At 45.3% G+C, this 126,831-nt stretch overlaps 4 protein-coding genes, 1 non-coding gene and 1 pseudogene across 7 annotated transcripts; 4 read left to right on the top strand and 2 right to left on the bottom strand.

Annotated features, from left to right (window-relative positions):
* Positions 1–5,461: 5,461 nt before the first annotated feature.
* tbce (tubulin folding cofactor E) lies at positions 5,462–13,068 on the bottom strand. The gene is made up of 17 exons (XM_036536835.1): positions 12,974–13,068; positions 12,406–12,543; positions 11,957–12,041; positions 11,569–11,745; positions 11,306–11,391; positions 11,022–11,121; positions 10,729–10,831; positions 9,870–9,946; positions 9,686–9,781; positions 9,093–9,157; positions 8,666–8,730; positions 8,381–8,533; positions 7,962–8,115; positions 7,190–7,258; positions 6,768–6,827; positions 6,161–6,252; positions 5,462–5,709 (listed from the first exon to the last, which is right to left on the bottom strand). The coding sequence occupies exons 2-17, from the start codon at positions 12,533–12,535 to the stop codon at positions 5,614–5,616; spliced, it is 1,608 nt and encodes a 535-aa protein (XP_036392728.1). The 5' UTR covers positions 12,536–12,543; positions 12,974–13,068; the 3' UTR covers positions 5,462–5,613.
* Positions 13,069–17,176: 4,108 nt separating this feature from the next.
* Positions 17,177–41,140, bottom strand: LOC118790562 (annotated as a pseudogene).
* A 154-nt stretch (positions 41,141–41,294) lies between these two features.
* LOC118778657 (AT-rich interactive domain-containing protein 4B-like) lies at positions 41,295–87,357 on the top strand. 3 transcript variants are annotated; one of them, XM_036530278.1, is made up of 24 exons: positions 41,295–41,454; positions 44,014–44,073; positions 58,582–58,692; positions 62,807–62,872; positions 64,488–64,578; positions 65,404–65,483; positions 65,791–65,882; positions 70,114–70,255; positions 71,591–71,670; positions 73,834–73,910; positions 75,341–75,489; positions 76,515–76,587; positions 77,509–77,603; positions 77,941–78,038; positions 78,514–78,733; positions 78,853–79,055; positions 81,120–81,299; positions 82,802–82,886; positions 83,263–83,461; positions 83,758–84,996; positions 85,232–85,342; positions 85,926–86,180; positions 86,737–86,883; positions 87,038–87,357. In XM_036530278.1, exons 2-24 carry the CDS (start codon positions 44,068–44,070, stop codon positions 87,196–87,198), a joined length of 3,960 nt encoding a protein of 1,319 aa, XP_036386171.1. In that variant the 5' UTR covers positions 41,295–41,454; positions 44,014–44,067; the 3' UTR covers positions 87,199–87,357. The 3 variants fall into 3 exon arrangements, with proteins under 3 accessions (XP_036386171.1, XP_036386162.1, XP_036386181.1); XM_036530269.1 differs by having other exon boundaries at positions 87,035–87,357; XM_036530288.1 differs by lacking the exon at positions 81,120–81,299 and having other exon boundaries at positions 87,035–87,357.
* Positions 87,358–91,843: 4,486 nt separating this feature from the next.
* Positions 91,844–96,536, top strand: rbm34 (RNA binding motif protein 34). The gene is made up of 11 exons (XM_036542240.1): positions 91,844–92,125; positions 92,514–92,682; positions 92,846–92,967; positions 93,073–93,283; positions 93,443–93,502; positions 93,686–93,729; positions 93,945–94,028; positions 94,835–94,898; positions 95,022–95,064; positions 95,345–95,463; positions 95,712–96,536. The coding sequence occupies exons 1-11, from the start codon at positions 92,100–92,102 to the stop codon at positions 96,108–96,110; spliced, it is 1,341 nt and encodes a 446-aa protein (XP_036398133.1). The 5' UTR covers positions 91,844–92,099; the 3' UTR covers positions 96,111–96,536.
* A 1,949-nt stretch (positions 96,537–98,485) lies between these two features.
* Positions 98,486–103,275, top strand: tomm20b (translocase of outer mitochondrial membrane 20b). Its single transcript, XM_036531285.1, has 5 exons — positions 98,486–98,739; positions 99,724–99,770; positions 101,231–101,312; positions 101,789–101,931; positions 102,302–103,275. The coding sequence occupies exons 1-5, from the start codon at positions 98,616–98,618 to the stop codon at positions 102,344–102,346; spliced, it is 441 nt and encodes a 146-aa protein (XP_036387178.1). The 5' UTR covers positions 98,486–98,615; the 3' UTR covers positions 102,347–103,275.
* On the top strand, positions 101,992–102,126 carry LOC118794265. The gene has a single exon (XR_005005761.1). It is a non-coding gene; the product is annotated as a small nucleolar RNA SNORA14 (small nucleolar RNA).
* Positions 103,276–126,831: the final 23,556 nt, after the last annotated feature.

The following is a 126,831-nucleotide window of genomic DNA, read 5'->3' as shown; positions in this document are numbered from 1 at the left end:
ATGGATATGATGAGAAGATTATTCAGTACTATAGCCTCTTCCATACATGCACAGACACATTTGCACACAGATACACACACACACACACACACACACACACGCTCCCAGGCTTATAAAAACACCAAGTCACAAAGAGAAATTTGGTCAAATTGTATTTTTTCAGACCTCTTGCAGTTTGGTTAAATGATGCAAACGTTCACTGAGTGTTAGATGAAACTGAAATCGTATCCCACAAGAGGTTTTCTGAGCAAGTAGTTCAAGAAATATTTTTTTCAAACTTTATGTAAAGTGTAAAATGCACAGTTAATGGTGAGAGGTACTTTTTTTATAGGTCCGAATGGGTTTGCATGGTTTTAGCTTTTTGGAAAATAATGTAAGAGACCTCGTTAATAAAGCATATCCTTTCTGATGTATGTTTTATTGGTGCTGTTTTGCACCTTGTTCTTATAGAGGCCTAGTTGTTTAGCAATGTGCAGCTTATGTTGAAACACACCTTTGCCTAAAATCTCAGGCTTGTTTATTATAACTGTTTGGTTGAATACAAAATGAAATATGGAACATAATAAAAAAAGCTTCCAAAATATTTTGTATCTGGCTCATTATTTTTAAAGACTTTACTGTTGCTCCCATAAGATGTAGGACGTTTTAGTCAAATTAGACTGAAAAGCTAAATAGTCCTCAAATACTGGAAGTCAAGCTGAAAAAACATGCCATATTTTGGATCTCATGGATTAAATAAATCTGTGCAATAAGGCTAATGCTCTTGTTGCACAAATTGCAATCTCTGTCTGGCCATCTTCCAGACAAAGGACTTGATTCTTCTGTGAACATCTACTCATCTTGATGAGTACCCTTTGTGGCCAATAGTGGTAATACAAGATGGATGTTTTGTGCAGGCATCAAGGAGACCTGTCACAAACATATATTTGAGTATTGAGTATATACTTGAGTATTTGTATTGCGGCATTTTAAATGTATCAAGTATTTTCAGTTAGATTACAATGTTTAAAAAATGTTTATGAGGTATGGACAGTGAGTACTTCCTCACAAAAAATCCTTTCCTTAATTACTTTTCTATGCAAACTTATTTCATTTCAGCTGCATCAAAGTTTAAGTAGCTAATATTTTCCACTTGTGTCTTCTGATAATAAAGTCAACTGCTGCTCAAACTAAAATAATCTCTGTGAAACCCCAGACCTTTTCAAAGAATCTTACACCACTGTCACTATAGAGGAATTTTGTATTTTGTTTTTCCATAAATCAGAATGTATAAATTCCATAAATCAGAATGTATGAATTGTGTGCCTGTGTTTGTTGCTGTTTCATATAAAGAAGTGCGTTATCTGAATGCCTTTACAAATACATACTTCTGAGTGTCAAAATATTGGATGTCATATACTTTTTTAAAATGCATCAGGGTATACTCAGGTAAATGAAGTATTGCTTTCATTATGCTATCACAACAACAGCAATATTTCCCTATTATTTATCATTATTATTAGTTTTTTCTCTCAATACTGCCAAAAATACCATTTAGAGAGACCTCCACAGAGTTTAGAATTAAAAGGAAATTTTGACCTCTTGTTTATAAATGAGTCATCCTTGCCCAAACTTAGCCTGCAGTCCCTTTACCATGTGTTCCTGCAACCTGTCAAAGCCATAACAATTTTATTCCAGGAGTTGGATTTTGAGCGGGAACATACAAGAAAAGATTATACCGTCTGGTGGTCTGCAATTATTTTTAACCCTCTTTCTCCCTCCCTCTCAAAGGACGAGTTCACCAGAAACTGCCATCAGTTTAGGCACAATGGATGCTGGGAGGATTCCTCCCTGTCCCTACCTTGAAAGACTGGTGTACCCTGTAATCAACAGCTTCACATCAGTTCAGAAATCAGCTGACTCAAACCAGACTTGTATGGTTTCATGTCTCTATTACAATGGAGTGGGAGTAAAACCACAGAAATTCTACCTTTGCATATTAGCATATCACATTCAGTACTTTTATAATACAATTATACAGTAAGCCACATACGTATGTGTCAGAATGCGGTTAACAAGTCTCTTGGATTTATACAGGAAATAGTCTATTAGAGGTTTCATTCTTGTAACATAACATAGATACAAATGTGAAAATCATGGTGAAGATCAGGACAGTTCACATAAATGACTGAAGTACCGTACACATACTTTCTTTGTATATTTGATCAGAATTTTGGTTTGATATTTATACCTTGTGTGGCCGTGGGTCACAGCTTGTTACATGCACATCGGAATGTAGGCCTGCTGCATCTCTGCCTCATCACAGGCACATCCTTTGACTTCGTCACCGTCTTGCCACTTTGCCACTTGTCAGTGTGGACATTGTTGTAGTGATCTGTCAGGAGGAGAACGGGGGGGGGGGTTGATTTCACTGTCAGACTGTCAGTGTCTTCACCTATGCCCACTCATTGCTGAGTCGGGCACAGATTTTTGTTTCTTACAGAGCTGAAACAAAAAGGTAGGCTGCGTGTTGGCAGCGCGCTGTGATTTTGGAGCACAGACCTGTGACCTTGACAACCTTCCCGCACGCTCTGCAAACAGGAGGGCTCAGCTTGCTTTGTCGACCGACCCACAGAGGACAGTGACACTATTACTATGGAAATAAGGCCACTGTAGACTCACTGAACTGCATTATGGAAATGAAAGAGCCCAATTACTTCCGTTTCACTGGTATTGTATGCGTGCGTACGTGCATCTGTGAATGTGTGTGGATGTGTGCTTTTGTGTGTGTGTTTTACCATGGCGATTCTAGACCACATATGTGAGCATGCTGGAGAGGCAGATACTTGTAAAAAATACATAATAAACCTAAGTGTTAAAGCAATAATTCTTTAAATACAGCATTATATGTATATGTATATGTATATATATATATATATATATATATATATATATATATATATATATATATATATAGTTCATTTTCTTAGATATTTAATGTGTGGGGAAGGTTTGATGAGTGGTCCCTCAGCATGTGGTAGACGACTGTGGACTGTGTAAGACATGCCACACGGCTCGGCTCCTTATAAGATTTATCCCAGGAAACAGGTTTTCCCCTATTTTGACCGTATTTTTAACATGGTCAGGATATTGGACAACCACTCTCAATGGCCAGGCTATGCTCACAAAGCATGCCAATTAATTGCCCTTGAATCTGAATGCTTAATGGATATCTGCCTAATTTTGTTCTACACGCTCAAATGAGATTTTCCTCTGGAATTGACGTATCGTTTTCCCCAAACTCTCCACGGTTTCTGTTGGGGCGTTTTTTTCCATCTGGCGAAACCTTGCTGTGAAGGTGGACCGCCATACACCATGGTCACAGCAGGTTGTGGTCGGCTCAGTTAAGAACTGGAAGGCTCTCTGCCAAAGTTCACCTGGAATTTCAGCGTGGGCTGTCCTCTTTATGACGTCAGCGCCCTGTGTGCTGAGCTCCTTCTCCTCATTTGTCGCTAGGAGGAAATGTTCTGCTTTGGAGCAGCATGTGCGGTGGTCTGTGTTAATTTGCGCCGTCTCTCTCTTTCTCTCTCTCCCCCTGTTCTCAGCAGATGGGGTCTGCGCTGGTCTCTCCGTGTGCACATGGGGGCTGGCCATTTGCAGAGAAGCTAGATGCACGGCATGGTGAGAGGAACTCTCCCTTTGCCGGAGTTCTGTCTCTGCTGCCATGGAAACCAACAGCATTGCATTTACCAAGAATGTTGTTCTCTCTCCTGGGCAGCTGAAAGCAGCCTCAACGGGCTAAGTTCACTCAGTGTTGCTGGGAGAATGGCATGCTGTCACGACATCCCCTCTTTCAGCTTTATGGAATTCACCTTTGACCGTGTTTAATTATGCGTTTCAGTCCCTCAGGAGGGGAAGGACTACTGCGTCTGACTGTACCTCTACATGGAAGCACTCCTGCCAGAGAGAGGGCTGGGCCGAGGATAGCCCTTCTATTATCTCCAGTTTCAGTCTATTTCTGAAGGCAACAGTCTCTCTGGTGCCCTTTGTTGCATATAACTGTTAACAGACACAAATTAATATACACTATATACACTTGAAACAACTATTTAAACGACCCACTCCTTCAGCTACGTTAAAGTAGCTCTTCTTAAATTCTCTAGATAAATGAGTTCAACATTTGAGCAGTCTTTAAAATCTCCACTGTTGCTGGTTCACCACCTGCTGCTGCCCACGTAATCTATGATCTCTCTGTATACACCGTTTCCCGTTTTGTCCGCTCTGGAATTACATCTGCTCGATGAAGTTTCACATCTCAGGGAAAGGCAGTGCTTGCTTCCATCACAGAATGGTTCTGCAGCATGCTGTGCTGAAGATTAGACAATAACAAGGTATTATCTTAATATGATAACAAGGCCTAGTGTTTTGAAACAAGCACTTCAAGTTGCCAGACTCAGACAAAGACTGACTTCTGAGTGTTTCTGAGCACGAACCCAGCCGTTTCACAAGTCATTCTGCAACAGAAGGATGTAATGCTGCTGAATGCACTGTATAAAGATGCTAGTTTCCTGAGGCTGCATCTACAATTCGGCTATCCTGCTTCAGTGCAGATTGTGATCCACAAAAGGCCTGTCTAGAGAGAGTCTAAACAGAACAGAACAGAACAGAACACAGAGAATTTCATTTCACAGAAGACATTTATTTCTCTACAAGAAGCATAACTGAATTACAGAGAAGCAGCTCCAATATTTAATAATATCTGATATAATTTACAAAATGTATACTACCTAGTGCGACTGCACTGAATTTCATGGTCAGGGAGGGTTTGAGTCAGTAAATAGTACCAAAGACAAAGCTGTGTCCAATGTCTGCTTTTTATGCGCAAAATGACCATTCCCACACTTGCAAGCTAATTGCTTTAAGGTTTTAAGATTCTTTTCAGTACAGGTTTAGCAAGCCATTCAGTCATGTGAAATAAAAAAACAAGCATTAAAACAGCAGAGGTAAGATGCAATGCGCAGACAAAGAAGTGGAAAATCAAACTTATCAGCACTTTAGTTACATTTAATTACATTGACGGAAGTGTCAATGGTGGATTGACTGCGCTGCAAAGTAGTTACGCAGTCGTTTAAGCATAACGTGGAACCCTTGATGTGAGCAAGCTTTGGCTATCAATGCTATGCTAAGGCAGAAGGGCTTACTCTGGTCTTGGGAGTCTGATGTTCGGAAAGATTTCATAACCCCTGAGTGGTTACTAAACAATTCACAGCACTCATCCAGAGAGCAGGTTAAGTGCTCATCAGGATAAATTCTGCAGACTCACTGATTGCTATATCATGCTATATCTCATCTGGAATGGCTATTGTCAGTCTCTACGCCTGCCACCTGCCCATCCATGAACACAAAATCCTGCCTGTGGAGCTTTGGAAAGCCTGCAGGAACAACCCCCCCTCCCCCAAAGAATTGATCAGGATTGGGGCGTTCCAGTAAGCTTTCCCCTGTACGGACCTAGAGCTGATCCAGACCTCCTCAGCCTAGCACACCTGGTGCATGTTGCAGAGCTTGGTGGTGGCAAGGCTGTCGCCCCCCCGGTTCTCTCTCAGTGCAGCAGCAACCCCCCCCCGATCAGACCCCTCAGGTCCAGCGCACCAGCACCTTGTCCCCATCTTCGATGGAGTAGAACTGCAGTGGCTTCAGGTCGTTGTCTATCTCGATCTCCTTCCCCTCCATCTGATGATAACAGATGAGCCGGTGTGATCCACTGTAACTTGCCATCCGTGCTTGCCTATCGTTAGCCGCTCACCGTGAGGATTAGAACCAGTTGTAGTACACACGCGTAGAGTGCTGGCCTAGCTATTCATTGTGAGGACTAGAACCAGCGGGTAGCAGACATGTGTCATATGTTGGCTTACCCATTTACTGTGAGGCCTAGAACCAGTCAAAGAAGACATGCACAGTGTGTTGGCCTTAGATATCCACTGTGAGGGATAGAACCAGTGGCAGTGAAAATGCATGGCAGGCTAAGTCTTCTCATTGAGTTTGTGGAAAGAGCTGCTTTATTCAAGTATCGTTCTGCGCATCGATTACTGTAAGATTACAACTCTTATGGCGAAACAGTGTAAAAAATGCATTTTTACTAAATGTGCACAATGCTCCCAATGACAAATAGCTAGAGCATTACCTTTGAGCTGGTGTATGTGAGCTTCAGGTCAGAGCCTGGGATCTTCAGCAGTCGGAACAGCAATCCTTTCATCTTCTGCACAATCATGGAGTCTAATGAAAGAAAAATAAACTGTAACTCAGAATTGCCTTTCAGTGTCATCTGCTGAGGCAACTAGGAGTCTTGTTAAATGCATTAGTAATAAACTGTATTTTAAAAGTCTTTCAGCACACAAAATAATCAAATAGAAACGAGGAGGCCCACACTTAAAACAAAATAAAACTTTGGTGGATTTCAAAACAATGTACTGTTTTTCTTTTTTCTACTTTAAGTTATGTACAAGTGTACAAAATACCAGTGTTACAGATCTGAACACTTATTACAGATATTCGATCATTTTGACTGTCCACACCTCTGATACTTTATTTTTGAGCAGGGACCTCCAAAACCACTCCCAAACCACTTATCTTGTTTTCTTTGTGGACAGGGGTTGCTCCACTTCATAAAAAAATAAATAACATCACTAAAAGGCAACTGTATCTTTCATGAGTCAAAACATAAGGGTAATCGTATGTATGTAGACAAGAGAGGGTACCCTAGCCCTGTAAAAACACACTGCCCAGTTTACCTGGAAGCTTCTTCTCAATCGGTTTTCTATCAGACGCATCGGGACAGACAAAGGTTATCGCTGAAAATGGAAGAAGAGAAAAAAAGAACAAGGGGTATCAGTTTGTTCCTTGTGGCTGTGGTGTGCTTTGAGACCGATGTGGCCCATTTGTCTTGATTTGGGGTGTCAGGGGTGCACAAAGACAGGCGTTTTGCTCTTGAAGTTACTGTGCCCCTGGGACCGTCTCTCTTTCTCTCTCCCTTCACAACTCATGCTGTCTGGAACCTGCAGGTTAACAGCACTCGTACCTCCTGCAGAGGGTGACGGGGGAACTTCTCCCATGCTAATGGACTGCTTAGCCCCTGTTTGGCCCTTTAAAGACTCTGTTCACGATCTGGTGACGGCACCAGTGGAAAGCTGAGGGAAAGGGGGGGCAGACTCACTCAGCAATTGGTTCTTCAGGGCGAACGGTTTCTGCTTCTTCATCTCTCCCTCCTCCGGGGCTCCGTATTCTGTGGGTGCAGAAAGCATATTTTCCCCACCTCTCCACAGAAAGCACAGTGGACACAACAGCAGTGCGTGTGGGATTCCGCAGCAACGGTACATTTGACTCTATATGCGGGGGGGCTGCATTCTGAAATGCGAGAGAGAAGTCTAGCCAACAGCAGGGAGTGGGGTCAGTGAGCATCTGACTGATTACAGGAGGATTTCCCAGTGATTTTGAGAGATAAGACTGGCACAGATTAATTAGCCTGTTCAACTTATGCACTACAAAGCCAATGATTACCCCTTTTCCACAACACAAGCCTCCTGTCTCCCCTAACCACACGTCTGCAGCTGAGCAGGTCTCTGTGCTCCAGAGCGCTCTGTGGTAGGTGCCTTTCTTCGCAAGTACTCTGTATTTGCTGGAATATCTAAATAATCAACCCTCATCTTTTTCACAAAGCACTGTAGGAAGCTCAGATTCTCTCCACTTTCTGACTGCATTCTAATTTCAGGCTGGGAGGAATAAATCCAATGAATTACCTGTTTACCAATGATCTAATGCTTACCAATTATCTGTTCACCTAATAACATCAATGAATTAGATCTGTTTTGATATGTGCATATGGTCTCTTATCCATACATTGTAAAACAGGATTTTTTCTTCATTTTTTTGCTTGTGGCTCACCCCCACTTTGCAATGGGGGGGGGGGGCACATACATCAGACTCACTCTGGATAAGGGACTGGTATCGGGGGTGCTGTGCGGTGAACTCCTCACTCGGTCGGCTCACCGCCTGGTCGCGACTCCCGCCGGACTCCAGCCACTTCTCCCCGAACATCTTGCAGTAGTCCAGCTCCGCCCCTTTCCTCTCATCTGGTGGGACCTGGGGGGGAACAGAAAGGAAACGAGGCCCTCTTCTCCTCAAGCTACTTCCGGGGAGACAGCATTCGTATTAACACACACTTCAAGGTGGTGAAGACCTTCTTCAGAGTGTACTTCGACACTGGACCAAAGAGCGTGCAATATGTCATCGGCTATCTCGTCCAGCAAGCTGTTGTTAACATGCGACTGTTCGTGCACAGGTACATCGCGACAGTCTGGGGCCTATGAAGAGCTGAGCTGTTAGGGAGCGAGGGACGGTAACGTACCTGTATCTTGTTCACAAACTCGAGCTGGGCGACCCGGGCGATGAGGAGCTGCCGGGCGGTCTCGCGGTTCCTCTCCCCGCTCATCAGGGGGTTCCTGTTGATGGACAACTGCTGCAGCCTGGCCAGCTTGTCCAGCTCGTTCACCACTGACCACTACAGGGGGAGGGGGGGGGGCAGCACACGCTCGTGAGGCGGGGTGCACCGCTCTCTTCCCCTGTGCGGGACACTGAGATCACCACAGCAGAAATCCTGAGGTCATGCGTAACCAAATTAGGCGACCGTTACCTCTGCGATGTTGTTGTCGTCAAGAACTAGACTCCTCAGCGCAGGAAACATTGTGGTTTTGCCTCCTAAACAAAACAGTTATGAACTTATTCTCAAACTTGCCAAACCATTCTCTGGTTACCGCTCAGAACAACTAGCCTTTGGGAGGCTGCACTGGACATATATCTCTACCAAACAGAAAGTGAACACTGTCATTATTTGTTTTTTTGGACAATACACTCATGGAGGTATTATACTACTGTTTGAGCTGGCAACAGCAGTAGTTCCTTGAGGATTAAACAATCAATCAAAATGTATTTACTGTACTGCAATTTTTAATGATCAACTACACTATCTGACTTGCCTAACGATAAGTACAGGAGTCAGACAGCACATACACTTGAGAGAACACTAGGATTTACTGAACGGTTACGAGCTCGGGCTTTACCTGGGCCTACATCATTGAACTGTAAAGATGACAACCCCGTATTGGATAATCTGAGCTCTTCCAATCTGCAATTTAAAGTAAACAAAGTACATATTTAATATTTGGTACGCAACACACATACATCATCCACATAATACACAAGGCATTACTTCAGATCTTAAGGCTTCAGATCTTAGTTTCTTCAGTAGAAGTACAGGCCTCCAGGGACTGCTAACAAGGGAGCAACTGAATTAATGTGATCCACTGATGCTGCTGGAGCAGGCAAATCTGACAGTGGAACACAAATTGGCACCACGCGCTCCTTAAATAACACCAATCTGCTCAATTCAAGCATTTAAAATGAGCCTCAAATAGACAAGAATACATCTTCATTGACAAGAGAATTAATACACAACTTTTTTTTGGCAGTCTTACAACTGCTTCAGCTCTGCATTCCAGGAAACAAATGATCCCTCAGTCTCATAATTTTGACCTTTCACTTCAACTCTTTGTATGTGTAATGGAAGCATATTTAACACTAACAGCACTGCAAGTAATGTTAGGAGACAGCTAGAGCAGAAAATAACAACAGAGTCTGAAGTGTGCTTATTTACCTGGGCAGTTCTGCAAGTTTTAGGACATCGCTTCCATCAGTCAAAGGGTTGCTGGTCAGATCCAAGAGCGTCAAGGACTGCAAAACATCGACTGGGCTGCCGGAACACGTTAAACAGTTTACTGTTAACTTCACGTTAAATCGGTACCACGCTGTACCATTAGTCTGGTGTGCCAACAACGTACCTGTGCAGTTCCGTGATGGCATTGTCATAAAGATAGAGCTCTTTGAGCTGTGGCCACATGGGAGCGAACTCAAGAACCTGCAGAGATGGAGAAACAGCAGGGTGGAGAGGTGTGAAAAGAGGCTTTACTCGGATTCTACCCCAGCTATGATTTTGCAAAGATGACAATTTACACGTATATTCATTAATGGACGCTGAAATGTGTGACACATTAGTATCATCAGTATATTCAATCTACAGTATATTCATCTGATAATGGTATGCACACAATCACCTTTGGCAAATGAGCAAAAGCTTATGGATCAGTGGCTGCTTGTCCGACCTCTATGGCTATGTCTGTATCTATGGGGTGGCAGTGTAGGATAGTGGTTAAGGAGTAGGACTCGTAACCGAAAGGTTGCCGGTTTGATTCCCCACAGTGCCGCTGCTGTACCCTTGGGCAAGGTACTTAACCTGCAATTGCCTCAGTAAATATCAAGTTGTATAAATGGATAACATTGTAAAAAAAAAAAAAAAAAATGTAAGTCTCTCTGGATAAGAGTGTCTGCTAAATGTCAATAATGTAACATAATGTAATGTAATGCATGGCCAGAGCTGCTCCATGCATTATTGACTGATGTCAACCAATCATATCACTTTGTGTTCCACTACAGGGGGCAAAAATCACACACTAGCCAAAGCCATGTTCACGACACAATACTCTTTTGCCATGACCTTCACCTTGTAAGAGGTAGAAATACTACTGGCTCTACTAACGGCCCTAAGAGGTATATTAGACAGGTATATTACAGTACAGTACAGTACAGTACAGGGGGGCTCCACTGGAAAATGACTGCAGAGAGCAGGACTGCTTTGTGTACCTCCATCCAGGTGAGAGCACAGTTGTTGAGGGCGAGCACCTTCAGACCCCTGAAAGACGGACTCAGAGAGGCTGGCTCTGCAGGGAGGCGGAGTCTGTTGTGACTTAAAGGCAAAACACAGAGACAGGAGTCAATGCTGTGGGCATTCTTAGCGCTGTTTAGCATTTATATGGCCATATCGCTAACAGCTGTGTGCTGCCTGCATATCAATATCCAAGAAGTGGGTCAGTGACACAGTGTTCTTGGAATGCATCTTATGTGCAAAATGAAGGCCAGAAAGCCCAGAGCTTTACCTCAGGTCTAGTTCATGCAGTTTCTCCAGCTGATGGGTGATGCGGGCCACATCCTCCCAGGTGCTCAGCAAATTCGAAGAGAGGTTCAGAGTACAGATATCTGAACGCAACTGTTAAGATAAGACGACGACTTCTTTGTAGCAATCCACATAAGTGTTCTTTGTTCAGGGAAGTGCCCTGGTGTAAAGCCACTACATTTAACAGGAAGAGGAACAGAATGAATGAATGGGTAGTAATAAAAAAGGTAAATAGGTAGTTGAACAGCAGAGTAAAACAAAGGATACTTGGGGTGGTTTGTTTGATTTCATTTTCGGGTCCGGGGCCACAGATGTCACAATTTGCCACTGAGGCTTCTGTAAGGTTTTCTAATCTAGAGTGGCAGGCACAACAAGTCCATGTTCATAGAGGAGATAAGAGCATTGGGCATGCAATTATGCATATATGCATCACCTTATTACAATGTACCACCAAACAGAAGTAACGAGATGCAGTTGATAGCGAAGCACATGAAGCTAGTTAGGCAGACTCCAGGTGAAGCTGCCCTTACCTCTGTTTCTCTGAAAGGGCTTCGAAGCCAACCAGCTGGACCGTCTTGATGGAGATCTTAATTTCCTCCGCGATGGCCTGCTTCAGCTCCAACTCATAGCGCTGCTTCATTGCTGTTAAGAAATCCACGCCGAAGCTGACTTTCTTGGGGCGAACGAAGGAACCACCGGTGGGATGCCTGTGCCAGACATGCAGCAAAGTTAACTGATTGGGCACTGGCAGCAGAGTGCATGTTGGTTCTACAATTGTAATGGAGTTTTTTTTTTTTTTGCCCTTTTACTTTATTTTAGGGTCTCCTGACTGGAGACTATCAGACTTTTTCTGTTGAGATGCTGCCATGGTACAAATGGAAACAAGCACATGTGCTCTTAACACCTGGCTGGGTTTACCTGCATGTGAAGTAATACACTCCCTCATGGTTTCCATCATGTTTGCCTCTCTCTGGGTTGTCCCACTCCACACCCAACCACACGCCTGCATTTATACCAGACAAAAGCAGAATTTCACCAACCAGATGTGGAAAACAACAAGAATTTTGTCTAATTAACTGGCAGGCATAGTTGTACGAGAAATTAGCTCAGAATGAACTCAGTATTTGGTTGAATATGTCAAACATTCATACACTTGGTCGAAAATTAATTCTCAGCAATTTCCAGAGAAGGTATGTATACACATTTTAAATGATTTTGGCGAGCAAGAATATTGACGTTCTGTCACAGAAAGGCGTCAAGTTTGAGCTTTCATTCGTTTGCTGTTTACTAACGTTCACACTGAACCTGATTGGAAATAGCGTTCACTTGTATTTTCGTGTACAATCCGCCAGAGACGCAAGGATGACCTGCAGTTGGAGGTACAGTGCCGACATAACGCACTGTCCCCCTCTCTCCGTCGCAGACCACCCGTCTTCCCACCGCATCCGATGGAATACCCTCGGTCATGGTGGATGACTCGGAATTTATCACTCTCATTGGGCAAGCTGTGCTTACAGAACATATTATGTTTAGTATGATATAGAAATATATATCAACGCCATTTCATGCAAGACGTCTCAACTATTACACATGAATACACATTTTGCTTTCACACATGACTATTAAAACATACTAGTACTAGGTAATATTTATAATGAAGTTACTGTACCAGACAATCAAAATGTTGACTAAGTTATATCTAGCTGGGTAAATGTTCCTTGGGACTGAACTGATACCCTTCGTAAAACACTATCATGTTTATAGTTAACGTTAGCAAGCAACTTGATCTATATGTGCTAATTAGCTCGTCTAGCTAGCTACCAGTCTACTCCAGGGAAGCCAGACAGCGCAGTAAACTGACGAAGCAACTGTGTGCGGGCAAAATACAAAATAGGTAGTTAATTCGCTTAGTGTATATTTCAAGGTAAACGTTACCTGTGACGATGTTCCTTGCAGGTAGTTCATTTAACTAACGTTAATACTGAATCCTGAAACATACGAATTTACAGTGGTAAGGCAGGACCGTGACGTTAATGTTGTGCGACGGTGCACCAAGAAACCAAGTCCCTGCGAACACAAAATACGAAGCGCCGAATTGATCATCATGAGAATAATTTAGAAAACTATATTAAGCGTCGAGATTTATCAGGCAGTTGTGTTCATCAAAGATTCAACCAATGGGGTAAATTATTTTATAATGGGCAACATTCTAGCTAGGAAACAGTCGGTTGTATTTTTTTCTTTCCAAAAACAGAAAGGAAAACAGAATAAACTCCAATGTTAGGTACATTTTTACCATGGGCACCTCTGGTTACTTCTAAATATGATCTCGAAATTCTTCACTATCAAGCTATATCTAGTTAAACGTGAAACACGCAGTAATGGACACTGAAGTATCTGTCATCACAGGCCAGTGTACCGTTAGCTAACACAATACGCTTAAGATACTATATTATTTCAATATATTTCAAAACCCTGATACGCTAAAAATGTTTAGGGTGACGTTAATGGCAATAGGCTTCGTGCCCAAAGATAAAACACTAGCAAACTAATCTATGTTTAGTGTGCACCTTCTGGATTAATCCACCAAGAGGCACTCTTTGACAGTTTGTCGCAAATTAGAGTGCGAACGCAAACGACAGGTTTTCCACTCCAACACTCGACGGCGTTACATATGAGGGTGAGGTATTACACATGTTTGTGTACAAATCAAAGTCGCATATGTTTAACTGTGTTGGAAAGAAATATCTTGGGGATTAAATACGCATGCGACAGAATAGTGTCCTTATCACCTCCTCTCAAATATACTTTGTATGCGGCCCCGGTTCAAATGTTTTATTATTATTATTATTATTATTATTATTGTTATTATTATTATTACATTTATAGCCATTCAATGGGCTGTTTCTGGGTGTATTGGGTAAGGTAGTCAATCCTGCTGTATTTAGTTGTGAGTTCAAGAGCTCCAAGATGGACAGGTGATATTGATACATCTGAGATACAGTCCAGTTTAAACAAGGAATGCGCTGGCGCATAGGATGGCGCTGACAGCTGTTGGATGAAGGCACTTCAGTTCAGAGTACGAATTATAGTATTACCATACAAATATAATTCGGATACCAATTTCGGAAGGGGCTGAGTCCTATGCGTGAAACCCAGGCATTTGTTAGAAAGAGTATTCTGGTATTCTCGTATCGCTTTTTGATGTGTGGATTTTTTGGTTGATTGTTGTGCAAATGTACCTGGACTTAAAACTGAAGCATTCAAGAGATTTTTGTCTTGAATAGGCGCCAGTTAAAACAAATATATAATTCGACTCATTTTGTCTTCACTGTTCTGAAAGAGTTCTGCATGGATGAGGGGTGAGGTGCGCATACGCAAAACCTTACAAAAATTTCCCGATTTAGGATAATAAGAGATAAAAAAAAAGGTGATGTATAACGTAAACCAGCGCTCCAAGGTCCTTCAGGGTCTCTGTTATTAAGAGTAAAAATGGAACAATGAGAGACTCACCTTCCTAAGAGAGCAGCATGGCTTCAGGTGGATGTGGGGGCCGTGTTCAAGTGTAATCCTGGGTCCTGACACCATTCAACTTTCATGCAACTTAATATGATTGCCTGCTAAATTTGGCAGATAGTGACAAAACTGGATTTTTTCCTATGAAGTCCCTACTTTTCAGCATATTGCTTCAAAGTCTTAGAGATGGGGTGTAGTATAGGTTTGTCTCTGCTAACTGCTACTGCATTCTGTATTCTGCATTACTGTATCAGGTTTCCGCTAATGGGAACACAGTGACAGAGGCGAGTTTCAGAACTGAGGTGTCTTCAAATTCATACAGAAGCAAAGATATCGGCTGTTAATGTTAATATATTGCCTGCTTTACATGCTTGACTCTGTAACACCCAGGGTGACCACACAGGTTGCTAAGTTGCAGAATCAAGCTTGAGGGCTCCAGCAGCATTCTTAACTGTAGAATACACATTCTGCTGAAGAAGTACATAGACCACAACCAACAGGTGTACTTCACAGCACTTAAAACATTAGCATCATTCCATTTCATCCATCCAGAACTGCATCCTTCCATCACAAATACCAAAAAAGGTCTGCTGTTAGAAAGAGTGTAACATGGATTGAAATGGAAAGCTTTTGGGAGGTGGTGTAGCTTTCCGCTGATGGGCCTAACTCGATTTTCCAGACATGTAGGCTATTATCCACCTGATTTCCCCCAAACCAATCCTAGGACTCAGTGCTTGTCAATCCATGTCATTTGATTTTAACACGGAAACTGCTCTACTTCAGGGAGATTATGGAAACACGAATTATGTTTCAGATTGCTCTGTTTCTTGTTTGGTAGACTGTTCCCTCTCAATCCGAGCCCTTAACCACACTAATGAGGAACGTTCAAAATATATTATGTAGTGTGTGATAATGAACAGTAATCTTCCTCTGAATGATGATTAAAAAATGTAACCCTCATTCCCACTCAGATCTTAAAATGTGTACTTTACGTTGTGCTTCACAGAAATCACCCGACTGGGAGATTAAAATATCTCTGTTGCTGAACTGAATCATTCAACCTCTTGGACCAAGGCCTGAAACCAACAAGTGCCAGTAGTATCCTGGATCAATATGCTTATTAATCTTTTCAGTGTTATCAGTACCCCAAAATGATTATCCTCCATAAAATGTACATATGTTCCCTCTGTATGGGGCCGTTCAAAAACGTAAATAAAAGGGAGCAAAGACATAATGATACATGTTGCACATCTCTTCCCCCAGCCTCAGCCCAGCGGGTAAGAAGGGGATTGCATAAGCAGGCAGGCAGCACAAGTGTTGTCTGATAGACCACTCGGTTTCATAATGGCCTGTGGATGAGTGGCAGGCAGCTCCGTGAATCAGTGGTGCAGCTCCAAAGCTTTCCCTAATACCCAGTGGATTTCAGGACATGGGGGGAGGGCGAGGGGAGTGGGTGTGTGGGGGGGGGGGGGGGGGTCCTAGAACAGACTCCGCCCTGCGGGCCTGGCCAGATGGATGATGACATAAGAGGCAAGAGGGTGTTCCAACATGAAGCTGCACACTGAAACACTCATTGTAACGCTGAGAGCATGTGCCAGATCTGTCTGATCCCATCAACATTTTCACAAACTGTTATTACGCGAGTGCTGTGTTACCACGTATGAACTGAACATGTGTTATTTGCCATTTTTAATCAATCCGGGTAGACAGGAGTGTAAACCACCACACAGCCATTGACCTTGCGACTGTATTGCTAATACTGTGACGGCAATTCTTTGCACTCCGGAGTCAGTGAAAAGTGCGATTAATCTTTCAAGAGACAGTAGGAAAAAGTTTGACTGCACAGTTTACTGTTCTCTTAAATTGACTGGCAGATCTGACAGCAAGTGAGATCCATCACTCAGGTACACATAATTTTTTCAAAGCCTTGACTGCTTCATCTTCACACACACTGTCACTGATGTGCAGGTGCAAGAAAATGGATTTCTGTCTCCGGCTGTCTACCTTGCTAAGCGTCATCCCAAAATCTCCATGGAAGGTGCAGTCTGCCAGGATGACTTTTTTTTTTTTTCTTCTTATTGACCAACATTTTTTAGGTCTCGGAGAGGAACTAAGTTCAACCTTGCATGACCCCACCTCCGACTGGTGTATTCTGACTTCCAGATTTTTCTCTTTTTGAGTCTGGTTGTTTGTGTGTGTGTGTGTGTGTGCATGCTCGCACACATTGGAGTGAATATGCATCACTATGGATAAACGTAATCAAACAGAACACAAGCTCAGATTTGTACTTGGTTCTTAATGTGCTTTCACTGCATGACATGTGTAAGCCTAGATTGTTTGAAGATGATTTACTAGCTGAAAAGACCTGACATTCACATCAGAAATAGTAACTGGAGCTCTTTATGTGTTGCATGTACACAAAGACTGGGTCTTTTGAGGTAACTGCATAAAATAAAGTAATTTTTTTAACACATTACACTTCCATAATTCTCTCTCTCGCTGATGACTTAAGAACAACATTCAACAATGGCACATAACACAGTTGAACTGGAATAGGAGAATAATTTATTTTGTAGACAAACATGTATAAAGTCCTCATTAAAAAAAGTCCTTGTCCTTTACTTTCACCCAGAGACACCATGTGATATGAATACACTGAGCAGACAGGGGTCCAGATCTGGTAGGGAACCCATCTTTCCCTTGCAGAAACTCAGCCCTCCTTGTACATGCAGCTGGCATGGGCAAAGGAGTCTGGCATCTCCAAATAGCCCACGCTGTAGCGCTTAGCGTCCACAGCCTCAGTTTGCGGCCGCATGATGTTCTTAGACTGCCTGCTCTTGGCTGTGCCCAGATGGTGTGGATGGCAGTGAGGGAGAAGTTGACAACCATCAGGTCCTTGCCAAATCTCTTGTTCTAGCTGTAGTTACTCCTCTTCCTCCTTGGTGAGAAGGTTCAGCGTGTCCAGCAGGGGTCTCAGGTTGCAGTCCTGGCTGAAGAAGAGCTGTGCAAGAACCATGGTGAGGCCAAAGAGCCCGCCGGTCTTCTATGACACTTTGTGCAGGTACTCTGCCTGGGGCAGGTGTAGCTCTCCCTCCAGTGGATGTCCGGGCCCTGCCTCTGTTGCATCTCCAGATCTCAGGGTGATCTGGCGTCAGCACCTTCCCAGACCCAGGCTGCAGACACAGTTGGCCAGGCTGATGACGGAGGGGAACCGTGAATGCTGTGGGCCACAGGGATGCTAAGCCACATCTTGGATCTGTCTGCGATCTCCCTGATCGTTAGGCTGGCATTGTGCAACACCTCCATAAACTCTGTGATTTCCTGTGAACACAAAGAGCGGGGATCATGAGATGAATGAATGACCACTGGCACAATGCAGCACATCATGTTCCTGGCTATAAACTCTAGAATCTTAGGCTACAAAGTGACAAATGTCACGTCATCTGACAATAAATAGGTTGTGCAGAACAAAAAAAAAAAAAAAAAAAAAAAACTTTAATAAAGGTCATGTAATTAGTTGACTGAACAATAATTTTGCACGAACTTTACACAAACTGAAGTTCAGTACCAACCAACGTTATTCACTCGTTAGTTACTTTTCTCAATCTCAGGAACCCTAGGTGGGCAATCTGTAGTATTTTTTTTAAGGACCAGGACACTTTTGATCATCACCTCTCCACATCCAGCAGAGGGCATCAGCTGTGTGTGCTGGATTCCTCTGCACAGCCTTTACTCTTTTCATCGAGAGGGAAAAAAAGAGGGGAATCAGAGGATCCAGCATGTTGTATAAATATCAGGGCTGCTCAACTGTGGGTTTTGCAGCTCTCTCTATAAACAACTCTCACTCTCAGCACTGGGGAGGGAAGCTAACTTGACTCAGCGAAGACACCGCACATTCAAAGTGCCTGGCTGGAATGATGATGTATACATGCAGTGTGCTGTAGGGCTACTCAGGCCTGCCCCTGGAGGGTACACAGCAACTCAGGGCCATGTGCACCTTCAGCAAACCGCATGCAGGAACAGTGTCCGGTATGCTGGCGGATAAGCTAGCAATGGTGCAGTATGCCTAGTGTGACTCTAGTGCTAGTAATGCTCTCACTCTGTGACAGCCTCCTAGCTCACACAAACTGAGGCCTCCCAAGGGGGTACTGCCCTGCAAGGTTGTTGCAGCACTGAAGTTTAGAGCTTCTGGACTCAGTAGAAAAACAGTCACTTTGATGTTTCAGGAAAAAAAAAAAACTCGGAGACCACTTTGCGCATGCTTATGTCCTCAGGCTGCGGCTACAGTGTGATAACCGTCACCGTGGGAGTTGCCGAGGCAGCAAGGGCAGGCAGCCGTCGCTGTGGGATTATGTTGCAAGCGCTCCCCCGTCACCCTGCCCCTCTATCATCGAGGTGACCTGAATGTATGGCAGGGATGAGAGCAGGCTGGAAGATGCAGCGATTCAGGGGATTCACTAGGGGGTGGCACTGCAACTGATTCAGGGGATTCACTAGGGGGTGGCACCGCAACTGATTCAGGGGATTCACTAGGGGGTGGCACCGTAACTGATTCAGGGGATTCACTAGGGGGTGGCACCGTAACTGATTCAGGGGATTCACTAGGGGGTGGCACCGCAACTGATCTGGCACACTGAGAGCAGGGGGGTGAGGGGAGTGGGCTCAGGCCCAAGGAAAGGTGTTTCTGGGTATCCTGGGCTGCTCCAGGACAAGATCCAGGTGTCCAAGTGTCTCCAAGTGTCCACTTAGTCCCTACTGCAGTACACCTCCACAAGTGGAGACATGGTGGACTCACAGGTCCGGTCCACTATTTTTACTCCATCCACTCACGAGTCAGGTGTCGGGTTACAGGAATAACAATATTAAAATGGTGTGTGTGCAGTAGTGTTCAAAGCAACTCATGTCAAATCCAGGTAAACACACATACACACCACAGTGATTATATTAAGGACATTCAGACGCAATTTACTTGAAGCCACCCAAGTGCCTTCCACACACAATAAATGATTGTGGAATTGCAAGAGGTGATAAAATGTTTATATTGCTTTAGTGAATAGTCCTGAAGGTAAACGTCTGCGCTTTTGTGCTCCACCTGCTTTCATGTGGCCCGGCTGAGAAGAAAAACCATCTCGCGGTAATCAAAGGCGTTTGTTCTGCTCCTCTCCCCTCAGTAAACCAGGGCAGCGCGTTTCAATGGAACAAAGAGAGCGGCGCATCGCACTGGGCACGCCGCCAAGGCCGGGGAAGTTCAGCTGTTTATCTCCAAACACAACCTTCCCTCATCAGGGCCGCTGCTCCGAACCGCCCGGCTCCCCCGCGGCAGCTCGTGCCTTTCACCCCCTGCCAGTCAGCCGGCGCGCCCCCAACCCAGCCGCAGACAAACGCACCCGCTCACGCAGACGGGCCCGCGAAACAATCGTCGGCTCTCGTCCCGGATTCAAAGCAGCCATCCGTCTTCACCTCCTGCTAGACGCACACGCACACACTCACATGACCCAGATTAAACAACACGAACACGCAGACACGACATGTCCACCACCTACCGCTTGTTACACTTCTGTAACCACACCATGCAACGATTCAGTCTAAATATTCACACTCTGGAACATTCTATGCATGCGAACTTGCAGATTGTCGTTCTTCCAGACTTTCTCTAAATTGATCAGATTCTGTATGCTGTCATTCAATCACTAGGTTAATTTATGAATTAAATTACATATTTACGAGCAAGTATCAATCTGTCCAAAAGTAATCCAGTAATCACCAATCGCTGGAGTCAGGTAAGCAACGAAAAGAAAAATTCTCACCGTAAAGGGAGGATGTAAGCACACACATCACACCTCATGTGAATTTAATTCACATTAGCATCATAATTTGTACAGTTCCACTACCATTTCTTTCCATTACCTATCTTTTCTCATGAAAAGAAAATGACTGCACCAATCCCGTGGTAATGTATAGTCCTCCCACAAACAAAACTGGCAGTATTCAGACTGAAAAGGAAATAAATGCAATAAAGCGTTGCTAACATTGCCGTCTATGACGCACTATGACTGCAGAGTTTCAGTGGGAATCAAACACCAAAAATTGTCATTGTGCTTTGCTTAGTGAGTGTGTATGTGTGTATGTGTGTGTATATATATATAATATATATAATATATATATATATATATATATATTACACACACAAAGGTTTTCTCCAAATTGCATCACCGGTTCCAAAAAAACCCACAACAAAGACATCCAAGTAAAAAAAATCTCTCATTTTCTTCAGCTGGTTCAGCTGATTGGTACATTCCAGTCATTCCATGAATGCTCATATGAGATGCAGAGGACAGGAACGGTATATGCGACAGGCAGGGCTGTGGGGACATATGTAGGCCATATTTCTTAAGCAGAGTTCAGGGCGCATTTCATCTCTGAGGCAAATATTACTTTGCTTCTGGGGCTTATAAACACTTTGAGGTCCTTACTTATAATGGCGATATTCTGAAGTTTCACAGATTCAGATAGGTTCCCCTCCTTGGCATTCCCCTTACAATTTGCCCACGGTCTGTCTCCACCCCCCCCCCACCCCCCCCCCCCGCACAATTCAGGAAGCCTTTCTGTATCACATGCCAAGTAAACCACCTAAGGATTCCAACTGTGCCAAGAAATAAAAGAAAAAATAAACACCCATACGGAGAGAGGGATTAAATTGCCTTTCATGCAGCACTTGGCGCTTGGGTGAATTCAGAGAGGCAGAGCGAACGACAAAGTTGTTCAACAAAGTGAGCTGACATTACAATAGGCTGAGTGGCATTTCTCCTCCTCCTCATCTTCCCTTTCACTCTATCACAACAACTCCTGGTGAAGTCACACAGTTTAGTTACGTTGTTTAATGTAGTCATGTAAAAATTAGCTCTTGCTTGCTGCCATTTGACTCACAAAAGATATGGCATGGCCACAAATAACCTGCACAGCACACACATATTATGATAGGTTCTTCATTAGACATGTATGAAGCAACCTGTGACAATCCTAATCATGGAAATACTAATGGAAACTGGCTCCACCACTCTTTGTCAGTTGCGTATTAATGCCCTGGGTACCTGACAACTTCCACCGGCTTTCCACATATCTAATGAATGGCCTGACTGCTTTTCGTGAAACTGTATGTAATTGCATCTATAACCATGTAACAAGGGGGACAGCCTCTCAAATATAAGAGGGACGCTTCCAGCTCTGTAAGCCATGCTGTGAACACTGGCTTAGTCAGCTCATGCTCTGTGTGTTATTATGTCAGTGGTGTGGGCTGGAAATGAGCTGCGAAACTGAAACATTAACTCAGGGCAGTGTGCAGAGGCCTTGTGCGTAATTGACAGCAGCTGACCTAGCAATGCCGAAGAGGAAAGGCCCTCGCTAGATTGCATCAGGAGCTGAGCGCCAATGAGGAGAAATAAAGGATGGCGATGAAAACTGGGCGCACCTCAGAGAGAGTGATTAACTGCGCGGCCGCGGCGACTGTATCCGGGGGCGGCATTTTCGCGGCAGAGCGCAGACTGCTGCCCGTTAATGATGACAGCGCAGTCTGCGCAGGGGGAGGTCGGGGAGAGTTTACCCATGTCCCGCGGCTGGGGAGAAAGGAATGTGCTTCCACCAAAGGAGATCTGCGTAACCGCGCCCGCTGCTGTTCAAGTCACGCCGAAAGGCTGAACCTGGGCTCCTGTGTCCTTCGCCTGGCAACAGGACCAATCCTGGGCCACTTTTGATTGCTTTTGTGATAGCTTTACATAGGGTTCACAAACCGGTTATGCCTAAAATTTGTTTAGCACTCTGCGTGGCTTGGACTTGCAGAGATTGACTGAAGAGCTGGTCCTGCCCTGGCCTAGTGACAGGGCGATGTGCCCATATGACAAGCCGCCTCATGCCACGGATATTAGGATAAAATCCAGCCCCATAATCAATACACACTCACACTCACTCCCTACTACATGTAACCACTTTGCAGTAGCTTAACAAGCAACTGATGTTGAAAAGGTGTCAGGGTCAAAAAAAAGATTTTAGATAAGGAAGGTCAATGAAGAAGAAAAAAAAAAAAAAAACTGAGAAAAACGCAGATCCACATGTTTCACACATTGGAGCAGTTGCTGGGGAACGGTCAGCGCGGCCAGCCTCACTGTCATCCGGAGGGGACCTGCGCCGTGTCCACTGAGGCGGAGAGGCGTGATGACAAATTGATACGCAGCGGGATGGAGAGTGGTCGCTGGGCAACACTGTCCCCGAGATTCCCGAAAGCCAAGTGACGGTCTACTGATACCGGCCTTGAATCTCAGCTGCCTTGACCCTCGCGGCAATCATAGACACCATTGGTGGCAGTTTTCTCTTGTGTATCAACTGCGCTGAGGGAGTTCCTTTCGCACATTTTTTCCCCCATTCAAACCATTAAATATTTCAAAAGCTGTTGTCTGCTGTTTAATTAAGGGCCAGTTTTGGGGTTGGGGCGTGAGGGGCGGACAGCACCAAAAAGTGTGAGCTTTGCAGAAGGGCTGTGGTTTTAATACATGTGAATAACTGTGCAGTGATGAATGAAAGCCATCACCGAAAGCTCAGCGTGGACTCCGCTTCAGGCCTGCTGGTCTGATCTAACAATTCCACACTGTAGCCCTTTCAACGGGACCTTGGGCAATAACCCTACCATTTCTCTCCTCGAGTGCCCAAGACATGAATCTACAATAGTGATGCTCAGCCACGGTCCTGAGGGGCCACAATCAAGCAGGCTTTTTTTTTGGCTCTTTTTAAACCATTAACTCTTTCAGAGTGGGAAGTGGGAGTTGAATTGGTTCAATCATGACTGGCGGAATTAAGTGGTTAAGAGCCTGGCTAGACTGGAGCCAGCAGGCAGCGAGGACCAAGGCTAAGCAAATAACCAGTGTGAGCTCATGTGATAACACGTTCAGAGGACAGTTAAATGCAATAGAACAGCAGCACCTGCATGTGTTACACACATCAACCATAAAGGGAGACCGTATGTTCAAAAGCAACTAGTGTTTGATATTCTCTCGGCATATTATATTTAGTTGCATCAGAACTGTGTTCTAAAGCCTGGGAGCAATTTCATCCAGGTCAAGGGCAGGATGCAGTCTGCAAAGCCAGCAGCCATCACAGGACACGTGCTTGAGGAGAAACCATCGCACCAAGAACCAAAACGCATGCATCACTGAAGAAAAGGCAAAGATTTAATACTGAGAATAAGGTGGATAATAAAATAATGTGGATCTGCTGCAATTTTATAAAGTGTCTAATGTATAAAGAAAAAACCCTTTTCTTGTAGATCATTGTTAGGCTTTAAGTGCATATTACTACGGTGAACACATGTTGCTCTTAAAGGTAACTGCTAGGCATTTTGTGTATGTGGATATAATTAGTGTTGTATGGTTAACCTATATTATATGACCTAAAAACTGTTTTTCAGCTATATTCCAATTTACTATCTTACTGGCTGCTCTCTACTTTTATTATCGTTTTTCGTTTCTTTTTTTTTTTTTTTTGCTCCTGTGATAGACATTTTAATGTGTCTTGCCACAGTGACCTTGGATGTGAGTGTGTGCCAAATCAATAAATAATAACAGTAAAACAAGGTTCTAGCAGGCAAGATGACAATGGTGTGAGAAAGATACGTTCATTAACTCATACCATATATAAATCAAATTAAAGGCATTCCCTGTAGAATTGAGCAGCATTTCCCTCACCCACTTCAAATTGCCATTAAAAAAAAGCTTTACTGGAGTGAGTCAAAGTTTTTTATGATAGCTATATAAAAAACATTTACACCATTTTGAGGCTGAGCTGGCAGGCATCTATTAGTTGCGATTTGTTGATGTGTGACTACAGAAATGAGTATAGTGTTGCTGAACTAGCATGGAAGTCCTTGAGGCAGCAAAAAGCAATGTGATTTTGTTTGGGTCAACAACAGCATTGAAACATTTTTAAGTGTGCTTGTTAAATGCAGCAATACCTAAATGTAACCTATTATTAATTCAAAATCAGTCTGTATTGCAGCTGTATTTAAAAATCCCATTGTGTTGCAGAACTGTTTTGCAGTTTCCATAATTTAATGGCAATGTAATATGATCCTTTGTAAACACATTTAAATATTTTCTTGCAAAAAAAAGTGTACAACAGAAAAGAAGAAAAAAAAAAAAAAAAAAAAAACTTGATCCCACTGGAGAGCCTCTTATTGCACACAACTTTCCTTATTTCCATGAAAGTTATATTTTACTGTATTTTATCCCCCCAATGTACACTACAGAATGAGCAACAGAGGATTTTCATGCTCTGTGGGTTAAATGTCTTGATGTCAATTAGACAGGGCAGAGGGCCAACTGCATCCAATGCTGTGGTGACACACAATAGGTTTAAACTATGCAGCCAGAGACCAGATGGATCTGGGAACTGAGTCAGGGAGGCTCTGTATAATAACTAGGGATGTAACCAATCTGTCAATTAATCGACTGTCGGTCACGAGTGCTCCTGTTGACGCAGATCAAATCAACACACTTTCCTTTCCAAAACTGTTCAAAATAAAAGAGGACATTAAACATTACTGGTTGATATTGGATGATATTTTAGGAGGGGTGAGGCCTTTTCTTTCTCATTCTCAGTTTTCAGGAGATAGCCAGCTATCACAGGAGTAGTTTATTGTTTGGAACAACACATTTCCCATGCAACTGCGTGTGACTGAAGAGAAATGAGGGCTCTGATAAAAATGACTAGGATTCAATTCAGGCATTTCTATTAAATGGTTCAGTTCCATATAACAGAACGTGAGGCTTATTCATTTAATTACATCATGATACTGGTAATATGGTAGTTTAAAAGTTGGTATAAAGTGGCCAATACATCCACTGGAGATGTATTGACAGCATACTATAAATCAGAACTCAGAAGAGACAGGGGAGAAAACCTCAATGACTTCAGAAGATTAAAGTCCTAAATTTCCCTTATGTAAGCACCATCTCACACTTCAAACTGTATATATCAGAGTTCAGACCATAAGGAGGTAGACAATACAACAGCGGTCCCAGCTCAGCCTCTCCTGTATTATTCAACAGGAACATACCTTTAAGAGTTCCCTATTCATAATTCATGGTGGAAAGGGTCAGAAGGCAAAGCTCTGCGTACTTTTAAGTACACCGACACAGCTATGCAGTTTTGGTGTGCAGTATTAGCATATGAAAGCTCTTAATCCAATAAAGGGAGAACGTTTCACACTAAAAATAAACATCTGTCAGTGTGGTTCGAGCTCAGAAATAGAAGCGAAACGTGGAGCAGGCCGCTGGCAAAAACGTCAGCCGGCGCGCGAGACCCGTCACTCCAGTGGCAGGTTCCGGCGACGTTGCTGTGACGTGCGGTCAGGGCGGTGCCTTTTCTCTTCAGGTGATCCTGTGGTATGCAGTGTCCTGCTTTGTGTGGCCCACAGGTCATACCTCTGGGGGCCGAGCTGAATTTGGAAGGCACGTGCCAAGGTTTGATTGTTCCAGCAAAATTCCGTGGCGCTCCACTGGAGTGGAGAGACCGGGGGGGGGGGGCTGCTGGAGGAATCTGACTGGAGTAGATGAAGAGGAGCTATGTCGCTACCGACAGGGCTCTGCTGTGGAGACTTTGTCCAAATAGCTGCCTAACAGGGGCATATATCACAACAAGCCCAGGGCTTAATCTTGGGGCTGGCGCTGGAAGAGTGCACCCTGCCCCATAGTACATCATCGCTGCATGCCAAATAAGCCACAGCCAAGCACATTCATTCTCCACCTCAGGACCTGTTCCTTGCATTTGTGAAACTCAAAGTAACCAAGGGAGCAAGTGCATGTTCACTGATGAATTTTGTGTCTGTCCCCACAGGGGTGAACAACACACATACATGCACACACATACACATTTACATTTAATGTTTAAGCAGGTATCCTTAGCCAGAACAACTTACAATGTAACACACACACACAGACACACACAGCAACATGCACATGTATGCACACACACACACACACACACACACACACACACAAACATATGCAGCAACAAAGGGTTTGAATCCTTTGGCTGCTCTCACTTCCTGGAAAGCACCAGCACGCCATTAGATGTAACAGTAGACTACAAATGAAACCACAACAATCCTGCCCAAATCATAACAGAAAACAATTATACTTAATTAAAGAGCACATAGAGATCAGCGTCAAATAAAATGGTAATTAATTATGTTAATCGCAGGTGTAAAGATAAAGAAGCATATTAGCACACTGGTCTAAGTCCACTTGAACACTGTGTTCAAAACCCAGACACTAAATGTTCTGTGACTTAGAAGTCATTAGAAGGTTCTCTCTGACAATCAGATCAAACTCAAAACAGGAGACAAGGGTTAAGGGGCAAAGTGTCTGTGCTCTGAATAATTACCTGGGAGATTGTTGGACCTTTTTCAGGCAGCCTTCTGAGGAAAGTCACAAAAAAAGGGGGCCTGTTTGGCGACACGCATAATGCTGTCTGACAGGGCTCAGAATTATCAGAGCACTTAGCACGCGGTGCAGTGGAGCCGGGCTGACTCGATTACCATATTTTCATCATCTGTTGAAACGTGGCACACATTAAGCCAACTGCACCTGCAGTTTTTGTCTGAATCAGACGCTACGAAGGAACACTGGAGGTGGGGTTGGGGGAAAGATGGCTGTAGGCCCAGGTTCGCAATGGTAAAATTCAGCTGTGGCCTCTGGGTGCTAATAATTCATTTTTGTAAACCACGTGTGAAGGGGGGGGAAGAAAAAATGTTTCAAGTCAGAAATAAAATGCATCGGCCAATTAACGGTAATACGCTACACCTGAGGGATGCCGTGACATCCAAGTTGCTGAGATTGCCGCTGCACTTTCGCTAACTGCTAATGGCTCACCCTGGCCATCGCCAAAATGACGAAAAACATTACCTCATGCTTTTATTTTTAAACCTGCCAGACCTTGCAGTGCTCCAGCCCTGTTCACACGAGTAACAGCACACCACTCCATTTGGGCCTCAAGTCAATTTGGAAACACTGAAATCTGCAAATTGCCCAATGGCATGCTATTTGTGGGGCTAAAAATTGATTTGCATTGATTTACGGACAAAAAAAAAAAAAAGAAATGCAGGCACTTATGCAGGTGCTATGATTCTGATCCTTCCTCCCAAGTTAGAGATTTGGAGGACATTGCAGACATCACATTCTGGGAAAATTCCCCCCCCCCCCCCCCCCCCAAGGCTCAGGTGCTTTTAATTAAACTCCTCGGGCTGCTGGATAGCTGCACCGTGAATGGTCACTGAGGTAGTGATCTTAGGCCCCACCGCCAGCACAACCTGAGGGGGCCGCGTGGCTGCCCAGCCACACAGAGGCGGTGTTGGGTTCCTTCCCCCAAGGGAAATGAGAACTGCGCCTGAGCAGCCCAGCACAATGGCTCCCTCTCTCTCACGCTCCCTCTCAATGGTGAGCCAGGCTGCTCTCCACCTGCGGCTCCACGAAGGCTTGGAAAGTGCTTTTGTGTGTGGAATCACTCATGGAGGAATGGAAAGGGCAAAAAAAAAAAAAAAAAAAACAAACCCGAAAAAAAGGGCCTCACAGATGACAGCTTTTGGGAACGATTTTCTAATGAATGCTGGAAACCAAGAATGCAAGGGTGACCTCTGAACATCTGTAATTTACTTTAAAAAACAGAAAAAGCATTGAGCACTTAGATGAAGGCTCCATTTCAAATGCAGAATCAAAATATAGAGACTGCCACTCTTTTTTGCATCAGTTGCACACTGAATAAATCCAGGCTGCTATTCGGAAATTGGGGTGCACAAACCACCCCAACAGTAACTTGTCTGTGTAATCAACTGAATTTTCTGGAGTGAAATGATGCAGATGCATTTTACAGCTATTAGTGACAGAAAAGGACCCTATCAATGCACAATACATCCTCTGTACAGGGTTGTTTTCACAGCAACATTAATGAAAAGATCTAGTGTGAATGCGCTCAAGGTGAGAACACATCTCCCTGCCTGTCCTACTCTGCAATCAAGGTGAAACAACCAGCAGACACGCCTTTGGCTCACTGACAAGCGTGCGCGCGCGCACACACACACACACACACGCACACGCACACGCACACGCACACGCACACGCACACGCACACGCACACGCACGCACACCACATAGCCTCCTGTCTCTCATACTTTGATGGACACTGCATATGTACAACTGGAGATCCACAGGCCTTTCCAACAGCAGGAAACGCTTTCGTTTCACCTCCGTTTCACCGTTTTCAATTTGAAAGTTAAATCCTGTTGGCAATGTTGTAAAGTTCTAAGAAAGTGGAGCATCTTTATCGTATACATCCATCACAATACTGTATTCAATTTTGTATATAGCTGCATATACATATAATTTTTTTTCCCATCTGTTGCCCGCATCTCCACCACAGGTTATCAAGCAATGACAAATGTACATGAAGACTTGCCTGATGTGTTTTTTACAGCTGTTGCCATCCAGAGAGGGGAACTGGCAGGAAGATTGGAGAATGCTGGCAGAGCTGACAGTCCACGTATCTTTTCCTACTGTTTCACACACTAAACTGGAAGATGCTAAATTCCTCAATACGCATTCAAGAAAGTGCAAAGAACAAGATTTTAATACAAATCGGGACTGTTGAGGGACAAAAAAAAGCTACTGAATCTTGGTTAATTTTCAATGAAATGTTGTTATGCTTATTACACGTTATGTCACCAATATACTCAAACATATTTCAATTTTAACAAACACAGAATATGACTGCACACACATTTCTCTTCCACTGAATGGCATTTGATCTTCTGAGTAGATAAAATGTGAAGATTATACCAGTACACAGCCTGGTGAAACCACAGAGAGCTGATATATAGCACCTTCAGTAAGAGATGTTTGCTATGATCATGTGACAGAAAAACAAGTGACAGCTTACAAGTCAACGCTCAAAACAACTCAAGACTGTCTCTTTCCTGCATTCTGTCATCTGGGACACTGAGCCAGTGGTTGAAGGCTTGAGACAGTTGTCCTTACTTGTTTCCCTGTTAAAATTAAATAAAAACAAATAAAAAAATTGTAACAACAACAAAAAAAACCCCACAACTGTCAAAGTGTTTCAGCAGAATGGCACTTTAATCTTTGCCTGTGAATATCTCTCTCCTTGGAGAGGGAAAATGATGTAAATGACACTGACTCATTTCAGTGTGGGAAAGGTGCTTGGAATCTCAATGACTTCGGTTTCTTTCAGAGGTGGTTTACAAGCCTATTAAATTTCACCTCTGAAGAACACTCACAATCTGCTCATCTTCTGCCTTTGACAAGAAAGCTCATCTGAAAGCAACTCTGTCATTTCAAAAAAAAAAAAAACACTTGAGAAATAAAGCACGGCTCAAAATCCTCTGTGCCACAGCTTTCTCACAAAAAGGGCTTAATTCATAAAAAGAAAGCTTTCTAATGCACCCTCCAGGTTATGGCAGAAGTGGATTAAAACCTATTGTAAACCAGGTCAAGTTAGGTGAGCATTCGATCTCGTCCTTCTACGTACGGGAAGGAAAAGATAAAGAGGATGACATCCCAGGAAGTGGCACTGACACCTCCCACTTCAATACAGATAAACACTGTATGTTTACCAACATGGGAGGAAGACCTAAAAAAGTCACCATGCTCCCTTCCTTTTCCAAACCTTTGACAGTTGTTTTTCGCTTACTAAATAACACGCTCGGCAGCTTGCAGTCACCCCTCGGTAAGGTCCACCTCGCCAAGCATCTTTATCTGGCGGAGGGCGCTCGGCGGAGGCCACGCAGACACAGAAGCATTTATGAACGCCGCAAAGAGACTGTCAGAGCATGGCCCCGCCCAACAGGAAAAAATGTTCCCCAGTGTGCCAGGAGATGTGGGGGTGGGGAGGGGATGAAAAGAAGCATCCACTGTCTAAACATCACACAGGCAGATTGAAAAGACAACTGATGGAATAAACTGGACTGTAGGCTGAAATGACCAGTAGGAGTTAAACAAAAAAAAAAAAAAAAAAACGTTAACAAAAATATTTTTTAAGCTCCACAGGGTTTTTTGGAGGTTGGCCCAGCATCTGCTCTGTGCGCTCTTGGAAGGTTAAGTTACAGAGCTGTAGAGGGCCCCCTTTCATTCAGTGTTGAGGATGACACATTAGCTTTCCAAAATATTTAGGACGTGGGTTTGAAAAGCTACTGCATGTGGAGTACGGCTTACTGCGGCATACTAAATCACCAAAACCTCGGTGGGTTTCCACTGTCTGGGTGATTAAATCGGACGCATCGTGCCAGATCACAGCTACTCCAAGTCACCAGGGCAGGCAGAGAGTGTGCTGGAATGCAGAAATGTGGCAATGCTTTTTAAAAGAAAATTTGGTCGTATATGAACGCTTTCATTTGGCTTGCCTGAAAAAAAAAAGGAGCAGAATGCCAAGACATTCCATGGCATCATTTCCAGTGGATGACTCTCCTCTGTATCCTGCATGCTGATTTAAGCAGCACACGAAATGTGCGTTATTGTACGCAAAATTGAAAGCTGGGTGACTGAAAACAAAATGACATTCACTCAAAAATGACCCTTTCTTTAATACCAGATAACCTGCTAGAAAGGCAAGCCTTCCTTTTCAGTTTATAAATAGCAATACCATGCACGATGCTACACATTTATCTTAAGTAGAAGTGAGCAGAGAGAGCTACTTCTTTACTTTACTTATTGCAAAATGAAACACTGAAATTAAACACCAAATACAACAAGCAAGAGTGCATAAGAGGTAATGTCTAATACGCGAAGAGATTTTGCTGCCTGTAACTGTGCTTAACTTCAGCTGAAAAACAATGTCACGCCCATTTAAACAAACCGTCACTGATTTTAAAATGTGTAATTTCAAAGCTGTAACTGAACTGAGGTAACCCCAACGCTGACATGATTCTCTGTCTACCACAATGTCACAGTACTAATAACAATTTTAAGATTTAGATTCTTCAGCGCATGACTACTACCAGATAATAGTGCACTGACATTAGTGGTTCTGTCATCTGTCAGTGCAGCGTGACTCATGAATGAAATTCTCTTACTGCTTCACACATCCTGATTAACGTGCAGTGCTAATGCACTGCGAAGCCATCACCCTCTCCTCCATTAAAACATGCAACTTTCTACAGAGCTGTAACAGGTGACAACCATTTGGACGCATTTTCCTTTTCAATGCTTTCACACCCAGTTTAAAAGGTCTTAATTGGGAGTGTGCACTCAAAAACATGTCACGTTAAATTATGAACGAGGACTGAATTCATGTGACACGCACAATCCACAGTACGCCCTAATGTGTTGCAATAAAGCAAATGAACCGGGATGTAACCGATCTCATTACCATACTACTCCTCAAAGAAACAAACCATTTATGTGCAATTCAGCCTCTGTCTGGAATCTAATTTTAGCCAAAGAATTCCCATCTGATCTCTTAGTAGAGCGCAAGAGCAAGGGTTTATGATTTAGTATGCGGGTATTATGTCAGATTGGAACCAAACGTCCTGCTGGCGTCTTTGTGAAACATTTTGTCTGAAATAATGAGACGAATTGTAAAATACAAACATGAATAAAAATGGAACACACTCCACAAATGAAAACATAATGCACAGATTGGTTTAGATGAGCCTGAATTATTTAGCAGTTTTTTTTAAAAGCTATTTTGAATACCTAATACGGAAAGAGACCCGAGAGCTGGTACATTTTATTTCAGGATGAAAGGAAATCTTGGAGCAGAGAGCTAGGATGTGGGTCACTGTTCGTTACATCTACCGATCATTGTAATTATGTGCCTTGTAGTAAATGCGGTTTGTTCTGCTTCCTATGGGAAATGACAATAGGCAGATATTGTTGGAGACCTGGAGACAATTCAGCTGATTTTGCATACACTGGGTTTATTTTTATTTGCACTTTGATGTAGTTCAAATAGCAGGTATTGGGAAATTGCACACAGTATGGGACTTGCGACCTACGCTGACAGGCGCCTTTCATGTTCAGTTTGCATATTCGACACTGCAACCCTGATTAGGTGGATCTGGTTGACAATTGGTACCATAGGATTGCTTATTCAGAGGTAGTGGGTCCGGAAACAGGGATTTGCAATTTGCGATATTTGTTCATTTTCAGAAACAGCTTTGATTGCACCGCACTTTACCACGAGTAGACTGTACCGATTTATCTGGCATTTTGGGACATGCCAGATGAACTTTTTGACGGTTTTGTTAACCTAAAGCACACCCCAGTTCCCAATCTTAAAAAAGATAAAACAAGACAAATAATTCATTCATTTATTTATGATCTTGCATTCACTTTTAAACACCAAAGACTTCAGTGATGACAGTAAGTTGGCCCACATTTAAAAAAAAACAAAAAAACAAACAAGAAAGACCTTTTCTGACTGAGCGTGACAGAAATGACTCGAGCGCCTCTGGCATGAGAGATCAGGCTGCATGAGCAACAACAGCAGCAACAGAGCAGTCAGAGAGAGACGAGTCAGGGACGTGACCACAGCTGCTCTGTATCTGTCCTCCATCACACACACCTAACTTCCACATTCCACTAGTGTGCCCCCAGGCTCTGGCAGTTCCACTGACTGGTGCTACCCGTTTGCTGCTGTGTTGGTGCTGGTGACCGGAAATCCAGTCACTTGCTGCCGTTTGCCCACTGACAGCTGTTATGAGATGCTCTCTGTCCCATCCAATCTCCTGCGTAACGATTCACTCCATCCCCGCTTAGACTGCCCGAAAGACACGGCTGAAAAATATGAAATAATAAAAGAAAATGTATAGGTCTTTATCTTGCCAGCTGCCTTAGCGCTCAGGGAAGGCAGCAGCAATTCAAAATGGGATGAGACTCGGCCCGACAGCAGAAGGTTTTCATTAAAAGGATAATCACAGCGGCACTACACAACAGCACTGCAAAATGGAACTACTGGAAGGAAAACAGTGTGGTGATGTTGTGTCACCTCACCACTTCTCCTTGCTGACAAAAGAGGTTGGCAGGACTCTAAAAACCAGACTACAGCTCTGTTTGCCTAAACAGACCTCTGCAGACACTTCAAAGCAAACAATGTTGCAGCTGAACAACAGCATACAAAATGAAGCGAGCACCTCAGTATTTCAGCTGGTGCAAGCACATGGTTAACAAAGAAGTGACGACCCCCATCCACCCCCTTGCTCAGGGGGGTATCAGAAGTGCTCAGGGATATCGGAAGGAGATACCTGGCAGCTGGAGTGAGTATTTGTATGGCTCCAGGAGAATTTTCTCAGAAACAGCTTTCCTGTCACCATCCGCTGTCCGCGTTTCCCACAAATCAACGAGCATGCCAGGACAGAAAACAAAGCGACATGAGAGATTCTTCCCCACACTTCAGTAAAAGGCCTTGCAAAGTGATTAATGCACCTCCTCTCCTTTTAAAAAGGAACACCATCCCTATCAGTAACATTTGGAGCAGAATAGCAGACGTTCGATAATTTCGCTCGACAAATAGGCACAACGTCATTTGTTTAGGTGCATGAAGCTTTGTCCTCTTTGAACGAGAAGACAAGAGAGGCTGTGAATAACAGAAACGGACAGCTCAATAAAATTCTGGAATGCTCAAATAAACATTCGCAGACATTTCCCCCCAAACACTTCAAAGAACATAAAGAAATGAAACCAAAAAAACACAACCAAAGGAGACTGCCAGCAAGATTTGAATGTAATTTCTTCCCACATATCAAAGGCTTGTTTTAGTTACAGACACGATTGCCAGAAATGAGTCTCATCTGATTTAAGTGCTGGTGTGAAAGTCGACATCTTCAAAGGCTCGCAGGGTTTCTATTAGGAGGCGGTCTTAGATGACAAGCAGAGCTACAATCTGGCTTTCACCAAACAAGCTAGATTTGATTATTCTTTCAAAAACGGGGGATGGGGGGTGGGCTGTATGACTACAACACCTTTGATGTTCACAGCAACACTGTGGCGCCTATCAAAAAAAAATGCCAAGAAGCCCTGCGACAAGACAATTAATGCTACGGCCAAGAATATGACTGAATGGTAGGCCTCCCACCTGCTCTCAAAGAGATGCAGTTCAAGAGAGGATGTCTCATTTTTCAGCCAGGCTAACTGGCACTAAAGATGGATTAGTGCTACAGGGGACCCCGGCCTGGGAGCGGGGAACCACAGTACTGACAAATGAGATCATTTTTCCCCATTGAGGATTTACATTAATGGGCCGCTTAACACAGCTTCTGGATAAAAGCGAGACCCCGTTTTGTCCATGGGGGGTGGGGGTGGGAGGGGAATGCTGTTTGGATCATTCCAGCTACATTAGATAATGCAATGCCTCCTGACTGCAGCATGTATGGCAATTGTCTTTATATAACTGTAAGGAACGATGACCAACCTTGCTAAAGTGCTTGATCTTTTGCAAGCCTATGGTCAATTTCTGGGACACTGCATTGGGCACAAGGGCATGGCATTCACCCCAAGTAACAGACCAACACCATCATTCATTCAGCTGTGCCAAGAGCAGGCATGCCGTGTTCGGTTCTCAATTAAAACGGCAGCAGAGCCGGGGAACTGTGTCATGTGAAAAGGGAGACATGCGTGATTGAGAGAGAGAGCCTGCTCTGCATGTGGGACCTGGGAGAGACAAGCAAGGGTTTTTTGTACACCGGGCACCCGATGGGCTGGGTTATATCAGAGCGGTTGGGGAGCAGGTCATCTCCCTCGCTAAGACAGGCAGCTGAACTGTGTGCAGGCCTCACTGGGGTTCTGTTGTTACTGTGCCATCAAGGCGGAGGCTTTCAACACTGCTCTCCTCTGCCATGCATCTAAGGCAGCCCTTAACAGACTGGACATACTCGCCATACATGCTTGCAGACTCAAACGGTGCTCTGGATTGTTTAAAACTGGAGGAGTTAACTATTCTATTTGCCAAAGGCTCAAAACAACGTTCTCCGTTTTCATAGATGATGCTACCCCCTTCTCAAGAAATAATCTGAGACAGCATATATGCCTCCTTCATAGCATCTCCATAATTCAGGAGTAAACAGCCTTTTTTGTTTACTTAAATGAAGGGAATGTGACCTCGTGAATACATCAGAACACGCTGTCAACCACCATATGCTTTCCCCGCAAGGTCACCAAGTGAACATTTTAAACAGAAAGGAGGATCTGGTTCACCGGTTTTTGAGGGTTGTGAGGAGTGAGTGTTAATGACATCCTTAGGCCTGCACCCTATGTTCTGAGACGATTATCAGCTGGAGGAAATCCACTCATTTATATTTAATAGAATTCACCGGCATGTGCCTCTAAGCCCTGGAAGCACTATGTTGTTGTTTTATTCCATTCAAACCCAGTTAAAAAACAACTCCTCTGAATCAATAACTGCACAAATATTTAATGTCTTAGTTGAAGAAGGAAGGGGGATGAGAAGCCAACAGTGTAGATCAATACCACGTTATCATTAACGAATGAATGTGACCAGCCTGTCCGCTACGAAAAACGCAGCGAAAACAGCCAGCCCGTAGTGTAGGGAGGAGCTATGTGTTCTATGGGACCCCAGTCCACCGCCAGGCGACCGACACCTCTCGTGTTCAGTAAGGTGACCGATTAGTGTAATTAACCTACGTCACAGGGACTACAAAGACCAGCAGAGGAGCCCAGGGCCATTTGAGGAGGTTTATGTAAAGGCAGCGGAGGGGTCCCAAACTGCAGGAAGAATGGCTTCCCTTGTTTTCGGTGATAAAAGAGAATGCTGTACCCAGTGGGACGTGCCGCTGTGCTTTTGTCATTCAGAAAACAATCACTGGAAAGGAAAGAGGCTTCGGTCTCTTCAGTCACTTTCCCCAGGCGGTTAGAATCCCCGGTGTCACGGTGACATTTCCTATGCAGCCCGATAAGGCTTTTATAAAGTTATTCAAAAAGTTAACATATTTTCTTGTAACAGTGGGGACTGTTTGTTAAAGCACAATGGCTTGAAAAAAGCAATGAGAGAGAAAAAAAAAAACAAAAAAACAAAAAGAAAAGTATTAATTATTGATCAAGTTTACTCAAAGTCCCACTTGAATGTTACAAAGCAAACTGTCTGCACGCTGCTTCCTAGAGCTACATTGGTCTGTTAGTATTGCCCGCCACAGGGTGCTCTCATTGGCATGCACACCTAGGCCTGTTATTTAAAAGACCTCAATTTGGAAAAAAGCATGTCATTAAATAATGATGAACAATCAAATCAAACAGACATGGAACAATTCTCACATTAATTTGTGACTTTAGAAATGCAGACATTGAATATCTCAAAGGGAAGTGTAAAGATGAGAATGCTTTATCTAACTGCAGCACACAACTACATGCCTAATACGCCTTATGATGGAAGCAGATGAAATTACTGAACTAAAATTAATCTTTTAGCAGATATTCATTCTGTTTTTGTTAACGTCACACAAAGGTATCGCATGAGGGAGGGAATGTTTTCCACTGGAATGAAGTGTCTTTACCACCCGGGTGTGTGTGTGTGTGTGTGTGTGTGTGTGTGTGTGTGTGTGTGTGTGGGGGGGGGGGGGGGGGGGGGGCTTTAAATTGGCACCCCTTTCACACATCTTTACCATGAGTGCTGTCACTATGAAAAATTCTGTCATCTGTGCTAATCGCTTGAAAGCCAAAATGACCGTGCTCTCAGTTCCTGAGATTGCGGTCTGCTTGTCAAACATGATGACACAAATCAACTGCGTGGGCCAGCAAATTTGAAAGCCATATTTCAATGTGATGTACAACACGCCTCTGTGGTCTGTGGCGGAGAGACAACAGTGACATAAATCCCCCGGAATGAGTGGCAGCAGCTACAGTAATACAAACAAGACCATTGCAAAGTGGGGGATGTCCCATTACATGGCCTGAAAACATACACATAACAATGACAGTATACCTCAAACTGAATGTGTGAGTCAATGAATGTATTTGGACAACAAGATAAAACTCACAAAATAAATGAAGTGCATTAATTTTTGGTAAAAAAAAAAAAAAAAAAACGACTTCAGTCTTCAAAGGCCCTTTTCTCTGTAATGAGACATTCAATGGGTGATTTAATGGAGGCACTTAGTTAAACTCCAAATGCCATATATTCTAGTTATTTCACATCAGTATCAAGAGTCAATTTAAGAAAAATACTTAGAGTGATAAACTGTTACAGTGATGCCATCATTTATTCTGGGAAGGTACAGACTCTCCATATGCATGGGAGTTTGTTTTATTATTGGTTTGCTTATATACAACCATGAGGCAAATATTACCACTTATTATTATGGTAATAATCGGTACCATTTCACCTTTAATCATTATCACATAATACCTGTAAAAGCAAGGTGTATAACTCAAAAATGCCAGCTGTTTGTGGATTTGTGGAATTGTGTAGGCCTATATTACTCAAAGGGTGGCAAGACTGCAAATGACTCGTTCAATTTCTTCCTTGAACCTCAAGGTTTATGTGAACTGTCAATGTTGCTTCAGGAAAAAGCAGACTCACAGCCATCTCACAGCCGCATGAAAATACTTGTCATTCATTGAGCTGATAAGATTCAGGGGAAGCTAGAGCCTAACAGTTTATGTGATGACTGAAAACACAACTAGACAATCACATACCTCCTACATCCTCGTACAAAGCTCCGGCACTGTGCTGGGGTGAAAGGGCTTCATCTTGACATGACAACACATTTTTCTTTCAAGACAGAAACTAGGGGAAACCATGCTTCAGATCTTATCTGCAGCCGGAATGTAACAGCCGAAACTGGGTGAACCATCAAGACAAATCTGTAAACACCTGTGCAAAAGCGACAGGTGTCCTGACCTCTGCAACCACATAGAGCACCGAGACGCTAACATACTTAGCCCTGAGTGGCAGCTGAGTAGCAGTGGAGCATCTTCAACACAATCCAGCTGAGAGATTAGTGCGGATATAGGTCATGGTGATGATTCAAGAATTATGCAGGTAGATGCACCCATAGACAGCAATGAGGAAAAATGAGGACAGAGGCAAGATGATAACTCACCAGAGCACCCCCAAATCTTTAGCCACCAAAATGAAACCAGGCCTTGGGCACCTCTGAAAATTATTTTCATATGCCATGCAGTCACAGGCAGTGCAAATCTGACTGCATGCATTTAAAGAGAAGCTCCTTATTCTTAGTGCCAGGATCTGGCGATATTTACAATGATGCACTCACCACCAGCCTTCACAGTGGTTTTCAGCAGTGTTGCATTTGAAATCCAACATACAGCTGTATCTCCCAAAAAACTGGGAACATTATTCACATAAATATCATTGTGACTTAGGACTGGGGTGTCTGCAAAAATCAAACTGTCCCTCTACTGTTTCAGCTTTTATTTTTTAATCTACTCTTATGGTACGGAGCATCACTAGACTTTACTTCTTTAAAATGCCAAACAAAAAAAAGTGGTATCTGGTACTGTAAGCAGCATATAGCAGTCTCCCATATATACTGTCTCCTTAGGCACCTGGACTTTATACCAACGTGGGAGTAATTTTGCCAGCCATGTGTGCAAGAGGAAACTTACATCAGATTAAAGGGGTTCACTACCTGAGGCAGCACTCAAACTCACTTGAAGACATTAAAACCTAGAGCACTATACTATACACTGTATACTATACAGTACATCATCTGGTAAAGACGTCTGGCCCCTTTTATTGACCAGGCAAAGAATGAAAAGCCTTGACGTTCTGGTTAATAGCTGTGATGGCCAAAACAAAGTATCCACTCTTAGGCACTGAATTAACATATTTATCCATCACGTGACATAATGGACACACATTCACTTGTGCTGTATTAAAGATTGCAGAAGCCTGACCAAGGGGGTCATTAAATGAATTCAGAAAACACAACCAGACATGCATCAATACTCATTCAAACGCTCACACTACTAGCTAACAAATGTTCAAAGCCTGCTACCCTAAGTACCTAAATACCTAAAATTTTGGCAGAGATATTTAATTATATGAAATATCAGTTGCATTTTCAATTAACACCTGCAAAACTGGTACATCTGCTGTAATGAGATGGATTAATTCAAAGCCAGGGCTGTATTTAAAATAATCAGTCTCCTAGCGAATTGATTCCACACACTGAATCTAGGGTTACTCCAACTGACCTCTCTGTTCATTAGGTTAGATTGCACTGATAAATTAATTATAAAATGATTTCACATCACTTAAACATCTTTGTTAGAGAAATGGGTTGTTAGAAGAGTGATCTCGCAGAGGGACGTGAATAAAGGCTTTTCTTTCAGTTTCAACCTTCATATATGAATTCCTTCAACAAATTACTAACACTTAATATATTAAAGAGTAACCACTTGTTCAATGGACGCCAGGTGGATAATAATGACCAATTATTTAAGCATATGTTAAATTGGTTTTTAAATCCTTTATCCTTTTAAGGACACATCTCGAAAACCCAAACAACTTACGGAATTTTAAATGCACACACGGCAAAAAAAAAAAAAAATAATAATAAATAATCTCTAAGAGGTCAGCCGATCAATCTAACGTCATTAAACTGAGCGCACAGCTCCAGTGAAAACTAGCAGGCACGGCCCATCCCCTCTTGCGAACGAGGATTGCAAAACGCTGTCCCAGCTACCGGTAAACAATGGAACTGAGATCGAGCGCAGAGGTTTGAGCTAGACTGCCAGCTCGCCAAATACTCGTTGCTGATCACTACAAAAAGACAGAATTCTAAGGCATTACACACCACATGCTGTTTAGTATAGCCACTTATGCAGCTTCTTCTGGATATGTCAGTTAACATCAAGTGTGCACTCCAGATATATCCATATATACTTCACATGCACGTAACAAGTTGTTGACAATGCAGTCTTTTTAAAGCGTTACACAACGCTCCCTGCGTTAGACGAGCAACTAACTGACATTATAGCGTAGTTGATTGCTACTAGCTAGGGAGTGCATTTTTTTTTATTAAATGGCCGACTCCACAGCTAACAGCTCCACCCACCTGGTTGATCGGCAATTTGCAATCCGGGACCCTCTTTACTTCCGCTTTCGACCCTTTTTGATCATTTGGCTTGCAATCCGGCTGTATAAACGCAATGTTTAATCGATCCATAAACATGTAGCGAACACACAGAGGATCGTTCAACCGCCACGCCTGGTTAAATTATCGCTGAGTGATGACCCACACTCCGTAAAGTTAGCACTGAGATACAACACCACCACCCTCATCCGCATTCACAGCATTTGGAGTGAACGCAGTGTAACTTACGCCATGGCGTTTTCCAGGGAGCAAGCGCATTGAGAGAGGGGAGGATGAAGTTCATTTTATGTCAACGCGCCTGTAAACAGTAGCTAACGTTATCTGGGAATTGCAGTAAAAGATAAGTTATCCTCCTCGAGATAATCTGACGCTCAGCGATGCAGATCGCCTCTTTCAAGAGGAAAAACACCTATCCCCCAATTAACCCCTGCTATAACGTTTCCAGCAGAAAATAACGTCATTTTCTTTCTGAGTGCGACGACTTGTAATAGAAAGCAAAGGGCGGTGATCAATAGGTGGCAGCCAATGAGTGAACAAGTGAGGGCGGGGTGGGCGGGTTCATGTCGCCGTCCGTCAGTTTCAGAAAAAGAGAACCAGAGAGAGAGAAAAGGGGTCCGGGAGAAGGAGCGATCTCACCGGATTCGCATCCTAATAACATCCCGGGGATTTAATAAAAAACGCCAATGCTGTACTTGTTCGATTATATGGAGGATTAAATTATTTCAACAACTCTGAAAAGAAAAACAGATCCCACAGACTGACCTCACAGCTGTAGGTAAGAAATGTAATCTTGATAGCTAGACTTGGTTAGCCAAACAAAATATTGCTAGCTAGATATTCATACATTTCCAGAGGTGTCGAGCAGATAATCATTAGATAACTAACTAGTCTGCAATAATATCTTGCTAGGCAGCTGACTGAATGTCAGAAGCAGAAAGGTATAACATTAGGTAGCTTGCTAGCTAACTAGGTGAGTTTGTTGGACTTTCAAGAGCAAAGCCGAAAAAGGAGAGCAACATACTCTTGGGCAATGTTGCAGGCTGGCGAGCTGACATTTGAATCTTATCCCCATTTTCGTATTCCTGTGTTTACACTGGCATTAGCTCGCTAGCTATCAAGTTATAATCTGTCTTCGTGTATCACAATACCGTTACGGGTGAGCAGACGTAGATCCGAAAACGACACTTGCATCAAATATTTCATTGAGGAAAAGGCTGTTTGCCTTACATAAGGTCTAAGTGAGCCAGATCGTGATTGAAAATGCGGTAGCTAGCGAGATTCGGGAGAGAAACTGTCCTTCTGTGTGCTCCTCAGGCAGGACTTGTTTTCGTGGAGCGACGGAGGATATTGTGGGGAGTTGTTGATAATAATATGTACCTAAGGTCTAGCTAGCTGACCGTAGTTTATTACAGCTAGCTATCTAACTAATGCTACCAGTTGGGTGTTCGCTTTATTGTTGCTTGGCAGCTAACGTTAGCAATATCTGAGTGGTGTTTTGTTGACTGGCTAGCCTTGATACTTTGTCGTGGCATTGCTGTTTTTCCTAACAGTAAAATTAGTCCGCTGGAAAACCGTTCTCCAAGCCCTTCTCGTTTCCACAAAGCAAACGTAAATATCCAGTAATGCAGGATAGTTTTGACACTGTAATGTTCCTGTTTAGCTAGCTGTCTAGTCGGGTAGCTGACGTTAACGGTAGTTCGTGATCATACAGCTATCTGAAGAGAAAGTAGAGAAAACCCGTTTGCAAGATAGAATACGTACGTGTATTCCCTTTTTTAATTTCGCAATGGAAAGACAGGTGCAGTTTACAACAAAACCTGGCGATAAATGAGCTAACGTTAACGTAGTAACGACTAGATTAAATTATGTGGTGCGACATTGATTGTTCCAACAGTAGACAGCACATGCAGATTGTGTTGCTGTTTCTCTGCGGCCAAATAACCCCTCCCGTTTTACGAAGTGAATAGCTACTTAGGATGGCTACAATGTCACTTTGTTCAGTTTGGCCTTGTTCGGACGTGTTTTGACGCTATATTTTTGGATGCGAGAGCTACGGCTAGACGTAGCAAGTAATATCTAGTCATTTAGCTAGCTGCTAGCTAGCTTGTTGTAGTCAGCGATTTCCAGTTGAAAAGAGAGCGATGTCTTCGTATGGACACGGAAACCATTCTCAATACAGTAGCACTTGGATTCACTTATTCACTTGGAAATAACTTCAAGTACCCAACTGTATTGACATGAGTTAACAAATACAGCTTTTCGTATCCTGAAATGGTGTCATTGGTTTGCTTTGATTTGGTGCAAAGCGGACTTCTGTAAAATGTCACCGTATTTTCCGTTCTGCGATACGATAACAGCTAGCTTGGTAGCAGCTAGCTTCTCTTGTGCGGAGAAATGGACAAAATGTGTCACCTAGTTAATACTTGCAAACGAAACGGCTGTTGAAATTTGCAGTCAAAACTTGGTATGATAAAATGTGTTCATATGTGTGCATGTGATTTGTTATTTTAGTCTTTTCGAATACCTGCTGTATACTGTCGGATTGTTGTTTGACTGTTTCGCCTATGCCACAGCAATGGCGTCATGCACTCGGTCGTAGCTACGAGCAGCAGGCAACATAGACATTCAGTAGACATTACAGAAGACTGTATTCCTTTCAACCTGTTTCTGTGTAAAAGGATTTATTTTTCGGTTTCAGCCTTTCTTTATTTCGTTTAAATTGATTTCAGCCTGGCGTTTTCTTTAGACCGAGTGGCCCTCGCTTGTACCATAGTTAGCCATTCATTTTTAAGACGGGGGTTTTAGTTTCACTGTAGCTGGCTAAGTAGGAGGTTGCTATTATTCAGACTGGGCAAACAATCACATTAAAGCTAAAGAGAGATATCCGAGAGCATTACATAAACTACTGCAAACGTTTATTAATTGGAATGATTTATGGTATTTCGGTGAATAGCGGGATCTGTAAGTTATAACAACACTTCTGCTATTGTGTGCCTTGTCCTACTGATATTTAGAGCTTTAAAATGTTGGCGAACTCTGGTAAACTCACGGACTCTTCAAAACCGTACCTCCATTTGACAGCGAATAAGTGCAGTTCAAAATGCATTAAAGTTATTAATTTCCCAGGCCGCACTGCATAAACAATATGAGTTTTATAGAGTGCAGCAATTCGCTCACTCCTAACTGCCATTGCGCTGGAAAACATTGTTCTTCGGTGTATTTTTTTGCCCCAAGAGATGATACAATTTGTGTTCATGCGCATACTATTTTGTTCGCTGTCGAAGAAAGTGGAGTTTCCTGATTAATCCCCTAACTAGAAACATCCTTTTTCCAGCTTTGGGCTCGCCACGTCGTTCCCTCGACAGGACCAGAGGAGTCTCGGGCGAAAATGAAGGTAAGGGCATGAATGCTATTCTGATACGAAAGCTTAACTGCGGTTTCCTTGTGGGCTTGCAAAGTACCGGGAAATCCCCATTACACGAACTCGTCAATAACCGAATTATGACACTGTGAAAAGTTATTTTGATGTTTGTAAGCGTCTATTCCTGGAAGTGCAAATGAATGTATTTTCACAGCGCGAATGACATTTATATTTTTAAGTAACGGACATTAGCTTGCTTTCCCGTTGTTTATAAATTTGCTGTGTAGGTGTAGCCTCATTATGAAAGTGAAAAAATAGGCATAACAACATTGATGTTGTGCAGCATAGAGTAGTAGTGCTTTTTGTAGGGCTTCCAGGTACTAAAACGGAGATCTACAGGTGTCAAGATGTTAATAGCCCATTTTGCTACAGTGAGCTAACTGCACTACCCAAAAAAAGTACTAGATAATTTTTATTCATGGCGTTTGTTTTATTCCAGTCTTTAGCGTACAAAGAAAAAAAACTTTTAACATTGTTTAAATTCAATGCGTCCTTCATTGATTAAAATACTTTGCTGCTCATGTAGTCACATTTTATGTTGTACTTTGTATTGACTCAACTTTCGGCCTTTCGAATACTTTAATTATGCATGTCGCTTCTCAGTACATTGTTTATAGCCAGCCATACCCATCTGTTCACAGAGATTACATTCTTTGTTTAGCTTTTTACTCTGTTAATGTACAGTGTAGGTATTTTTAAGAAATCCTATAATTTGACTATATCTGTAACTTCTTCATTGTAGTCTGTCTTGCCGTAGATTTAAAAAATAAAAAAAATACAGACAGTGTCACTGTGTTATTTTAAGTCTGCTGCAATACAATATTAACTATGATCCTGATTTGTGATTATATATGTTTTTATCCTATAAGAGTACTTATTGTTTATTCCTGACATCGGTCCTTTTGTCATGTATGCATACAGGATTCCATTTCTATGCACAGTTAAAACGCTTGGCGAGGATGTTTTTTTTTTTTTTTCTTGTTACCAAGGAGTAAAGTTGGTGCCTCACCATTGCTACTTTGTGTTTGGAATGTGACAATGTGATTCCAAGAAGCAGGCTAAGCTTCCCTGTTTCCATGGTAACTGGCTGCTGGTTCCTGCCTGCTTGACTTGTCCCATTGGCCACTTGACTGACATGAAAGAAGGACAGGAAAAGCAGTGCCTTTTCCCTTATTTATTTATTTTTTTTACAGGGCACGGGTTCCTCCAACATTGACTTTGCACAAAGTTTTCTCAACTAATAAAACCTACAGCTGTTTGACTGTCACAGATATGACATTCAAAGAGAGTCTCTCACAGTTACAAGTCCTGACTCTTTGTGTGGCAAGCACTCACCTCACTTTGAGCAGGTGGGGTTTATGAAGTTGGCTGTTTTGGCTGTTGAAGTCCCAGATATATATTTTTGGATTTTATCCTGTGCGTAATGCAGAAAGCACAAGGGGTTCGGCATTGCTGACATCATGATTCACTCTGGTTAATTCTGCAGTATAGTGAGCAGAGATTCAAAATGGGGTTATGGATGCAAAGAAACAGGCTCACCTCATAAATGCATAGGTGGTCCCTTTGTCTAGATGGATCTCAGCAGAGAAGGACTTCTGTTCCTCCTCTTTAAAGAAATTGTTTTCTTTGAACCAGTGAGTCAGAAGTGAGGAGGATGCGTCCTGACTCTCCAACAGTGAAGGGGCCCTCTCAGTCGAGCAGAACTGGAAGACAACTGATTTTGTTTCTGTGGGTGCCCACAGATTTGCTTATTGCCAACAACCGCCTTGGTTGTTATCTGCTCTCTGTTTTGTGTGGCTTACGGGATTAGGTCTTCGTTTTGCTGCTTTATTTCTCTCCCCCCTCTTGCGTCTAAGGTCCTGCCATGTAACTGCGAGTTAAGGAAGATATTTGAGCGGCTCATTAAGCTTTGGCAGAGGGTCAGGGCCAGAACAGCTAGCGTCCAATGTATTACAGTGTATTACATTGGAAGCACCAGACAGAGAGGCTGTACAGTTACTGTAAGTAACCTCATTTCATCCAGCCCAGAATCTCCTCACAAGGGAGGGGCAGTGCCTTTTGTAAGATTATTCATGAGCTAAATTAAGTGACTGGGTAAGAATTTCAACAGCTTTCAGCGCCGAGGTCTGGATGGCAACACTGTGCAGTGAGTGCTTGCTGTGCTTGAAATGTAACGTGTTCCATGACACAGAATGAGCATAAATAAAGGAAAACTGTCATTTTTTAAAAAATTTATCAACACGCTTAAGCTTTGTGTCGGGCATTACCGTTGAATGATGTTATCAATATCTTGAGTTGTTTAAGCGTTGGTGTTTTTTGTTTGTGACATCTTAGGCTTTGCTAAAGAACAAAGTAAAGGAGACTACTCTGCTTCTGGTAGCTAAGGCACACTTGATTTCAGAACAGATACTGGCCTATTTCATGCCCTTAAGTGTTTACGCAACACTTCCCTCGATCGCCAAACGTGCAGCTCAGCTACCTTCCGATGTTGCTGGTGTTGAAGACACTGGTGTCCAGAGCCTCAGCCTTTAAATGGATTTCCTTTACTGTCTTCCCCATTCCTCCGTGAAAGTTTTTCTGGTTTCTTCCACCTCTTGCTTTGTTCGACTCAGAAACCCATGCCGGCGTGATTAAATGGGAAGGTGGGGTGATTCATTCCTTGCTCTATAGGTGATCACCTTCATTGTAACCCCAAAGAATGACACCCATTATTAGATTCAGGTTATACTCATACTATCTGATTTGCTTTCCCTTCGTTCAAGCCATCTAATTACTGTATTAGCCCCCTAGCCACCAATTTTTATCGTCAGTTGAATGGTCTTTTGTTGTATAGTCTCTGAACAACAGGTGCTCGGTGTGATGATGTAACCGTGTGGTGAAACCTGGATATGTTCACTTGGACAAGGAAGTATGTCTTATGAAAAATTTTTGCTCTCGAACAGTTTAGGAAAGCTTTGTCTTTGAGTGCTATTGCAGTGCAAGTGAAGCACTCTTTATCTTGTGTGAAACGGTCTTGGTGAACTGCAGCCAGTGAATGAGGTTTCTGTGGGTGACAAGCTCCAGCTATCTTTTATCAGGACATAGTCACAGGCCTAATCAGATAGGCTTTCTGCACCAACACTGAGGCCTTGCGCCCAGTCGTGCATCTAGGCCCAAGACTGCATCACCTCCCACTGAGACAAAAAAAAAACCTCATTTATCCCCTATCAGTATGTTTGCCTTATCAGTGTAGCAAAGGCCCCAGGAACTTAATGCCAGCGCTGTGATTTATGCACCTTCACAACCTCTGTTTTAAGAAAGACAGAAAGGCAAATAATAATGTTCTGTCTTTAAAGTTTTATCAGCTCTGCTCAAGATGCCACATGACATGCTCTCTTCTTCACTGTTCAGCACTTTGGAGTCTCAGAACAGAAAGCTTGCCCTCCCTTTATATGCTCGAAGTAAATAACACAACACCAACAAGCTACTGTACTTAGCAGCTTCCCTTTTATTGAATCAACTTTGCAGCTATTCCATGCAGTTTTGAAAACAGGTGCTTCTGCCTTGAGATGGTGAGCCAGGTCCTTGCGATGTTAACCAATATGCTAGCTCGGGTCTTCCCAAAGCCTGCTGCCAAGAGTGTACTTGGGATTAAAGATGTGTCTGTAACATGAAATCAATAAATCGCTTAGTTTTTAGAAATGTGTGGTGCTATCATGCTGTCTTGTCTGTGGTTTGATTGACTTGCCTGTCACCTTATCCTGCAGAGCTAGAGTTGGTATTACAACCGCTGGAGACCCTGGAGCTTGGAGAGAACACTAGATAGCTAAGGTTGTGAGAGTGAAATGCTGTTTCTTTACATTCTGTCCAGCAAATGATGGTGTTCTTTGGTGTTTGCACATTTTAGTGCAGATTTTGTGCTGGCCTTTTGCCATCCTTTAGATTTTAGACGATAAAAAACGAAATGTAATGCCTATACTAACTCGTTGTCACAAAAGTAATAAGTGAATACGCCTAAGGTGTGAGCAACCAGGGCATTATGAAATCAGTCTGTTTTCTCCAGTATTCACTTTTGTTTGTACAAAACAGTTCTGCTTGGTGGTAAATTGTTTTGCAAATAACACTTATTTATTTGCCAAACAGTTGACCGCGTTTGACCATATTTATCTCACCAGAACAAATTATATTTAACACAGGTGCACCTGAATAGTGTCCATTGTAGTGTTTTGGTTAAAATAACAAAAATAAATACTGGTTTTTGTGTATCGGACTGTGGATTGCTTATGACTTGATATAAAAGTGTATACAAAAATCGCCTTATACAATAGTAAAATGATCAGTAATGATGTTTTTACGTTTCTCTATTACTAGTGATTTTCTGGTAGTATTTAGCACGCTGCAGTTCGTTATTGGCCCCCGCGGTGATGTCCGCCTGCTTACTTTGTCTGGCGCGGCACCCTTATGTTGTTTAAACACTCACAGATGCTCAGACTCTTTTGGAGGCAGAGTTTCACTAGGAGTCGTTGGAGCTCTTCTGTCTTGTCAGGTGGGATTTAGATGTCCTCACAGATGGCGGCAGCACCTTCCACAAACCTCTGACGATATCAGACAGCGTTGCCTTCAGACTCCCATTAGTTGCGTTTCCTTTTTGCTGGCCAATCGTATATAGGCAGCAGACGCGCCAGTTTTTGTCATTTTGCAATCTGTGCTGCCTGTGTGAAATTGCAAGTTCGCACCCCAGTTCGTGGGTCCACTCGTCTGTGGAATACCTGGCTTTCCTGGTGTGGCTCAGGAAAGCGTACCAGGAAGGGAAGGAGATGCTTTGGATGGACTCATTGCCTGGTGCTGGAAGGGTGTTTGTGCCGATGTTTACATGTTCAGTGTCCGCATTATCCAAAATATTCACTTTTGTCCCAATCAAAATAGTTTGTCTGGGCATGCTCAGAAATGTCCCTCTCTGTTTTCATGCCCTGAATCTGTCTTAACGTCTGTTTTTTTCCACGGGGCCCTGCTGAGTTGATTTGGCTGTGCGTCGTAGGTTTTGTTCTTGCGTTTTTAAAGCTGCAGACCGATACACGTGGTTCATGTGATGCTGGCACCTGTGCAAGCAGGTTTTTTTTGGGTGGGGGTGTGGGGAGAATCTCCCTCCAGGTTGACAAACTGAGGGAGCTTGAGCTGTCTTTACCTGACTTCTAACAGGTTTCCCATTCCATTAATCACTGTGGTTTTGTGGTTTGTGGTCGAACTTCACGGCTCACTCTGGTTTAATGAAGCAAAGAAAGAGCTTTCTTTTGCCCGGGAGGGGGCAGAGAAGGGCTCAAGATGAACAAAGGGTGTGAAGTTCTGTGTTTGAACGTCTGAGCTCCCTGCACCAGCTGTGTTAAATGCATGTCCTTTGCCTTTACCCTGACAAGTGGCCTTCAAACACAGAAGTCTGTCCATTAATCTGACTTTGAGCAGCAGCCACTCTAAGGGCGTACTCACACTAGGCCCGGTTGCCTTGTTGCCTAGTGTGACTGCACCCTAAAGTAGCAGTAAAGCAGGTTTGTAACGGCCTGTCTCTTTTTCCCTTGTCTTTGCCTGTCTCTTATGCTGTTGGATCCTGGTACCGCCAGAATAAAAGGTGTAATGAAGTGATAGGTATAGGTGAGAGATGTTTTACTAATTGCCACCAGAATATTCCCTGAGCGGTTTCTTTTACTAGCTTAACATACTCCATTTCTGAATCTCTCCATTTCTAATGGCAGGTCATAAAGGTCCAAGTTCCAGAAAGGCCCACTGGACTTGCTACAACTGTTGGAGCCCAACGAGAATTTGTCATGCATACCTACCTGATTTAAGCTGTAGAACTTGAACCAGACAGGTCCACGTGGTTCAATTAGGTCTGAGTGTTTTTCCATCGCTTTCCCCCCATGATGACCCATGTCAGCTCGGATTGTTACTGTCATTTACCTTGGCATTCTCAACAGCAAACTTGAATCAGTAAGCTATTTTGTTGTCACTTCCATAGACACTGAAAACTGAAAAATGCCCACTGCATTGAGACCTAACAATATCTAAAGAGATTTCAACAAATGACCTGGAGTAGGTAAGCATAGCATGGAGTCATTTTTCTGAAAGCAAAGTCTAGGCAGCTTTCTCCGTCTGGGCAGACTTAAACACTTGGTATGACATCATGCTTTACAGATCTGGCTGCAGGTAATGCAAAGAAAAAGCAATGATGTGTGTTGTGCCAGGTCAGGCATCTTTGGCCGCACATCATGCTAGTCTGGCTCCTACAGTTGCAAAGAGGGAGAAGGACCGTACACCACTTGCTCCGCGCAATTGATTGTTCTGTAAATGCAGGCTTGGTCATTGTGAGAGAAGGGCGTGTTTAAAGGGAAAGAAACAACACAAAAAATGACAGCTTTGCAGTGGTAGTTTTCCCTGAGTGATAGGAGCAGTGCCCTACCTAGCATTTTAGTCTGACTCACAGGTCAGAGCCCAGACTCACATCCACTGACCCTCACTGGTATTTGATTAAAGTTGTGCTGAGGGCTTTAGTCATCGGTGTGGAAGCTGCTTTGTGTGCAGTACTAGGGAAGGGAACTATAGTCCATATGCATGCCAGTAATGATGCAGGCTGCAAGGCCCCACTGACTAATGGTCAGCCAGCCCATATTCATGCTACAAACATTCTGACATTAGGAGCTTGATGTGCTGCGTTGACCTATTTTGCGCACTGCCTAATTGCGAGTTTGGTCCTGGCAAATATCTCTCGGGGGGTGAACCTTGCAAGCAACAACTTGGCTTCACATAACGCATGTGGATTGTCTCCTGAGTCCTGCCTTGCATATTGTTAAAAGGGCACTCATCGAGAAAACTGGTCAGAACTGCTTCTTGTTCAGGTGATGCATCAACAGAACATCCACTGCATACAGAAGCATTCTCAACCACCAGCCTCCCTCCCAAAAACAAAAAAACAAAAACGACAAAAAAAAGAGGCCGTAAAGCAGTTTGTGAGGGGCCGTCATCCCACACCAACCGCGTGGCCAGCGTGCGGCAGAATATGTGATGCAATCAGACTGTCGGAGAATGTTTCGGTGACATGCGGTGTGAATTGGCAAGGGTGTGGGTAATCGTGGGGTTACGCGTGGATGAGAGGCAGTGTATTGCAGACAGAGTTCAGGCTGATTGGATAGCAGCTGCCCATCATCTGTGGTCGCTGAAGTCAACCAGGCATCATCGAGTTCTCCTAAGGCCCACAAGCTTAACTTAACTCACTGGCCCAGTTGTTCTTGAAGTTTGTTGAGGGCTAGAAACGGAGAGAGAGAGAGATCTTTTGCACTGGCCAGTTTCATGCCTTGAGACATTGCAGCCGCCACTGAAACGTTATTGTTGGAGCTTGTACTTGAATTGACTGGATGTCCTGAAGTACCCTCTGCTGCATTTGCCATTCCTGCATTGTCTTCTTAAGTTGGCCGTGGTTCTAGCAGGTGTGGCGCTATCTAATTCAAAAAAACTGCACTAAAACTGTCATCTGCTTCCGCTGTTATTTATTTATTTTTTTACTTCCAGTTTGTCAGTGAGAGAGGACGCCCTAATGAAATGCTGGGATGTTCTGTGTTCTCTCCGGGAGGAAGGTGAACACCCTGTCCTCAGGGCAGTGGCATTGGCTGGTGTACAGAGCTTTCAGGTGTCACAGGAGGCAGGGTTCTCTGTGTTATCAGGCCAACTTCCATTGAGATTAGGTGGCCTGACCCTGACTTGGCCGCTTTGGCACGGCCATTGAAGTCGAGTGGCCACCATTTGCCTGACCACCGGGGCATGAGAATACAGAGGAATAAAGGTGAGCTCGTGCTTTCCTGGTGAATATCGCTTTAATAATGCAAAGCCTGGCTCCTCACATTGCTGCTGTGATCCACTGTATTAAAAATCAATACAGCAGTACTTCACCGTTCAGTAGGTCTTTAGGCTGGACCACATTTTCTCCCTGCTGCCTCTGTTTCAGGCAGGAAAATACCTGAGCACAGATGCTTACTCTAATGGGGGATTCAAGTCTGCTACGTTGTCCCTGTACTTGCCACATGAGTGCATAAGGGTCTGTGTGACACCATACCCAAACCCAGTGAGGCCCCTCCTGAGTCTGTCCTCTGGCTCCCAGCACTACCTCCGCTGAGTCCGCGACTTGCTGAAAGGTCTCCTTTTCTGCGGTGTCCAGAGGACGGGTCAGATGTAATCCGAGAAAGGCGCTTCGGGGACGGCCACCAGAGAGATGTCACTGACTGAAGGCGAGTGGAGTAGAAGCTGGCAGCTCTTGTTTGGTGTTTGTTGAGCTGTCGTTTTGTTCTCTATCCTTTGTATAGCTAGTGTTTCTGTGGAAGGTTAAGCATATTTGGTTCATGGGTTGACTGGTTTGAGGTCAATTGAAAATGATGCCCCTTGAATCCTCGGTTGCAGTGCATCAGCTCTGATGATTGACAGAGGCTCGCCAGTCCAGTTACACATTTAAGCCTGAGGTCAGTGCGCCTTTATTGCCGTGGCTATTCTAACTATGGCCTGAGGGAAAAAGATGATGAGCAGTGCGACATAGTGACACTTTGTCTGATTCTTGCGTTGAGATAAGAGGTGCATCGCTGGCTAAAGTGGAACAGCACTTTAGCAACAGTCTATTGTTTCTCTTTGTGTCATACCGCTCAGTGTTATACTGTTGGGTCTTGTTCACACTGAAACATTTGTGGTTTTTCTCGGATCCTGAAGTGGGAGCTCTCACCTTGTACTTTTCATGAGGACAGCGCGAAGCAAAACTGCCGTTCGATTCAAACTCTGTCCGCGTTATGCAATTTCCTCACACATCATTGTGTGAAAGTGAACACATGGGCCGGCTCCCACAGTGAGTTGTGACGTTAATTCCTTGCTTGTACTGTTTTTTTTTAAACAGTGCACACAGCCGATTACATAAGCATATCCCTTTAACCCAAAGACCGGTGGATCTGCATAGCACCCGATTTAAATCGATGCGATCCCGCACACAAGCCGGCTCTGTGAACTTTCGCTCAAGAGGTGTATTCACGGTCTATTGATCTCGTGCATATGGTATTAAGGGGAAGCCCTTCCTGCTCGGTGTACGCGGCCCAGAATACAAATGGAAACAAGAGTTCGCGTACGGCGTTGAACCCTGGTTTTGATGTGCACGTGTGCCTCAGAAGACAGAGTACTTGCTCAGCCGTTCGCTAACGTGCCGTTAGCGATCCCTTCTCTCGTGAGTGTGGCAGCAACTCGGCTTCTTTTCGAATGGGGTTCAAAAGGGAACATAGCACTAGCCGATCAACACCGTCCCTGAGCTGAGCTACTGTAGTTAATGAGCCGATGCATTTCTTACTGAGAACAGAACTGATGCAGATACGTATTTAATGATCTAGGGAAGAGGTAGTTTCATTGTCTTTGCTACATTTTATGCATGGATTCGGAAACTGTCCGTAAAAATCACTGAATGTAGGCCTGCTAGGCTGATGAAACCCCTGTGACATTATCTGAACCATGTAAGTTCAAAAACAAGGGCTGTGTGTGTGTTTTTCAGGCAGTTATTTTTGGGAAAAAAAAAAATCTGAAGAGTATCTTAGATTTAGTTTCTGTTGAGGACTTATTTTTTCCCAAGGGTGCTTTGACATTCTCCGTATCTGCCAGTCATATTTTTTTCTGGAAGGTTTTAATAAAGGAACTTCTGTCTTTTGAAGATGTGCGGAACAGCCGTGGTAATAAAGTGCTAAAGGCAGTGCTGTCTTTAGCTTACCGTCATTTTTGGCAAGTTGTAAGCATTTGCAGCCTTAATTGTCTTGTATTTCTGTAGTGTTGTATTTGAAAATCGGAAACCACAGTATACAGGTAAACTAGTTCTCGGATACCTTCTGTGTTTCCCCAAGAACTGTGCTGGTAAAGAATAGTAGTAAACAAAAACATTCATTGTGCAGCAGTATTTTGTCATTGCAACTGTGTACTCCTCTCTGAAGGCCAGTCAGTCTTGTAAATTCTATGTCAGATTTAAGAGCGTAATAACAGGTATTTCCCATGGATTTTCATGCATGCTTGGTGTCTGTCAGCATCAGTCCCACAGTATTAATGTTACACAATTTTCCATCTTCTCTTGGGGGGGAATAATCTGAATCATAAATGGGGATATGTGTGTATATTCAGTCGTGTGTATATTTTATGAGTAAGAAACAATCAAATTGTTCTTGACAGAGTGCTCCTTTATGTACATTTCCCCAATTATGAATCTGACCCATTGGGCACAAGTCATGTGCAAAGTACATTAAGTAAGTGTTAGACAGTCACAAACCAAAACATTACAGCTGGAACATGAAGGTCTCAACTCAAATGCAAATAAAATGAAACCTTAAATAATGTCCATGTTCAGAGCAAGCAGGGTTGGTTGTTTTTCCAACTAAAGCTTTGTTAGTATTAACATGGAGTCACGTGACTTGCTAAAGATTTGGAATGCAGTTGGAGGGTGAGGGGCATTGGAATCTCTTTTTTTTTGGGTTCCCCCTTGACCTACATCAGGCACTGTGATAGGTTCAGATGCCTGCTAAATGCCCGTTGGCACATTCTGCCTACGGATGCGCTCCGGATCTGTTTGCAGACCCCCTGCTCTCTTCCTTCCGGAAGCGGAGCAGCATCAGAGACTCTATAATAAAGTCCAAGCACCGCAGAGCTTCCCCTCCCCTCTGACAGTTTGCCACCTGGCTGTTGGCCTTGTGATTGACTGTTATTGAATACCCTGTGATGCCTCGCCCCACGTTTCTTCTTTCATATGACTTGTTGAATTCTTGTTTAAGGTTCTTTTTACTTTTTATTACGTATTTCTACTATTTAACAACAGCCTAGGGTTAGATGGTGGTATTAGTCATTTCTGCGACCTGTGTGTACAGAGTATGTAGCTGCAGCTTTAAGAGTAAACAAGGTCAAATTACGTGAACTTGGTTTAGTGCTTGGAAATTCACGAAGCACAGGTGTCAGGGAATGTACATTTTCCCAGCAGTTGCGCAATTCCTTTTGCTTATTCCTGTTAAAATGCTTTTGTAAATATCTGTACACGGGCCTCTGTCTCGTTCACATACTGTTGACATTGTGTGTAAGCGCCTTTCTTGTTTAACCTCACGATACTTATATGTGCTACATTTAGAATATCTCTGAACTGCTGATGACATCAAAGTCAGCCGTAGGTGTACATATAATCACAATCCATTGTGTCAACACTGGCAAAGCCTGAGCTGCAGAATTGTGCAGTGCTGTGTTTAACCTCCCGTTGTTACCCTTTTGTGTTTCTGTTTGAGTACGGACCTTTCGGTTCTTCTGCCGGTGTGCTCTTAGAAAGCGGTGCTCTCTGTGGATAGGAAATACCCACACAGGACTGAGCGCAGCAGGGTCGGCTTCGGCTGGAAGTAGATAAGAAAGCAGACCGAAGCCGTGGGTGGGTAGAACAAACGTAGGGTTTGCGTCGTGCGATATGAATTTTAAATCGACCAGGATTAGTTTGTGGGTGAAGTAAAATAGCTGCGTAGTTCCCTGCGAAGTCTGCGGTGCTGCCTTTCAGCTGATCTCAGACACCGCTCTAGAGCTCCTGACCCTGGAACGCTTGTAGGGCTAAGCTTGTTGGTACTGCCCACACGTGCTTATGGCGGGTTTGTTTGTTAATAAGTGAGCCAGGTCCCTCGTCGGACTTGTTTGTTTGTATGCCAGTTTATGACGGGGCGCAAACTTCTTGTGCTTTTGTTATCCTTGTTTTGGAGTAGACGCAACTAGAAGGTCACAGCAGATGATGTTGATTATATACAGATCTGTCACACAGCTTGAGAGGTGGCATGCTTACTTTCCACCGCAAAATATTGATGCTTTATGCAAGCAAGGCCATGCCTAACTAACTAGGAATAAGTGTTGCTCAGCTCCTCCCAGCTGTTTAATAACACATCTACTGTGTCTTGACTCTTGGTTCCCTCGTCAGCCAGTATACCGTCAGCTTGGCTTCATTTGCAGTAGACTGCCCACTGGCTCCCCCCAGGTATGCCTGACAGACAGCTAAAGAGGGTCTCTGGAAAGCCCCACGGTCTCTGGAAAGCACCGCAGTGATGTCACCTCTGTTGGAAAAAACAATGGCGAAGGTCCCGGGCCCAGACCTTGCCGTGTGCAGGTGACAGTGGCTGCCATAGGAAGTTTCTTGTCGATTAGCTGGAGGCCTGGTGGTGGAGGCAGTGCTGGTGGTAGAGGAATTACAGCGGCTGCATGAGGAGGCCCTGACTGAGGGATGGACCGGGCCTCTGTAGCCTCTCCTTGACTCCGCAGCACGGACACGCAGAGCCAGGCAGCCTGTGTCACAAAGCACACATGCTTTATTAAAACCAGTTAAAACAAGCTTCAGTAGACACTTCCTGTTGTGGTGTTAAAATGGTTACTTCCTGTCGGTTCTGGCAGATGTTTGCACATACGCGCATCCATGCTGACATAAAAGTGAAGGAGCACCATTGTGGATATGGCGCTGAGGCGCAACGTGCAGTTGCATCACGAAATGTTTCACCAGAAAAGAAAAAGGTTCAAACGGAGGCTTGAAATGCCTCTCATAATGCTGAGGATTTTCAGGCATCTGCCTAAAGCTCGTCCTTTTAATTTCGCTGGATAGAAGAAACAATAGCTCAGAGCTACGAATTTATGAAATGGAAACATCTCCGTGGGACGTGAGCCAAGGCCCGGTTCCACTCTATGTGAAGTCCGGGGGCATGAAGAAAACGCAACTGCATGGGCATGCCTGTCCTGCAGTCCTTCCCTTAGCTGCTGCGTCCCAAGGGTCAACAGAGAGAATGTCCCGTTCGCTCTGTTCAACACTTGCACACAAATTGATGGTGCGCTTTATTTGGGACCACTCCCTCCAAATCGCATCTCTCTCTCTCTGATTGATACGATGCTGGTGTTTGAGTTGTCTTGTACTACCCCTGTTAAGACAGCAGGGTCAAAAATCTATTGTGAAAAATCTATTGCTCCAGCCACCCCTTGTGTAAGTACAGAGTAAGTCTCTTAATATCCCCATTGCTTGGCAGCCAAATTGGCGGGTATCGAGTGTGAGCGCATTTCCCAGAGAAATAATGGCTCCATTGTGTTCCCGACCATTTGCACAGAAGCCAAATATCCTGCAGCTTAAAGCTATTACTAAAACCTAGAGACGCTAAACCTTTATTGGAGTGGGACTGGTTAATACTTGTCATCAGGCACAGAGACTCAGTAAGGCTCTGATGTGGAACGCTACGGTTTGCACTTGGATTTGGCCGTTGGATACTCTAGGGCGGTGCGGTTTTCCTAGTCCATCTGGCGCACGTCATCTCAGTAAAACACTATTTTCCACCTCTTGGTCAAGTGTCTTTTTCCTGTGCAAAGTGGCACAAGGAGGTCTGTTGAGCAAGTGAATGGGTTCCCCCTATGAATCTGCTGTGGTGGCTGGTACTGTGGTTGTGGCAGGTGACACTTGCTAAGAGCTGCTGGGCCACAGAGCTGACCTTTTATTCTCACCCTGCTGTCCAGCCCGTCCAAGCTAGTTACACTCGTAGCACTTGATCTGTAGACTCACTGGTGTGCAGAATGTGTGGGTAGCTCAGGCCCCTGTCTCGGGTACAGGTAGAAGATTTTGCTTTTGACAGTGGACATTCATCACAGTCGTTTCTCCGGGGAGGATTTTGCCTCCACCCGCCGACGGAAGGCAAACTGTTCACCTGACATCTGTATTCCTGTCGGTCTTCAAATGCGGTGTCCCGCATTCTGAAGCACCTATTGGTTAGCTGTGATGCTCTGTGATTGGGTGGGTTTTCTGAGCGCTCGTAAGGTGCACGTGGATTGTGCGCTGTCAGTAGCGCAGAAAGTTTTGGCATTGTTTGTGTCGGTGATCTACGATGGCGGCAGGCTGGGGGGGTGGGGGGTGTGGAACATGTTATCCCCGTGAGGTCGTTTCATGTGGCGCACGCAAAGCTTGCTCGAAGAAGAAAAAAAAAATGCAATTGAATCAGCTGTCAAGATTAGAAACGGAAAAACTGAGAAGTTCCCCAGCCCCTCTCCTATTTTTTACTTTTTGCCAGGCGGTGCTCTGCAGTATTGTTGCAGTGGAATACAGCCTTGGAAATCTTTCACAATGGCTGATACATGAAGGAAAGACTGAGCTGGGGGGCGCCATCCCCCTTTACGTTAATGGACTGATTGTCCACCGCAGCGGCTCTGGGTCCTCACCATGCCTCTGCTCTGAGATTAACCTTGGCACGCAGCATCTGTCGCTGGTGGTTGCTCCTCAACCGGTCATCTGCGATCCAGGGGTTCACAATCACTTGTGCGTTGTTGGGGAAAAGCCAGGAAATGAGAATTCAGGAACTGATAGCAAGTAGAAAAGTTAACAAGGAGGGCTTGTCTTTTTTTTTTTTTTTTTTTTGCAGGGCCTGTGTTATGTCAATGTGAATGTGTGATAACTACTCTTTCTCCTCCCACCCCCAGACCCTGGAGGAGCCCCCGTACCTGCCTGTGGGCACAGACGTGAGTGCCAAGTACAGGGGGGCCTTCTGCGAGGCCAAGATCAAAACCGCCAAGAGGCTGGTCAAAGTAAAGGTAAGGCTATGTGCTGGGATGGGTAGAACACTGGACTTGTGTCAGGGAAGCTGCAAGTCCGGGTCTCGGGTGACATTACACTGTTGTTATACCCTTTGATCAAATGCCGTTTAACCTGAATGGCATCGGCAAAATATCCAGGTGTGCAGCTGGCTATTATGAAAAATGTAAGGTATGCAGATCTCCAGGTAAGGATGTCTGCTGAGTATGTGGGTGATGTAACGTTAGCTAATAATGAGCTCAGCACCTACAACATCCAGTGCCTTTATATCAAGTTAATTCAAAATGAAATGCTGCAGAAAAGGTTGCCTGGAGATATTTCCAAATGATTTCCGTTATGAGCTTGTTTGGCTTGGGCAGTCTGTGATATTCCCGCTGGCCTGATACATGCTGGCCCTTGATGCCGCTGAGAGCAGAGGAACCCTGTTTATGAACCAGAGGTGACTTCAGCAACAACCCAGGACTAGAAAATAAACATTTCCACTGTCCACAGGAGGGTGGCTCTTTTTCTGATTCTCATATTCCACTACGTTGACACACACACACACACACACACACACCTGACTTTGAGGCACAGCCTGCACAGATAGGGAGAGATTGGAGCGGTGACTTCAGATGAGAGATGAGAGAATTTTTTTCCGAGAGGTGAGAGCAGTTTTGGCGGCGCGGGGCGCGGCATCAAGGGCTTCCTCTGAAGAAGAGGGAGGCAGAGCTAACTGCAGTCAGCCTGTGCAGCAGCCAACGGCATCTTACAACATCAGCCAGCCCTATTATTCCTGCCGCTTTCTCTCCCGTCCTTCCAGCCATAGCATGCACTCTCACAGGAATGTAAATGCCCTGGCCACTTGTCTCTCCGGTCTGCTGTGGAATTTCCACAGTGTCAGGAAATGAATCCTAGCCTTTTTGCAGGCTGCTATGTCCGTGGTGCAGTAAATCCATACTATCTGTTTCAGCCACCGGGTAGCGGCACAGAATAATTACAGGATTACTTGTAAATGCAGCCAGTTTCTGTAAATGATTCGCGCTAATTCTTTGTGTGTTTTAATTAAATTGCCCTGCATTAATAATTGCCATGGCGCTACGCGAAAGCTTGAAGCAGTTTGTAAATAGCTTTTAAAGAAGCCGTGAATCTTTTTTTTTTGTTGCACATGACTTGCAGTAGAAAATCGGTTCCATCTCAGAAAACTTCAGGTTTACACTTCTTGACTCCGACTCTGGGTTGGATACAGCAGAGCAACTACAACAGTGTCTTAAAATATTATATACATGTGGGATTACAGTAATTTGTCACAGTCTGCAGTTACCCAGAATTCACTCACTGAATTAATTCCACTCGAATCCTTTGGAGCGTCACGTTTTTTTTGTCTGCTTGCTCAACAGTCATTTGCTGCCTTCCCATGTGTCTAAAGAAAACAATCTGCATTTAATTTAGGCTTTCTGATTTTCAGTTAAAGCGCAGAGGGACTCCACAGGGGCTTTAAAACCCGCTATTGAGCAGAGCACCTGTGTCGACCTGCACCCAACATACGGACACACTTTAGCGCGTTTTCCTTTTTCTTGCGTTTATGACTCCCTGCTTTTTTTTTTTTTTTTTTTTTTGTGTGCTCCTCTTGGTGCCATTTGACCCATGCGAGTCTTCTTGCCCTGGAGTGATTCGTCATAGGATGTTGTGTCACGGTCCTGTCAGCAGCCACCCAAAAACCGTGCCATGATGGCCGGGACTGGCACTTCTGCTCACAGTAGCTACATGTTACTAGGAGTTACAGCGGTATTTCAGGATCCAGGGACCACAAAAAAACGAAAATAAAAGAACTGATAGAAGTTCACTGCAGTATGCTTATAAAAGGGGTAAAAGAGCCCTTGTCACTGAAATAGATTTGCCCTGAATACTTTTGTTCTGTTCTACCTTTGAAGAGTGTTCAGGAAAGCTAGAAGAATTGCCATTGTCACTTTTTTCCTTTTACCCCTTTTGAGTATTGCTTCTCTCAGACCCTTGACTCGAAACAGAAGTTGCTTTTAAAAAGCCCCCTTGTATCAATTCAGATTTTTTTCCATCCCCTTTTAAAGGAGAAGCTGCTATTTCCGTTCTCAAGACTGTCATTCGTGAACCCGCACGTTAGTGTGCAAAGCTGATGATCTCTTTAGAAGGGAGCGGATGACCTCACCATTAGCATTGTTCCTGATGAGATTAAAGGTGTGATCTGGCAAAGAAGCCTTATCTGTCCTCAAACACGCGGTCCCAGCTCAGGAGAAACTTCACGCCTTTACACTTTATCTGATGCGAGATCTGATGATCTCAGACAGGTAATCCTCCCAAATGAGGTTATCAATATTGCAAGGTATTTAGCTGAGTTTCTTTCTGAATGGAGAGTGTTTCAAGTACGGTAGTTGGAGGAAATTAAAACAGCCCTGCTGATCTTGAAATATTTTGCTTTAGCTGCTTACGATTTTCTGTATTAAAGCACCTGAACACCCGACAGGAGGCTGTTTGTAATAATCCTGCCAAATGTCTCCAGTGTCCCACTGTGTGAAAGGTTATCTCAAAGCCTGTATCGTAATGACATTAGCCCCAGAGTGCTTCAAACTGCTGACTGAATAGAAGTCAATCCGGCTACTGTGCGCTCATCTTGTAGAGATGAGATCTTTTCACAGTGTAGGCATAGCATAGCCTGCATAGCGTCATGTGTCGTGATAGGCAAGAGGGATTTAAGCTTGGGGCTTAGGGGAATTTGAGTTGGGAGTATCTGAGAAAACCAATCTCTCATCACTGGATTTGCATCGACAGTAAAGTTCTGCTCCACTAATTTGCTCAAAAGCACAAGTTCCTTGGGCCACTTTAGGGTCATGGCTAAAGGAGGGCTACTCCCATGCGGACTGGCTTGGCTGGTAACTGCCGTAACGCTCCACAACTGCTCCATGCAACCCTTGTAAAGGAGCTAAAAGACCTTCGGGCTAGCAGTGTGTCAAGAACCTCTTGTGTTGATAATGGGGTGCCCAGAAACATAAACAATCCAGTCAGAGTCAGACATCTCGCAGACTGTCAGCAGTGGTCATTACAGACATCTCCCAGTAAAGAGCTATTGACCTGAAGCAAACCGTCTGTAAGTCAAGGCAGTTTTGCCTGTTGCTGGTTCATCCTGAGTTCAGGGAGAGAAATACCGCCTCTGGATATATAAGTGCAGTGTAACCACAGCTTCCCTGCTGCTACAAACATCCTTTCCTAAGACGCAGATCATGAAAATTAGGAGGTTTCTTCTCAGCCATTTGTATCCGCAAACGGTCTCACGATTACGCCCGCCGGGAGATGTGCGGTATTAGCCGCCATTCATTCCGTGGCCTGTCAGGAGCGGCAGTGCCTGATCGACTTTATCATTTTCCTTTCTATTGTCCAGTGCTTCAGCTGCAATCAGAAGTGATAAGCGTGTCAGGAGCTCGTAGCAGATTGTGCCAGTAGAGAGGTGTAAAGTAAAGGCGGGAATTACAGCGAGCTGATCTGCTTTATTGAACTTGTGGTGAAATGCTGTTAACCACATTTCGGTGTCGAGGCGCGGAGCCGTAAGAGGAACGGCTGCCCTGTCATTTTCAGCCCTCTGTCCTTGGACTTGTGGTGCGGTTCTTGATTCGTTGTGTGGTATTTATTTATTTTTTGCCTGAGCTGTAGAATGTCACAGGTCAGACAGTTCACAGGTCAACCTGCTAGAAAGTGTGCCTGTTCATAAACGCAAAACTGGGGCAGGTTAGCCATATGGGTTTTAAATCCCATATACAGTGGGTAGAACAAGTGTTTGATACACTGCCGATTTTGCAGGTTTTCCCACTTACAAAGCATGTAGAGGTCTGTAATTTTTATCATAGGTACTCTTCAACTGTGAGTGACGGAATCTAAAACAAAAATCCAGAAAATCACAGTGTATGGTTTTTAAATAATTAATTACAGACTTGTACATGCTTTGCAAGTGGGAAAACCTGCAAAATAATAAGCTCCCGGTCTCTGTGTCCTGTGCTGCTTTGCGTCAGAGCTGGCCTGTGACATGGACAGCGGACGGGGGCCGGAGACTTCGGAGTGGACGTCTGTTTGCTTTGGTTACTCATTCTCCCCACCTCTGTTCCCCAGGTGACCTTTAAGCAGGACTCGTCCACGGGGGAAGTGCACGACGAGCACATCAGAGGACCTTTAAAGGTAAGGGATGAGTCCGTCGCCTCGCCTCCAGGCGTCGATGAGGCGCCCGCAGTCGATTCCCCGCCTGGGGGCTCGCGTCCGCTCCCCCTGCCGCGCGGGGTTTCTCCACGCTGGCATTTGTGAAGAATCAATCCTGCTTTTTTGTTTGTTTGCCTCGGGATGTCCTTGAATGGAAATGTCACCCTAAGAACACAGGCAGGGCTTTTCCAGTAGAGACCTCTTTCTCTGAAAACAGGCCACTTAAAAGCTATAGTTAAAGCCTTTGGAGTGTGGTGCTGTAATGCCGTATATAGATCCTTTTGCCACCCAGCAGCGTGTAATAGAATCTTGTAGAAAACAGACCAGGTAGGACCAGGTAATGGATTGCTGAGCTAAGGCTTTATGTAATCCAGCTCTCCCCCTGATCCCATCAGCGGTTGGATTTCTGAGCCATAAACGTGGGGGGTGGATTCAACCTAAGGGACATCTTCCTGTCCCCTCAGTGTCCCCTCAGTGGCACTGTTAACCTAATTAGGGCTGGGCGATATGGCCTATAAATAATATTGCAATATTTTTAGGCTATATCGTGATACGTGATATATATCTCGATATTTTGAAATCTGCTCTAAAGCACTTCATAAATACTCGATTTAACCCTTTGATGCATACAATCACACCAGTATGATGATTCTAGTAGTTCCTGCAAGATATGTCTGCGTTAAAACATTCTTGTTTATATCCATTAGTGGTTTCTATTGGAACAATTTTAAACTTGCATGCAAAAAGGGGGAAATCGCAACCAAAACAGTATTTATTCAAACCAGACAGTGGTTTTGCTGCATATTTTGCAGATAACTGTTGCTTGTTCAACATCTTCCTTGTGATACCCAAACCACTGCCAGATGATGGATCCAGTGCTGTTTCTTTTCGGAACCAATTTGTCCGCCTCCATCTTCTATTACCGTTTCCAAACTCAGCACGTATAAACTCGCTTTGCCGCTTCACTTCTTTCGCTCTCTCCAGGCTCTTTCCCTGTTCCCTCCAGATACAAAAAATGCACGTCTCACCTATATGTCACACACACTCTCCCAGGAGAGTGGTCTGGATGGGCGGCTGAGTGTGTGTGACGTATGTATGTGAGTTTTTTTCTTTTTGTGTCTGTGAGAGGGAGAGAGCCATAGGAGAGAGCGGGAGAAGCGAAACGCCAAAGCGATACATCAAGTATATTCGATATACTCGCCCACACCTAAACCTAAGCTTATTCTTCCCTTATCACGTGACTACTTCTCACTGTAAACAGCTGTAGTCCAAGGTGGATGTGCATGTTACTGTGTTCTGTTTTTACCCTCAGTGAAAAGTCAAATGTCCTTTTACTCACTGGAAGGACTTAAAGCCTTTCTGTGATGTGTAGCCAGCTTGAACCATGCCGCTTGCTCCTACTAAAGGTACCACTTGACATTTACACTGGTCAGTGTCAGGTCCTTCCTGCTTTACTTGTACATGGTCAGTCCTAGTTCCACAAAAAGTAAGTTCAAGGAGGCTCTTCAGGTAGATAGCCCAGGTCTGTCTTCTACTAGGAAATGAAACCAAAATTGTAGTATCTCAGGGGGATCTTTCCTGTCTTCTCTTGGTGCAGGTGGGAGCGGCTGTGGAAGTGAAAAATCAGGATGGAGTATACCAGGAAGCCACAATCAACAAATTAACAGACGCCAGCTTGTACACTGTCGGTAAGCTGGAGCTGAGGTCAGCTTTTTTCTCATTCATCGTAGTACTTAGGGATCAGTGACTAATTCAGCAAGAATGCACCTGCCTCACTTTCAGATAATCTCCACTGACCTGTGCAAGTGCACCACAGAGCTGAGATCAAGCTGATCACGAATTTAGTGTTAAGAACTGGTATTAACACACCATTTAAGCAGCGTTGTTTGACCTTGACATTATTTGAGCAGGCTTGGCATTGACTTATTTGAGCAGAATTCTTCATACAAATACAGAGAATTTCTGTGATACACATAGACACACTGCATGTTTATGTATAGACTATATATGTGTCTGTGTACACATACATTTTATGCGTCACGAATAAGCACTTGATTTTATGTTACATCAAATATTCTTTCATATTTCATCTTTCTTATTTGAACATTTAGAGCTCAAGGGGTTGTTGGCGTAAGCGGTTAAATTGTCAGGTTGAAGGCAGACCGGTGAGGAGTGTCCCCTTTGCAGAGTATTTCTGAACCAGCGTATCGCATACAGGGATAAGTGGTTTCCCCTCACCGGCTGCGGCCTCTCCCCACGGCCCGCGCCACGATTGCACCACTCACAGTGCCGCAACGCGCTGGAAGCCGGGTGAATTTACTACGAGGTGTAAAAGCAGGGGGCAGTTTCAGTATGTTTGTTTTTCTAACGCGGAGAGGGTAGGGCAAGACGCGCTTGTGCGTGCGTGCGTGTGTGTGTATGTGTGTGTGTGTGTGTGTGTGTGTGTGAGAGAGAGAGAGCGGGTGAGCTAACTCACCGATGACGTGACCCATATGCCTGTCTCTTTCCCGCAGTGTTTGATGACGGCGATGAGAAGACCCTGAGGCGTTCCTCTCTGTGCCTGAAAGGAGCGCGCCACTTTGCAGAGAGCGAGGCAAGTTCCCCTATGCACCCCGCTCCTTTGTTCTCAGTGTGTCTTGATGGAAAGTCATGTTTATTTATGCTTTCGCGTGTTTCTCCTTTACTAAAAAAGTAGGGGGTCATATTTATGCGTGCCATGAGTTAGATCGTGTAGATAATATCAGCATACATTGACGTACGCTCTTTAAGGGATGTTTGCATATTTACCCATGACATCTGATCATCGTGCTCACCGCTCAGTGCTGCAGCCTTAACTGTGTTACGAGTGATCTCAGGCCGTGGCTCACTGTGATGCCGGCTCTGGCCTTTGTGCTTTTCAGACGCTGGACCAGCTCCCCCTCACCAACCCCGAGCACTTTGGCACGCCGGTCATCGGCAAGAAGGGCAACCGTGGCAGACGATCCAATCCTGTGTGAGTAGCAGCTACCACAGCCCTGCCCCTAATGCCATGCCCACTTTGCCTTATTACCATCTGAAAGGGGGGAGAGCGTGTCCATTCAGCGACTGGCCCGGTCTTTAATTGCCACGGCGCAGAGGAGATGGGGGCGGGGGGGGGGGGGGGGGGGGGGGGCGACGTGCTGTTGGCTGGGATGCAAAGCCCATCCGGTTGCAGCAAGCAGGTGCACAGCTGCCTCTGGTGAGAGCCACCAGCGGGCACAGACTTGTGAAAAGGCACCCCCCCACCCCTACCCTTCTCTTGTACGGTACCCTACAGCTCAATAGTGACATTGACTCCGTACCAGCTGGCCCGAACCCCGCGCCATGTCTCCGTCTACTGAATACGTCCTCTCCCGGCAACACCATGTTTCAAATCAGCCGCTGAGGCAGCGTGCTGTATTTTGTTTATGGAGCTGTTATTTTCAATGGCATAATTCAGAATGGCTCTGTGTGCACACAGACTCTAGTCTGTTTTTCTGCTGGATGCAAAAATGGCTTTAACATAAGGAAGACTGACTGTTTCTTTGTCAATAATGTGTTGAGTCACATTGTTATTGCTTCCAAATGAATCTCTTCATTTTAAATTGAACCTGTCAACTCGTTTTAAATTTATTTGGAACAGCTTTAAAATTGTTTAAAAGTACATTTGATATTTGAATTCTGTAGCTCGGTCTTTGCTGGTAGTCATATATTTTGAATAATTATTCAAGTCGTCACTTACAATCACAAATTTCTGGAGGAAATGCACTGGTGTGCTCTTTGAAGAGACTGTGAGTGAGAGGTGGAATTTTCCCTGGCAGTTTCTGCATGGTATGTTCTGTATTAGAGAGAGAGAAGGCGTAGTGATGACACCCTTCCTGGTGCTGCCATCATGATCAAACTAACCATTGTTATTACAATTGACAAAACCATAATTACTATTTTAAGGGGATGTTTAAGTATTATATATGATGTGGCAGCAAAAAAGAGCTATATCTAGTTTTATTAAATTCATATTGTCCTTCAGAATGCATATTGAACTGACATTTTGACACAATGAAGCTCGGGAGTACCTGAATGGAAGAAAAAAGCACTGTGCTCATGCCCCGCATGTGGTGTACAGGTGGAGTATTTGAGTGAGAACCTCACACAGAGGAACTGCTGGTAGTTGAGCTTTGAGGGACGGAGTGTCTCTGGCCAGGAGCAGTAAATCTCGCCCGAGATGTGGTGACATCATCCCGTGGAGTTTTAAAATCAGTTGATCCGTCCTCTTAACAAATAGCAGCAGCTCGGAGTTCCATGTTGGCTCACCCTGGGGAAGCCTTCGTTCCAGCTAGGAATTAGGCGATCGCTGATTTGTCACTGTTAATTGGTCCCTCCCCACCCCCACCCCTCTCCCACCAATAGCGATCAGTGTCATGAGCCTCTTCTCAGAGCCCAGTCCTTCCCCTGCCCCCTGATAGGGTTAATGATAAAATAAGCATTCTTTTTTTACCTAAACATCAAGCAATTATTTTGCCTGCCTGTCTTATGTCCCACTGGATTCCCCAGCATATGGGGTAGCTGCCTTCAGAGCTCTGAGAAGAATCACGGGGCTTTAGAATAACTATCAGTTTAGGATCAAAGCGAGGTATTTCAGGGGCTTTTAGGAGGCTTTATTTGTGCGCGTTACCCACCGCATTGATATGTTAATATCCTCAAGATCTCCTAAAGCGCAGTAAGCCTCTAAGCCCTTGCTTGTCAGTTTAAAAAAAAAAAATCTCAGCTCACGCCACAGACACATTCATCCCATTATATTTAGAATAGCTATCTGCGAATGCATGGTCTTGAAGGGGTTCCTTTTATTCTGCCTTGTTCTCGTCTTTAAACCTCATCATCATTGTGAGTCACCGCTCTCAGCCGCAGTGCACGCCTCTGATTCCGAACATATTCTTTTTCCCTTAATCTGCTGGAAAGCTGCGGAGAATGCAGTCGGTGTGTCTGTAAACAGGGATTTATAAGGTCATAAAAAGTATTTAAAAGCCTGCGGGTTTCTACCGAGGTGGTATGCATTTTAATTTATTTGTAACGGAACACCGGCAGCCAGCTGGCCTGTGAAAGTTTACTGCGGCCTTTAGCCATTGTCATTATTGTATGTTTGGCAGACACCTGTGTTCAGGCCCGGGTGCATAAGCGGTTACACATGTAAGGAGGAGCGGAGAGCGGGATTGTGTGGTATCGGATCAGCTGAATCTCGGGATACGCCAGGCGGGGTAGCGCTTCATGAATGGGGGATCGAAAATAACCCTTCTGCAGTGACTTCACCACGTGCTGGTGGGCGGGCTGTCGGTCTCTTTGAAGGACAGCTGTGAACGTGCTGGAGGGCACTTAAGGGCTGGAGGGCTTTCACCTGTGGGCTTGTCCCCTCGCGGTCGTGCGCCTCTTCCAGCGCGTCTTGTGGGGGCTAATTTGGGTTCTCTGTGCCACACCTTGCGAAGCGCTATTATATATTAATCCTGGCCTCAGAGTGCAGGGAGCAGGGGGGGTATAAATAGGCCCCGGGCGGGAGGCTGGAGGGCTTAGGCTCTCTGACAGGGTAGCGTCTGCCTTCCGCGGGGTGCAGGGGAACCCTCAGACCGCCTCCAGCACGGGCAGCAGGGCGAGACGAGGGCATGGAGGAGGCCGCGTGTGGGGCAGGCCGGTGACGCGGCCCTGGCGGAGTTGTGGTGCTCTGCCTCACTGAAACTCACGGCGAGGCAGGTCAGGCTGAGCGACACAGAGGCCCCATCACCTGCTTTCCACAACGAAGGCTTTCCACACACACGCTGGGATCGGTGGCCTGGGATTTAAGTCAAAACTGACCACAGTCTAAATTACAGCTGCATCTAGAAACAAAAAAAACTTTGAACGTCCTGTTAATTTAATATGTGCATCACTGTCAGTCACTGCCGCCGACTGACAATATATGACCTTCCTTTTAATCTGAAAATATACTATATTATATTATATATTTATTGGTAAGCCTGCCTCCATGAGGAGAGCTGGGCTATGCCTCAGGGCGGTGGAATTTCACTTGCCTGCAATTTGCTCTTGCAGCATGAGACACACCGTGTCTGTTTCTTCTGCAAAGAAGTGCTGAAATGAAAAGGCCCATTGTCTCGCCCGTTACAGACCCTCTAGCGTGCTTTTGCTGGTCCGAACAGGGACCGTTCAGTGGCTGTGCCATCAGCCTTTGCGCCCTCTAGTGGTAACGCATTGTGACTGCCATTACTTTGGCGGGGAGGCTCTCGGTAAGTTAGAAACCGTTTTCCCAGGGCTGCTCACAGCCAGAAAAGCTACCGGCACTTAAAACAAGAGCATGACCGCTGGCTGCTTCGCCTAATTAACGGAGAGTGTTTTTTTCTGCGGAGTGCATGCGGTGTAACCACAGAGAGGAAGCCGCACCTCGGTCAGAGTGCAAACCTCAAATTAGGCCATCCACGTGGTTCAGGCACTTGAGCGTCCTGCCTCATACGATGCAGTGGCTTGAAGCCCCAGGGCACTGTGGCTGTGGCTGCAGTCAGGCGTGGCTTGCAACGGGCTTCTGTTGAAAGCTGCTTTACACCTCTCGGTCCCCCCACCTCGGTCTCGGTCCTCGGTCACCCACTGTTAGGTTCGGTAAAGCATGTCGTGCACTCACCATCATAATGCATGTTAAAATAATAATAATGATATTATAGTTTTTGACAGCACCACTGCTGTTATTACTCTGCTGGTCCTCATGGAGTCTTATTGTGAGTGGCAGATACTGTACGTCTGTTACAACCACTGAAAGGTGTTTTTCTTCCTCTTCATTGTGTCTTGTGTTCTAAATTTAGCTGAAAACGGCACTACACAGTCCTGCATTTGCTGTTTTGTCTAGTGCAGAGAAGTAATAATTATGATTCAGTTTGACTTCTGTGCCTATCAGCGTACTTTTATCAATGCCGCATAACCAAAGCCTTTGTGCTTGCTCAAGTTCTCAAAGCAAAGCGACTTCTTGTTAGCGTACTCTCAGACGTACTGTCCGTGCCATTCAATGCCATACAGTTCAGTCAATCTTCAGAAATAATGAGGGTTGACCTGCGGGAGAGCTTTCCGAATGAAGGGGCTGAATTCGGTTCGGGTGAACTTCGGACGGCATGCTGTTCCAGCGGGGGTTACGCTCTCATCAGTTTTAGTCGCGTGGTCACGCGAAACCCGACCCTGATTCCTCCTCTACCCCGCAGTCAAGAAGAGGAGTCGTCCTCGTCCTCCAGCGAGGAGGAGGAGGGCGACCAGAGGCTGAACGACGAGCTGCTCGGCAAGGTGGTGTGCGTGGACTGCGTCGCCACCGGAGACAAGAAGAAGGCGCCGTGGTACCCCGCGCTGGTAAGCCCCGCCCCTGCTACACTGCACACTCCTCTTCCGTGCACAGAGCGCACAAGAGCTAGGCCAAGCGGTGCACTTCCGCTGTGCTGTCGTAGTGATACAGTGGCGCAATAATTGCAGGGGGGAAAAAAAACCGAGACTGTGACCCTGCAAATGTGTATAGTCTGTAATGTGATTAATGGCTGAGCTGGTCTATCGAGGTGCCAGTTCAGCCCTCTGAGGCTGACTGTATAGCTGTATGGGACAGTCACAGAGGAGCAGTGCACCACTGTCCCGTTAATTACGCCGCTCAGCTCTGCGTGGTGCCGCCCCCGGGTTGTTATCCTTGGCTCGCTTTCATCCCTCCCCACCCCCCCCACCCCAAGTTTCTCCCGTCTGGCAAATCAGCAGTTTAATGGATAATTAGCTGTGGCGTTGTATTTCGCCCAGGCAGTGGGTTAAGGAAGGGGCGGCGGAGGGCTGTCTGTAGCGTGGGTTACATCAGCGGGATGTGGTGGCCGTGGCAGTGCCCCCGAGCAAACTGCAGGGATACCCCCCCTCAGTATGGGGTAGCTCTCTCACATCCATCCCCACCAGACATTGCGTGATGCCCCTCTGCCAATTAGCTCCATTAGCGAGACGATACGCTGCACTGTTGCGGGGGGGGGGGGGGGGGGGGGGCGAATTTCCTCGTCCTCACTCGTGCGTTTGTTGACAGCGAGGGCCGGTTTACACTGGGCTCACAGACGCAGCGAAAGCAAAGCAGCAGGGGTTTTCAGATCGCTCAGCGCGCCGGCCGTGCGTGGCGAGCCTCGATTGGACAAGACGGCTTAGTAAACAACCGCAGGAGGCCGAATCTGATTCGGGGCTCTCAGCTGAAATCACCTCAGGCAACAAAAATCCAGGGGAAATGTCCTGCACGATTTTCCCTCTCATCATTTATCTTCTCGGCATTTTGATTTTAAGCAGACCTCCCATCATCATGCAAACCTGGGATTTAATCAACTAAAAAGCTTGTGAGTCATTTCTGTGGTTTGTTCGAGAGCAACTCAGCTGCGCGCTCTAGTTAGCTGTTGATTATTTGGTTGCAGTCCAGATCTTTGGCCATTTAAGAGGAGGTTGTTGATTGGTTGGATACAACAACAGCTGCTGTGGTGCAGAGCTGAAACCTTTTAGTGATGCGGTGGGCATTACCGGGTGTTTTTTCTGCAAGCCTGGTGAGAGCCACTTTTTTAATGTCTCTCTTGTCACTGTAGTTTGTGGCTTTGTGTCGCCTTGTTGATTATCTTTCTGATTTGTATTCTCTTTTTCTTTCTCTCTCTTCCTCTCTCTCCTGCTTGAAAAATGTCCTCCAAGGTTATTTCCCCGGACTGCAGGGAGGAGGTGGCGCTGAAAAAGGACAGTGTTCTTGTCCGCTCCTTCAAGGATGGGAAATTGTAAGTGGCAAGCTGTAGTTTGATATCTCTGATCTTGTTTTTTTTTTTTTTTCTCCTGGGCTCACATGTCTGAGGGCAGAGAGGCCTGGGCCACTGAGGTCACAGTAGTGCCTTTTCTGCCCTGTTCAGAGCATTTTGTGGGAAAAGAGGTGTAGGGATTCAGCCATGGGGGAGCATCACATACACATACAGCCCCAAAATATAGCCCCAACTGGAGAGGCAGTCCAACTCCACACGGCTCTGGCACTGGAGAGGGGGGGAGATACAGCCCCATGGAGTTTCCAGCCTGTTCCAAGAGTTTTTACCCACCCCAAAATTAAATCAAGTTGACTTGGTGGGGGGGAGAGTCAATGTCTAAATTACAACTTTTTCCGCTCTCCCCCACACAGGATAAGGGTGAGGTAGGCGGGTTGGAACTCTGACTGTCTCACTCCACCAAAGTCAATTATGTTACTGAATTGAAATGGGTACACAGAAGAATACTTATTTCACAAGACACAGAGAGCTGAGCAACAATCATTCCATCTCCACCCCCATGATGAGACTTTCTGCAGTGTTACTGAGCTTGCATTGTGAAGGAAGCTGCCAATTTGACAAAAGCCAAGGGCTGTGAATTAAGTGCATGCTACTTTTTGGACTTGAATAGCTCAAAGGATCATGTTCACTATGATGTGAGGACGAGGTCTTCTAAGGCCGCCCCCCTCGGTGTTAGATACGGGGCTTAGAGACCAAGCTCTGAGTGGAAGGGGGAGAAGTGGAAGGGTTTATAGACTGCCAAAACCTGAGGTGAATGTAACTGGTCCTATTATTCATTCAGTGATGCCAAAGACCCCATTCTTGCTGGGAGCCCCCTCTTTCTCCTTTGTTTAGATGAAATCATGGAAGCAGGCCAAAAACTGTGTGTTTCACACAGTAAATCGCAGAGTAGGGATATTCCCCCTTATCTACACCTGTTGCTGGTTTGTCTGACTCCTCCCATCTGTACTCTGATTCACTGTAATCAATTTTAGAACGTAATTACTGGTGTTGTGAGCGCTAATTGCAGTGATGGGTCATTTTAATTTCAGATAAAATGTGGCAATGCTGAATTCTTGTAGTTATTGCCTTGAGGGCAGCCATCTCTGTTTCTCTAAAGTCTTGATGCTTAGATTGCTTCATCCGCAGTGTGATTTTGAAAAAGCTGGATTGTGATGCAGTTCTGTAAGGGGTCAGATATTAGGAGGTTTACTTTGTAATCTGTTCATGTCATCCTTTAAGTAAAGCTCTTCATTTTATCAGTAAGGGCATTAAGAGGAACGCTATCAGAAGGTATGTGTGAGGAATGATTCGGACTTCGTTAGTCAATTAAACCCTGATATAACGATGTCCGAGCTAATAATAAAATCGCGTGTAACATTCTGTTTTAATATCTTCCTGTCAAATTCACTTGAGCTGCAGTGAGGAGCTGTCGGACTGAAGCACTCTGTTTGAGGCAGAGAGTAAACACTTTAGCTGTGGGGTGTTCAGTCAACCAGAACATTAACGGTGCGCCTAATTGTGTTTTGCTAAAACAATGAATTGTAATCGTAGTGTACCGAGCTTGCGTAAGCGTTCAATTGCAAGGAAGACAATGAGGAAGCCGTGGGGATACTCTTCCTTAGCCCACATAAGGTTACCAGGGACAGAGTTCAGCACGTGCAGCTCCTGGTAGTCAGTTCTTCACGCTTGTTTGCCAGTCACATGCTTCGGCATTCCTACTTGTGAGGTATGGGAGTTCAGACAGGTTCCAGTCAAGTGTGATTTATTGGCGAGAGTAACTGACAGTGTCCAAGTGCACAGGGTGCCGTGAGGCAGGGCTAATTCCACACCCCACATGATGGTCCACTCACAGTGCAGTAACAGAGACTGATCACCCTAATCACTCACCTAACACAAGGGTAGTGACAGTTAAGGTAATGAATGTCCTAAATAAATGAAGTAAGCATTTAATGAAGTTTACTAAATGGTTGCCTGTGGCCTGAATGTCCTGCAGACATGTAAATGAGACTTCCTGAGATGCCAGGGTCCGTTGTTGCTTAAACCAGTTTAGGCTGCAAGAACTTTTAAGGAGACCCGGCAAATCAGGTGGCTGATATTCTATACAAGTGCTTCGCGCTGAAAGGCGGTGTGCATTTTGCGTTGCAGCTACACGGTCATGCGGAAGGATGTCCGAGAAATGGACAGCGGGGCGGTCCCGAAAGCGGAGGCGGCGCTGAAACCAGGTGAGGAGCGGATGCGCAATTAGGCAGTGGTCGTGGTGGGTGGGAGGGCTGTTGGAATAGGGGTTGTGGGTAGGTTCGGGGGTGGGGCGCGGCAAGGCAGCCCCCTGCAGTCCTTCTGCCCTTTACCCGTGAGGGTGCGGTTGCTAGCAGACGGGGCCCTTCCTGCCTCTTGCAGTGAGCTGAGGCCCGGCAGTGCGCTCCAGTCCACCGGAGACACAGGAGCCAGGGGGGGATGGTGGGGGCGAAGCAGTAATACTGTCCACGTAATTAGCCTCTGAAATGTATAAGCATGCTTCCTGTTCTCAAGGAAGATTGCTGGAGTGACGTTGGGGAGGAGTCTCTAACGGCCTCATGGAACTATGCTCGGGTGTTCAAAACGTGGAATATTTAAGATCTGGGGAAGGGCAGAGACCACAGATTCACCAGTAGTGGACTGCAGGGCCACATTTTCAGCATGAATTTCTCGCCAGGCTTTTGTGTTGCGCCCACGTAATTCTAGCGCCGCTCAAAAAGCCAAGGATGAAGACGCGATTAAAAATGTACGCCTTACGCCTTCTTCGCAATTACGGCTGAAAATAGCTTGTGATGTTTTGGTGCTTGTCATTTAGCAGTTAACTCCTCTGAGGTCATGGAAAAAAAGTGGCAGGTCTTCGAGCTGCATGCAAGCAAAACTTGCCTGTTCGAGTTCTTAAGCGAGAAATAAGAACCCGGCGATACATATGACATTGTTTACTTCATTGCTTAGCAGAAATGAGCAGATTGTATTGTTTTTCTGAGAAATAGGATTATTGTTTACTCTGAAACTATTTCCCCTTTTGTAGTAAACGCTTGGCAGAATTTAAATAGACTTTGCAGCAACATTAGAAGAGATTCTGATACTGTGCCAGTGGTGTCTCAGTAGCCGAAACTTGTTTTGCGCTGGTCTTTGCACTTGTAATAAGGACCCATTTATTACACTGTGTCCGCCAGCGCGTGCTCTGGTCTCTCCGGTCGCCTTTATTTTGGTCACGCAGCTGTCGTGTACATACCAGCACAGTAGGTTCAGTTCATGTTGCAGGTCAGCGCTGCCGTCGGCCGCTTGTAGAATTTTTGCCTCCTCCCAGTCACTCTCGTCAGCCGCCGGTTGCCAGTCGCAGGGCAGGGATTCATCATTGTCATCACCGCGGAACGGGTTCAGGATGTTTACGTAACTGTGGCCTCTGCAAGGAGCTAGACCTTAGGTAGTGATTACATGCGGGTGTGTTGCCATGCGAAACCCCGCCATGCTGGTGTGTGCGTGCGTGCGTGCGTGCGTGCACAGATGCACGCATGTGTCTGATGACGTGTGGGTGTATGTTTACATGCCTACGCATGTGTTTGTGTGTTGTATAATAGTGTATGCTCTTGTATACTGTATCTAATGTATAATGTATGCTGCTGTCATATGCCAGCTATTGACAGTGCCCTGGATTTTCTGCGGCGGGGAGCAGTTCCTGGTACCTGGAGGATGGAACTGAAGGAGGACACCTCTAGCAGTGAGGAAGAGGATGAGGGTGAGGCAGAAGAGGAAGAGGAGGGTGCGAGCAGCGAGGAAGAGGAGGTAATGTCAGTTAAAAAAAAAAATCCTTTGGGGGGGAGCTGGAGAACTGGCAAGGCCTTGCAAAGGTGTCAGTGGGCTGCCCTGTAAGCTGGGTAGTAATATGGAAAGCTTCAGTGATTTGTAAGACAGCCACCTTTGGGTCTGCTTGGTTGACAGACACTGATCCTTCCCTGGGATGTAACAGAAATAGTTACCTTAGGCTGAAGGCTTGGAGCCCATCTGGGTGCTTTGGGTACACAATGGAGCAAGGCGTTTTGTAAGCCAGGGATGTTTTTACCGTCCTCTCGGCACGCTAAGGTTAAAATAGCTTGAATGGTTTTTGGTGTTGATTAACATATTTAATTTTGAATAAAAGAGGTGAAAGTGTAATTTGTTGAGCCCCTGAGTTGGACAGGTAATGAGATGACAAAAATCTTTTCCATAATTAAATGTACGCCTTTTCCCCCCAATAATTTCACTACTGCTGTTAAACAGTCCATGTTTGACAAAAAGTCAGGAATGAGGACCTTACATGAGCTTTTTTTGTAGTGCATAATTTTCTTTATTATGCACTGTAAATAAGCTGAGAAATTTCACCAGTGGGAAGGTTTTGAATCCTCCTTCCACCTGATTAAATTTCTACTTTTCTCAGTCAAAGAGAGATGTATAAATTTATGAGTTTTATTGCAAGTGTTGAATTTCCCATACGGTTGTGGAGGAAAGCAGATTTGTTTTGGCTGGTGAACAAGTTCCTTTGTCGAGGGCAGCTGGGTTCGACTCTTTGCCAGATCTGACCAGATTAATGTATAAAAGGGTTCACTGGATGGTTCACTGGCAGTGTCTGTAAAGCAAATTTGTGGGGAACATAATATTTTGGTCAATTTGTTATGTTCGGTGCCATTGGACAGAACACCCAGAGATGAAAATGTGTCCCTCCGGTGTCATGAACTCCGCTTTAGTTCTTGAGGGATGACTCTGCGTTCTTAACCACAGTGCGTGGAGCCTGGTCTCCTGAACTCAGCTTTTCTCCTGACTTTGCTTACTAGGAGGAAGTGGAGCCTTTTCCAGAGGAGAGAGAGAACTTCCTCCAGCAGCTGTACAAGTTCATGGGGGACAGAGGTAAAGCTCTTCCTCTCACTCCGAAGCACAAATGCTGACCTTAAACAGTCGAAATTGTACCTCATATCTATTGTCCTGTGTCCATTTCACACATAGTCAATTACGCGTTTTGTACAATTTGTAACCGCACTGACAGAAATATTTTTACGTACAAAATACTCTAGAAAATAGAATATTTCCTCAAAGGGCTGAAAATCTCAGCTGGAGTCTTAATCACTGAAGTCGTGTTGCCTGTGCCTATAAGTAATGATTGCTTTTCACAGTAGCAGTGAAGCACATTGTTAAAACTATCCACCCATTAGATCCAGTTCATGGGTTCCATTTTGACAGTTCTGTGATGTATTGTACCATTCAGCAGTGTTTTTCATCTATTTAAGGAGGACAAAAGAAAAGAGCATAATAGATGCATGTAACTAATGGTGACGTTGCACTCAACGTTGCATAAGTGTGAGTAATGTTAGATAAAGAGGGGAAAATACTCATCTATATATTGACGCAAACAACATGTGTCCATTACTGAATCTTTCATTGAATGACAGGGTAAACTAGAGAGTCTTTCCACAATGGGCACAACAGCAATAATTATCATGTAATATGTGACACTATAATGGATTCCATTCCATGATTTATGTGATGCAAATAAGGGAGGAGAAAAAGCAGTGGAAACCGGGAAGTAGGGAAATATCGTCAACGGTGACAAAGGTTATAAAATTACGATTTTGTTGTTTTCCTTGTACACTGTACCCTCATCGTGTATCTTAGGCAGATTGAAAAAGGGGGCGTAGGACAGTGGTGGGCTGGTGTTGGTGCAAACACTATCAGGTGGTGAGGTATTTAAATTTATATTTTAGGTTTAGAATTTCACAAAAGCACACCCGTGGTTCTAGAGTTAACTTCCATCCCTCTGTCTCCCCCCCCCAGGCACTCCTATAAACAAGAGACCAGTGTTGGGCTACCGAAACCTCAACCTCTTCAAGCTTTACAGACTGGTGCACAAATTGGGAGGCTTTGATAACGTGAGTAATCTGTGTCTGCTTTTCTCCTAAAAGCAGACCAAAGCCCTAAAAGCAATCAAAACGGAAACCTCTGGTTCTTCTTCTTGGTAATGGCAAGGTGGTCAAGCTCTGGTTAAAGTGCAGTGCTGGGTACTCGGGGGCTGTTTGGCACAGAAGCATCGTTCTTTGGGGAGGCACGTACTGTGGCAGCGAGCGGTTGCTGTGGTCTGATGTTGGACCACCCCCCGCCCACTGCTCCATTTGTCCCTAGAGGCCTTGACCTCTATAGGGTTGTCTCGTAGGGCTGCGTCTGCCTCACAGTGACTCCACTCTCTCTCTCTTTCTCTCTCCTGGGCAGATTGACAGCGGCTCCATCTGGAAGCAAGTCTACCAGGACCTGGGGATTCCCGTTCTCAACTCCGCCGCTGGCTACAATGTCAAATGTGCCTACAGGAAGTATGTTCCCCCCCCATCCCGCTCCCCTGCCCCCGCCGCTCCCCCGCCACCTGCCTTGTCAAACACGCTTTGCCCGGCCGCTCGCTGCGTTCCGTCTCTCGCTCCTCGCGAGCGGGAAGCTCTGATGTACACAGTCACGCTCCGGTGGCTCGGGTAGCGCAGGGCCCTGGCGTGTTACCAGCGCTCCTGCAGTCTGGCGTGACACCTCTCCTGGCCCCCGTAGTAAGACAGAGGGTGGCGGGGTTGTGGGAGGAGGACTCGGAACAACACCCCCCCCCCCCCGGTGCTGACCCTGTTGACATGCGGCCCATCTGCGCCGTGAAGCCGGGGAGACACGACTAGCCCGTGCTAATCTAGGAAGGCGCCTTCCCCTTTGTTCAGCGTGCCAAGCCTAATGAAAACTAAATTGGCCGTTAGCGGCGAAGCGGCCGCTTGACCGCAGATTGCATCATTAGCGTGGGCCTTGCCATTGCAGGTACCTTTATGGCTTTGAGGAGTACTGCACCTCCACTGGAATTGCCTTCCGGATGGAACTGCCCCGGAAGCTGGCCGACAAACCAGGATCCAAGGCAGAGAAGAAGGCTGAGGCCGGCGGCCTCGCCGCACCGCCAGGGACCGGTAGCCCTCAAGCCCAGGCGGAGCAGAGCCCCCGCACAGACAGCAGCCCCCAGGATGTGCACCCTGACCTCTGCAAGGTAAGGCCCTTTCTGTGGCCCTTTTGTTTTAATTCACATTGATCATTTTACACTGTGGGGAGAAAGGTGCACGGGAACAGGAAGTGATGTAAGGGCTAACTCTATACTTCACCTCACAGGAGGAGAACACCGCGGATCCGAGCGCGCCGGGAAGCAATAAGCTGGAGACCGCCGGCCCAAAGAGAGAGGAAGCGGAAGACAAGGAAGCGGATGACCATAAGCGGGAGGAGGAGGAGGACGACGGGGACAAGGCTCCAGGGCCCAAGCCCGAGGACATGAAATCAGAAGGCGGCAACAACCAAGAGGACAAGGAGAAATTGGGGTAGGTCGTCTCCACTGAGATGCTAACCCCCCTCCACACAGGGCCTGTGTCTGGTCGTGAAGCTTTCAGACTCTAAGCTTGCGCTGTGTGAAAGTGCAACGTTTGAGGAATCTGCTTCTTCCTTAGGGCAGTGCTTGAAACTGGTAGTAAAAGGCCAACGCCCGCTGGCTTGCACAAAATGCTCCCTTATACCTAACTTCCGCTTTAGCCGCACCATTGTGGTATTGCCCTACTTAGAAAGCGGTCATTGGCATGACTGAGAACGTGGTAGCAGCTTGTCTGGGTAGCATATATGCTGAAACGCTCACCCCAGACACTTACTCCAAGGCCACGTAACAATCAAGCTGGTGCCCATTGTGTGGACTGTTGATGCGCGAAACATCGCTGCTTAATCCTTGCTTTTTAAAAACCATTTGCCGGCATCTTCCTGCTTCCGCCACCAGCTTTTCATACCGAGGTTTGCATTTGCGACGGTGAGCCTGAGCTTCGATCAAATCGAGCGCCGTTTCTAGCCGGGTTAAGGACCTGCCCTTGCTCAGTCAGGTGGTGTGGCTCTTCGACAGGCAGTTAGGCGGTCTGCTTTATGCGGTCGTCCACTTGACGTATGCAGCCAGACTCCACTGGCAAACAGATTCAGCCGCTGAAGACTGTAAAGGGGTGGCGAGAACTCTGCCGCAGTGTGCACTTTGACAGGGAACCCCCGACACACATACAAGAGCGCTCTGGGGAAACAGCCGCCATCTGACTCTTCAGTCTTCCACGTCACGGACACGGCTTGCTGCCTCGTGTCACGTTTACTTTCTGTTGCTAGCTATACCCGGCGAGTTTCCCCTCAGATTTGACAAAAACGTGTGCCTTGACCATTTATGCGCATCAGTGTAAAAGTTGCACTTGTAGGATTTTGCCGTTTTAGTTGCTTCACGTCATGCGGTGTGACAGCCTCTAGCTGTGCATTCAGACTGTACATGTGTCTTAGTCTAGAAGCTGTTGCTGTATCAGGCTTGTTTTAGTGTGCTGTTGTGCCTGGGGCACAGGACCTCAATCAGCTGTGTTCCCATCATGGTGTTTTAAGCCTGGATGGAAGTGTGCTCTGAGATGAGTTTTTACTTATGCCCTCCTCCTGACTGATTTCCTTGATCATCCAAGGAGCCTGGGGACACGTGGCTTTGTTTGGGGTTGGCTAGCGGTGGGAACCGAAGCTAGAGAGGGCCAGGCAGCATTGAAAAGACTCTGGTGCTTGCAGTGCTTGTGTTTACATGTCCGAAGGAGGCCCCAAGGCATGACTTTTTTTAGATTTTGTTTTTGTTAGTGGCAGTTGCCGTGTGGTTAGAAGAGACCTAGGCACTAGTGAAGTCCGCTTTGAAACGAGCCCTGCCTTCCAATGCGAACGCTGCCGCCTCTCTTCGACGCGCCTGACTGATGTCCCCCCGCAGCTCTGTGAGAAGAGGGAGGGGCCCTGCTAACACTTACTGCCGTGTAATGAAGACACGCTCTGATTAGCCGCAGGTCTGCTTCTATGCCGTGTGTTTACCCGGGTTCCCCAGTGCCTCCCGGGTTGAGCTCGGGTAGCTCCGTTAGATGCGCGTGTCTGACGTTAGCACGCAACGCCGGCTTAAGCTGCTGACCACCCCCTCATCGAAACGCTGCGCAAGCTCCGCTTTATGATGGACACGTAGCTTGATTTTTTTTTTTGTCTGTTTTTACCTCTGAGCCCTTAGCGTCGTTTTCTTGAGCGAGGTCAGAAGCGTCAGATATTTGTTTGATTGAGATTAGGCACCTTCATCTCTCTTTCCAGCAACATCTCGCAGGCATCCGCTTTGCTCGATTACTGAAGCAGAAAGAGACGAGAGCAGCGGCACTTTGGCAGTTATGTGATGATTGTGGATGTGTGGGATGGGGGGGTTGGGGGGGAGGGGTGTAAAGGAGCAGGCCGATGACCCCACGTGGCCTCACAGTTAGGGCAAGACCAGGGCCAGACTAGGGCCAGACCAGGGAGGGCGAGTGGGCAGCTGGGGGTGTCTGGGAGACCCAGGGCGAGGAAGTGCTGAACTGTCTTTCTTGCAGGGATGACAGCAGTCAGGAGGGGGAAGGGGAGGAGTTTGAGTGTTACCCCCCTGGGATGAAGGTGCAGGTGAGGTATGGGCGAGGCCGCAATCAGAAGACGTACGAAGCCACTGTGAAAGAGTCAGACCTGGAGGGGGGAGAGGTGCTCTACCTGGTGCACTACTGTGGCTGGAACGTCAGGTAAGGCAGGAACTGGGGCTCTCGCCTACGCCTTTCATTTCAGAGGTGCGGGTTACCTTCAGATGGGTATCCCTTGTACTAAAACAAAAAAAAAAAAAAAAAAAAAAGTGCTGTCTCAATCCTCCCGTAAAATTTGTGGGATTGTAAACGAATTGCACTGTAGCCATCGCCATCTAGTGGTTGAAAAAAGAGGAAAATTGGCAAAACCCAAAGGGTCGACTGTTCAATTTCCTGCAAGCGCATACTTTGCAAAAACTTTTTCCAGCTGTTCTGGAAGCCATCTGCCCACCTTGTCTGCCTCAATCTGGTTAACAGCAAGGCTCTCTCTCCCTGCTCTCCCCCTAAGTCTCAACACTGACAGATGGGCTGGGCTTTTTCACAGTGCCTCGTAGACGGCATATGCTCTCGGCCTATCAGCTCTGGTAGACCGTGAAAGCTTTGAAACCAAACTTTTATATTAACCGGGGCAGCGTGAACGCAGAAGGCTTTTAGCATTGGTTCCACTGACTTGTAATGGCGTGTAAATCTTAGGAAAGAGTTAGTTTGGCTGTTAAGGAGTTGAGGTTGCATTTTCTACATGGTTAATCTGGCTCTCTGCTCTCTCAGTGGAAGGAATGTGGTGAACTAGCAGATTGCATTCCATGCATTGTGGCTTCACTGTTTATGAAGATGATTGGGGTCCTCCTTTTTTGTCAGTGTTGATTTCAATAAGTAGCTTTGCAAGAAACTGGTGTGGGAATACATGTTTTTCAGTAACAGTTTTCCCTCCATTACATACTTGAGGATGTAGGCCAGTGAAATATTTGAAAATGCCTACCATTTGTAAGGGCATATGGGGAATGTATTTTATGTTCATTTTTAGATTTGGTACTTGTTATTGCTATTAGAAATTGCAAAGGGGTGTGTTTGTGGGAGCTTGCATCTGTGGGTGTCTGCCTCTGTGGCTGTTTGTGTCTTTAGGTGTTTCTGGCTGTGGCTGGGTCTGTTTGGGTCTGTGTGAGTTTGCATCTTTGTGTCTCTGAAGTCTGTTTGTGGGCATTTGCGTCTGAGTGTTTCTGTATGCCTCTGTAAGTGTGCATTTGTGTAAGCCTGGCTGTGAGGACGTCTGAGTCTGTGAGCGCCTGCGTCTGTGGGATTCTGATCGGGTCTGTGTATGTCTGCATCTGTGGGTGTGTGGGGTGTGTGACTCTGTATGAGTCTGCGTCTTTGGGCAGTCATGTCTGCCCGCATCTGCGCACACTTGAATCTGCAGGTGTTTGGGTATTTGGGTGTCCGCATCCGCGTGCATCTGTGTGTGTGTCCGTGCTTCTCTGTCTGTGCGCTTACGTGGGCATAGATTAGCGTGCCTGCAGCCGTGTGTCCGCATGCGTTTGCAGGGCAAGCGCTTGTTTCTCTCAGTCTGCATTAGTGAGCACTGATTCTTTTTGCTGTTTTTGTTGAAGACCCACCTCTTCCTCCAGATGTTTGGCCACTTACCCCGGCTTTTCTGGTCCAAACAACAGGTATGACGAGTGGATAAAGGCAGACAAGATCATACGGCCGGCGAACAAGAATGCACAGAAAGTAAAACACCGTAAAAAAATAAAGGTGGGTCTCTGAACCGAACGGCCTCCAAGCCCGACCAGTCCAACGCAGTGAGAGAGAGAGAGAGAGAGAGAGAGAGAGAGAGAGAGAGAGAGAGAGAGAGAGAGAGAGAGAGAGAGAGAGAGAGAGAGAGAGAGAGAGAGAGAGAGAGAGAGAGAGAGAGAGAGAGAGAGAGAGAGAGAGAGAGAGAGAGAGAGAGAGAGAGAGAGAGAGAGAGAGAGAGCAAGAGCACGGAAGTATGTCTTGCTAGATTCCCCTTGAAGGAAACGGCTCTGTTTTGTTTTGAGATAGAGGTTTGTTTGACCTAATGTAGTTGGTTCCCCAAAGTTTATTTCAAATTCCTAACGGTCAGATTGTCTTGGACCCGTCTCCTGCTTAGAACAAAGCGGACAGGGAGAAGGAGCGGCTGGAGAGAGTGGCGGAGCAGGAGGACCTCTCCCCTCCTCGGAACCACCGCGTCCCCCGCTCCTCCCGGGCCGGCGGGCCCCACGACTCCAAGCTGGACAGCAGCAGCAGAGGCGGGGATCAGTCGCCAGCCAGGTCCCCCGAGGGCGTGTCTGTCCCGAACGGCCTTCAAGGTAAAAGCCCGCGCCTCGTCGTCTCTAACTTAAAGTGGTCATGACGTCCCTGTTTCTGTCAAAAAAAAAAAAGAAAATGTGAAAGGGCTGTATAAGCATTTCAGAGACACTATGGAGATGGAAGTATAAAAGATTCCCATCAGTAGTCTGTTTCTTTTTATAAAGAATTTAGATTAGCGGGTGGGTATATGAAAAGCCTGGCGTTTGTGAACTCGGTTTTGTTCATTTTTGTGGACGAAGTATCTTGAATTGCATCTTGAACGGGTCCCTTCCCTCCCCACTTGTGTTGATACTAGCCTCTGGGAGCTCGACGGATGAAGACAGTGAAAGAGAGGAGGATGAGGATGGTGACAATGACGAAGACGAGCACCTGGGTCCCCGAGGTGGCCACAAGAAGATGGGCCTGCTGGAAGACACCAATGTGAAGGAGCATGGGGAGGGCGGGCCCCCTCTTGAGGGCAGTAGGACGGTGGGGGGGGAGAGGCTCCAGAACCCAGACGGCCAGGAGTCCGCGGACAGTGGCAAGCGCAGGGGTCAGCTGGAGCCAGAGGCCGAGAGGAGTGTCAGGAGGAGGAGAGCAGAAGGCCCCGGGGAGCGTATACCCAAAGGTCAGGCCAAAAGCAAAGCCAGGGGTGGCGGCAGCAGGGGGGGAGACTGGCTGCCCGGCGGCTCCCCCAAGAGGCCGGAGGAGAGAGGTGCGGGCCCCAGGGAAGAGGGCGACCCAGTGTCTGGCAGCAGCAGCTCGGAAGACGAGGAGGCGGCCCCCAGGGAACCGCGCCCGGAGGAGGGCCCGCGGCAGCGCACCAGAGCCAAATGCACGCCCTCCAAGAAGTACAACGGGCTGAAGGACAAGACGAAGAGCGGGCGACCCTCGGCATTCTGGGAGGTGCCTGAAAAGAGGCCCAAGCTAGCGCATGGATCAGAGGAGAGGCTGCCTGGGCGCACCAAAGGGCAGAAGGATGTCTGGTCCAGCATTCAGGCCCAGTGGCCGAAGAAGACCCTGAAGGAGCTGTTTTCCGATTCGGACACAGAGGCGGCGAACTCGCCCCCGCCTGCCGTGCCGGTGCAAGAGGACCCCAGGGCCGAGCCGGGACCGGAGGAGAAGGAGGGAGCAGAGGGGAAGCTGGAGCCTGACAAAACCCGGGAGTTCCCCAGCAGCGGCAGCAACTCCGTCCTCAACACGCCCCCCACCACCCCCGAGTCCCCCTCGCAGGCCCCCGGCGCGGCGGAGGCTCCCAGCAGGCCCGAGTCATCCGCCCCTCCCCTGGCCCCGGCCCCGCCCCCGCTGGCCTCCGCCCCCCCGGCCTCCCCGTCGCCCTCGGGCCCTGGGCGGGCGGAGAGCGTGGGCGGGCGCAGCGAGACGGACAGCAGCACGGTGGAGGTGGAGAGCCTCGGGGGGGAGCTGCAGGAGCTGCCCCAGGAGGACAGGGTGGCGTCCCCCTCCACGGCCTTTGATGGCAGCTTCTCCTCCAACAGCAACAGCAACTGCAGCCTGAGTGGGAGCAGCCAGCTGGAGAATGAACAGAGGGCCAAAGGTGAGCGATCAGGCACAGAGGTCACAGTAACCCCTACTTATAACATAACTGTTATACCCGGAGCGGCTAATCTGAGAGAGGACACGCTGCTTGAGAAATGTTTCAGCTCAACTCAGAGTAACTCCTGAACTCCTCAGGTCCTGAACTAAGCTGTTCATGCGTAGTGTAGCCGCGGTTGTTTGTGGCTCTCCTCCCCTTGCCATATCTTAAACAGCTCCTCCTCATCCACTTGCAGCAGCGGCGGGCCAGAAGCGCCAGAGAGATCCCCAGGTGGGCAGCACTTCCAGGAAACACAAGCGAAGCCACAAGAACGGAGGCGTGCATTCGAAAAAGAGCCGCAAAACAGGTAAGCGATCGGCAGCTTGCTGCATGCGCGGGCCCTGCACGGACTGGGCTCTCCCTGGAGACCTGTGTACCCTCATTAGGAGAGCGCCGTCTTTACCAAGAGCAGGTGATAACAGCTGTTGCTTCTCCTTCGTCTCTAGCAATTATCACAGCTACATAAAGATGAGCCGTTTTAATCCAGCTTTGTTTTCATTGGGACGTGTTCTGCGGGCAAATAATTGAAGGGTGTAGTTTGTGAATCCCCCAGCAAACAAGATTTTTTTTAGCTTTTGTGTTCAATGGTATTATGTTTCAGCTCTGTGTAATGTCACTCAACGCCTGAGAGCCTCGTTGTCAAGGAAACGGGCCTTGTAACTAACGTCAAGTCGTTTGGGGTCTCTTTCATGCAGATTTTCTCTTTGCTTCAGTACAGTTGACATGAAACGATGTTGAAGAAGAATGGGAACGCCAGGCCTACAATGTAGCCATTATGACTCTATTAGTCCCCGTTATTTTGAACTGAGATGAATGTAGCTCAGTTTCAGTAGGAGAGATACGGTGATTGGCAGTTAAACCCCCTGCCTTCCTCTCTCCCCCGCATCCAGCACACAGCAGTGACAGCGAGGACCAGGCCACCAGCGAGAGCACTGCCAAGTCTCCCTCCTCCAAAACCCACATGGCCACCCTCAAACCCGCCGGCAGGTCGTCCCCCTCTGGCCACAAGTACCAGAAGTCCGGGGACTCAGACCACCACCACCACCACCACCACCACCACCATCATCACCATCACCATCACCACCACCACCACCGGGAGAGCCACGCCCGCTCACCCCGTGTCTACAAATGGAGCTTTCAGATGTGTGAGTGTCAGTGTTTGGGCCATATGCAGAACTTGATCAGGGATTCCTCTGTGTTCGGAGAACATTACATTACATTTGCACGCATTTAGCAGACCCTCTTGTCCAGAGCGACTTCCAGCACAATAGAACATAAATGTGCCCATTCAAATTTAAACGAGCGATAGTGTCATACCAGGCTAACACACCCAGACCAGTGAGTGTGAGCTCAACACTATTCAAGCCCTACCACAAGTTTACTTGTGCAATCTGACGGAAGCCAAGTATACTACTCCCTTAAAACCTTGCCATAACAAAACTTCTAGAGCAGGACGACACATTCCAGTCATATTGGAAAAAACGATTCCTGTGATGGTGACTGGTATGAAAATCCTGGCCCTGGTATGTCATATTTCAAACCAAGTGGGATTATAATTATATATTGTATGTTACGCATGCACTGAGTAGTGGTAGTTGTCACTATCCAGACATAGAGACTAGCACAAATTGCAGTTCAAGTACAAGGATGTGGGAGGAAGGGGACCGTGAATAACGTGTGTGCCTGTTGTGTGCCCTCCAGCTGATCTGGAGAAGATGAGCAGCCTGGAGAGGATAGCGTTCCTACAGGAGAAGCTGCAGGACATCCGCAACCACTACCTCTCCCTGAAGTCCGAGGTGGCCTCCATAGACCGCAGGCGGAAGCGCTTGAAGAAAAAGGAGCGAGAAAGTAAGTTTGCCGTCCCTCGCCACTGCTTAGTGCGCACCGAAGGCTGCATACATACTCCTGACCGCGCAGTGTGTAAAACTGGGATTTGCCAGTAGACATGATGGACATGGTGTTCGGATTTGAACGGGGCGTGACCGTGTCTCTTTCTCAGCAGGTGCGGCGGCTGCTTCCTCCTCTTCTTCTTCCTCCTCCGCCTCCTCCTCTTCGTCCTCCTCCCCCTCGTCCAGCTCGCTGACGGCAGCGGTCATGTTGACTCTCGCGGACCCCGTGTCAGGGTCGTCTCAGAACTCGGGGGTGTCGGTGGAGTGCAGGTGACAGGACACTGGTGGCCCGCGGATCTCTGCACTCGGCGTGCACCCCGCTCCTTTTCCAGCGAAAGGAACAGCCCATCACACGGACGACTGAGGCACAAACAAACCAGAAAGAAACTCAACTGAACAAGGAGCACTATTTCTTATCTACAGTTATTCTCTTGGCAAGCTAACTCTGCACTTAAGTGCACTTTTATGAAGGAGCAGGGTGGGGATGGGTGGGAGGGGGGGGGACTGTAACAACAGAAGTACAACAGACTAGGTATTTTGTTGGTGTTAAAGATTTTTTTAAAGGGTTGTTTTCTTCAAGCAATAATTGTGTTCAACCTGCTTGTGTGTTTGTGAATGTGTGTCTGCATGTGTGTGTGTGTGTGAGTGTGTGTGGAGGAGGGGGATGAGGTATATTTGAATGGCCTTCCACAGTGAAGGAGATTTGCCCTGAGCTGACTATAGTCATAGAAGTTGGAAAACGTGTTTTGTGTGGAGGTCACAAAATGCAAACACCACTTGTGAAAGCGGATGTGTTACAAAAGTACCCTGTTCTTTTGTCCGGTTCTCTAAAGCACTCTTCCTCCAGTTTCCCTTCATGGTCAGTCACAGCTCAACGGCTTGTGTCAAATTTTCCCCATGCAGTACAGGTGGTCTGTGTTTTGGAGAATCCAGCACTCTCAACAGGGGTGACATCAGTATGGTTTTAAATTGCTGGAAGACCCTTTGAATTCCAGTCCTTATTGTCTAGAAGCGTCACTGACAGCCATGAATTATCCGAAAGTTGAGAGGTCGTGCCTTGCCGTTCTTCTCTTTGGACTCTTGAGTAGATGCCAAGGGTGAGCCCATCGGGCGCTATCAGTGAATGTTGAGATGAATTATATCTGTCCTAATTTTAGAAGTTTCCCTGCTGTTTACAAATCACTGAAACCCAGAGTATGAATGGAAATGAGACATTTGAAAAGAAAACTTTATTGAAATAGATTTAACAGCTGTAAGACAATTGAGTCTTAGAAAAGATGATTGTTGACTGCACTTTTTGAGGCCAGATTCAAATATATATTTACTACTGAATATATCTGACACGAAGGGAAGGGACTTTTGAAAGGAGTGCGTTATATGGCAATAATATGCCAGTAAATTGCAGTGCAATGCTAACGATCATGTGTCGCTGATCTGGAGGGGAGTGCGTGCTGAATTGTTTCTTGCGTCTTTCGTACTTGCCTTGTCGTAAATCCAGTTTCCGTATGACCAGACCCAGCTATCCAACCATAGCTGCCTCTTCAGGTTGCATTTATCCTTAACTTGGATACACAGTATACTTGAGTGACAGAAAGCCCTCTCAACAGATTGGGAGCTGCAGGAATTTGCGGAGCACACAGATCCACAAATGGATGTGTACGTGTTTATTTCAGTCCATAACTACAGGGATTAACTTTGACAAAGTGCAACTGGAATTCCTACAGCATTTGGGGGAAAAAAAATCTACCAGTCACTTGACTGTCATTGGTGCTATAATGTTGGATTATACAGAGTTCAGAAATCCAACGATCTCCATTCCCCAGTCAGACCTTTTTTAAGACCTTTTTCCGTTATTGTAGGTGAATCCTCACAGCAGGTTGAGGGACAGTTAACCTCTTGTTGCTGACACTTCCCAGGACCAGCAACACTTTGAAGAATGCAGCCCTAACTGGTTGGTTATGGCCGAGTTTGGTCTGTGGAATTAAGGACTTCTGACGGCAAAGCATTACATTGGCTATTCTACACAGAAAACAGTTATTCTCTTAACAAACTTGAATATGACATGCCAGTGTGAAACTCCCTGCATTTGTCAATGATTAGGTAAAGCTTTACCTATGGTGACATTCCAGAATGTGTCTGCAGCTTTGCGCTCCTGATTTAAAAAGTACACTTGCTCCATCAAACTTGAATAGTGGCGCCACCATCTGTCCTATGACTCATACTGCAGTATAATGGCTCACTTTCTCATGCTGTTTGTGTTGGCCTCTCACCCTCTGACTAACTCTGTCTCTCATTCTTTCTCTTTGTCACTCAGTCTAATCCTGATTTGGTCAAAGGCTTCATTTGTAAAGGCTTTTCTCTTTAGACACAGGCCTAAAGAAACTATCCTCACTTCCGGGAAGACCTGTTTCCCCCTCCTTGCTTTAGGAAACGGTTCTAAATTCACCGCTGGGTAAAATCTTACATTACAGTAAAACATTCACTCATGTAAGCAGAAATAAGAGATGTGTAAAATTCTGAAGAGCCCTCCAGTCTGCTTCCATCATGTAGACTTCAAATTCTATGAGAAAATGATGGTGTGTTCTTTGACACTTGCATAATATGCCTTTGTAATACATTTGTATATTGAGAAGTGTGTTTTGAGTCAAGCTATTTAATATCTTGCACTGTTAATACTATGTACTTTTCTGTACAGACTATCTGTTTTAAGTGTAGTTTCTGTGTACATCCTCAGAGGGTAAAAGCATGTCTCTCTCTTTTTTTTTTTTTTTTTTTTGCTTAATTTCTGTTGTGGTGTGAAAGCTTCATCCAGTGTAATTTCCTTTTTCATATTTTTGTAGGAATGTCAGCTTTTTTCATTTTCATTTAACTTGTGCTCATATGAGAAGCTTTTTTTAAAGGTGGTTTCAAAAAAGTATTTTCCAACTTGTACATGGACTGTAAAGTTTTATGGATCTTTACAAAAAATGTCCTGGGACAGAGAAAAAGAGGCACAAAGCTTAAGAAAGCTCTAAAGTATTTATTAGACTCTTCAGATGGATATTGTGTAATTTATTGTACAAATGTAAGCAAAAAAGAAGCCTCTGTTGAAAATAAATGCCATAGTTTGAAGTCTTTTGGTCTGCGTTTGTTTACAGGCACCGGGTTTTACCAGGATCCTTTGGGAGATTTCTGCAGAATACCCAAAAATAAGAAATGCACACAATGAAAACCAAGCTCTATGTGCTCTATGCTCTAATTTGTATTAAACAAATTGCACTACAAAAGAGCTTGATAAATGACATCAAATGTCAGTCATAAATATTACAAATTTGCAACTTGCATCACGCAGACCATCTAACACGCTCAAGAACGAACCTTCATGCATTCTTACTATTGACCTGGACAGACAAAGATGACTACTGTGTCATGCAGCAAGAACATGAAGAGGTCCCAAAGGAGAAAATGCTCTTCTGACTACTACAGGAAGCTTGTTCCACCACATACAGTCGCTTCAGAAAGCATTCAGACCCCTTCACTTTTTGCACACTTGTGTTATAGACTTAATCTTAAATGGATTAAATTTATTCTTTTGGCCATCAATCTACACACATTAACTCACAATAACAAAGCAATTATTTTTTTTTTTTGCAAATTTATTAAAAATAAAAGTGAAATTTCTCTATTACATAAGTATTCAGTACTTTGTAGAAGCACCTTTGGCAGCAATTACAGCTTCCAGCCTTCTTCGGTAAGTTTCTACAAGCTTTGTGCACCTGGATCTGGGCAGCTTCTCCCATTCTTCCTCTTCCTCACAAGCTCACTCAGATTGGATGGGGAGCATTTGTGAGTTTCTGAGATGGCTGTCGGTCTGGTAGGTTCTCCCACCTCTGCAGAGGATTTCTGAAGCGTCGTTAGAGTGGCCATTGGGTTATTGTTCACCTCCCTGACCAAGGTCCTTCTTGCCCAGTTACTGAGTTTGGGCAGACAGCCAGCTCTAGGAAGAGTCCTGGTGGTTCCAACCTTCTTCATTTTGCAATAATGGAGCCCACTGTGTACTCCAATCAAGTTCTAGAGATATCTAGATATCTAAATATCTATTCAGATATTTGAAGTTATGTAAATGAGATATTTCAGTTTTTGATTTTTAATAAATTTGCAAAAGTTTCTGAAAAATGTTTTTTGCGTTGTCATTCTGGGTTATTGTATGTAAATTGACAGGCAGAAGAATACATTTAATCAATTTAAGGTTAAGTCTAAAAGACAACAAAGTGAGGACACAACCAAGGTGTGTGTGTGTTTGTGTGCGTGCGTGCGTGCGCGCGCGCGCGCGCGTGTGTGTGTGTGTGTGTGTATGCGGGGGGGTGGGGGTGGGGGGGTGTTCTTTTTACCTGTGTAAGTACAATCTTTAAGAAGTATCGGTAGTTTACTACAGTCACATGGTCGCATACATTTATCCCCAAAATACGGAGGAGAATATGTTAATTATTATTTACACTATTTTATTTTTTTACACTAACCGTGCCACATAAACATTGATGACCTGCTCACAAATTACCCATGAAATCACTCAGAACTATCACTGTTTGATCTTTTATGTTATGTTTTATGTTTTATGTGTTATGGTCTATGTTGCCTGTAGAGCAAGTGTGAAGATGAATGATGTATGACAAGTGTCTGTCTGTTACTACATGTGTGTACATGAATTAAGACACTTTACTGCAAACCAAATCTACCTCTGGGTACAAATAAAGTAATCTGAACCTGAACCTGTTATCATAAGCTTACTTCTGTATCCTAAAACTAATATCTAATGTCCTAAAATTAAGAAATAATCGGAGTGACAAAATACGCTCAAAATTAACAGCAGGATCCTTTGTCGAAGGAACCCTTTTTCTGTAACTTGTTTCCTGACAGGAGGAAATAAAGTTGCGGACGTTTACCTTGTGCTGGAAACGTGTGTAAGGCAAAACAAGACATTTATTTTACGAGTGGTTTTACGCTTTACTAACACAGAGAAATTTCTGTATCAGTACGATGGATTTATATCAACGATTTTAAGTGTACGACGTCTTAAATAAGATTTTGCCACAAACGGTCTTGGAACCATTTGTGCTGTTAGCAGGAGCCACGGTGAAGAGGTTTCATCTGGCTTGTATGCCACACATAATAAACCGAGAGTAAACCGAAATAACCATGAAGAAGAAATCTACAGGAAACAGGTATGATTTCATCCTTCGGCTAAAATAACCAAAGCATATGCTTTTTGGCAACCGTTTCATCTCTTTGGAACGATCGTTTTAGCTAGTTCGCTAGCAACAACGGTTGCTTGGTACAGTAGTGAAGTAGGTCATGTATGCACTAAATACACTGATTATTGTGGTTTTGCTGCAACCTAGTTAGGACAGTGACTGTATGTTGTAATGATGCCGGAGGATAAACTGTGTATCTAATACTTTCACCACGATTTTACTGTGCACATTTGATGGTCCATTTTTTGGTATAATTTAGCTGTAACAGCAGTTTGCAATTGAACCATTGCGATGTGGAAGTTATTCAACAGCTGTTTGGGTGGAAAATGACGTGCTGTGATCCGTATTTCTTGTTTAGTGCGAAGAATGGGGCCCCAGTAGCAGCCGAGCGATCGGGTGATTACGTAGTGGGACAAGTGTGCGGCAGTTTGTTCCCAAACAAGTGCACATCCGGCTCCGGTGCCCTGTCGGCCTTATTCACAACTGAATCCTCAGGTGCCAGCCTCTTGTTCGTTCCTGCACCAAAGGTGAGTTGACCGGATGAATGGAGCTTTCATAGCAAGTTTAGGCAGTTTGGCGTCATAGCTCTAGAGAGAGTAATTTGATGTCATTGAGCAGTTTGAACTGAACGTTGTTCCTCCTCTTTATTTCAAAAGTCAGAAAGGAAATGTCTTGGGTTTTCTTTTGCAGCCCCTCCCCAAGAGTACAGAGACGAGCTCTGGGGACAGTGGGTCGACAGGCCAAAAAGTCCAGACTCAGAAGAAAAAGGCAGGTAAAGAGAAGTCCGCAGCAGAGAAAACGCTAGAAAACAGGTGAGTGACGTGGTCACTTCTTGTTTGTTTGTTTGTTTTGGTTACTTCAGCTGAAACATCCTTGAAACAGCGCTCATTGTAGTCTTATTTTTCGTTCTCACACAGGGAAAGTGCTTTGCAAAATGCAGACGAAGAGGATAGCACCAAGAAGACTTCGAAGAAGAGTAAGCGAAAGGCAGCTGGAGCAGGAGAGGCTGGTTTGGAGGTAGAGGAAGAGCCTGCCCGAAAGAAGAAAGCCGTAAACAAGGCAGAAGAGAGAATAAAAAACAAGAGAACTGTGTTTGTGGGGAACCTACCCATCAGCTGCACAAAGAAGGTAGGGCCTCGCAGAGGAAGTATAGAATGGCCATTGATGCAGTAAATTTATTTGTTATTAATCGTACTAAGGATAAGCCCGATATTATGGCCATTTCATGGAGAAATGTTATGATTTTAATCTCTGTGTTTTTTGTTGTATTTCCCTCTTGGCTTTCAGACACTGCAAATTCTCTTCAAAGAGTATGGGTCCATTGAATCAATTAGATTTCGCTCTGTGGTACGTAGCTGTCTTCTCATCCTGAATACCAAAACTGTGCTCTACAGAAGCTAAGTGTGTTACCAATAGTGAAGTAGATGTGTTTTATTCCTTATCCACTTAATTACAAGTGTCGGGTGGTACAGATGTCTCAGTGTTGTTTGTCTTCGGTGCTGTAATACATTACATTTTCTTGTCCTGTAGACACGAGAAGATGCATCTATGTCACGGAAAGTTGCAGCTATACAGTAAGTTATCTGGAGACTCTGCATTAGGATCATAAAGACTTGTTCTGAGTGAACATAAGGCAAATTAAAGTTGGTTGAAAAATATTCATCCTGTAGTGTTTATAGGATTATATGATATCTGTCATTATCAAACTATATCTGTGAATTGAATCCAAGTTGGCATCATATTTTTGCTAGTGAGTCAGCATGTGTGAGCATAATTGCTTTTCTTCCAGGCGCAAGATCCATCCCAAAAGGCAGAGCATCAATGCCTATGTAGTTTTCAAAGCTGAAGAAGGGGCACTGAACGCATTAAAAAGGTGTTGTATATCATTTATCAATTTGCCCCATCTGACTAGAATTTTACATGGAGGCAGCAAACAACCTATTTTAAATTTCTTACATATCTTGATAAACTATGTTGTTTCTCCTTGTTTTCATAGTGCTTAATGTTATTGAGCTTGTCTTTGTCCAAAGTTTTGTTAATAGTAATTAATTTTTAAACATGTTGTACTTAACTGAAATATTATAGTCCTGCACTTGCATTTCCCATTGGAGCTACTGCTTTAATTGCCATTGTCTAAAACTCTTAATTTAACTAGCATGCAGGACTTAAGACTTCACGTTAAAAAATGTTGACTGTGCTTTGACCGAACTTTTCTTTTTTTGAGGATTTTGCCGAATCTTGATGTATATTTCATTACCAAGGGAATTTAAATGGTTCCATCCTTTGTCCAGAATGGCCGCTCAGTCACATCAGATGGCCATTTGGATGTCATAGTTTCTTATGCCCTGTGAGAAATGATAAAAGGAGAAGTGAGACAAGGGCTGATCATTTATAAGGCAAACGGGCAAATGTCTGCTTTGTTTGGGTTGTGATAATGTAAGCGAGCACTTTTTGTTTCTGGAGATTTTTGTGAATGAATTACATTTTAGAGGTACTTGTTAACAGGTTTACCCATAATTTGCCCTTAATTCGGGTTTTATTTTTACTTGACTGGCTGTTTATAGGAAGTTGCCTCTGTTGGACCACTCATTTATTTTTGTTCATGTACCAACTCGCTGTCTAAATGCAAGCCATGTGTAAGGCAATTCTTATCAGCATCACACTTATGCACTCTTGCAGGAACGGCTTAGAGATTGAAAAGGGCTTCCACATCAGAGTCGACAGGGCTTCCAAATCTTCTTCTGTAAGTGCTGGAGAAAGTTTTGTCATTGTTGTGCTCAACTGCATAAATATTGTTAGTGTTTACTTGACCTTCTTAGCATTAGCATTTAAACAAATTGTCTGAAACTTGAATTTTCTTTTCCAGCATGACCACAAGAGGTCCATATTTGTTGGCAATTTACCATACGGTATGTATAGTTTTGAATACAAACTTTTGACAAATGCTGTTTCATAAATGCATCTACTTTTGGAAAGAATTACGGGGTTATTCGGACGTCTATCCAGACTGTCTGTATAAATGAAAGCATGTGTTGCCGTTTCTTACATTTCACAACATCATGAGTTCTGTGGCTGCAACAAAGATTTGTACATAAACGGTAACACTGGGACAGGAGTTAATTGCCCCATTATTTCAGAGCTTCCCCCTTGTGGTAGATGTGGGTATTACTTCTTTTCATTGACTTGCAGATATAAATGAGCTGACCCTGCGAAAGCACTTTGAAGAGTGTGGAGGAGTGGAGGCCGTGCGTCTGGTGAGGGACAGAAACACTGGAATGGGCAAGGGCTTTGGCTACGTACTCTTCGAGGTGAGCAAAACTATGCACCTGAGTAAGGGTTTAGTCCACTGAAGTCCTTCTGTTACATGTGTTGTGTGGTTTGATCACAATTTATTTGAAAAGAATAATAAGGCTTTTGAAGTGTGATTTTTTTTGTTGAGGTAAACGTCAATCCACAGAATTTAAACTCTAGATATTTAATAATTCAATTATAATTGACTACACCGAGCTATAACTTACTTGGCTGCTTGCATGATTGCATGATTCCTCCTATCCAGAGTATAGATGCAGTGCAGCTGGCCCTGAAGCTTGATGCCTCTGAACTCGAGGGCAGAAAGATTCGGGTGAAGCGCTCTGTGAAGAAGGAGAAGGTGAAGAATGTGGCCCCGGGCAAGGGGCCCAGACCAGGGGCTTCCAAGGGCCAAAGCAAGGGAGGAGCAGGGAAGGGCTCCAGGACAACAATGGGACCCCCAGACAGAGGGCAGAAAAAAGCCTTCAAAGCAAGACCGGGGCAGGGTCCCCAGAACAAGGCGTCCCAGCACAGGCTGGGCAAACCCCACGGAGGCTCCTCCTTCAAGGGCGAGATGGCCAAGACTGGCAGTGAGAAACCCAAGCAGGGCAAAGGACTGAAGAAGAAGTTCAAACCGAGAAAGAAGGGTCAGACTGTCCACATTTGATCAGGCTGTTCACAGATATCCCATGTGATATACATGAACTGTTGTCCTAACATTGAATGCTTTGACATTACTCACAGATTTTAAACTATTGTTGAAAGAACATTTGGGAGCCTGGGAATAAAAGATTTATATAGATATTTTGGTAAACTTTACTGTGTGACCTTTTTGTATACATTTCAGTTGAAAATGAAGCCCTGTCTTAAATCTGAATTTGGAACTCTGCTATTGATTCTTTAAAATCGCTGAAAAAATGTGTTTAATTCACAGAAAAGGACCACATATCAAATTCTTGGAGAAGTCAGAGAATATCAATATCAAAGAGATCAGTGTAGTTTTGCATAGTTTTTCACTAATATTTTTCCTGCTAGGACAACATCACTGACATGACTCCGAAAACTTCAAGCACATAGTGTTACTCAGTAGCCAGTGTGAAAATAACTTGGTTCAATGAATCATTTGATGAATCACAAACTGTGGTTTGCTCAGTAGAACTACCATGCACCATCTCTACATACTTGCAGTGTATCTGGCTACTGAGAGAAGCATTAAGTGGCAGGAGCTGCCTCATGTAATTCTATTCCAGTCCTCATCTATAGCCTAAAGAAGCATGTGCATATTTGCTGGTATGCAAAAAATGTCATTGCATTTCACAGATGTTTAATGGGAGCTCATGTGTGGTGAGTTAGGTATCTGGCATTAACTGACCTTCTCACGTCACAAAAAAGCAACTATTATGGGAGCGGTAAAAGTGTTGCAATGTTGTTAAGTCAGGGTGAGCCCACAGGGAAGACAGTGAGTTTCATCCGTATAGCACCAGGCAGTCAGGTTCCTAGCAATTACTCTACATTGAGTTCTGATGAGACACTTCTGGACAGTCAAACTTGGACCACCCCTCCACATCTGTTCAGTGTGTACTTTTGCATGTCTATGCCATGCTCACTGCCATCCTACAGGGTTGTCTATGCAAAACTACAATTCACTGCTCGCCTTGATTGCTATGGTAAACCCAGCCGAGGTGTTTCTGACACCATTTCGTTCTGTTTCATAGATGTACAGGAAGCATCTTAAGTGGAACCCATACCAAAGTAGGATTTACTAACAACATTTGTATGAATAAATATGACCACTGTGTTTTCTAATTTGTGAACACAACACATTTGCTTTGTGCAAGTAATACAAATAAAGTATAAAATTAAAAAATGTAAGAATAATGTGTCAGTATTTATGTGATGTGACAAATGATTGTCACTATTTTTTGACTAAGGAATAGCACTTTGTACATTTTAAAAGAACAGCTTAGGTTTTAGTTTGTTTACTTTTTATTTTTTTGTTGCTTCATCAGGTTCTTTTCTAAGATTTCAGAAGCTGCAGCTTAATTTGCCTGTGGATGATGAGCAAAAAACAAAAAAAAAAAAAAAACAGTTACCATGGCTTCCGCATCCACCGTACTTACACACTGTATCACACTTGATTTACCCAATTTAAATGTGCAACAATGACCTCAAAATGGAAAGTACAGTACGACATCAGACATTCATAGGCTGCATGTGATGGTTTAGCTTAGTCTGTCCAATTCCACTGTAAATTCTAGTATAATATGTATGGTAGCTGAGGAGGTAGCTAGCTAGGTAACAACAGGCAACGTGTCATGCCAGACTTCACCTGCTGGAGACCCCTGTTTTGTTAATACTTGTGTTAATAATTGAACTTTTTTGGCTGTATGGCAGCAGCAGTCTAGAGAGATCTAAATATCTTACCTGCCAGGCAAAATTATGAGTATTGTTTTTTATGTAAAACTTTATGATGTTCAGGTTTTTCTGGGCCTGTCTTGGATAATATATGGGACTCTTCGGAAAATGAATTGTGGGCAGCTATGACCCATTCATTTACCGAACAAAAGCGCGTCAAGGTCAAACGGAACTCAACAGTGGACGAAGTGCTCGTTTACAGCCACATATGCACATCGGGGGTTGGACAACTCATCTGTTTCTTATAGTATAGCTAGTTTATTAGATGTACAATTCAGTGTCACAATTATAACACCGAGTTTCACATCTCTAAATACATTTACACGCACAGAAACAGGCTTAAACCATCCCCGTTCTCCAGATCTCGCCGTTCACACATCACACCGCTTATCGCGGTGCTGGGACCTGAAGTCTATCTTGTGTCAGCTCCTGACGACAAAAAATTATATGTAAGTGATAAAAAAATACATCCACTAAATATTTATCAAATCACCGATGTATTATAAATAATGCCCGCATGTTCTTAAAAAAACCCACTACATTGCTCTTTAAACCATAGTTTCCTCAACTTTTTCTTCAGGCGATATATGAAGGCAGCCCATCTGTCATCTCAATGAGGAAGCTCACCTCTGTCGGGTCTTTTACCCCGTGGTAGGTACGATCTGTCCTGGGGTCATGCGCTACCTCTGATAAAACCGTAATATTTTGCTTTTCGAATTACGAAACGCCGAAAGGTTACAATCGTCATACTGAAGTGATGATGGGCAGTAAAACAAGCACGATTGCCGCCGGGGTTTGCGGGGCCCTATTCGTTGGCTACTGCATCTACTTCGACAGGAAAAGACGGAGTGACCCCAACTTCAAGAACAGATTGCGAGAACGTGAGTGTTGCTGGCCGCTGCCCCATGTCTGTGAGGCATCCGAGGGGGTGTCTACATCAAATACCCGTGGGCCGATCTCATTAAACATGTCCTGTTCTTCGAGGTATGGGAATTTCAATGATGGTCAATTGTGGCAGGTCTGATGCACACCGATTGTATTACATTTGCAGCCTAGCTCGCTTGCTAGCTATATTGTCATTGCCGCAATATGATCATTTCTTGACAAGTTAGCTCGCTGTTTAACTAGTTAACTAGCTAGCTGCATATTGTCGATGCTTAGCAAGCAGGCCTGAGTAGGGGTGGAACAAGCCCGCAATACACATTCAACAGACTTACTGAATAGGCAGTACTACTAATGTCACCTAGCTAGTTAGCTAGAACGACTGTTTGAAGTAGGTAGGCGAAATGTGTGGCTAGCTATCAAGGTATCTGGGCTCCGCTAGTGCAGTATTTGCTGTTCATTCGTGTGGCTTAGCTAGGTTAACTGTAAATAAGAACATGTTTACGACTGTTCTAACGTTGGCTCGAAAGCTACCAGAGCTAATTTTGGAAAACAACGAAGAAAAACATTTTGCAATGCAACAGATCGTCACTCTGCAAGCTTGTGCAAGAACCACGCATTTTTACTGGGCGAATTACCGGGGAAATGTTTCAGGTTATCCTTACCAAGGGGTCCTTGGTTGGAGTTGTTGTTACAGCTTTCACTTTTAAGTGGTTAACATCCTGGCTTTCCGGTTTATCAAACCAGCTGTCAGGAGTGTACCTGGTGTATTGCTACAATATTGTCATTGTGATATCGCTGTCATACAACTGGGTATGTTTCCCAGTTTTATAAGATACTTACCCCACCAGTTTCTCTCCTTGTAGGGTTAATGCTGTTAAAATGTAACTAGTGAAGTTTTGAGATATTCTTAACACATTGAGACATTCTGTATTGTTTCTTTGACGAACATAATTTGGTGGCTTCACTTCTTCACTTAATAGGAAGGAGAAAGCAGAAGCAAGCAAAGGAAAAGGCTGGACTTGCGAGGGTAAGAAAGCCTCCAACACAGCTGTAGAAGGAAGCTGGTTTACAGCCATTTATTTGATAATGGTTACTACATGTGAACATGTTTATGACTTCACACCTCCCGCCCTTTTATGATTACTTTGCCTACTGAATAATAAAATGTGGTGTAATGGTTTGAAAATGCTTATGAGAAACTGAAGAATAAAGTTAGACCTCCTATTGAAGTGACTGACAAGCTGTTGGCTTTTCTCTTTTCATTTTGACTAGACTTCAGCCTACACCAAGGATATTTTGAACAGTTTTAACAGTAGCTGATTTTTAAATTTATCACTCATTCCATGTGAAGATGTAAGCATTTGACTTCCCCCTCTTCATTCAGGTCTGATTAGGCAGTAATATACAGACTGTAATCATAGGACTAATTTATTGAAGTGTAAGCTGAGGTAATAGTGCACTTGTTGACTGGATGCAACAACGCAGAAAAAAATATCTCCTGTACATTACAGAACCCTCCCGACAGTACCATTTTAGTAGTGTTTTTTGTGTTAAATTGCCTTGTTTAAGTTGTCTCCCAAATGTAAGCACATGTGCAACAGTTCATTTGTGATGGCCATAATTATCATGGAGTGTTTTCACACCAGTGTTGTGCTGCTAATGCAATTTTGGGGCAGTTCTTTGGGTTGGTTTGTGAGGTTAAAGATGGATTCCTACACTGGCAGGGTAGAAATTGCCAAATCACCTCATCAAGCTGGGAGATTGCCCAGAAAGTAATAAGTCACATCGCTTCAGCGGAGACATTGCAGAAGATGCCTTTTATTAAGATGCAATGTGAGCCAAAAAAATTCGTAAAATGAAATATCGGATATTAAAAGCTGACTGATACTAAATACTAAATATTTATTAACATTCGGGCTGTTAACATTTAAGCACCCTGAAACCATGAGGTTTTTAATAATGTATCCAGTGCATCTCTGACATAATATGTTTCCTTTATAATTTTTTTCTCTATAGAATTATTATTGTTGACTTAATTCTGAGGAAGGACATAAGCTTTTTGCTGTAGGAATCCACTTTACGTACACCGACCCCTTGACAGCTAATGTGAATTAACATGACAGCCTTAACCTGGCAATTCATTGGGTCAGCTTCCCGTTCAGAAATGTCATATTCTGTTACTCTCATGCACTTTCTTGCTGTATATCATAGTAGCCTAATTGCAACTGCTTATAAATTTGTGCAGTAAGATCTCTGCTTTGCACTTAGCACAGTTCTGTGTCATTCCCATTGTGGGGAGCATGGTACATCATAAACAAGACTGATCTGCAGCTAAGATTCACGAATAACAGTGTAATCCTGTTTAGAAAGTGACAGTGTAATCCTGCATTGAGTGTAACTGTACATTTCAACTGATAATAAGAGTGTAATCCTGGGTTGAGATGTATGTGGCTGAGCAGGTGTTAAGTGTGTTGGGTTGTGTTCCAGCTGCCTGACCTGAAAGACCCAGAGGCCGTGCAGAAGTTCTTCCTGGAGGAGATCCAGCTGGGAGAGGAGCTGCTGGCGCAGGGTAATATGCCATAACAATGACTGAGTGCTCCTATATGAGTGGAAGATGATGTTAGATGGCATGGTAGTGGGTATGAGGCGGCTGCAGATGTGTTGGTAATTCACGAATTGCTTGCACACGGTGTACATGTGGAAGAGACAATGGCAGACACTTGTATACCCTCTCTAGATCACTCCTTTTCTAATTTATGCAGTCTTTTTAAGACGGCAAGATGCTGGAATGTGAGCATTTATCAGGTGATCAAGCAATATTTGTAGTTCCCAGTAGCAGTTTGTGAGTGATGAAAACCTTTTCAGTCTGTGAAGTCAGATAAATGTTGGAAGTACGAGTGTCTTTTCCTTAAACCAAAAGAAACTGGCTATCTTGCGGAAAGGTATCCAGTTTAGAGTAGCCCTAGAGTAAATGATGATGTTGAATTTCGAGCTTTTATTTCGTATTTACTCCACATCTGAAGTGTTCCCTTGTCTTTTTCCCAGGTGACTACGAAAAGGGTGTGGATCACTTGACCAATGCCATCGCTGTGTGTGGGCAGCCCCAGCAGCTGCTCCAAGTCCTGCAACAAACTCTGCCCCCACCTGTGTTCCAGATGCTTCTAACCAAACTACCTACCATCAGCCAGGTGAGGGTGCCAGAGGGGGGGGGTCGAAGGTGGTATTTCCTTTCAAATTTAAACGTGATGCCGCATTCTTAGAAAACCCCCCCGTAGTTTATCGTAGCTGCGGGGACAAGGAAGAATGCAAGAACAATCCTAGAATGAAGCAAAGCTAAAAGCCTCACTGTGGTAGCTCTTAGCACGTCTACCTCTTGGACACTGGAGCATTCACGATGATTTGATCATCTTCAGTTTTAAATCTGGGGTTAGTCCTGTTTGCCAAGGAGGCAACGGTTGCTCGTGTGCTGTTGATTTTATATGTTTATTAATATTTACAGCTTTACACCTTTTTATTTTGTTGGATGGCAGTAGTGACTCCTCCTTTTCTCTCTGGCAGCGCATTGTCAGTGCACAGAGCATGACTGAAGATGACATCGAGTAAGGGAACAGGCCAGCCCCACGGACGAAAAACCCTTCTTCTCCCCCAGGATTCCCTCCCCCTGTTCTGCTCCAGTCGCCACGCGGAGCGACAACCGGTGGAGGACACGCCCCTCTCTCCCACAGTACCCCGGCAAGGGACTGGCCTTTTGCAACTCGTCCAGCTTTATTCGTTTTTTTTTTGTTTTGTTTTTATTTACGGTTCCTCTGGACACTCATTTTGATACTTTCGTCCCCATTCGATTTTAAACGAGCGCCCACTTGAACCCTTGTCACATGTTCCTTTTTTTTTTCCTTTTGGCCATGTCACCTTTCAAATTGTGCCCTGCCTGAGCCATATGTAAAACAAAGTAACGTACAAGGATAATGGCATGCACAGTCTACTTGTACCCACATGAACGTAACTACAGACAAATCTTTAATTAAAAAAGGAACTTGGAAATGAATCATCCTCTGTTTTTCCTCTATTCTGAGTCCATCTTACAATATGCACATTACAAAAGTTGTAGCTAGCTAATTGAGGATATGCAAAAATAATGTTGCTTCTTATCCAAGTATGGTTTTTGTCAGTATTGTCCAAACCCACAATAAAGTTTACAGATCATTTAGTCTTTTAAGGGAAAACTAAAAGACACTGGACACGGGAGTGCAACGTATGGATATTCCTGTCTGTGTCTGCTACTCTAAACACTATCGTGTAAGCTGACATTTAAGGACTGTGAAATGGTACAGGAAAGGTGAAAAATCTGTTTGATTTTTATACAGCCACCTTGATTTAAGATTTACTGAAGCTGTTATTGTTCCAGAAAGGCTAGAATATGTTTTTCCGATATGGAAACTTTTTTATGTATTTAAATTCTCTTCTTGAGTCAGTCGTGTCAGGTGAGCTGCTACTCTCAAAGTCAGTACAATAAAGTGGATAAAACTGGGAAAGTGTCAGCTGAGTCCTTTTCTTGTTTGAGTCTATGTCCTGCATCACGTTGCGGTGCCTCCTGACATGAGATTAGGCTGGGGGGGGAAGGGGCAGGTTCCTCCAGGTTCAGCAGGGCGTGGGAATGAAGTATGCCTGGCGGAGGAGCAGAGGAGTCTGGTGCCTGAATGACTACAGCCTTTAAGCACCAGATCACTGCAAGAGAGGATGCCGGTCTGTTTCATCTGACAAATCCCGACTGAAGAGGGGCCGGCATAGTCGGCTCTGGTGCGCTGGCTGTCTTTTAGTTCTTCAATATGATCTTTGCCCTTAGTCATGCTATTACGACTTTGCTTATGGTCACCTTATACCAAGTGAGTGTAACAAGATACTTACATGGCCTGTTTTAGTTTGGTTAGGAGTATATTTTTATCTGTTAGCAAAATGGCCCACTAAGCACATTGTGTGTGTATGTGTGTGTGTGTGTGTGTGTGTGTGTGTGTGTGTGTGTGTGTGTGTATATAAATGCATGACTGAGACATTGGCTGTTATTTTGAATGCCATTTTACTCAGGCAGAGACAGATCAGCATGCATCAGCTGCATCAGCATGCGGGTGACATAAGACATAGATCCGCTGGGGCATTCGATTGATCAATGGGCCCCTTGCCGTTGAGGCTCTGCTTGTCAGACAGCTTGGCTTGCTGCAGGGTACGGTTCTGTGATTTGACTGGAGCAGTGCCGGGCCCTCCAGGCTGTTATGTGTGAATGTGTCTCAGATGGATGGATGTCTGTGTTTGCCTAGTTTTAGAGCAGCAGAATGCAATCTTAGATTGATGCTTGCAGTGAAAGAATGTGGGCAAGGAAATCCTCTTGCGTTGTTTTATAGCAAATGCGACCAATGGCAATTTAAAATTATCCTGCTTCATCATTTGCATTAACCATCATCACCTATATAGTTTAATGTTAATAAACACAGTTTTATCCCTTTTTCTGTTTTAAAAATGGATGGACAAAAGTAGTACAAATATGGTTTTTGAATGTGATCTGTATCTGCTAGAATTATCAGCAAATATAATTACATGTATCTGTTAATTTGATTAATTTGCTCAACTTAATCTGCTCACTTGATCAAACATCTTCAAGTAATGAGAAATGGACAACAAACTGAAGTTGTCTTGTGGAAAATAAGCAGAGTATAATTCAGCATGGGTATGTGGCCACCAGGTGGCAATGGTGACTCATGATAAACACTTATACAGTGTATGGACCATTACCAATACCGGAATACTTGACCAGGTTCCATATTTCTGTTCCACACTATGGAGAGGATATACCAAGAGCCTATGGAGGAATGGAAACAAAATTGTCTAGACTTCAGAGGCAAACTTTGCCAAATAAAATATAGTAAAACATGCTTCTTGATGAAAGCTTGTGTGTACGGACCCTGTGAGGGAAAAAAAAAATCTGTGTGAAGGCCACGTTTCGTTTAAATATTTTACAGTAACCACAAATTTCAAGAGTAACCAATGAGACACATGGTGATTGAAAGTTGGTCTCATGAATTACCGTTACATCTGGAAGTACTTTTATCAGCCTGTGCTCTTACAGCACATTTATATGAGTTCTTCAGAAGTTTTTGGCAGACTAGATGAGTGTCACAAACGGTAACACTTGTGAACCGTTGTCTGAAAAATCTTTCTTCCTTTGTGAAAAATATGCAGCGGTGCATTCCCGGGCACTGACCTCAGGGCGTGTGGTGAGCCTGCTGATAAATGTGTTTTGGATTTGCGGGTGGTGTTACAAGGAGTCTGGCCGGGCGGTGTGTGGAGGCCAGCCCAGCGTGAAGCCATTACCGATTAAATAAATAAAACTGACTGCTGGCCCTCCAACTGTTCCCCTTTCAGTTTTTCCTGGAATTGAACTGTGTCAACAGTTATAAACGCAGGCCGACGCTGCGAGGTTTGGCTCTGAAATTTCCCGTGGCACTGTGCGCGCACCCTGTCTCTCTCGCAACTGTAATAAAGTTATACTCATAAGATCTGGCTGCTGTAACAAATCACAGCTGACAGACTTCAAACGGTGAAGGGGTAGCTGCTTTCCTTAACCTGACGGAGCGACGTGCTTTCACGGTACACGCAGATATCCGTTAACGGTGACCCAGCTAGCTGCAACCAAGGTAGCGTTTGAATCGGTGACATTGTTTTTCCATTGGCAGTGGAGGAGTGGAGGGTCAGCTTTTATTTCAGACGATTACAGCTAATTCAAAATGCCGTTAGTAGATATTCGATATCTAATTATTTGGACATTGGGGAAGCTGCGGCGTGTGCTCTGTGGTTCACCTGCCAGTATGAGATTTGTGTTCTTTCGAATCCTCAAGGGGACATAAATGCAGATGTTGAAGGCCAAATTGTGCATTGCTGTGCATTACACCCTTGTACCGCAAAAGGGCTGGCTAGCTTTCAAATGCACGGAACCTGGGTGTGAAAACAAACAGATGTGGATATGGTGAGGATATCTCAGTGATCTAACACCAAGCATGAAGCCGAGCACACACCCCCGAGCATTTTAACCCTGCTCGTCATATGGAATCTACTGCGGGCACATCAAGGAGAGGTGCAAACCAGCTTACTCCCGATTCTGCAGCATTCTGCATGTGCGTGGTGCGGGCTGCTCATTCAACCGGTACCTCGCGCCCCCATGCAAAAGACACCAATTGTCCACCTGCTGTTTGCAGGGGTATTTTGGGACATGTGCTCAGGAGGTTTCTGGCAGGTGAGCCAGGCTAAGGAGTGTGCATTTGCACAGCACGGGGATTATCTTTCTGGCCCCCTGCCTCACTCATCGAGGCTTAGCCATGCACGGTTGTCTGTGGAAGAGCGGCATCAGATGGGCATGTCTCGTCAGCCAGCACTTCGATATGGGAGCTGAAGAGAAGCCGTCCAGCTTATCCTAGGCTGTCCTCAGTCTTCGCAGTGAGACGTTAGCAAGCGTTTCTGGAATTTGCATCGAAAACCGCAGCTGCCTGTGCCCCCACCAACTTTTCCCCCACTGTCATTCTCCATAAAAAAGACTATGTGATGGCTTGGATTGCCTCAGGAATTGGGGTATGTACAGTTTGTTTGGTGTGTGACAAACCTCAGAATGTCCCAGGAACAGGGACATATATTATTTGTTTAGTGTGACAAACCTTTTGGACTTTTCACCTCACAGCCTCTTCCGCCCTAGCCTAGCTGCCCCCCCCCCCCCCCCTTTCTCATGTCTCACATTACGGTGCAACCGCCCACTCCCCGTGCTTAGCCCAGACGAAAATGACCTCATCGCTGGCTGAGGAACGCCGCCGGCTGACCGCAACGGAGCCCGTGTTTGGGAACGGCGCAGATGGGTCTGACGGTTGCTCTGCTCCTTGGAGATCCATCAGGCCCTCCCGTCATTTGAGCCGGTGAGATTTTTTGGCAAAGAGGCACGGCAGTGGCGTTTGGACACTTTTTGCTCAACGGCAAAGCAGAGGTCCCGTCTGGGGAAGAATGCAACCAGTGAAATCGGGCAGAATCTGAAAGACTGAAGGGTCAAGCCGACTTGAAGCATTTTCACAAAACCGCCCCAGATGCCATGGAAACAGATGATAGGATGGGTCATACTCTTGGTTCTGTTTCATTGCACAGCAGATAGATGCTGTGATAGCAAAGCTCTGGTCTCTTGGGTATGCTTGAATTTGTTTTTCATAAAAAGAGATGGTGCAAAGCACATCACTTAACCCTCTACACATTAAGCTGTCACTTAGAAACTGTACTTTGGGGACTAATCTTTAACTTTTTTAGGACTACTACTCAACATTCCCAGAGGACCACTGCACAGAGCTACATGCATCTTGGGTCATTAGTATGCACCATTTGGAGACTGCAGAGTGTGAAATTTCGAAGGTCTGCTGACTCAGTACTCTAACTGTAACTGGTGTGGTGACTTATATCTGGCTGTATAATTACCTACGCCTTGTTGTCCGTTACAGCACAACGCAGAGCTCTGCCGACACGGTGTCATTAGTGACACCATGGAAACAGCATTGCTTCCTCATTTCCTCACACGAGACAGGCCTTACAGACAGCCCTTAAAACATGACGGAGGTTTTGGAATGGCTGACAGTGTGGAGTAACCGAGATGGATTTCCGCAAGGTCTGCCGTCTCTTCCCGGGAATCCTCACACAGGCGTGTTGAGTCTGGGGGTGGGGTTGGTGGGCACGCATCTGCCAGTAAATAACAGAATAAGGGCCTATTATGTGTAGGACTGAGTGCGATTTGTACGAGGCCATTCACGGGGATGGGATTGGAAGACGGTCAAATTATTTATATCCCTGTCTGCAGCTGTTATTTTATGGGCTTTGGCAGGCACAGTCTGGCGCAGGGGGCTGCCAGGAGACAGGAACTGAAAAATCCTTTCTACAATAGGAATAAAATATGAAGAGCCAAGCGGGGGCCCAGAAGCGTCAAATGAAACTGAAATGGCAGTCTGCGTGTTTTCCTTGAACCCGGGCTGCCATTCCAGAGCTGCTTCATCTGATTTCTTCTCCAGGATGAGCGGCGTGAGGGCGTTGCCGCCTGAGAAGGATGGAAGGCAGGCGTGAGGAGAGAGCGGGAGCGCCATTCCCGTCCGGGTCGGCGCGGGTCAGGCCATCCCCTGCCCCCGCCCCGCTGCTAGCGCTGCGTCTGGAGCGGGCAGTAGCGCAGCTCGCAGCCCCTCGGCGGCTCCCGACCCCGGATGACCGACCGTCTCCTTGGCGATTAAACATCCTGGTCCCAGGGCGCTTGCTGTCCCGGCTCCCCCTCCCTCCCCCGCAGCTGTCGTGCCACAAAACACAGCCCTGCTTTTCCGGAGGGGGTCAGCGGAGGCAACGGGCTGCCGCTCCACGGTCCCGAAAGCTCCCTCTGTCTCGCTCTGGGCTCGCCCGGCTGTGACACGCGGCTGACGAAAGGCGCAAACTGCAAGGTGAATGAGGGAAGCGTGAGCTGTGGAACGGCTGAGGGGGCACTGCTCAGCTGTCAGCCAAGAAGGCTAACTGTGTCTGGAGTTGGGCCCCAGCTGCACTTTCCCTCTTCTGTATGCTGGAGCAAAGCAGGGGCCGTGACAGGGCCTGGTCTGTGACTAATTTAGCTTCAGCCCAGGGATGGTGAGCATGATGGCACGGTGATTGCTGCAGGAGCATGAAGCTTTGAGTTTGCAGCAAGCTTTATCTGTAAAAATGCAGTGGCACAATTGCAATGAAGTCGCTACGTTGATCTCATGCTGGTGCACACCGGGGGTATTAATATGGCCCATGGAGTGCATCAGCTTAATTGCATTTTTAAGAAAATCTAAACAAACAAATAAAGACATGTGTGGGCCCAGACTGTATCCTGTCAATAGGTTCTCTGTTCATTTTTGCAGTCATGCGGAAAATAGAGATCCCCCCCCCCAAAATATGATTGATTTATGCAAATTACTCTGCTGTATGGCTGTAAAATTTAAAGGATCAGGTCTCTCACAATCAAAACTTGTAAACAACAGAACATGCACATTAGATATTTAATGATGAAATGATGAAAATGTTGATGTTGTACGGAGCAAATTCAGATTGTTCACAAATAATAGGATCATATTCCAGAGCACACAAAGGTCACATCATTAACATCCCTGTAATTAGTCTCTTGTATTTTCTCTTCTGGTATGGTTTGCTCTGACAAGATGATTCTTGTACTGTTTTATGAGGTTCTGGTATTTCTCTAAGGGGGTTTTAACTCTGGCAGAATTGCTCTACATCCTTCAGATTGTTTGGTTTTTAGTTCAGCTTCACTGAGTTTGAACCACAAATGTTTGATTGGATTCAGGTCTCAGACTGAGATGAGTGAGTGAGTGAAGAGAAGTGGAGAACCTTCATTTTGTGCTCCGTTAACTGTTTCTTTGTAGATTCGTATGAATGCTTTGAACCATGGTTGTGCTCCATTTTCAGCCAAGGTTCGAGCTCTTTGGCAGAGGACACCAGGTTTTTGGCTAAAATGTTATTGTGCATGATGGTATCCATAGCTCCCCCTATCTTAACAAGGGCTCCAAGATCATACATGGAAAAACAAAATCATAACCCCCCAGCACCACCATCTTTCACAGTTCCTTCTCATTTTTATGCCAAAGATAAAGCCGGTGATCGTGTCCAAAAAGCTCAGTTTTCATGGGGCCATGAGACATATTTCAAACTGTCATTCAGATGTAGTCTGGCAAATACAAGTAGCCTTTTTTGACAGTTTGCATTCAAAAAAGGCTTCTTCCTTGCAACGTCCCATGAATGTAACATTCATGCACACAACTCTGAATGGTTCTTTTTGACACTTTATAACCTGAAGATGGCAGTTTATTTAGATCTCCAGTGGTTACCTTTGGGTTTGCAGTTGCCTCCCACACCACTTGTCTCACAATCTATGATGGCAAGTTAGGCATGCATCCACTAATGGGCAGGTATGCCACTGCACCAGTTCCCTTACATTTCTTGGAGTCTATTGTGTAAAGTGGCAGATAAAGCAATTTTGTTATGTTATGCATGTTATGATACATGCATGCTTCTAATAAATTTCATCAGTGTGTTACCTCCTTTCATAAGCAGTAATCCTTCAGATATGAATAAATGTGGAAGGCACTGTATATGAAGATACAGCTATTTAAGAAACTATCCCTCATTGTATGGTGGGAAAAGTCTAGTGACAGGAGAGAATTTTGTCATAAAAATTTGGGGATTTCAGCAATCAATAAGATAAGTGTGAAATGAAGCTGTTTATAGCAGTGGCTGAGCCATGACAGCAACTGGATGAATTGGCTGGCTAGCTGTCTTACAAAGCCTCATCTCAGCGATTTAACCGTAGGGTAGCTGTGTGTGATATTGAATCCGCTGTTTTGGATCCTCGGGGAGCTCCTGTTAAAAGTACGAGAGGTCAAAATAGAACCCCCTCCAGGTGACTTGGTAAGAACATTCTGAGAAGCAGGAAGCGCGCCAGGCCAGGGTGGTGCCTGATGTTCCCATCCCCACCAGTGCAGATGGGAGGATTTGGCAGTCCTCTGTGCCACATGCTGCAGAGATCACCAGAAGGGTCATGAACGCGGAACGGGAGACAGCCCTCACAGACTGCAGAGCCTCAGCTGCTGAGAAGAGACGTCCGTGTGGAGCGCCCTGCCCTGAAACCAAACCGAGTAAGGTCCAAGAGGTTGGTCAGCGCGAAAACTGGACTTTTTTTTTTTTTTCCCAAATTTCAAATTTGAATTTGAACATTCACAAAAGTGGGGGTGGGAGGGTAGGGTGGGGAGAAGAGAAGGGAGACAAGATTAAAGTATTGAACAATAAAAGAGTCAAAGGTAGTGTTTTTGAGCTGAGATGTGATTTGTACCCAATACAAATCAGCAGGAAAACAGTGAGACATAACAGAGGCATTTAAGAGATGAAGGCACGCAGATCAGGGGAGAAATTTCATTGGGAATATGCAGTGAAATCTACAGTGCAGATATACATCAGTAATATATGCATGCATTTTATAGGTGTATATATCTTACATATTATCAGTGTTGTTTTGCATGAGAAAGCTGGATTAAAGTCTCTAATGCATAGTGGACATTGTTTTCCTTTCTTCCTGCAGAATGGAATCTTTCCACAATCAGTTCACAGAAAGAGGTGGCATAGGTTATTAACCAAACGTAGCCTCCTCTAGGGGGCAGTAGTAAAACATGTTTGCTCATTGCAAGCTTGAGTTGTTTGGAGCTCATCCACAGTGTAGCGAGGACTGGAGTTGGATATTACTTCAGTATGCAGCTGCTCAGTGAAAGATCTCTCCATGAATTTTCATTATGTATGGCTACATTTGGCCCAGTGTGAACATAATTTACCTTCTTTACTACAAACCAATTTCACTGAGCGGGTCAAACTCTGAAGCTGCTGAGGAACAGTTCTATAAATGCATTGACAAATAATAATTACCATTAACATTATTATTATACACAAGGTCATTATATAATTGACACTAGTACCAAAATATCTTTAGTAGGATCAACAGTTAAAGGCAAACTATATGGCAGTTGCACCAGTTGCACACAAAATTATGACATGCTCTCATTTCAGAATATACTGATTACATCTGCAAATACTAAAACATATTTTTGAATTGAATTAGCAGATGAATTAAGCACTTGAATTTTGAGTAAGGTTGCAAGAAGATTGCTAAATCTATGGCATTTTGGCATTTACAAGACAGATGTTTGAAACCGAGAACAGAAACTTAACGTTTAGCAACGGTGGACAATGCAATAGCCAGTTTCTCTGGTAGCATAGCAAGCAAAAAATGAGCAAGAGGTACATTTGGTGCGTATTGGTTAGTGAAGGCTTCATTGTGACTAGATGAAAAGGTCGAGGACGGGATCGAAGCAGCTGGTTACACTTCAACAAACATAAAGCAAAATCCTACTCATCTGTACATGTCTGTCAGCTAACTCTGGGATGGCTGGGAGAGGCAGCGTCACAGCTGCGGTGCTTTCAGCAGGGGTAGCTGTTGCACCGGGAACGTGGCACTGTGCGCCCACCGACCGTCTCTGAATAACACACACAATTCAGGCCTCGCCATTTACAGTAGGAACAAGGGTAAGACGAAGAAGATGAGAGCGGCATGGAGACAGAAGTGTTTTGGAAGCTGATGGAGCAGGCCCCGGCCCTCTCAGGAGTGGGTTGTAAATTAACAGTCCATTTCCATTAGCAGCTCCTGCGAGCTCTGTTTGTTGTCAGTCCGGCCTGACGGGAATAGCTAATGCGTGGATTTGATGCCATGGATACCACAATGAACAACAGTGCAGTGAAAATGACCCTGGCTCTCACTCGGTGGATTTTAGGCCCTCTGACACCATTACATGGTGGTGTTAGTTAAAGTGTGATTAGTGGCTGATCATTAGCGAGAAGTCTGATTTTGGAATGGAATTGAGCAACTGCAATTGTGCTGATAAAAATGTTTTAAGACCTCAAATGCCCTCGCCTCACCCGTGTCCTCTTGTCAAGAACATCTGCGGATCACCTTCAGCATGTCTATCTCTTAGATGTACGCCGTGAGCGTACAATCTGAACCCTAAAGTGGTTGCAGCTCGTGTTGGTTTTGCAGCCGAAGGCTGGAGATTGTAAAATCAAAGCGCTTTGAAGAAATGAAACATGCTCTTCAAAGAGGCACGTCCTCAGCCAGTAGTAAGCTCACTTCCTAATGCTAAAGATAAACAGGTGTACGGACCATGGCGCCGCCCTGACTCGGGCGGAATTTGCCACTAAGAGGGTTTGTTTCTACCCACGGTGCATTAGATGAGGGCTTTTGTGGTTTTCCATTCATCAGATGCAGGTTCTGTTAATGGCCTACAGATTGGAGAGCCCAGAATGGTATACTCTTAAATGGCCACTGCTCCAGACGTGACGTGTGCAGGGACAAAGAAGGGAAAACAGGAAGCTATGCCAGGAGTGTCACGGTCGTCTCCGCCCCCAACCCCCCCCCCGTCGGACGCAATGGTTGTTCCCTTTTTATCTCAGAGTCATTGCGGATTCATCTTGCGTCGCTGTTGCCAGGGACAGCTCCGAGGTGCCAGGGGCACGGAGACCTTCCTCCGCAGCTGTCGGTAGCTCGCCCGCCGCCCGCGCCTCAGTCAGGGGGCCGAGAGATGCACGAAACGAGTCAAAGCAGAACCAATAACAGCGACAATAATTGCAGATGCACAGAGATTTAATTACTCACACAGCCTGAAGCCCAGTGTCATTCATTGCAAAAATTCTCAGGGACGTTCTAAAAATAAAGCCGCCTGTACGTGCTCTGCGTACTAACTTCCTCACAGATGACCCATTTTCCCCTCTCAAAATCTATGAGGACAAAAAAAAACCCCTCACACACAAACCAAAGCTCTCCTGTGAATCAGGAGCAGGCTGTAAAATCCTAGCTGTGGAGGAAACCTCTACTGTAATTTACTTCTGTTTGTCTTCCTCAACCTTGTATGTAAAGTCACCCCAGATGGCCTCTTGTTTGTTCAGAACCTTTGTTTACATTCTCTCAAGGTAACATTACGCACACCCCCCCCTCCTCCTTTCAGAGAAGGTCTCTCTAAGTGTCATTCTGCGGTTATGACAATGTGACCAACCACAGTCCTTATTGTCCACAGATAGTAAGGACTCCTGGGTGAAATATTGTAGTGGTATCTCATAAACCTGTTGAAAGGCAAATTTCAAAACACATTTCCCTTACCTTCTTGTTTTGTTCTTTTTATAGAGCTACTATGACTAATCATTAAGCTGGGAACAATTTACACATACACATCATTGCTACACTGTAAATTCCAAAGAATAAAATTGCAGAAACAGAAATATGCTTTCCATAAAGGGGAAAGAGGAAAGCCAGTAAAAAAAAAACAATTACTCAAAGTGTTTCAACAGTTGTGATGATGAAATAGAACTATTATCATTGTGCTGAATCATCGGTCATTGATAAAATTTATGTTAGACGAAAGATAAGCATGACACATACCAATGGGGTTTAACAACAGAAACCTGGGCTACGGGGGATGTGGCTTTTGGATGCAAGGGGGGACAGCGAGGTGGGCAGTGTGTGTGAATGTGTGTATGTGTGTGTGCGGGTTGTGGTGGTGGTGGTGGTGGTAGGGGGGAGATGGGGGGGGGGGGGGTTGGGGGTGAAAAAAAGCAGTCTGTTTTTAAGAGGAGGCCTTCCTGTCCTACAGGCAGTGCAGTGAATGGTTTTTGAAAGCATGCGACAGGGCAGGATGGTTTTGCATACTGTAGGTCTCCCGCAGTTACTTGTAGCAAATCCCTGCCTCGGGAGACATGTCAGAGGGGATTAATGAAAGGCTGGGCCTCTCCCTGAGTTTCCCATTGTCATGGCCCGACCACAGTGTTTTTATCACATAGCCAAAGAGAAGAGGGGAAGGGAGGGGGGCCCTCAGTGCTTTCAGCTAGGGGAGCTAGGGGAGCTGACGTTTTTTTTTTTTCTTTTTTCCAGACATGTTTTCATTTCCATTTAGCGGGATTTTCAGAGGGAAAACTGTAAATAGTGCATTACCAGCGGTGGCGTGCCTTGCTGTGGAGTAGGAGGGGGCTGGGAGAGCGGGGGGGGGGGGGGGGGGGGGGGGGGGGCAGCGGGAGGGAGAGGAGGAGCAACCAGGGCGCCCTGCTCCTGCACAAACAGGCGCATGCTGGCTTCCTGCCTTTGCAGGGCAATTGTGTTTATGCAGCTCGGTGTTATAAATGCATCTTGGTTTCCTTCCTTCCCCAGGTGCAGGTTGCTGAGGGAGCCCCGGTTTGCGTCGCATTCAGACACACCATCGTGATGCTGAATCAAGTCCCGTCAAGTCACCCCTGTTTGCCCGCATCGCTGATTGTAAGATTAAAGATTAAACGCTCCTTGCAGTTTGGCGCAATAAGCTAATTTGTTTATCGTCTGCATGCATAAGTTCAGATCTTTCCGCGTTCTGTAAAATGTGCCGAGTAACATTTTTACACGTAGTCCTCGACATCCTCGTCTTCTTTTTTTTTTTTCAAAGAAAAAAAAAAAGTTTGGAAATGAATAAGAAAAATTGTGTTATTGAGTGTTTTATCGCTGTTGTCCTGGGAGTCCTGCTTTCATTTTCAATGCGGTTTCTGTCAGGCAGCAGGACCTGACTAACCAGAGAGGCGTAGCCCAGTGAATGGCTGATTGTAAACAGATGAATACAGGCGCTGTCATCGGGGCCTCTCTGGCCCAGTTGAACAGGGGGCATTGTGGGAACAGAGCTTCTGGCACACACCGCTGTTTGTCATGGAGGAAATACTGTACAGGATTATCTTTTGGCAGATAGTCCGGGATGATTAATGAGAGTGGCATGTACAGTTGCAGGCGGAAAACAAGTTCTCATGGAAAATGCATAGGGACAATATACTTATAAGGTGGAGGGGAAGGAATGGAAGGTCTGACAAACTGGCTCTCACCCCGACACAATAACTCTCCCATTTTTTTTTTTCACAGAGATTTACACAAATGCTTTTTGCTCCTCCCTCCCTTGAGCCCTGCATATTTTTAGTGTGAAGGAGTTAATGCGCACACATCTAGAGAATATCTGTGGGAATATGACATTCCCGAAGGCTTTTAGCAATCCTGGCTAATATTCACCCACTCTCGCCCTTGCTTCTCCTGCGCATTAGCTCAGAAACACTCGGAGGAATTGAAAAGTGAGGCTCGTCTAAAGGATGTTTTACATTTCTGGCACTAAGAGGGAGAGAAGAATGCGGTAATGCCCTGAGCATTTCGAAAGTATAGCTAAATAGCTCCAGCACTTTGAAGTTTTTGTATCGGCTCACGAAATCCATGAATATTACGGCGCAATCCCAAGGTGGTGTCCTCTGGGGTGCGTCAGGGGGGCGTCAGGAACATTTTTGGTTCAGTGCGCGCGCTTTGTTTTCGCTCTCTTTCTCTCCTTCTGCTGCTCGCCCGCTGGAATGCGAATTGATGAAAGGCTCCCCCCGCGCCCCCCCCAAACCTCCCTCTCATAGTTATCATTTTCTCCTCATTTCCTGTTTACATGGCCAGAGGCAAGGCTCCTCCGCCCAAAGACGTGGCCTCTCATGACGCAATCCGCCCCCTAACACCCCTGCGCTGTCCTGTGGTCTGGTTCTAGGCACCTAAATAAGAAATATCCACATACAGACTGCACCCCTCCCCCCCTTTGAATTCCGTGTTTTGTCGAATGATTCAGTGACCCAAGGTCCCGGCCTTTGGAGGAGCGAAACAGCCACCCACACACCTTACAGAAGCAAAACATCTGCTGCGAGAGCCTCTCTCCCCCTCATGTACCGCCTGGGACTTTCTGCACTCTATAAACTACACGGCATCAAAAAAGGAAAAAGGGAAGAAGAAAAACACCAAACGGCTATGCTGCAGAGGATCTATTTTTAAAACCCTGGATCGCTCCCTAAAAGCCTCTGTGAAACACCCCGTTCCTCCTCCCCACACACACACACGCACACACACACACACACACACACACACACACACACACACACACACACACACACACACACACACACATATACACGCACACACACACGCATACACACACACACACACACACACACACACACACGCACACACACACGCACACACACACGCACACACACACACACACACACACACTCACACACCCTCCTTTTTGTGGGCTCAGTCACATGATGAATGACAAGGCCCTCTTCCTCTTCTTCATGCTAGCCTCCACAGCGGGGGTCTCGGATGGCCTTTGAAGACATGGTCCCAACCTAGCCCACACGTTTTTTCAGGTTGTGCTAAATGTGGGTGAACATACCTCAGGGCTGAGGAAGTGCAGGTTTCCATGGGAAACGGGAAACCCCTCAGAGTGTGACTCAAGACTCCACTCACCCGGAGCCGTGGTGTCAGTTCCCTGTTTCAGCACTTCAAGAGGGAGAGCCTTGCTGTGGTTGCCTGTGATCAGAGCCGGGTCAGAGTACTAAGCTGTACCGGGACCAAGTTTATTTCATTGCTATTACGGGCCTTTATGCCGAGAATATGGTCCGATTTGACCTTAACCGGGCTCCGAGAGCATTGGCATTAGCATTAGCCACCAGCTAACCCACATATGTTACACCAGTACAGACACAAATTAGGCAAATTGGGATGTGTAAAGCCTGCCTTTTGAATGGCTGTGTGTATCTATGTATGTCATGCACAAATGTCTGGTCCCGGGACCCTGGGAATCCATGTTGACACTGGGCTTGGATACCCCCCCCCCCCGTGTTAAGCATGAAGCGCACACCACTAATATCCTGCATGTGTGGCCACAGTGAACTACGTTTAGGCCACTGGTGATGCCGGGAGTTTTGGAAGGGGGGTCTCAAAATGCACTCCCGACAGCTCTCCCTACGTCTCTGCTGCCCTGTTTAAATATTTTCCAGCACTCAGGTTCCCAGGGAATTTTGAGCCGTCCTCTGGAGCATCTAAAGATGGCTCCTAACTGCGCGTGCAGGGAAAGACAGGAGGCGCCCTGAAAATAGCCCCTTGGCAGCGGCTGCCAAGTAAGGTGAGTGGGAAGGTGAGTGGGAAGGTGAGTGGCTGCCCTGATGGGACACAGAAAGGGCAAACGTGTTGATGTCTGGGATGGGTTACAGGCTGCCTCTGCCTCGCACCCTTCGCCATCGGAGATGTGCAAGGCGTGTCATTGGATATGAGCAGGGCCTTCCAACCAGGGCTCTGCTTACCACACAAACGGGCCCCCCCTCCTGAGGGGAGAGGGCCTTCGTCACAGCCTGCTTCTCTGCCTGTCCCAGGGATCTGACACAGAGGGGAGGGCTGCATGTACTCCCTGCATGCCCTCTGTGTGTGTGTGTGCTTGCATTTGCATGCATTTGTGCATGCGCGTGTGTATGTGTGTGTGTGTGTGTGTGTGTGTGTGTATGTGCATGTGCATGCATACATATGGGTATATATGTGCAAATAGTTGTGTGCATGTCTCTGCCTGTTGCTGCATATGTGTGTGCATGTATGTGTGTTTGTGGGTACGTGCACACGTGTACGTGTGTGTGTGCAAGTGGGTGTGTCTCTGCCCGCGGCTGCATACGTGTGTGAGAGCATGCACATGTGTATTTATCTGTACACGTGTGTGTGTGCGTGTGTGTGTATGCTAATGTGGCTGTGAGTGTCCTTGCTGACGAATCCGGTTGTGTCAGTACAGGCCATCCATAACAGTCAGAAACAGTCCACGATGCTTATTACTCAGTCATTTTCTCATGATGTGTTCCAAGACGAGGTCTCCTGGGATGCAGGCGTTTTTTTTTTTTCAACATGGTGTGTTGAAGAATGGGAATCGGAGGCAGACGATGACACAGATGTTATCTCAGTGCAACGTGGCTGCAAGCAGTGACAGCAACCTTTCTTATTAAAAGGCATGACATAACAGTCATATCTCCAACGCCTACATTGCTCTTCCAGATCTGAAGCAGCCCATCAGGTTTTCTGTGATAGTTCTGAAGAAGAGTAGTGTGTCTGCATGTCGCCAGGGGAGGGGCTGGCGGTTGATATGAACTGATTTTTCAGAACAGCCCTGCGGACTATCACGCCCACAGATGTGATGATGTTTACTGGCCTCAAGGGGAACTCACAGACTAATTATTCAGAAAAGATTTCCTCCCAGACACATAGGCTATATAGTCGTCTCCCATTGGTATCATTCTATAAACTCATTTGCAGATACCAAGAAAAACACCGCAGGAAAATTCTCTGCATCTGGGGGGTTTCAAGCAATGAGCACAGTTGCTGCCGCTTCTGGTTATTATCAGGGAGTGAATACGTGTTGACCAATGTCTGTCACATTTTCTTTGAGCTATGGGTGACATTATGTATCAGCAGTCATTCACTGTGAGAGAGAGTCACATCAGCTTTCCTTTTGCACTCTGACGCTGACAGATGCTGGGAAGTTTTGGAAAGCGTGTGTATGAGAACAGGAGCACACATGTGTCACCAGTGCTGATATCAAAGAGTTTTATTCTACCACTCCAGATTAAAGACCGCCTAATGTGCTGGAGCTGATGACACTGTCCTCTCTTTATTCCTCTGTCGAGTCTCGAGTTCGTGATTGCATTCTGGACCTATGCCCTCTCCCTCTTTCTGTCCTCCACTCCGTCTTCAGACATTGACAGGCCTCTCAGACGCATCGCACTCCTGACCCACACTGGCTGCCAGGCGAGGCCCTGCCCCAGTCCCCACAACCTCCTCAATGGCACACTCCACGTGACACTCAGGCAATTACCCAGAGGTCCATGCACAAATGTCTTTCACTGTAATAATAACTGGGTTATTTTCACTAATATTTTCACTAATTGTGAAAGAAAGCAGGTATATGGGCGGCAGTGTAGCGTAGTGGTTAAGGAGCAGGACTTGTTGCCGGTTCAATCCCCGCTGGGCCGCTGCTGCTGTACCTTTGGGCAAGGTACTTAACCCACAATTGCCTCAGTAAATATCCAGCTGTATAAATGGATAACATTGTAAAGAACTGTAACCTATGTAAGTCGCTTTGGATAAAAGCGTCTGCCAAATGAATAAATGTAAATGTAAAATATGTTGCGATCTGAACACAATACAGTAGACAAAACCAGACACCTTTCTGTGTTTATGTTGAATTGTTCATCTGTTGCGCTTTGCTCAAATCAAAGGATTTCCCTGAGCAGTAGCTGGTAAAAACAAATACGCTGGTGTTATTTAAAACGCCATAAATAACACATAATATAATGTAAAATGACAGAATACACTGGATTGCAATCCATCATAATGAAATGCATAGTGATATGATGTGATGTGATGAAATATAATCACAGAGTTGATAGCTTTTTGGGGTCCAGGATAATTTGTATATCTGCAGCATTGGGTGCAGAATAACAGCATTGGGTCCAGGATAATTTGAACATCTGCAGAGAGAAGCCAAAGGCAAGCCCCAGGACAGCAATCCTATGCAGGGCGTAGTCCTTAGGATAACTTGAGCTGGGGTGTAAACCCACAACATTTTGGCGCGTGGTGGGCACAGGCGTGGCCTGGGGAGCCATGGGGGAACCACAGGGCATCCGTGCTGCTGGGTTCTGCAGGGCAGGCCTTTCCCTTCTCTTTACTGTCAATCCAGGCGTGATTCCGCCACTTCAGCAAACACACTGCCGCTCCTCGGCTGCTCCACAATTCTGCCACTCATTGTGAAAGCGTGACTAATCTCCCCCCCCCCCCCCCCCCCCCCCCCTCTGCACCAGGGCCCCTCCTCAACCAATTGCGAAAAAACTTTGATCTTTCCGGCGCCGCGCTCCATTCGGATCCTCTTCAGCTGTTGTGTGTGGAAATGAATAATCATAACGTTACCAAAACAAGACGAGTCGTGTTTATTTTTAAAACTATGGCACTGCGTGCATTATGCATATGAAAAGCCTTTTGATGTCTTTATCAGAAGTGCACGGCTTTGAAGCTGTAAATGTATTAGTGTCCCCCCCCCACCCCCCCACTCGACAAAAAAAAAGACACGAAAACTAATCATCGGTGGGCGTAATCAAAGACAGATTCCCAACAATGGATCTCTCACGCCTCATGGTTAATCTGTCTCCCAGATGTACAGTATGTCTAAATTTAACTGACATGTAGCTGATTAATGAATCAATTAATGTAGTTTGTCCCTCACCCGAGCGCAGCATTTGATCCTCCTCTCAGTGCGACGTAAATCAGAGGACAGGCTCCAAAAACACATTTGTGTCCCTCAAGGTGCAGCATTATTTGCTTTGATTATGGATGCATGGGATAATTAAAGCCTGCATCATTACTGGTATGCGTACAGGAAATGCAGGATTGGTCTGGAGCGGGAGCCACGGGCCCAGGTGGCCCCCTACACCCCCCCCACCCCCCCCCCCCCCCCCCCGCTCCCGCCCTGCAGTCTCCCTGGATGAAATGCCAAGTCTGTCTCAGTTTTTAAACAGGCACGCAAGAAAATTTGGCCAAATGCTCTGGTGGGAAGTGCGGTCCGCAGTTCCTAGCCAAGCAATTGTGCTGAAATCCTGCCACCTTTTTGTGCATTAGGGCCTGCGAGGCTCTCTGAGGAAGGACCTCCGCCCCTCTTCTAGATGGTCTGCTTGTTGACATCTTGTAAGAGGTTCCCGGCATAAAGCAAGGCTGGGCTTGTACGGGGGGGGGGGGGGGGGGGGGCAGCCTGGGGAGGCGGTGATGTAATTCCCATAGAGACGACATTAAACGTTGAGCGGCCCCGCATGACATCAGCAATTTAACACCACTTTGGTCTCAGTAATGACTATTTGTTTTTCCTCTCCCGTGCTGCTCTTGGCGCGTCTGTAACGAGCTGACATTCAGATGGAAAGTCCATCTCTCTCCATCTCTCCCCCCTCGGGCGCAGAGCGGCATGGAGCCCGGTGCGGCTGTAAATTTCAGTAGGTTACCATCAAAGCGGTGCCGCCCCACAGCTATGGATGCCCTATTGCGCCGTATCTCTGCCATCAAGTCATTTGTATATAGGCTATCAGAGCTGTATGGTGTCCTTTGGCTTGGACTGATTCTAATTTGCCCCGTCTACAAACCGCATGACTCTCTGTCCTCATGCATCAACGCTTAATCCTTGCCGTTGAAGCCTTTGACAGCTTTTGGGGCTTTTTTTTTCTGGGCAGAGTCTGTGGTTATTTTCATTGACTGCAAGGTAAACACTTCAGACAAACTAATTAAAATGAGAAAATGGGGTCAGCGCGTTCTTACGAGGAGACCTGCGGGAGGCCGCCCTCTCAATCTAGTGCCTGCAAAACCCTCCTGGTCGGTACCCGAGATCTCCTGGCGCATTACCTCTCTGTGATGGATTTTTTTTTCGTGGCCAACGATTGGACGTTAATGATTTACACGCCGCTGGAAAACATATTTATTTCATAACACTTTTTCGCAGCGCTGCGTTGTCGCTTTGCGTTTGCCCGGCGATAAATAACAGGCCCGCAGTGGCGATGCCCCCCCCCCCCCCCCCCCCCCCCCCCCCCGCCCGCTCCAGCAGGCCTGCCTACAGAGAGCAGACGCACAGACATTCCCTTCAAAACCAGATATTCAGCTCCAGCTTTACGGCTGTCCTTCATCCAAGAGGAGTATCGCGGCGCTGTCCTCGCTCTTGTGCCATTCCTTCGATGTTCTGTTTTAGACCATGCCCTCCGAGAAAGGTAACACTGAATCAGAAAATGGCACACTTGCAGCTTCAACAATAGCAGAGCCCAAATTTTCTATGCGGGACACACTGAACCGACTATCTGCTCCATACATAACAAAATCTATGGTGGATGGCCTGCTTTATTGTAGTTCCCCCCCAAGTCCCTCAAAGTTCTGTTTTATGACTTAGTTCCTGAGTTTTGTAGGCCTGCCAGAGAGACGCGCTGCATTTCAGCGAGCAGGGTGCCCCAGAAAGCGGAATAATTTATGCTGCAAAGTAGAATTCAAGACGTGGACTGGAAACCGAGAGAGGAGGATGCCTCATTCGATATGGAATCAATTCATTCCTCTGAGGAAGGAAATTGGGTAGCCATGACAACTGTTACAGAACTACCAAGCTGTTCGGGGGCCGGTGCACGCAGAAATAGCTTTCAGCCGTACAAAAGTCTCAGAGGCAGGTTGAATTTGAGGTCTTGAGGATTGATAGATAAAAAAAGGAAGTTAAAGCTGAGGATGCTGCATAAGCAAACATGGAGAGGGAAAAATGTGATTGTGTCGTGACTTGCACTTGACTCTCAAAACCAAGGGTGCCATTATGATAGAATCCATTACCTGCTGTGGCATCATCACTCTGCATAACCTTGTTTTAATGCTATGCTGTGAATATCAACAAGCATAAAATCATGCCTTAAAATGAATTCTTGATATTTAGCATTTTCCAGTGTGTGTGAAGGTGCCACATTTGCCAGTTTTGTTAAATAAGCCAAAATGACTGAAATGAGGTTTGTGGTGTGCACTCTATACATATCTCCTCCGCAAGTGGAGTCATATTTTGCTGGAGTCCAGGACTTCATAGGACTGTGTGGGAGCTGGGGGCGGGCAGTATAAAGCATATGTATACAATTCACCATGGATCCTCAAAACGTCTGGAGATCAAAGGCTCAGTCGGAAACACTTCCGTGCCTTCTAACACTCAAGAAAGACACACACACACTCCAAAAAAAAAAAAAAAAAACGCTTCCACATGTATGCATTATGTTGACATGGCAACGAGGTGCTGCTGACTGGAACCGGGTTGCCAAGTAACAGCCGGGTTATGCGCGAGGAAGCGTGAAGGTGGGGGGAGGGGTTGGGGGGGAGGCTTAGCGGTCAGGGGTGTACAAAGGGAGACAGCCTGATATGTGGAGCGGAAAAGGAGAAAGAAAGCCCCTCAGGGTCACACAGACAGTAAATCTGTATTGGGCCCTGGATTGAAAGGCAAGCCTCGCCTTTGATCCCCCTCTCTCTTTGAGTTTCACGCCTGCGAATATTAATCATCTCTGCACTCCCCCCAACCCCCCCCCCCCCCCCCACCGTCTCCACTCTGGGTCTCAGGAGTGGACGAGCAAAACAAATAGGACCTGTGCGTTCCGCGCCAAACGACGCAATGATCACTGACAAATTGCCTGACATCTCTGCGCAGATAATTCAGGCGTCAGCATCGAGGCGAAGATGGGGATAATGAGTGCACAGACCTGCTCCTCCTGCTCCCGCTGCATGCAGATTTGACATCATTTTGATACAGCACGCAAGACGCTCAGAGGCCATGGTGGGGCTGAAGCAGGCCTGTTGTACTGGAACACTGTGTCCTGGGCTGCTCAGCGAGTTCCTCAGAGAAGTGCCTCGGGCTTATCATTACCCCTTTGTCTCTTCCAGAGGGGTGGCTACTGAAATGGACACTGAACAGGGCATGAAGGCTTAACAATATTTATTTTTCCGTTAATACTCGTCCAAGGGGGCACCCTGTTGTTTTTTTGCTGGTGTTGACCTCAGTGACTTGAGTTTTCTCTCTCAGTGCCCATAAATCAATTAAAAAATATATTATTTTGTTGAGGCTTTTGTGGAACGCAAACAGCCTGTAAACTTCTGCACCGACTAAAACAGCAGGTCTCTTACATTTGAACCGATACTTTAAGCTGTTGTCTCATTATCCTATTTGTCTTGACAATTACTGAAGATGATCCAGCCATATCTTGTACAATTCAGTTGTGCTCTTCACATTTCCACAGTAAAATAGGCTTGACAGTCTTGATCATATTTATTCCATCCTTAATTAGCCGGTTGATACGTATTTCCACCTTGCCTTTGTCACGGTTATGGTAAAATGTCTTGTGAGGAAAAAGGCCTGAGAACGAGCACAGAACTGAGGGCAATACATTGCGCTACATGTGAAGTGCACTGGAGAACCCAGCGCGTCTTCTGCAAAAAGACTGCCGGTTAGATGGTGCGAGATGTTTGCGCGCTGCGGACGGCTCATGTCTGGGAAACCCCAGCAGGCTGCAGCAGGGGACAGAGTCCACGTGCATTCAAATAATGGCGCTAAACGCCCTCCCCCACGCAGCACCAAATGACTCACCTCGCCCGAGCCTCAGGGGTTATCTTGATGTCATTGAAAGAGGGAGACTGACAGAGTGCTCAGGAAATCACCGGCGTGCCATCGAGCGGAAAACAGCTGTGACTTGCAACATGAGGGAGACGGCGAGGGGCAGAGGCGCGGAGGATGTCATCATCACGGCCTCCTTCAAAAAAAAAAAAACGGGGTTTGATCTAATCTCCAAAAATGTTTATCACAATTCAGCCTCTTGAGCTTCCCGAGAGGAGACGGCTGAAATCACATTCTGAACTTTGCCATTTGCAAAACAGTCTGAATGTACTACATTGTTTTCACTGCTGAATGCAATGGCTGGGCAGTTAAAATGAAAGAAGTAATATGTATTAAACTAAGCACGTTGCTGTGTTTGAGTGCCACTAGAAAAGGCCACACAAAATACAGAATTGCTTGCTTAAAGAGTATGTATATGAACGGTCACACAAGCATGGTGCTCATTTGCATGTGCGGTTTTGCAACGGTTATTAAAAGAAGAAGTTGCTCAACGTGATATCGCAACCAGAAAAGTCCCTGAAAATGTTTCGTCAGCACTCCCCACAACTGTATGGGCTGTCAGTGCCCTTCTTAGGTGTAATGCTGGCACCCTGACAAAAGACTAACCGCCCCTGCAATGCACATTGTGCAGGGAAAAAAAACATGTCTTCCCAGCATTGCTGCTGCAGGGCCTCATCTGCTGGTACCAGAGCGGATCCTTCCGGGCTGGTTTCGGGTGCGGGAGCATGTGCACGTGGTGCCTGCATAATTTAGCGTATAATCGTGCAAGAACACACATTTATATATGTTACGGTGATGTCAGCCCTCTGAGAGCATGCCAAAGCTGTCGGCCCTTTTGGCCTGGCGGCCAAAAACAAGTTTTGCAATAGGTTTTACTGTAAGGCCTGGTGCTTCCTGCTTTTTCTCAACAGCAACTCAAAACGCAAGTGTGCTGTTTTGAAATAACAAACAGACCACTTGAGGCTACGCTCAGTAAACCTTCCAAAATAGAGGATATATCTATTACTTTTGTTGCAATGACATTTGCTCAGGCCTTTGAATGAAAATAATAAATGAAATAAATTCCAAACATCTTTCTCATTTGTATATTTCTCAGTACACACCAGCGGTTTCAGAAAACTGAGAGCCTGCGTAAAATGCCAGATTTAGTACATGATTTAATAGTGGTATGATTTTTTTGTTAATTCCTTTTTTTTCTTTCTTTCTTTCTGTACAGCACAAAGAAGCATACTTAAAGCAGCATGCATGCTCGAGTTGTGCCTCCGAAAAGGCTACTGTGATTAACAACCTCTCACCTCAGCTTTCCTTTGATGAATTTGTATGATCTTATCCAAGGCTGTAAACAGGATCTTGAGCCGAGCCAACAGATCATAAACAGACTCTACTCCGCTTTTAAGTTAAAATATGCTGTGACCCACAGACGTAGGCAATGCAGTCCACATCCTGTTACTTTACATTCACGTTGTAGGCTTTCACGTCGGCCTTCACCTCTCCCTTATGGCTTTTCAATGGTTAAATAATATGAATTCCACATAAACAATTCAACTCACAGATGTTATTACTTAAAGAGCTGCCATGGACAATGTAGCACCAGAAATAAAATAGCATGTAAATATGAATATCTACAATATAGAATACACAGATGCTAAAGGTGGCAGATGAAAAGGGTCTTTGCCTCAAGATAGTCAAAATGTTACTGACATGAATAGTATTGGACAAGAACTCCCGAAAGGAGCACACCTTCAAGTCACCTGATAATTTTGTGTTTTAAAATACCAAAGTTCAGAGGGGAGACTGAAGTCAAGATGTTTTTGTGCTTTGGTCTTTTCAAATGGGAAAAACAAACCAAGAAAAATATCAGCGCACAAGTTAGGGATCTTTTAGGGACCACTCAATTTATCACCCGAAACAAGACACTCCAGCGTAAGATAAAAACACTATACAGTACGTTGCCGTGGCAACCCACACACAGCTTGTTATTGATGTCTTTTAAGCTCTGCATAAACACTCCCACGTTACTGGGCAAAGTATATGCTGTCTGTGGCCTAATCAGTAAATGAAATACTTTCTGGGTCAACAGTAGGCTGTGTCACTACTCCTCAAAGAGCAATACGTAGCACTAACTTTCGCCCTTGGCTCACTGTGGCGTGCATGGAAGTGGCTCGCTAGAGCTCAATGCAAAACAGCTTCACAGGTCAGGAGCTTCTCACGCTGCCTTCTGAGTAAAGGGGGGAATCACCCTGTAACGTTAACGTTAGCTAACGTTCGCGGAATAATAGTATTAAACGGCAAATAGACCTAAAAGCGTTATTCGGACGGTCTCTGTGATGCCAGACGTGACCACGGGGTGCCTAAATGGTTAATCGGCATGGCACACGGAGACGCAACAATGAAAACAAACGAGGGAGAGATGGAGAAAAAAAA

This window comes from Megalops cyprinoides, chromosome 1, assembly GCF_013368585.1.
Source record: "Megalops cyprinoides isolate fMegCyp1 chromosome 1, fMegCyp1.pri, whole genome shotgun sequence".
Lineage (NCBI taxonomy): Eukaryota > Metazoa > Chordata > Actinopteri > Elopiformes > Megalopidae > Megalops > Megalops cyprinoides.
Note: the sequence above shows the minus strand (reverse complement) of the source record. Positions and strands in the feature narration are given on the sequence as shown.

Bases quoted from the DNA above. Each gene is read 5' to 3' on its own strand.
- tomm20b (XM_036531285.1), top strand. From the start codon at position 98,616: ATGATGGGCAGTAAAACAAGCACGATTGCCGCCGGGGTTTGCGGGGCC. The intron at 98,740-99,723 runs GTGAGTGTTGCT...TTCACTTAATAG, and splicing joins CAAGAACAGATTGCGAGAAC to GAAGGAGAAAGCAGAAGCAA. The intron at 101,932-102,301 runs GTGAGGGTGCCA...TCTCTCTGGCAG, and splicing joins AACTACCTACCATCAGCCAG to CGCATTGTCAGTGCACAGAG.
- tbce (XM_036536835.1), bottom strand. From the start codon at position 12,535: ATGAGAGTGATAAATTCCGAGTCATCCACCATGACCGAGGGTATTCCA. The intron at 9,947-10,728 runs GTACACAAAGCA...CCATCTCTGCAG, and splicing joins GTGCTCTCACCTGGATGGAG to GTTCTTGAGTTCGCTCCCAT. The intron at 8,534-8,665 runs GTAACGGTCGCC...CTCCCCCTGTAG, and splicing joins ACGACAACAACATCGCAGAG to TGGTCAGTGGTGAACGAGCT.
- rbm34 (XM_036542240.1), top strand. From the start codon at position 92,100: ATGAAGAAGAAATCTACAGGAAACAG. The intron at 93,284-93,442 runs GTAGGGCCTCGC...CTTGGCTTTCAG, and splicing joins CCATCAGCTGCACAAAGAAG to ACACTGCAAATTCTCTTCAA. The intron at 93,503-93,685 runs GTACGTAGCTGT...CTTGTCCTGTAG, and splicing joins CAATTAGATTTCGCTCTGTG to ACACGAGAAGATGCATCTAT.
- LOC118778657 (XM_036530269.1), top strand. The intron at 78,039-78,513 runs GTATGTTCCCCC...TTGCCATTGCAG, and splicing joins GTCAAATGTGCCTACAGGAA to GTACCTTTATGGCTTTGAGG. The intron at 86,181-86,736 runs GTGAGTGTCAGT...TGTGCCCTCCAG, and splicing joins CAAATGGAGCTTTCAGATGT to CTGATCTGGAGAAGATGAGC.